This window comes from Centruroides vittatus, unplaced genomic scaffold (genome assembly GCF_030686945.1).
Source record: "Centruroides vittatus isolate TY-2023 unplaced genomic scaffold, ASM3068694v2 contig_452, whole genome shotgun sequence".
Lineage (NCBI taxonomy): Eukaryota > Metazoa > Arthropoda > Arachnida > Scorpiones > Buthidae > Centruroides > Centruroides vittatus.
In genome coordinates, this window is record NW_027122248.1 from 2,692,497 (window position 1) to 2,827,688 (window position 135,192).

At 33.7% G+C, this 135,192-nt stretch overlaps 4 protein-coding genes and 1 non-coding gene across 5 annotated transcripts; 4 read left to right on the forward strand and 1 right to left on the reverse strand.

The window, feature by feature from the left end:
• The first annotated feature begins 9,186 nt into the window (after positions 1-9,186).
• Positions 9,187-29,393, forward strand: atms (RNA polymerase II-associated factor 1-like protein antimeros). The gene is made up of 13 exons (XM_067272695.1): positions 9,187-9,396; positions 16,668-16,760; positions 17,150-17,271; positions 17,389-17,458; positions 17,583-17,684; positions 20,070-20,175; positions 20,416-20,484; positions 23,385-23,473; positions 23,561-23,677; positions 27,421-27,546; positions 28,530-28,632; positions 28,736-28,817; positions 28,934-29,393. The coding sequence occupies exons 1-13, from the start codon at positions 9,332-9,334 to the stop codon at positions 29,272-29,274; spliced, it is 1,485 nt and encodes a 494-aa protein (XP_067128796.1). The 5' UTR covers positions 9,187-9,331; the 3' UTR covers positions 29,275-29,393.
• A 2,739-nt stretch (positions 29,394-32,132) lies between these two features.
• On the forward strand, positions 32,133-87,354 carry LOC136977219 (U4/U6.U5 tri-snRNP-associated protein 1). The gene is made up of 21 exons (XM_067272688.1): positions 32,133-32,380; positions 44,120-44,177; positions 45,646-45,707; positions 46,738-46,894; positions 48,322-48,427; positions 51,937-52,023; positions 52,104-52,200; positions 53,351-53,487; positions 54,947-55,019; positions 58,336-58,403; positions 58,487-58,546; positions 63,782-63,897; positions 70,972-71,099; positions 74,045-74,178; positions 78,706-78,879; positions 79,022-79,129; positions 81,412-81,496; positions 82,756-82,846; positions 82,960-83,182; positions 87,034-87,155; positions 87,234-87,354. Exons 1-21 carry the CDS (start codon positions 32,203-32,205, stop codon positions 87,256-87,258), a joined length of 2,289 nt encoding a protein of 762 aa, XP_067128789.1. The 5' UTR covers positions 32,133-32,202; the 3' UTR covers positions 87,259-87,354.
• On the reverse strand, positions 86,965-104,148 carry LOC136977226 (UDP-GalNAc:beta-1,3-N-acetylgalactosaminyltransferase 2-like). The gene is made up of 12 exons (XM_067272696.1): positions 104,015-104,148; positions 100,889-101,119; positions 91,346-91,446; positions 91,140-91,238; positions 88,733-88,828; positions 88,553-88,651; positions 88,387-88,471; positions 88,129-88,312; positions 87,932-88,060; positions 87,689-87,848; positions 87,559-87,615; positions 86,965-87,484 (listed from the first exon to the last, which is right to left on the reverse strand). The coding sequence occupies exons 1-12, from the start codon at positions 104,094-104,096 to the stop codon at positions 87,359-87,361; spliced, it is 1,449 nt and encodes a 482-aa protein (XP_067128797.1). The 5' UTR covers positions 104,097-104,148; the 3' UTR covers positions 86,965-87,358.
• A 151-nt stretch (positions 104,149-104,299) lies between these two features.
• Positions 104,300-113,602, forward strand: LOC136977228 (actin-related protein 2-like). The gene is made up of 8 exons (XM_067272699.1): positions 104,300-104,442; positions 106,934-107,044; positions 107,155-107,370; positions 111,980-112,052; positions 112,328-112,464; positions 112,542-112,691; positions 112,767-113,045; positions 113,119-113,602. The coding sequence occupies exons 1-8, from the start codon at positions 104,395-104,397 to the stop codon at positions 113,299-113,301; spliced, it is 1,197 nt and encodes a 398-aa protein (XP_067128800.1). The 5' UTR covers positions 104,300-104,394; the 3' UTR covers positions 113,302-113,602.
• Positions 112,182-112,251, forward strand: LOC136977257 (small nucleolar RNA SNORD61). The gene has a single exon (XR_010881059.1). It is a non-coding gene; the product is annotated as a small nucleolar RNA SNORD61 (small nucleolar RNA).
• Positions 113,603-135,192: the final 21,590 nt, after the last annotated feature.

Sequence of the window (135,192 nt, forward strand, 5' to 3'; positions counted from 1 at the left end):
TGGTGTGCAGTTGCCGCAGCTGCGACTCGATATCTGTGTGCATGCAGCTACGACGCGTCACGCTCGGAAGACGGTCGGTGAAGAGAGAGAATGGAGTCGCCGCACGCGCGAGCCCTCGACCCCATCTTCTCCGGCCGATTCTCAGATAAGGCGAATCCAACCGAGGGTTGATGCGGGTAGATTTTCGAGAAAACCAGAGCCCGTCGACGTTGTATTTTTGTAGCCCGCGTGACAGGAGGTAGAATAGCCTGCACGGGTTTACGCAGTGGCAATTACGGGCGTGGTACATCGTTAATTCGCAGACACGTCCCGTCTTCGGTCGTCACGTCCCTAATGACATTTCCGCGGCGCTAACGACAGAAGGCAGCGGCCGAGAACGTGTTTTATGTCTTATTGACGCAATCAGCAGCGACCTATGTTGCCTGCGGCCGGATCGGCGGTAGGACCTCAGCACTGAAATTGCAACCTTTTGTTAGGCAACTCGCGAACCAAACAGCGTCCAAATAACAGGTCAGAGCGCCAAGCCAGAGACATGTCGACTCTAATTGCGTCTGATATCGATCCCCGCCGACGGGCCCTTAACTACTATTGTTGGCGATTGGTGGCTGACGGCGTGTCAGTGGCTCGAACACCAATTCTCTTCCTGACGTCTCTCTCTCGCTCGCCTATTTGAAGGGGCAGGGGTCAGCTATTGCCCACGTCGCTTGCCGTGACGGGCATCCGGGTCCTTGCCTGCAATCATCCGGGATGAATGGTTCGCATCTTACTGCTTTTTTTCCCCTCCTGTTTCTACTCTTATCGGCTATTGGTAAGGACGGGCTGCGCCTCCGATGTTCTCGCTCTCTGCACCAACAATCCTCGATGCTAATATCGGCCTTCCATTAGCCGATACGCCAAAAATCCCCCCTTTTCCGCGTGGCTTTAAACATTATTTGGATTTATTTTTCCGAGGCCTACTTTTTCGCCTTTCTTTCATCGATTTACGTCATTTTTTTGCCCTTTCTTCGTCTACTACCCTCCCAACCCGTTGACCCTATCTCCGTGTCGATAAAAATTCCACTACGACTCTACCATATTTAACTTACCACGTAACGTTATGATATTTGCCATTTCTACAGAGGGGACTGGAGAAATGACTAACACTTAAAATCCTATCTAGTGTAATTACGCGAGTAAATATTTTTTTCAATTGATATTATTTATCTTATCTATATTTAGGGCCCTTTCGGTTGCCACAAAAAGTAACACTTCAAGGAATTTCTTTTATATTTAAAAATTAAATATTTTAGTACGTATTACGTCGTTCGTCATCACCCTTACACGTGGGATAATTACGTGTTTGCCATTACCCTAAAACAGGTTATGATGGCTTATATTGGATTTTTACTATCTTTTTTAAGTAGGCGAACAATAAAACAGTTATGATTCTAAAAATAAAAACTATTAATACTAAAAGCGCGTGCAAAATCCCAAAATTAATGTTTATGCATTTGTGTAATGTAGGCCTTGTTTATTGGGCGATCCCATCCATTGCATTTAGAATGGGTCCAATGAGTGCAAACAGTGCATTTGTACCATAGCGAGCATTCAATTCGCGATCGCCCCGTATTGGCCTTCAATTATTTTCATTTCAAAAGCATTATATCAAAATGTAGTTTAAATTTACGCATCAACAATGGTCACGTCTTAATATAAAAGAGTAAAGACAAAAGAAAATTACGATAATTCGCCCATAACGGCCCATTTCGGCCCATCCGGAGTACAGAAATAATACATTAATATCAAGCCTGTAAGTAACGAGCGATACGTCATACAGTAAGTAACTTATATTTCACATTTCACTAGAAAACATTTAAATTAATATTTTGATATTTATTTATTAAAATAATTAATAACTCTGGGGTCAATATCGTCGTAAATAAAGTAATATTAACACGAGTCTGATCCGCTTAGTAATTAAAATGTAATTTAATACAGCAAAATAATATTCATCTGTATTTATCACACGCGTGTGTGGCTTACTTCTTTCATAGAAAGTAATATTTAGAAAAATGGAAGATGCTTTCCACCGACAATGCAACACGTAATTGCATAGATTTAAATGTTATTAGCATCAGATATGATTTGTCTTCTAGAAAATTGTATGGATAAGGCAACGAGACACTTGGGCGATCTGCCAGGAGAAGATGCCTCTCAGAAAGGACTCTCTATGGGAAACTGGTCTCTGTTTAGGTGTTTGACACACGAAGGAAACCCGAAAAATTCCAGCTGGCCAGTCCGTTTGTCAGGCACGAACCCGCGACCAACTAACAGTGTAGTTTTATTTACTCATCCACTGTTAGGTGTTAAGAGTGGCCGAGTGGCTCATTCTTTAATTGTGTAGAGATAAACACTCATCCGACGCCGGATTAAAATACACTGGAGGGTAAAAGTTAAATTACAAGTGTTTTTTTAATTCTTAATTTAAAATAAAATAGAAAATTTATTAAAATAACAAATTTATTCACTCAATAGGGTGTGTGACACCCCTTACAGCAATACATGCTAGACACCTGCTTCTCATACTCTTTACAAGGTTATTGATCAATTCATTAGAAATTAAAGTCCATTCTCTTTCGAGAGCAGTCCTGAGCTCATCAAGGTTTCTGGGTGGGGGACAGAAACTTCCCACCCGTCTTCCAAGGGTATCCCAAGCATGCTCTATCGGGTTCAAATCTGGAGACCTGGATGGCCAGTCCATTCTTTGGATTCCAACGTCTTGAAGATACCGAGTCACCAAGTTCGCTCTGTGGGGATGAGCATTATCGTCCATTAAAACGAAATCTGTGCCTTCTGTGTGAGCCATTGGACGAATATAACACTCGAGGATCTCATCGCGATAGCTTTGACCTGTTAAGGAACCTCCTTCAAAGACATGGAGCTCGGTGCGCCCAGTGAGAGAGATGCTTGCCCAGACAATCCCACCACCTCCGCCGAAATTGTCTTTTTCTCTTATGTTTGATTGCGTATATCGTGTTCCAGCCTTTCTCCAGATAAAGCATCGTCGAGAATCACTCTGTAGGCTAAAGCGGGATTCATCTGTGAAGAGAACTTTGCTCTAGTTGTGGTCTGTCCAGTTTTGATGTTGACGACTCCAATTCAAGCGCGCTTTTTTGTGGGACGGTGACAATGGAATACACACAACTGGGCGTTTTGCATAAAGACCAACAGCAGCAAGCTTCTGGATACAGTTCTGACAGAAATTCTTTTTCCTGCGGCTGATTCAAGCTCAGAAGTAAGCATCCTCTATTGCGTCCTCATGTTAGTCCTCTATTGCGTTTGGCAGTTACTTTCAAAAACCGGTCATCTTGCAGTGTGGTAACTCTTGGACGTCCTTCCACGGGAATTCTGGAGTATTCCCTCTAACTGTAAACTGTTTCCAGAGCCGTGAAACCACCATTCTTGAAACTTTCAGGCGCCTTGCTGCATCAGCTCGACTAAGCCCCGTTTCCATCCATCCAATAGCACGCCATCTTAAAGAATCGTCTAAACGATGCCAGAAGCCATTAGAATGTTAACGAATATGCCTTAATTTAAAAAAAGCAGTTTAAATAAAGTTTGATTACAAAAAACAGCAAAGTCAAAGGAGCGTTCTAACCAGCGAACCACTAAAGGTTGAATTAAACGTACGTAATTTGCATATTGACAAGATATTTTGCTGTTTTCTTATTCGTCATGTAAATTTGCATATATGTCTACATTTTCAGAATGTTTTGGTGCTTTATTTGAAAAGTTATGAGGCAAAAACTACTTGTAACTTAACCTTTGCCCTCCGGCGTACAAAGTAAACTTTCTAATTAGAATTATGAAGTTACTTAATAAAGTTAATTACTTAAAATTCCGTTCGTTCGTTTTGTCTAGTATTTTAATTCGTGTAATTTTTGCCGGTATTTTGCTAACGACATTAAAGTTTACAAACGATCCTATTTAATATTGATAATACAATGTTAGCTTTTACAAACACAGATGTCCCTACTTGGGTTAGCCGGCATATGGTATATATATGACGTTTATGTGTTGCCCATTTAAAAAGTATTAGTCCTACGTGTAAACCTTCAGCTGGCAGGGATTACATTAAACGAGCAGACCGGTTTGTTTTGCGTGTATTTTCAATGAAGTTCCGCGTGTTCGAGCCTTTTAATTTGCATTCGTATGCACCTGCAAAACTGCCTGTTGTTTTTATTATAGGAAAGGTGTTAATAACGTGAGTAAAACCCGTAAAACCACGAATCTTCGGTGGTTTTATCCATTCCGCCTCTGGCGGGCTCATCCATACAGATTCGGGCTTAAGATTTTAAAGCCTTTTAATCAGGCTGGTAACGACGGATCAATCGAAAGTCGATCACGTGACCAGACAGGGGATTTTTATTTATTTAAGAAAGGAAGATGCCGGGAATTTACGGGACGTGTCTTTTTAGTCACAGCGAGATATTGGCTTTAGTAAGTTTACTGATTCGCGGGATAAGATCTGTGTCGGTGGAGGCAAAGTGGCGAAAAAGCGACAGCAAATATTTGTCGACTGCCGGCTCAGATTTGCTGACGTAGGGCGTCGTGAATGGGCACTTGATCACGTGAATACGGGCACGATAATGCACGCTGCTGACTCGATCCTCTCACTCAGCAGATGCGCTCCGACGATTACTCCATTTTCATTCAATTGGCGATCCGAAACACTCTTGGTTTATATCAAACACGTTCGTTTTCTCGCGAGCATTCCCTTCCAATGGTATCCATGCCGCATCTATGTTTTTAATTCTCCCCTCTCTCGTTTCACAAATTACTCATATTTACAATAATTGTTAATTTTTGTTTTTAGAAAACTCCGGCAGGGCCTAAATACAGAGCCTATAGAATTTAATCTTTTATATAAAATGCATCGATCGTTGGTTGGTCGCGGGTTCGAACCTGACCGACTTTCCGGATTTTATTCACGTGTCTATCGCAAGTAGAGGCCAGTTCCCATACGAAAAAAACTCCTCCGGGTGGCAGGTCGCCCAAGTGTTGTGGTACCTTCTTCCATGAATCCAATTTAAATCAAAAATTTATTTTTAATAAATGGCGGAAAAACCTCTGCTTTTATTAAATTCTTTCGGGTTTAATTCTTCGATTTTTATGTTTTTGATGAGAGATGGACCCTAGATTTATGTCTGGCCCAGGTTCCATCCCTTTTCTCTCAGTATATTCCTATTAGTTTATTATCAAGAGGTCTGTTTTAAATTCGTTTTTGTAGTTTTAAACTGTTTTTAATGAAATACAGACCAAATCTTTTTCTGTCAGAATAAAAGGACTGTGTAGTTTTAATATAAATAAATATATTTGAAAGCCCACTTTATTTGTGTATATACACGAGAAAAAAGGATCCATCGAGAATTCTCAAAAAGGAATTTCTTTAAAATATTCCTAAAACGTAAGCAAAAATAACAACTGTTTACATTAATAAATTTTATAATTTAAAAATATTTAGAAATTATTATTCGGCATCTCCAACTTCTTACGTGCAAAGATATAGAACAGGACTTGCAGAAAAATATATTTTTTTAATACTAAATTAATTATTTAATTTACTTTTAACTCAACAATGGTCTAATAGATAAAACGATCGAACACTGATAGTTGGTCGCGGGTTCGCGTCTCAATTACGGGCTGGCCACGTGGAGTTTTCCGGGTTTTCTTCACGTATCTAACACTAAATAGGGGCAAGTTTTCCATAGAAAGTCTCCCGGGAGGGTATCCTTCTCCTATTTATCTTATTGTAAACAAGAGAAGACTAAACAAATACAAATATCCACAATCCATCTAAACCCACTAATGGTCGAGTGGATAAAACCAGTAATATACTGGTCGTGGGTTCGTGCCTTTACTTAGGTACGAACCGTACCTAAGTAAAGGCACGAACCCACGCTTTGTGGATTTTCTTGCCAGTTTCTCGTAGCTAGTCACCCGGGAAGCACCTCTCTTTGGCAGATTGCCCATGTGTTGCGTTGCCTTGTCTTATCAATTTATTTTAAAAATAATTTTCGATATTTAATTTATTTCTTTATCTCGACATCAAAATTAACAAATGAAAAATTGCGATGCATATAATTAAGTTATATTAAAATAAAAATAATATAAGAACAAATTAGATCAACCGTTCATCTGACTTGTGTGAATCCTTAATACTGTCAAGTGAACAGATTCAATGATTCTATTGTTTCTTTTTATTGAATCCAATATATTAAAATTACTTTACTAATGTAAAAATACGAGGCCCTAAGATGCAGCTTCTTTACCTGGTGTGCCAAACCGGCCCCGTCATTCAGTCACAAATGTGAGGCCTCCATCCATTATCCTTCCTCAAAAGCCATAAAAATGTAAAATTAATAAAAATAGATCAGAATAAATAATAATAGAAAAAGACCACATCTCGAGGCCCTTTGAGCAAGGTGTACGTGAGACCACTTTCTTTTGAGGCCCAGTATACACGAAAAACAAATCGACATCAAAATATTATTATTATATTTTTTTAAAATAAAATTTGATTTAAAAAATGAATATTTTTTTAAAAAATAAACGAGGAATACGATGGAATGAATAACTTGTAACAAATGTTTTTAAGGGTCATCGTAAGTGATCCTGCCGGTACCTTTGTAGTAGAGCATCCTTCGATTTTGGGGCCCGGTCAAATTAGGGCTTCTATCTTCTTAATACCTGGTTACATTACAGATATAATTTAAATTTATCTACAGTCCTGAATGATCGGGATTCGGGTAGAATGGCCGTGTTATTTCTTCGTCGTATTAAACAAAACATTTAATTTTATGAGGCATATTTCTTAATAAATTAAATATAAAAGTTATATTTAAATTTATTCAAAGATTCTCGAGACTTCTGTCAAGCAATAAAACACATTAAACTCTTATGACAAAACAATATGGCGCAGAATTCGCCTACAGAATATTTTGTTTCTTCAGAAAATGCTTACAATAATAAACTGAAACGTAAAGGAAAATAAAAATTCGCCAAAGAAGAGAAAATAATTATAAATAAATAAATACAGTGGAATCTCCACTTCTAAACTGCGGCCATTTTTTTTTCTTTTTAACAAAAATGCGTAGGAAATAACCTCCGAACGACGGCCATTTTTAATGTTCCCTTCAGTGGTCGTTGTTACAGGTTTAACTGTACACAGTAAGAAATAATTTGTCATCATTTCGTACTTTAGAGCACGAAAACTCTCGGCGTTTAACGTTAAATGACACGTTGTAGATCTGTTAAAATAAATAAAGAACCTTCTCCAAGTATAGAATTTCTCTGTAATATAAATATTTTAAACAGTTATCCATTATTTTAATAAATTATCATTACGATATAATTATAATAAAAGGATAAATTAAATGAAAATGTAAGATATTTCGGGTGTGAAGGCGTCATCCGAAAGTGTCACCAGAAAAATCACATTATAAATTTCTGTCAGTCGTCACGCCTAAGTTGCAAAATAACATCTGGATAAGATAAAAATTAACAAAGGTTTATATTGAATTTAACAGGTTATAAGAAAAGCTGCAAACAAGGAAAAAAAAAGAAATGTTATTAAGTCGAGAGGATCTTTAGAGTGGGAACTTAAAACTTTTTACCAAGAGTTTATTTAATGTATGTCCCGTAAATACCATATTATTAATATTCTATAGAGTTTTTTAATTTATAATTTCAATATTTTAAAAATATTCAAGCGTTAAATTAAAATTGTAAGAGATTTTTTTAGTGCCGCTATAGGCAACGCGCTCGATACAAAGTGAACCCGTCCTTTGCAATAGAATACGAGTTTAATATGCGCCGAGTTTCCACAATTGTTATATCTTATTCAAAATATATTATTAATAATTATAAATGGATACGGTAATGCAGGACATCGCATCGCTTGTATTCAAGAAATGCGTACGTTCGGGGTCCTAGAGAAGTGGAATTTGATGATTTTTCGGGTCTTTAGTTTAACGAAGGGTAAATAAAATCTTTAAGATTAATTTTTATTAGTCAAAAATATTCTACGTATTTAATTTGTTCACAAAAACGGCCCCGCTCTACTCCAGGGCCTACACGACACTCGACGGCCCTCCGACCGTATATCGCTTTGACATATATAAGAATACGTAGACTAAGGAGAAAATCATTCTCCATCTCTTAAAAAATTTATAATTTATACGTTTTTTCTTTTTTTTCGATTTTAACATGAAATTAAGCGATTTACAAGGCGGAATAGGCCTATGTATGTTGGTTTTTTCTCTTATCGAAAACACCACGTGGCACTGTTATATTATATTATCTGTAAAATTATTTATTTATTTTAAAAAAAATTAAAATTACAAATATAATTGAACGAATGTAATGCAAGGAGATGTTTTATAAATTTATTTTATTTATATCTTATATAATGTCTATGGTCAAAGTATACAGCGTCCTCTACACATCTTTGCTCTAACTTATAAAATTTCATGCAAAACAACAGAAAAATACAATTTTATAATTTATTTATTTTTTTTTAAAGTCGTATTTATTTACACTAAGTTATATTAAAGTTAGTTCTCAATTATATGTGAAAGCGTTTTTATTTCTTTATCACTTGTCGCCATCTGTCGGGAAAATCTTTATATTATTTTGAAAATTTAATTTATTAAAAAGGAAATAACGAATAATGCGGCACATAATTATATTATAAATAAATATTATATTGCCAAAAATTTAATTTTTTAATAATAATAATAAATGTAAGTATTTAATTTTTAAATATTAAAAGAAATTAAAAAGTTTGATAATGAACATTTTATATAAATAAAATATTAAATAATGATTAAATTAAAAATTAAAATTATAATATAAGATTGTTATATTATAATTTTAAATGTAAATACGAAAATTTTTTCTTCTAAAATTTAATTTAAATTAATAATATATATATATATATTTTTTTTTATCGAAACCGAATTTGGCACGCCAAAAAATTTATTAATTAATAAAATATATCATCATATATATTTAATTATAATCATAATTAAATTTTAAAAATTAATTAAAATATATTTATAAAATTTTATAATTTTAAAAATAAGAAAAACATTTATTTTTAAATTGTCAGTTTGGCTACTTTTGGGCGATAGAAGTCGCTATTCATTCGATAAAAACCGACGGAAGCGGTATGATGCCAGGAGGTAAACGAAAGATGGCGGAATGACGTTATTAGTATCCGTAACGAAAGAGATTCTCGTGCGAAATATTCGATCGACAGTTGTATAGTAAACAACAATAAAGAGTCGCCATGCCTCCCACGGTGCATTCTGCGGTTTCTACAAACGAAAGGAAGCAGAGACCGGGAGAACGCAAGTAAGACCTATTCTTTGTCATATATTTCATAATAACTTCATAATTAAAATGAGTTTAGAAGCTTTTCTGCTGTAAACTAGTAATTTAGACAAGTATTAATCATTTTGTTACTAAGGTGCTATAAATTGAATTTTTTATTCATTATACGGTAGAATCTCGATAATCCGGGCTCCGTATAGAAATTCGGAGTATTGAGATTCTACTGTATTCGAGCGTTCGAAGCTCGAGATGTGAACTCTGAATGGTTTCCTATCTCCAGAATTGTGGACCTCCTTTACGAGCAAAAAAAATAAAAGGAACCGTACCTATATAAGAAAATTGCCTCCGTGGGTCGGGTTTTTACTGTGTACTGGTATACTGCCCATTCTCTGTGCCCTGTGTTGTCGTGCGTGTAGTTGGGCACTTTCGTGCAAGCCCCGTGGGCTTGATTTGAGCTTCGAATGAAATGGTTGGGACCTTAATGGAACCGTGGAGTGTACTTGTACGAGGAAAAAAGTCAAAGGAGCTGTACCTCTGTGTGACCCTATGCGAGATATAGCCCCCCAAAATCACTCTGTGAGGTTTTTGAGACCCTCAAATATGGGGGAAAATTTTCACAACTAAATTTTACTGCGTTTTGTACAATTTCTGTTCGAACCTACCAAAAGCTCCCTAAACACGAGGATGGCCACCTTTCGACTGCTACTTCTGGGGAGCTCGATTGGGAGTCACACCACTCTCTTCACTAAGCCTATCATGTGTTTAACAGCTATAACGTCGAGTACTTCACAAACAATCTGAGCCAGAGTAGTCAAATGGACTAAATAATTAAATTTGATAATCTTGGTGGATTGATGTAACTCCTGGTTACGTGTGTCCCTGAAACAGCCCAATTTTGGTGGGCTGTATCTTGCCAAGGATTGTGTGTGAGGTATGGTTTCTTTGACTTTTTTTGCTCCTGTGGATAAGGTTTATGGCTCTAATAAGGTCCCAACTGTCTCATTCAGAGATGTAATTGTACTGCACTTCCACCCTCAAGTGAAAATACATGTACTCAACCAGAACATGTAAATTACATATTTTGGTAATTCAAATCAATTGTGTGATAAGTACTGTACGCTGAAATTGTAAGCACACTGAAAGCTCTGACATTGGCTTTCGGGTTCTTACATTTGTAAAATATGGTTGCCATTTGCTCTGTATTGTACAGGACATTGCATGTTTTAAGTACAACCATATTATCATTATTGTTACTAAAGTGATCATTTTAATATAATATAATGGATGTATTGTTATTATTGTTTTCCATTGTATATATATATTCTGTATACTTTGAGGTTGTTGTGTCAGACAGACTCAACTCAAACTATTGAGTCTGTACTGTATTCATTTTATTTAATAATAAAATATTCAATACAAAATTTTACAGATACACTTACTCAATTGCTGTTAAGGTCTTTATGGTTCCAATAGACATTCTAAGGGCAAATTGTTGAAAATCATAATATAAACACACAAATTTAACATAAAAGTTTGATTAGAAGTTACTTTTATGTCAACATATATAAATGTTTACACATAGTTTACCTAAAGGTAACTTTTACGAAATTTTTATCTATTTACAGTCGTATTGTTAGTGTGACAGATTATAAAAATGATAAATGCAATCAACTATTCAAAAAAATCAACAAACAAAAAATTTGTTTGTTGATTGATTCCTGTGAATTTGTAAATTTCACCCATGAATATTTGATTGCATGGGTTAATTAACTAAAATATTACTGACGTTTATATATAATGTAGTGATGATTATAATTTTTTTTTTTTGATATTTTAAACATTCATTTCTCTGGAATAGTAAAGATTCTGTCCAAAGAAAATATATGTATACTGCATTTTCCTGATTCTAAAATAGTAAGTCAAGGAATGCAATATATTTTAAGGGGAAAATTTTTTAAATTTAATTTTGTTAACTCTTGTTAATTAACAGTAAGCTAAAAAAAAATAATAGAAATGTCATGAAATAGGCAATTTTCTGCATCTCTCTCTCTCTATCTCTCTATCTCTCTCTCTCTCTATCTCTCTATCTCTCTATCTCTCTGCTTGTTTGCTTATATAATTACTTTTTTTTTAATGCTGCATTGCAATGTCGTCTTGAAACAACATAACTTTAACTTCTTTTTTTAAAATGTATCAGTAAACTTCATTTTGAACTGATGTAGCCATTCAACTGTACAGCTAAAAAGACATCTATTGTTGGTGCATGCAGTAATACAATGACTTTTCTAATTATTATTTGGATTTATTATTACTAGAAAGAGCCAAATTTATACATTTTTCCTGTTTAATGATTTTAAATGAAATTTAATTGTGAAAGTGAATGGTATATATGTAAGCTGTTAAAAAGCTTCAAAATGATATATAAATTATGTAGGAATTATGTTTTTTGCATTTTAATGAAAATATAATTTGTATGTAAGAAAATGTTAACAAATTTTTATCTTAGCAAGTTCTGTATATTACTATTTTTTAAACATGACAAATATGTATTTACATAAACATGATTAAAATTGTAAGTCAGAATTATTTTGTTTTAATTGTAATTTGCATAAAAAGGAAATTAATCTTTATTAATTAGCAGAAACCTGCAACTCATTTACAGTCAAGTGAGTAGTTTTACTATAAATGTATTTACTTCTTTAAATATAGGGTTTCCAGTTTGTTGCTTGTTTTTTTCTCACCAGAATTAAAATTTCTCATTTTGTAAAACCATATTAAGTTGACTATCTAAATATTTGGAAACAAATGCATCATTGGAGCACTGGACAAAGCAAGAACGTTGCCTAGTATAGCCTGAAATACAGTTCCTATTAGGAATTGTTTCTCTTGTCAACAATATAGCAGATGTCTTTGAAGTATGTTGCACTAGCCATGGAAAAAACCAGGCTTACAAAAAATAATTGCATTTTATTATGTTACTTTGTTGAAATGAAGAAAAAAGGAAACTCTTCTCAAATCCTATGAAAATGAAATTGGTGAAATAACATGTACTTGCAAATAAGTGTTCAAAATAAGCACATTGTGACATCTGACAATATGTAAGATGAGCCATAAATTCTTTCTCAACCCTAGTGTTGCCACCTTTACAAAATCGCTGACTCAGACGGCAGGTCAGGTTTGTTCGAACAGAAGTTCCTGGCTCATGTGCAATGTCATTTTACAATGTGAAGAATAAAGTGCATGTCGGTTCTAAATCAGTTACAGTTAGGGACTAGGGACTTTCGTAGGAGTAACGTATGTAACCTAAATTAAGAAAGAAAGAACAGATAATTTAGCTCTATAGAAGACGTGTATGGACGTACACACAAAAAAAAAAAGGTTGAGAGGCAGGTTGCGCGTCACACATTGGTGTAAACAGCGTAACATAACAGAATGCAGATGAGGTTCAGTGAGTGTGAGGTCTTTCGCTGTTCAAATGGTGTAAATTTATAAAAATATTTGCAAGAACTTTGTTTCATTGTAATTTCACAATTTCTACGAAATTTCTGGACAAAATTAATAGTTCACCCGGACATTGAGTCAATTACCTGACTGTCCGGGTGAAAACCGGACGGGTGGTAACACTACTCAACCCTCATAAGCTGCTTTGCTGTTATCTGTCCAGAAGTGTCATTTATGAGCTGTCTTAATTCTGCAACATTTGTAACTGCTGTTTTCCAAACAGCAGTTACAAATGTTGCAGAATTAGGACAGCTCATTTTGGGAACTGGAGGTCGTCTTCTGCCTGATACCACTGTTACTGGACTGTACTTGCTTCGAAGCCCTGTTTGAGACAAAAATAGTAAATAAATCTACCCAGCAGGAATGGTATCTTTACAACCCACTTCACTCTGCTCTGAATATGCTCATGGTAATACCCTAATGGAATTGTTAAGGGATATGATATGAAACTGATAAACTGAAGGTCTTAATACAGACTTATGACCCAGTCTACATGGACCTACAAGAAACAAAAGCTGAACCAATCGACATCCTTAAATTTAAACACTAGCGTCCTCCACAAGGATTTCCATGCCACATAAAATGCTTGTTGCGGGGTGGCAATTCTGGTTTCACACAAAGTGCCTGAGAGAAATTTCTCTGTTTACATTGCTTCAAGCTGTGGCAGTTCAAATTCATCAGGAACTAGTAACAATGGATAATATCTATCTCCCACCAGAGGATACAGTAAAACAAACTGACTTAGAATCACTAATAAATCAACTCCCAAAACCCTGGATACTGTTAGGAGACTTTAACAGCCACAGTTTAAGCTGGGATAAAAACTACAGAGGACAAATTATCCAAATGCTTCTGGACACGCACACTGAACAATACAGGCATCCCTACTCATTTTCACTATCCAAACCACACCTATTCAGCTATCAACCTCACTATTAGCACACCAGAGATGTTTGCAAATTGGAAATGGACAGTCCTTCCAAATCTCAGAGGCAATGACCACTTTCTTATAATTCTCTGCCATATAAAGAATTAGCCACCAGAAAACACAGCTCCAAGATGGATAATCCAAAGATCCATTTGCAAGAATTTACCAAGCTTGCTAACTTCACAATAACTGTAGGCAAGAGCCAATCAACAGACGAAGAAATACAAAATGTCAGAGACAATTCTGCAAGCAGCCTGTAAGTCAATTCCATGCTGAACAAAAGAAAATGAAATAGCAGACAAACTCGTAAAACAAGAAAACAGGAACCAAACAAGAACTTTCAGACCCTATTATAAGCCATATCAACAAGTACATATACAACAAATGGCAAGAGGACTGGGACAAACAACTCAACAATAAACTATACACCATAAAACTAGAGTTAATAAAATGGACAACCAGCCAACAGAAAAACTGGAAAGATATAGGAAATAGTTCTTGCCTGACTGAGAACTGGACACACAAGACTAACACATAACTATCTAATAACAAGGGATACCCAACTCATATGTTCAACTTTCCACACTCCACTTACATTCCAACATATATTACTAATATTCCCTCGGTACAAAATGGCCAAAGAATGCTGCCTTCGACAACAGATGACCAAGCTCTACTGATTATATTAGACGATAATGGACAAATTCAATCTACCATTGTAGATTGAATTTGTCCATTAACGAACCTGATTGGGTGATGGGCCAGCACAAGTGGTTCAATAAGGACAGTTTGAATGAAAAGTCATACTGTGCATTTTGTGGAATTTGGATGGTCCAGTGCATTGGGAGTTGGTTCCTATTGGCTGGGGCATAGACAGCAACCTCTATGTTGAGTAACTGGAACAAGTGTTTGAAGTCCTGTACACTCACTATTCAGTGTTGCTTAATCAAAAGTGTACACTGCTGTAGCACTTTGGCACATTGATTCCCTCCAGCTCCTGTAATTTTTCTTGGGAATCAAAGTTTTGACTCATCTAACACACACTCTTGACCTTGCTTCATCACATTTTCACTTCTGGTTTTTGGCACATTTTCTGCAAGGACATTCTTTCATTACAGCGCATGATGTCGAAAATGGGATTTGTAAGTTTTGGCTTTGAAACCGGTCGAGTGGGATTGCCAAGAAATCCACCAGCTTGCAGAAAGACTAATCAAGACCGAGCTAACAGTCACCTTTATTTTGAGGAATGACCATGTCTTTGTGTTTTAGTATCAAGAAAGGTTTGTATCCTGTGTCTATGTCCAGGAACTTTTGAATCAACCTGATATTTTATAAATTATGTATATGATTTCTTTCTTCATCTTCCTCTAAAGATTTCTAGATTCACCATTGTGTGGCTCTTGGCAGGAATAATTTTCCTACCAGGTAAAGATCAAACCAGTGGTTTTAAAATCAGAGTGCCGGAAACTAATAGTGATGAGTAACATCGTAACACTTTTATGAATAAAGATGATAACACATATTGTAATTTTTCTACTTTTAATAATACACACAACTTTATATTGCTAAAGAAGGAGGGTGTCACAAGAAAAAAAATTACCAGGTTGGGGTACCACTATTACAGGAGTGGCAAACCTATGGCATGTGTGCCCAAAGTGGCACATGAGAAATCATCTGGCACATAACGTATCATACAATTTCGATTCATCACCTGTGTTTTTCAATCATCTTTTTGGTTTATCACCTGATCATCCTATTTTCAATCAGTTTTTTTTACATTCATTCTAATTAAAGAATATTCATTTTTAATTTCTTTAAATATTGTTATTCAAACTCTAGAACTTTGGCATACATAAACATCTTTAAAGCTAAGTATGCTTACTATATGGCATATGGGCTAAAAATGTTTGCCACCCCTGCACTATTAGAAAAGGTTGAAAAACACTAAAATAAGTAATAAATAATAATTGCTGTTAATGATATTGATATCATTTTTGTTTTTATTCATACTCAGGTGTATGGTCTCTATAACAGCCAATGCTATTGGTTTTAGAGTGAATCACGTCACTCTTATTCTCTATAAAGAAGAAGTATATAATTAAAATAATTTTATAAGAGGAGCATTACTAGGAGAGGAATTACTGAAAACTTCATATTAGCTTTTAAGCGAAAATTAGGAGTGTATTATATCAGTGTATATTAATGCACAGAAAATGAATGGGAGGAGGACTAAAGGTAAAATGTATATAGAAATTGTCATTGTTGCTTTTGAGATCAACCATGTTAACATGAACACATCTGAGATGCATGAATGTTTTTAAAGATATTCTTTGTAAGTTTGAACAGAGTAAAAGCTGATTGGGTAAGTTTGTAACTCCAAACTAAAGTTTGTATATAACACACATTATTTCACAACCCACATTTACTTTCAAATTAACTTTTAAATACAGGTAACTTGTAGGTTATCTGCACAAAATAATTGTATTATAATCGTTATTTCATTTGGCAGGAATTTGTATTATTAACTCAAAATTGTATGTATTTCTAGGGAAAAGTCTGTAATTTTGATGAAATAAGTACACGACCAAGTTTTTATTTGTAAGACAGATATATGTGAAGAAAAATTACTAATGAATTTTAAGGTATTGAAGAGAAAGTGCAGGAAAAACATCATAAGGAATTGATAATTTTTATTTGTGGAAATACATAATTTGATATGTTATTGTGTCATTAGTCTTTTATAAGAATTGATGAATGGAACATAAAAATTAACATTATAAATGATCTTTCTGAATATTCAAACAATTTTAGTTTTTTAAACTAAACATCTGAGATGAATTAATTTCTATTTATTTTTTTCCAGATCAGAAATTGTTTGCAGAGTTAAATATTGTAATACATTACCTGATATTCCATTTGATCCGAAATTTATAACGTATCCTTTTGAATCTAATAGGTATGCAATTTTACATAATAATTATTTATAAGGATTTTGAGATAATTCAAAACGAATGAATATAAATAAATAGAAACTATTTTTAATAAACATTCTTAAATCCGTTTACTTTTCTAAGTGCAAATATTTCAAAATAAATTATTTGCAATGATTTGTTAATTGGAAATATCAAATACTGCACATGATTTACTTACTGGAATATAATGATTTTAGATTTCATAAATTCTAATAAATACATAAGTTTAAAAATAAGACACGCAGAGAAAAACAAACTTTTAATCAGTTTAGAAGAATAATGTTAAAACATATGTGCATGTACTTGTGTATATATATCATATATTTTGTCAAAAAATTGTTTTATATACTGAATATATTGCTCTGTTTTGTAGATTTGTCCAATATAAACCAACTTCTCTTGAAAGAAATTATAAACATGACCTTCTTACCGAACACGATTTAGGTGTTACAATAGATTTAATAAACCCTAATACCTATACTATTGATCCAAATGGTAAATAAATTTAATTATTTCTGTGTATTATAATTCAAAGGATGAAAAAATTTTTTAGAAATAAATCTATTAGTTATTATAATTATTAATGTTAATGATAATTTATAATTAAATTAGAATTAATGCTTCATCCTGAAGATGAAAAATTACTGGAAGAAGAAAGTCTTGCACCTCAAGATTCTAAAAGGTTATAGTCATTTTTTATAGACAGTTTCACATTTATTGAAAATTATAGTTTGTATACTTGTGTGGTGATTTTTTTTAAGTAATTATTAAAAGTTACTAAATAACGTTTTTAAAATATTTTACAGATCACGTCATCACAATAAAATTGTTCCTTGGTTGAAAAAAACTGAATATATTTCAACAGAATTTAACAGATATGGACATAGCAGCGAAAAAACAGAAACAAAGTAATAAATAAAATTATACTTTGTATGATAAATTTATTTAGCATTACATAATATATTTATTATATTTTAGATAACTGAATTACAAGGAAAATTTTTTTTATTTAACTTAAAATGTTAATTTATCACTTTCATTATAAATTTGAAATATGGGTAACTTTAATATAATATAGTAGTTAGATTCTTATAAAACCTTGTGTAGTGGAAGCTATGTTTATAATTGACTAAAAACCAACACAAAAAGGGGATTGTTTTCTAAAAGCTTACAAAAATACATGATTTAATTTTCATTAAAAGTATTAATCCCTGAATAAATATCTTAAATGTGACACACATGTCAGATAATTTACATTTACTAAATTTTCTTCAGACAAGAACATTTTTCTTTTTAAAGGATATCTTCAATGGATATATAAAAAGATCTTAATTCAGTAGTTTTAATAGCATAGAATAACAGAAATTTTCTAACAAAATATAATATGGAATTTTTTTAATAATAGCAAATAAACAGGAAGAATTCATAAAAAAGAATAGGAATGTTAAAAAATGATATCCAGAATTAGTAGCAGGATTTTTCCCAGCATGAAAGCTCAAAAATATTGTTGTGTGATGATTGCCACAAGTCTTCACTGTGTTAGTGATATCATGTTGTATACAGGTTGCCTGTATAATTTTTATATTGAATATAATTTTGAGATTAAAATGATTCGTTTCTTGATTTATAGTTTTATTTACAACAGGATGATTTTTAAATTTTACATAAACTATTTAAATTCATAGTTAATTGCTACTAATCAAAAAGTTAACTTGTCTCACTTACATGTTTATTTTAGAGATATTATTGTATTTATTTGGAAAGTTGAAATTTTATAAATCTATAAAAATAAATAATAAAAATCACTCATTATCAGAAATTTATGTTGAATGCATAAAAACTTAGTAAAAGGATGTAAACATTGTATAATTCCTGTTTTTCCCCCCCTTCCTTCTTGTTTACATGTAGATATATCAACTACTGTTTTCGATTATTTTAAAATTAATGTGATAATGTACTTAACTGGGTACAGTTTCTTGTCTATAGTTAATTTTTTAATAGAACTTTCTAGTTTATAGGATAATTTTTCCAAATTACTATTCTAGATACAAAATGTTTATTGTAGTTTGATCTTACCTGTTATAATTTGAATTATGAACTGTAATTGGTGTAGATGTTAAATTTTGTCATCTACTCTAATTATATGTTGCATATTAAATTTTTTTTAAAAAAATTAGATAATTATTTAGGGTGTCTGGGAAGTTGCATCACTCCCGTTTTTTTTATTTTTGTAAATGCGATATCAAGACATTTTATGTCAGAATGCACCTTGTACAGAGCAGCAGTGTGAGCTCCATCATTCTCATAGCTTAGTCTGATATGGCACCAAGTTCATCAAGATGTTTTTCTTAGATAATCTGGTGTAAGAAGATAAAATGTTCCTATCACTGCATTTTTCAACCCTGTTTTGAATGCTGTTTACAGGCTTTTTCCTTGAAAAGCCCACAAAGTGTTGTCTGGCATTGTAAGGTCAGAACTCTGGTGACCATGGGAGAGAGACTGGCCATAGATCTGAAGCATCCCCAGCATATCTGTTTAGGAACAGTTTGTTCAAGTACCTGCAGCTCTCTCAAGGAGGAAGTCAGTTAACAGCTCTACCAGACAACAGAAGAGTTGAAAAATTTGGTGATAGGATTTTTTCTTCTCACACTGAATTATCTATGAAAACATCTTGGTCAACTTAGTGCCATTTCAAACTACTGTAATCACAAAAGAGCTTGTAGGGAACCCAATCTGATCTAACAGATTCTGCCCTGCCAGTTAGTCACACAGAATTCGAACAGTCAAATATTTCTACACAAAAAAAACTTTAATCTCTAATTCCACTTTTGGAGACCACCACCACTCATCCTTCTTCTCCCTACTGTGTCTTGACCTACTCTCCCCATCCCTCTTCCCGCCTTTTTCTCCCCTCAGTTTTTATGACCCTTTGTCTAAATTTCTTATTACCCTGTGCAATCCATTTGCACAGGGACTGACAAAACTACAGTTGAGGGAGGACGAGGAAGTTCGATATCACTGCAGAGCTCATACTGATGTTCTAGACAAGTATAAGGTATATTCTGACATATATCGCTATCTCATTTACAAGAATAAAAAAGTAGGTGGTGTGTCTTTCCAGACACACTGTGTAGTTTATTTTGAAAATCTTAAAAAATAAAATTTTGAAAATTTGATATGTTATCAATAAATATGATGTATTGACCAGGAAATGCATTACATTACAATTCTTATAATTTTGACATATGATTTAATATCAAAATGTTAATTAATTATTTTTCTTTTTAATATAGAGTTGGTTATAATGTTAAAAAACTTTTCAAAGAGGAAAATTTATATATGGATCGTGAAAGTCAAATTCGTGCTATTAATAAGACATTTGAAGATGCCCAAAAACCAGTAAGAATCTGAATTTACTCTATTAAATACATATTTAAAAACTCCAAAGATACATAAATTTAATTTATGTACATTTCTAAAACTCAACTTATGAATTATCATGATCAGTACCTCTTATTGATGATGATTATTCTTAAAGCAATATAATATTTTAAATCATTTATATAAAAGCAAAATTTGCATACTACTTTTTATTAATTTTTAGTATTTGGAGTATTTATTATCATTTTATTTTTATAGATAGAAAAGCATTACACTAAACCAGGTGTCGTACCTTTAGAAATATTACCTGTATTTCCTGATTTTGAGGTGTGTATTAAATTTTTTTGATTTCTTTAAAAATCAAATTATTTTTTATAAATAATTTTGCATTTTTAAATTTGTAATATCAAAAGTTATGAAAAACAAACTTAAAGATGATTTGCCATAAGCATGTGTAATATGATATTACATTTTATATTGGATAGAATATATGAATTAGTGATATAATTCTTATTGAATTGTGTTTATTGTAACTTCTAATAGGTATTAGTTTTAATATCAATGCATTCTTACTATTGAATAAATTTTTTCTATATCTAATTTTATAATAATATTTTTTTTTAATTTTCCATTTTTACATCTAAGTGTAAATGGGGAAATTGCCTAGAATTCTTCTAATTGATATATTGCAGAATTTTCTGAAATTATTAAAAATAGTGTTGTTTATATATGCTAGGTAATTGCTTAGGAATGTTCTTGCGTATTATTCGATTTGTCTTTATTGGGTTGCAATTTGAAAAAAATTGTAGACCTATAAATTCCCACTGTTGTCCATCTGTTCAACTTTCCTTAATCTCGAGAATGGAATGAAATGACCGAAATGAAAGACAAGACTGGATATGAGTGAAAACCTTAGGGGCAGGGCAGGAGGCCTGATTAACTATATACAAACTTCTGATGCAAACTGGAAGTCGTGTTATTTCAGTTCAAAAATTTTCCCCTGAAAAGTGTTAGATAGATGACAGGAACAACTGTATTGTTAAAGGAAAAGTATGATGTACAGGGACAAGTCACTACTAATTTCAGGTGGAGAGATTATAATTTGAATTAAATATATTAAAAATACAATTAAAAATTGTAGCCCAGCAATGTGACAATGTCATAATAAATAATTGCTCGTTCTTACACTATTTTATTAATAGTGGACTTTTTTAATAGATATCAATGAACATTTGCTTTTAAATAATTATTGAATATTAATTATTAATTTTTAATAAACTTAAATTAATGGGCAACAGTAAGACAAAATAGTACTTTCATTATGTATACAAATTGTAATTTTATTATTTCATTTCTCTGTTAGATGTTTTTTATATATACTAGCAGATAAGCCCGGCGTTGCTTGGGCAAAAGTAACGGTAGCGAAGATTAAGATTATTACATTATAGTTAACTTTACCCGTTTTCACAGAATGCAAGAATTGGGTCCCCCTGTTTCTAGACTAATTAGAGAATTGTTAGATGGGTCTAAAAATATGTTCGATTTCCCGTAAAAATGAAAAATCTGCATCTGCATCTTGCATGTCGCTTTCTCTTAACAATTCCATTGTTACCTAACACTTCCATTGTTGGCACTTCCATTGTTACTTGACACTTCCATTGTTACTTAACACTTCCATCAACAATGGAAGTGTTAAAACTTAATCCTTTTCCTCTCCCCCGTGGGGAGGAATTTCGAAAAATCCCTTCTTAATGTGCGTCCTCATAATGTACCCTAACTGTGTACCAAATTTTAACTTTCAACTCCTTATTGTTTGGGCTCTGCACTTGATGATATTATTATTATTATTATTATTATCATCATCATCATCATCATCAACTCGTCTCGATTATATATATAGATACAGGATTCCTAAATACCAGGAAAGTCAGAATTTTCATTAGTGTTCATAAAATGCCATGGAAAGTCAGGGAATTTGCTTCCTTGACTGCCTTGTTTAATTTTTTTTGTTTTTTTGCTGATAGTATGCTTGACTAAGTGTAGCCATGTGCAGGCAGTAAGACATAATGTGCTGCAATACAGCTTATGAAAAGAGGTGCAGAATATCTTCAGTACCAAAATTTCTACCAAGCATACACAAAATTTTCTCAAAAATTTACAAATTACAAAAAATGATAAATAATTTAAATAGTATTATTTCTGATTTTTTTTCCAGTTTATTAGTATTTTATAAAGTTCAGGAAATTTATGAAAGGATAAATTTACTTTTGTATGTAACTGGATTTGTTAATGAATAATAAATAAATACAGTCAAACCTGTTTTTATGCGCTCTTTTTATGTGCGATTTTTATTTGTGCGATTTTTTTTAATGCGAATTTTTAATTTGTGCGGTATAGTTGGCGACTAGTCTCGTGCGATTCGTCATGTCTTACGTTGACTTATTATAGCTAAATAAACTTATTATAGCATAAATGCACTTATTATAGTAATATTATTGCATGAATATGCGAAAAATGAAATAATTTACTTTTTAAGTCAACAAAACACCACCTGGACAAAAATATGTAAAACAGACGATAGACCAGACGATGCAGTCAAGTGCTGACATCTGTTGTCAATAAATTCTATTTCGTACGGTTTTGAGTTATTTTCTATGTGAGACTTTTTTTATGCGGTCCCTGTTGACCGCATAAAAAAAATATTTTTTAATTGTGTTGCGAAAACTATTATTTACAGCCATTCGTGAAGTTTCGTGAGATTTTTTTTAATGCGTTTTTTTTAATGCGGTCCCTATCCCCCGCATAAAAACAGGTTTGACTGTAATTGCTTTTTTCTGTTTTTCAAAGCCATGTATATTTATGGGTATGGATTAATAACAGAATAAACTACTTTAATTTAATAAAATATTTTAGTTTTGGTTTTAATTTGGCAATTATAAAAAATATATAACTGTTAATTAGAAAAAATAACTAATTAAAAAGTTGGAGAAACAAAAGTGTATATTCATAGTAAGTCAAATATTGTTTCACAGTATTTTGTCAATGTGTCATACAGTAAGGGTTATGAGTGTTAGGGACTTTGTACAAAGTTGGTCAGGGAAAGTCATAGAATTTAAAACAAAAATCGAAAATTTGAATAGGAACCCTGTATATATTATATATATATATAATAAATATAAAACAAAATCTTTATTATTTTTGTTTGATTTATTAATTGATGCTTTCAGCTTTGGAAATATCCATTTGCTCAAGTAATGTTTGATACAGCACCAGCTCCAATGACTCAGATAGAAGAAATGTCACAGGCTATGATCAGGTATAATCAAAATTTTATAATTCTAAAATAATTTATATATATTAATATATATATATATATATATATAATTATATTTTTATATTTTAGAGGTGTAATGGATGAAAGTGGAGAACAGTTTGTAGCTTATTTCTTACCCACAGAGGAAACAATTGAAAAAAGGAAGAGAGATTCTGAAGAAGGAATGGATTATATGGATGAAGATAAGTAAGATGTTTTATTTTATATACAATTCACTAGATGAAATATTAATATAAATTTAATTTCTCATAAAGTCATCTATATTTAGAAAATGAAAATTTATATAAAAATTATCAGTATTTGTAGCAAAATTTTTCAAACAAAAATGTAAATATTTAATAGTCATATAAAAGAGATATAATGGAATTAATACAAGAGGCTACTCTATGACCTTTAAGTCTAACATACAGTAAGTACATACAGACATTTTAAAGTGGGTATGATGTCAGGTTTTCAGAATAATGTCCAGTTTACAAATCAAGTAATGTAGTGTACAAGTTTCTTGTAAAATGAATAAAATTTGGACTAGCTTTCCAATTGTTGAAGGAGTTGTGTGAAAATATGACATGTCACATGCTCAAATGATTGAATAGCAAGCAAAAGTAATTTAGTAAAAGCAATTTAGTAAAAGGTGAGAAAATGATGCTGACTGTTTTGGATGACCAAGTACAGGCAAACCTTGATCTGTGAAGAGGATGTGTTTCATGAAGTTACTTTGTTAAGTGAAACTTTGTTTTCAGAGGTGAAAATTCTATGGCCTTAAGGGATACATTCATTCCTTAAGAAAATGAAAGACAGTTTTTGGAAAAAGAAAGACTTTATTAAATAAAATGTCAATATTACATACCAAACAAATATAAAATTATATTCTTAAATATGGATCTAACATTGATTGTTTATGCTTATTGTCTTTCATTTAACAATTGCCTATACCAATTTGTATTTAACACCTATTGCTTAACAATAACACTTCTTTGTAAATCAGGACCATTTTCACTAAAAAATTTATAACATTTTCAATGTCATTCAAGCACCTTTAAATTTTTGGTTGCTAATACTTTTTTAGTAGGAACTTTTTTTATCTCATCTTCACTTTCTTTGGTTTCAACGCTAACAAGTTTTTCCAACTCTTCCACTGAAAGACCATTATCTTTTGCATTTAATAAATTTCTTACATCCTTGTCATCAACATTTTCAAAACTTGTTGATTGATCCATTTTGATAACATTATTTCTAATCTTTTGAATGTTATTTTCTTCTAGTACAACTTCTGACCATAATTTGCACCAAACTACATTTAAGAGTTTCTGAGTGACTTTTTTCCAAGAGTTATTAATGTTTTCAATTGCATCTTTAATGGCATAGTTTTTCCAAAAACTTATACTTGTCATTTGTTCTTTATCTTCTAGTTTGATTAAACTTCATAAGGTACAATGCAGATAATATGCATTAAATGTTGCTATCACTCCTTGATTCATTAGTTGAATCAGGAAAGTTGTGTTTGTTGGAAGAAAAACAACTTTGACAGGAATGCATGTGTCTAATGTATTAAGATAGGATGTCCTGGAGCATTGTCCAACAACAAAAGATCTTTTTCTTCAAAATCATTTCTTTGGCAATATTGTTTCACTTCTGGACAAAAATGATTAACAAACCAGTCAGTAAATAACTCCTTGGTGATCCACACTTTTCTGTTAGCTTCCCATATTATAGGTAGATTCGTTTTTATGAGACCTTTTAATGCCCTTGGATTTTTTTGAATGGAAACTAATAACAATTTTGATTTAAAATTGCCAGAGGCATTTGATCCAAAGAGTAACATTAAATGGTCTTTGGATCATTTGTTACATTTAATATTACCAAAGGTGCTCATTTTTCTTCAATAGAAATGAAGCTTTTTGATGGTAGCTGTTTCCAGAACAAACTGCTATTGTCAACATTGATCACTAAATTTGGTGAAAAATTTTTGTTTAATTATTTCCTTTAGTTTTTCTGGAAATTTCTCAGCTTCAACATCTGTACTTGTAGCTTCTCCTGATAATTTTACACTATGATTTCTGGCCTGTTTTTTAAATTTCTCAAATCAACCGTGAGAAGTCACAAAATTTTCCACAATTTTCTTCAGTTTGTTTAGATTTCAGGTGATTAAACAAAAATAATGCAAATAATGCTTTTTCTTGAATTACCATTTGAGTTAATGGCATAGAATGTTGTGACATGACATCTATCTACAAACTTAACATTTTCTCCATTTTTCTATAAATGGCTTCTTAAGTGAGTTAATTTTGCTGTTGTAACATTTGTATAATTCTGAGCAGAATTCTGTTTTATTCTTTCCGATTGACTGATTATTGTTGGATTATTGTGTATTGTATTGTTAATGTTCTATTCCTAAAGAATCTGCAGCATCAGATTTTCTTTCACCTCTTTCGATTGTACGATATTTAATTTTGTTTGTAAAGAAATAAAATATTTTATTTCTTTTATTTTTTACTATATTTTAAATTAAAAATATGATTAAAAATTTGCAGCCTGGCATTATGATGATGTCACAATAATAATTGCTCATTTTATATCTAAGCAAGTTTTCAATTTTTGAATATCTTAAATTTATCTAAAAATTTCTATTAACTAAACCAGAAGTCAGCAAACTGCAGCCCATGGGCCAAATCTGGCCTGCAGCCTGTTTTCAATCCAGCCTACTAGTTAATACTGTATTATATTCACATGGAAAAATTGCATGTAAATCAAATAGGGATGGCGTGGCCAGTCCTATCTCAGATGACACCACTGTCTTAAGGGTTATTGTGTTATGAAATTGCATTTGCTTTATGAGTAGAAGTACCTATTAAAAAAATATACCTATTCAAGTTTGCAACATGTCCTGTTGAACCTGATTTTTTTTTTAACAATCTGGCCCTTTCCTAAAAAAGTTTGCCAACCCTTGAACTAACTATGAATAAGGAAACTTTCTAATTATACATAACCCACCCTCTATACCAGTGGTTCTTAACCTGGGGTACATGCACTCTCAGGGATGTGAGAGAAATTTCAAAAATAAAAAAAAAACAAAAAAAATACAAACGAGATGACCGTATTCTCTACAAATCGTGGTACCCAGCAGCATGGCATCCCCACTTCTTCACTCTCTACCGTCTCACTTCTATACTCTCTACTCTACCGTCTCTCAGCACATTGTGCTTGTCATCAGTCGTCAGTACATGCAGTTAATGTAGTCACATTGTCACGTGCAGTACAGAAATTAGTTGAGACATGTTCACATACCTTGAATAAGAAAGGTTTGTAACAATATTTACAGATAACCTCGTATAACATGACACTTCTATAGCACGGATTCACTCTAACATGGTTCGAGAAACCTCGCACAACAAATATACACACATTTTTTTTAAGGGGTTGCAAGAGCTCATTTTCAGATTCAAGGGGGTGCTGACCACTAAAAGGGTTAAGAACTGCTGCTCTATACTATTGCTGATACATTACACTGATTAAAAATAGTCAACTATTTATGTAATTTCTTTAATAAATATTGATAAATGAATATTAAAAAAAAAACAATTTAAATTTTGAGAAAGAATTATCTTAAAAAACTTTTAAAATTAATTGATTCTTAAAATTCTAAATTTGATTTTATTGTCGTAATACAGTGTTATAATGTAATTTCATTTCTATTTCTTGATATTGTGATTTCTGTATTAAAAGTAAAACTATGGAATTTTTGAAATAATTTTTATTATTATAAAAATAATGTAACTTTAAAGTATGTTTTTTTTAAAATTTGCAAAATATTTACTATTTAGCAATTTTATAACAACATTATTAAAGTTACTAATACTAATTAAGTTAAATTTGATCATTACCAATCTGGATTTATTTAATACGTATTAAATTAAGATTTCCTTTTTCAGATATGAATACAAAATGGCACGTGAATATAATTGGAATGTTAAGAATAAGGCTTCGAAGGGTTATGAAGAAAATTATTTTTTTGTATTTCGTGATGGTGCAGTATATTACGATGAATTGGAAACTAGGTTTGTTTTTCTTCTAGGTCTTATTATATATTATGAGACACTGTCTGAATAGAATTTTTATTAAATTTTCTTAAAAACTAAATAATATAAAAGTTAAATAATAATATTTCATTAAATTTTCATTGAACTCGCTCATATTTTAAATATTTTTTTTTATAATCATTGATCTCTTTTTGTTATGTAACAATTTTGAATTTGTGGGATGAATAAAAACAATAAAAATTGCTGTTTGTATTCATCCCAAGCAACTTTTTTCAATACCAATGGTTTAAAATGTGAAGAAGTCTAAGATATGGCTCTGAAATAGTTAAATATACCAATTTGTATGTTTTACATATTGGTCTTGATTAAGTATGTTGGGCACTTTCTACAATACCACAGTAAAGAATTTTTGGAGACGTGTGAAAAATTTTGCTTTACATATGGGTTCTTAGGAAACTACACCTCCATTAACAGCTCTTTGGTATACTTCAAAAACCTAATGACTGATAATTACTTCAGTGGCTTAAATAACTTTTAAAAGCTTTTCCGTTTTTATGTAATGTAATCATTTTTCAGATTATCAAAGCAACTTAAGCAGTGTTTTTATAAAAGCTGTTCTGTGTAAGTTCTAATGTGCATAATATCTGGTCTTTGTAACTAACAAACAGCTTTTTGCAAAGAGAAAGCATTTTCTTTCAATTCTCTAATTCTAAAATAGAATCAAACATGATCTTTAAGTATGTAATCTTTTGATTCCTCTGTATATTATGTACTAAAATTGTTAAAGGAGATAAGACCAATTTTTTAATACAAATTACAAGGTACATCATTAACATTATTGGAGTTACATAATCATTTAGACAAAAAGGTGTTTCTATTCACCCCCATTTTATGGTTATAAAATGAAAATTAATGCAGAAATTTAAGTGTGAAAAACATTTAATGTTATTAGTTAACAAGCAGATATAACTTGTTAATGTATATTTGTTGTTTAATATCAGGGTAAGACTAAGTAAACGTCGCTTGAAACCAGGAGTACAGCCAAACAATTCCAGATTGGTAGTACATCACAGAGCATTAAATGAAGCCGAATTAAGAACTCAGGTTGTATTTTTAGTAATGTTATAAATCTGATAATAAATTAATATCTTGATAATCCCTTAAAAAGGAGGAGAAATTAGATGATAATAGAGTTTCTTACTATTAGGAAGTACGAATGACTCAATTAGAACCACCTCAAGAAGAGGAGGAGGAGGAAGAAGAAGAAGAAGTCAGAAATGGAACAAAAGGTTATAGTCAATTTAAATTTGTTATAAAATATCTTTTAAATAATCAAGTAATCAAAAATTATTTAGCTGTAAAATTTTACTGGAAATTATAACACAATATATTCTCTCTATCACAGAAGTGTCTGAAGGTGAAAGTGATAAAGAAGACAGACAAGAAGATGGCAAAGAAGAAGAAAAAGACGAAGACGAAGAAGAGAAAATGGACATAGACGAAGACGCCGAAGAGAGAGAGAGCCAAGAAAACGAAGAGGACGAAGAAAAAGAAAATGCAGATAAAGATAAAAACTCTAAATCAGCTAGTAGTAGTAGTAGCGAGTCGTCCTCATCAATGTCATCATCAAGCGAAAGTGAAAGTGAGGCCGAAGAGGAGGAGGAGGAAGAAGAGGAAGAGGAGGAGGAAGATCAGAAGAGGAGAGACGAAGAAGAGATCTTTGGTAGTGCAAGTGATAGCGATTGATATATCAACGACAAAGAGAAATAAATTGGATTTTAGTCTTTATAAAAAAAAAAAAATATTGTAAATAACTGTATACTATTTCTTTTTAATAAAAAAAAAAAAGTATACCTTACATCAAAGTTTTATTTATTTATGTAAATATATTTAAACTGATATTAAGCAGAAAAAATTGTTATATGGAAAATTGATAATTTAAAATTAATCGAATACTGTATATACATACGGAAGTAATTTTTTAAATTTAAGAAAAAAGTGGCGATTTTTATCTCAATTAATCTTTTTAATTTTTAAGATACAGAACAAACTATTAAATTAATTATAATAATCTTTTGGGTTAAGAGTTGAATTTGAAGAACACTAGTGTTTATGGAATAGGAACTACATAAACAAATTTTCTCCTTTTGGAAAAAGCGCAAGTCTTATCATGCCTAAAGATTAACAACGGGATCAAAAAATCTTTAATATGATCTTTCAGCATTTCTTTACACAAATTTAAGCCGCCCTCAGACAGAGACACTAGACATTTTAACTGATAAAAAGGAAGATGGAAAACAAGACAATACGTTCAACCCGAAACAAAATAAATGTAACCTGATTACGCACAATGTCATTTATATTTAAATGAACAAATCCGAATTTACATTTTGTCATTATATGATGGGTGGTTGGAAAGAAACTGTGTTGAAAAATTACTTTCATTTTTGTAATATTAACCCAGTAGTAGTAACATTTGAGCCTGCATGTACAGTACAAAATCAATGGCATTTTATAATCCCTGCATCTGTGTTTAGATAAGTTTTCTTCATTCCATTATGGTTGTCGAAATGTTTTGTTATAGTGTGCAGTACCATATTTCTTACATAATATATTATTTCGGTGAGAAATTGATATTCGATGTAGATCATTTTGTTCACGACGTGTTTTAGGAACTTAAGAGCCAATTGTTTCTAACACGACTGGCAGGCTGCCGGATTTCAACAAATCTATCCACACTTGGGCCAAAGATTATACAATAAAGGTGGGTGGGAAGCAGGGAAAGTCTCGTATGGAACGAGTCAGTGCTGCTTCCTGTAGGTATGCAGGGCGTGCATGCGCATGAGCGGCCGACAGTGCACTTAAAAAATATAATTTTTCATAGTGTAAATATAATAATCAACAGACTCCTACCTGTCATTATCTAATTTATTTCGGGGGAGAACTTTTTGGAATCATGTATAGTTAAATGGGACATTCTGCCCTAAGCTTTCTATATTTGGTCCTGATTTTCATGTATCGTACTCCGTTCTCGAGATTAAGGAAGGACGGACAAATGGACCGATGACGATGGAAATTTATAGGTATATATTTTTTTTTTCAAATTGCATCCCAATTGAAATAAAGAGATGCGCACCAACGTTATTAATTTTTATATACACATACAGTAGACTCCCCTATAACACGGAACGTATCTACCGTGTTATAGGGGAAGTCTACTGTACTCGTATTATCGACTTGATTTGAATAAAATTAAAATAAATATATATAAAGAATTTTTATACCTCTCAACATACTTTTTCTAAAAACTGTTTTCGCCTTGTGGGCATTAAGAGGGCCTCATTTAGCAAGCCCATTATGGGTTCGGCCAGGCCCACAATGGGGCGGCCGGGTGGTGAGGGACGGGGGCCGACATATTTGGACGGGCCACTTCCCCGAAAAATTCCTGGAGAATTTTCAACCCGCCCGGGTCCCCAAAGCGGTAGGCTGAATTAAATTCTGAGCACATTAATGAGACGTCATAACTACGTTACAGAAAAGCATAACTACATTACGCTGTCGTCACAAAGCTAAATTTATCGCGTGACAACGGAATCGCGTCTATCACTGGATTCCTTTACAGTTTTTTTTTCGAACATCTGCTAGATTCACTGTAGCAAACCTGTGCGCATCTTATTATCTTTTGGCGCCATTTGTAGAAATGTGAAAATGATCGAATCATATTTAAGCGCATAGGAATAGGAAGCATCAAATCTAAATGTGGTAGCAATGCAATATAGATAAAGCGGAAAGTGTTAAAAAAATAAAAATGCGAAATGTAAACATACCGAAGTTTTGGTACTACCGAGAGGTCGATCTGAAAGTCTAATATAGAGTATTTACTCTGGTCTAGTTTTATCTACTATCAGTAGGGTAACTTGTGGCCGGATGGCCGAGAGGTCAAGGTGGCAGCTTACAGCTCTGGGGACCCGGGGTCGAATCCGGACGGGGCGAGAAATCCCCAGGAATTTTTCGGGGGAGGGGGGGTCGTCCGACCGGATATGTCGGCTCTCGTCCCTCACCACCTGGCCGTCCCATTGTGGCCTGGCCGAATCCATAATGGGCTTGCTTAAAAGAAGCAGTCTTATTGCCCACAGGGCGAAAAGAGTAAAAAAAAAAAAAAAATCAGTAGGGTAACCAGATTCCTCGGTTTTGCCTGTTTTTAATATGTCACGTGATCACTTTTTTCCCCTATTTTTAACTAAAGCAATTTTATTAACACGCCAATTTAATATCAAAATTTATAGATCAATCAATCAATAAATAAATTTAAAAAAGCAATTAAAGTTTTAGGTCCCATTTTTTTGGATTCCTCGGAACTCGAACTCGATTCCTCAAAGCGGCAAGAACCATTTAGACCTTTCGCCGCCATGTCAATGTATCAAATCCGACAATGTTACTTTAAAACTTCTATTAATTAAAAAAAATTTTATTTATTTATTTATTTTAAATTTTATATTTTTCAATTGTTTTATCGTAATTTTGATTAAATTAAAGACAAAATATTAAAATTATTTTTGGGCGGATTTTTTTAAAAACCAATTCGTCAAACGTTCGTATCTGGCAATCGTGAGTTTAGATTTATATACGCTGTTTTGAGTCTTTATAAAAATTTTGTTAGTTGCATAGTAAAAAATGGGTTCTTCTAAAAAACATAAGGACAGAGACAGGAAAAAACATAGAAGACGTTCTAGATCTCGATCTAGAGAAAGAGAACGACGACACAAAAGAAGTAGACATTATTATGACGACGAAGATGTTGCAGAGAAGAAAGAAGAAATAAAAATTAAGCAGGAGCCAACTAATGACGAAGGTATCTCCTATTTAAAACACTTATTTCGATAGATTCTAGATCTGAATGAGGGGATGGCCACCTCCATCCTCATTCAGATCTAGAATCTTAATACATACTGTATATAAATATAATACACAACATTTATGTACTGTATGACAGACTGTATGGCATATGAACAGACTGGTAAAGCATCAGCCTGCCATTCTGAAGGATCCAGGTTTGAGGCCAGATTGGATCATAGGAAATTTTCACAGATAAGTAACCAAGGGGGCAAACAGAGACATAACCGGCTAGATCTGCTGCCACTCTTTTGTCTAACCTTGTGCTGAAAAACCTTGAATCTGACCGACGACCTAGTTAACTAAGTCGTGTTCAATTGTATTTGTCATCGTTTGCAATAGGGATGTCGTAAGTGCTCGATGGATGCGAAAAGAAGTGTGGCCACTAGATACTATGGCAGTGATTCATTGGAAGTTCAAAAAATTTTGCCACTTGGTTTTACGCTGCCATGTTGGCTGCATTCGGCAGAATCAATGGTTTCAGAGCCGTTGAGTATTTTTCTGCCGCACGCCCTCTATAGTAGCACTCATTCGGAACATGTTTGGTGTTTTATGCAAATGGCTGATGTTTATGGAAACACCATTTTTCAGTCATGCAGACAAATGCATTACTTTGCCTATTATTTCTACAGTTGACTAACAGATTTGTGTGGTTTGCTGGAATGGAGTTAACTCTATTCTGTTGAATCTCACAAAACCTTTGTCTTTATTGCAATAATTTTGTTTTGAAACTTTGAAACTTTTTCACTAAAAAATAAATGTTTTTTTTGTATTTAATAGGGCAAACTTCATAATTCTATAATTACTCTAACTTTTACAATAATATATGGAACTATTACTTTTATTACTTTTTATCTTTGTGATGCATTTGAATATTAGTCAAATATATATTTTTTAGAAGTTGCTTTAGTTAAAAGAATATATGTATACACACACACACATTTTTAACTTTGAAGATCACTATCCACCTATAAAACTTTATGTAAATACAGCTTTTAATAATAATTAAGTTACAAAAGATACAATGATTATGAAACATATTGTAGTGGAATGTCCAGTTGTGGAAACTGGATACACTTTTTGCTATGTGAATGCTATGGCAAAACTTGCAATTTGATAATGTAACAGATCTACCTACATCCCAATAGACTTTTTTCACAGTTTAGTCTGAACTAGAATCCTGGAAAACATTCTGACTGAGAATCTTACAAGTATCACCTGAAAAAGTTAAATGAGGCCCGGAAATTGGTTTACCACTTTTTGTGTTTATATGGTTGCCCCCTATCTTGCTGAAGTTCACAAGTGCTTACTACAGATTTGGTACATGAATACAATGTAGCAATAAATTCAGGAAGTCTCTTGATGAGATGCACTGTGAAATTTAAATTGTTTATTGGTGGAACTATTGGCACATGGAACAATTTTCCCTATATTACACACACACAAACACAACAGTCCTTCTACATAATTTTTAAAAACATGTTCTTAAATTTATTTATTTATTTTTTTGACAATGAAAAAAACAGGTAAAATTTTTTATATTTGCAAAGTTTTATTGAACCCCTTCTCAAGCTTTCATCAACCCCTAAGTGGCTAGTATTGACCCCATTAAGTACTCCTAGTCTAAAACATAATTATATTGAAAACCTAAAGTCATAATTACAATAGAAATTTACACTTTGCTGAAAATTTATCACAAAATTTATTGTTACAATCATTTTCCCAGTTTTTGATGATCACTCAATTTCCTAGGAGCAACTCAAACAGTCATAATAACTGTAATTATTAAATTTTTTATTACAAAGTAGTAAATTAGTGTATACAGATATCCCCCACGTAACATGGTAGTCAGGTTCTGAAAAGTGCAGTGTTATGTGAATCTGTGAAAGGAATAGTACAAAACTTAGTGTTAGGTTCCAAAAGTTAGCAAAAATATACTGTTCTTTTTTGTAATTAAGAGAAATATGTTTATTAAAGCAATCAATAATTAAATAACAATGACAATCAAAAATATTGCGTGTTAATATTAATTTTTCTTCAATGTTAAATGAGGATGTTTTCTTTTTAGTAAAATATCATCATCTTCTGAGCTTTTCTGTTAAATTTAATCTGAAGTATCAGCAACATCTTAATTTTTCTTTAACTTTTTAAAATAAAATCTGATATTTTCATTTGCTTGCATTTGTTAAGGCGATCTTTAAAAATTTAATTTTTTTACCATATTTACTTACTTATAAGACGATCTTGCATATAGGATGAGGTGTGACTTTAAAGATCAAAATAAAGAAAATCAGATTTATTAATACAATTTAATTTTATTTCATTTAATCACAAGTAAAATGTCAAATGCACGTAAATGCACACATTGTCCTGCAAAAATACTGGCATTTTAAACTTTAAAGAAAAATCCTGTAAAATCGACAACGTAATTTGTTCAAGTAAAGTTGGACAATCGGGAACCTTTTTTGCCAATTCTTAACAGTCGAATCCACTCTCCATCAATTACACTTATGAGTTTCTCCGAATTCTGATTTCCAAATAATCATCTGTTTTCACGTAGGAATGGATTATAACTTATATTGGGGCTCCTGTGTAATTTTGGAATTTCAAATTGGAATTCAATTCAAAAGCTTTTCCTATTACTATTCATCTTTACTCTTGACAATACACAAGAATGATTGAAATGACCCAGATAAAATACTTTTGTTTTTAATTAAACACCAGAAGGTGAGCATCCAGTAAAAAATGTGAACACATGGTTCATAAAAATTATTGCAAAAATGCAAAGAATCCTTTGCTCGTGTGTATAGGACAATCTAGGTTTTTGAAGCAATGAAAAATGAATAAAAACCTCATCTTATATGCGAGTAAATATGGTATATAGTAACTTTTAATTTAATCTATAAAAACAAAACACAGTGACAGTCTTTTGGGTCATCATTTAAAGCAACAGTGGGCAACCCCCGGCCTGTGGGCCAGCTACGGCCAGCGAAAAGTTTCTATCTGGCCCACGAGATCTTTAATAGATTATTAAATTGGAAAAATAACTAATTAATAGTTATTTTTCCAATTTGTAATTTTCGAAAACGACAAGAGAAATAAATGTAGTAACTAACTACTTTTTTTATTTATTTCACATTTGCAGACTAAAAAATTACAGGTCGCAAGAAGACGTCAATTAACTACTACAGCCCGTGGAAAAAACGTAAAATTTATTCTGGCTCATGTTATAAAAATGGTTGCACACCCTTGATTTAGAGCACTATCATTAATGACAGCAACACCTGGTTTATAGGAAAGCTAGAACAAGGAAGAAGAAAAATTATATAATCAATTGTCATTAAGCAAAGGGATCAAAATGAGGAGGGTTGGGCTAAAGGGAGCTGCCCCACAGGCATAAGCAATGTGAACAGGCGATTGACTTGATAGGGGTTTGAGTGGTGGGAGCAAAGCAAACTTTGGGGTTGGGCTGCCTATCTACAGACTCTTTTATTATTGACAAATCTGTCAATTTATCAATAATAAAACTAAATAGTTTGTTTAAAAATTTAAAAATTGAACATGTTATAAACATTTGAATACAATATTTAAAAAGAAATGGTTATAGCTGATAATTACACGAACAAGTGGATGAAGCTCGTAAGGCAAAGCTCCCCTCAGTATATTATGAAAAAACGAACGTCATTGAATTTGCATACAAATTTTGTTTTCAGCTTGATTACAAAGAAAAATTTTAAGAATTGAAAAAAAATTACTTTTTATAAAAACAAATTTTTGTAATCTCCATTCCAAAAGCTCATTATATTTAACCAGTATTGGGGTGTTGTTTTTGTCATTTTCATCTGTTTAAAATAGTCAAAAACATTTATATTAAATCTTGTAATATTAAAGTGGTATTGGTGTTTGAGTGTGTTCTTTTTTAATTTTTTGGGCCGTAATTTGAAAAAATTATAGATCTATAAATTCCCACTGTCGTCCATCTGTCTGTCTTTCTGTAATCTCAAGAATGGAGTTAGATAGATGAAAGACAAGATCAGATTTGGAAACCTTAGGGGCAGGATGCCCCGATTTACTATATAAGAACTTCTGATGCAAATTGGAAGTCATTTTATTTCAATTCAAAAATTTTTCCCCGAAAGGTGTTAGATAGATGACTGGCACAACTGTATTGTTAAAGGAGAAGTATGATATACAGGGGCAAGCCATTACTAATTTGAGATGGAGAGCATACATTTTAAATTAAAAATAAGGTTAAAAATCGCAGCCTTGTGTTGTGATGATGTCACAATAAATAATTGCTCAATTTTTATTAAATTTTCTTTAGTAGCTGTATTTTATGTTTATCAAGTGGTAGTCTCTTTAATCCGAATAACGGTAGACTGTCTCACAGCTAAACAGGTTTAATAACTCCTTTATTGGCTTTTTAACATATGCATTTCGGATCAGTGTTATAAAATGTTATGTTAATAAAATCATATGTTAATAAAAAACCTTTGTTTTTTGTAGCACTGAGGAGGGATCAGGACTTATAACACTGATCCAAAATGCATATGTTAAAAAGCCAATAAAGGAGTTATTAAACCTGTTTAGCTGTGAGACAGTCTACCGTTATTCGGATTAAAGAGACTACCACTTGATAATTGCTCAATGTAATTAATAATTTTATCAAAAATTTTTATGATTGTAATAATGTCCTGAAAAATTATAAAAAGTAGGCCTATGATTGTAGAAAATAAATTTTTTGAATAATCAAATACATTTAAAAAAAATTTTTGACAATCACTTTTCGTTTACAGTTTTTACTGATAGAATATTTACTGTACATTTTTATATTCAATGGTTTACTCAACAGTGAATTTTCCATTGAGTCCCTCTGTTGAACGATCTGACGTCACATTTTGCAGAAAAAAGAAATGCTTTCATTGAGAGGTCACTTTTCAAGATGGCTGACTTAAGTAACGAGAAAGTGGCAGTCGTCACTGTTTTGCTAAATAATTAAAGTAACTCGCTTAACCATTATTCGAATAAATCCTTTTATTCAAATGAACCCATATCTCTATCATTTTCTTGTATACTGGGTCTTTATTTAATAATTTTAATTAATTTCTTGAATATTTATATCATTAGGACGGATGAAGAGGGCTAAATATCGATCATAATCAATTTTGGACAAATGAAAAAAATCGTAATATTTCAATATTAACTAAATTATCCAACATACTGTATCATGCAATCACATGTTTTATCATATATGGATCGTTCCTTAATCTGTCCGCTATTACGGCATCCACAGCAGCAAATGGATAGTTTCTATAAGCAAAATTTACTTTTTCGTGGAAGCCGCCATGTTAGTTTTTTGAATACTCAACGGTCTTTCAGGTCGTTGAGACCGTTGAGCTCAACGGTGAAACAGTGCTGACGTCACTAGTCTCAATGGAGAATTCAACGGTCCATTTAGAAACATTGTTCTCTCGTTGAGTCAACCGTTGAATATAGAACCGTACAGTTAATATATAATTATTAACTGATCCCAGGTATTGCTTAGAAAATAAAATAGTTACACACTTTTATTGTAGTAGACTGTGAAATACATTTTCACAAAACTTGTCACATATTTTGAGAGCCCTGAGCCTAAACTCTTCTTGTAACACAGAGACTAGATGTCATTACTGAAAATAATGTAAGGGCAATATTTGCTGTTCTGATTAACCACACGAGCAATGCAATTTTTTGCTTGTTAAGAAGCTAGATTTAAGTTCTTTCATGTAGTGTAGTATAATATAAAGTGTGTCAATAGTATAAATGTTGTACTATACTGTAAAATAATGATAAATTTTGTTTTCTTTTTTATCTATGTAAATACATCTGCTACACTTTACTTCATATATAATTTTTATCATCAAAAGTGCTTGTTCTAAAAATATGGTACACAATGGTAGAGTTGCTTTATTTGTTGCTGTATGTCAAAGGCATATCCAATACATCACCAACTGCCTTAAATAATCGGGCTAACTTTTGGATATATACGATTAAAGATTAAAAATAAATTTGGCGCTTGAGGTAGGTGTTAGGCGCCATCTCTTATTAAAATTAATAATTATAATAACCTCAACCTGAAGAAGGCCTTGGTGGAGGCCGAAAACGTTAGTTGGTTCTCTATCGTATACAACACTGTAAAAGGTTTTTTGTCGGTGACTTTGTGTTACTCACTGCAGTGTTAATAGTAGAAGATGTTTATTGAATTATAATAATTTAAATAATTTAGATTAAACTGGAAGAAAATAGCTGTTGATTGTTATGTCTTTGGCTTATATATACTGGAAGAGGAGATTGGACCAAAGGTCCGGGTAGTGTAACTGGCAACGCGATCGCATGGTAAGCGGAAGTTGCGAGTTTGAGTCCCGCTTCGGCCGATTCTTTTCTTCCAGTTTAATCTAAATTATTTAAATTATTATAATTATTAATTTTAATAAGAGATGGCACCTAACGCCTACCTCGAGTGCCAAATTTATTTCTAATCTTTAATCATATACGTGGTACGATCCAAAAGTTCGGGGAATGCAGTAATCTACGACAACAAAAGCATGTATTTGAAGTTACAGCATATGAAATGGATTCTACCAAATCATTTCTACGTGTTCAGGTTAATTTCACCCATGTCATGTGATTAAACTGCGAGCGCTGCTGTTTTTTTCCAGAGATAGTTACCTTTGTCCTGCGACGTAATCAAAGTGGAGTTTCAAGAACAATCTCCAACATTAAATTTTGTCAGCGTTTAGGTAAAACACCTACGGAGATTTTAAACTTGCTAAGAAAGGTGTATGGTGATTCTACGGTGAAAGGTCACGGTGAAGTCGAAATGTTGGAGGTTGTTCTTGAAACTCCACTTTGATTACGTCGCAGGACAAAGGTAACTATCTTCGGAAAAAAACAGCAGCGCTCGCGGTTTAATCACATGACATGGGTGAAATTAACCTGAACACGTAGAAATGGTTTGGTAGAATCCATTTCATACGCTGTAACTTCAAATACATGCTTTTGTTGTCGTAGATTACTGCATTCCCTGAACTTTTGGATCGTACCACGTATATCCAAAAGTTAGCCCAATTATTTGTGGCAGTTGGTGATGTATTGGCTTAATGTTATCAGGTTTAGTGTGATGTTATTTGTATAAAGGCATATCTTAATATAAAAATGCAATTGAGCTAAGTAACAATGAATCCTACAGTAGTGATGAGCCACTAGTGGAGCAAGGCAGCTGATTTGAAAGATACAAATATAGTAGAGTCCCGTACAATGTGGGGGATTTGTTACGCATTATAGAAAATTGCATTATCGAAACCTGCATTATCACACAATTTATGAAAGTTTAAACCTTGGCCTATAAGTCAAAAACAAAAAAAAATGTATACCTCTGATAGACAAAATTTGAGGGTTGTTGCTTGCTTTATTTGCGCATTGTATGGGACTCTACATTGTATACCATCTGTGGAATGCAGCATTGCGAGTGAGTTAATAATCAATATAAATGATAATTTTACATATCACATTTAACAGTTTTCTAAGTAATAAAATTGTTTTAAATGAAATATAGGTTTAGAAAAATCATATTATTTTATTTGTTGATGCATATTTATATCAGTTAATTCATTTGCTTTAATGTCTTTTGGCTTTCACCAGATCTTGTTGCTCTCTATGATTTCATTGATACTTAAAAAGTTTGGTTAGAATTAGGTTTTCTCATTTCCCAAGTCTTTTGCTTGTCCCAGGATTTTGGGAAAAAAGTGAACTGTTTCCCGGAATCCTTGGAAATCTGGGATATAATTATTTTTAAAATATAAAAAATATCTTGAAATCAAATGATATAATTATTTTTCATTTTTAAAAGTAATTTAATACATTCCTCAATCTCCAAAATCATAATAATAATAATGCTATGTAAAATATATATTAAAATTACCTTTGAATTATGTAGAAATTTTCACAGATAGAAGAAATTAATTAAAGTTTGTTGGAAACTGTTTACAAAAAAAAATGCCTTTGAATTGAGTTGAAAATTTAAAGAAAAAAATGAACTTATTCAAACTTCTAACTTAGAAGGTAATTTTTGTTTTTTACATAAAACATAATACAAAATATTATTGTAAATTTTTATAAGATTTTGAAAACTAAAGATGGTCAATACTCTGATCACCCAATCTGGTTATTATTTTAATAATGAAAAGTCCCGCTGCTGAAAATGCCCTTTCCAATTCAATGGATGTGGGTTGAATCTTCTTTAATGCATTTAAGAGAAGACAAATGTTATGTGTTTTTTTCTCCTGTAGCCTTGAAGATTTCTAGTTTATTTTTGAGATTGTAGTACTTCTTTTGTTCTCTAGTATTCTTGATTTGTCTACCTCGGCTGCTTTAATAGCGGCATCAAACTTACAGCCCGATAATTCAGCAGTTCGTTTGTCTTTAATAAAAACTTCATACTTGCAGACTTCGTACTCATTTGTATCCTTGTCCAATTTGCACAACCTGCCGTTACGCAGTTGTTGAAGCTACTGGGCATAGTTAAAATTAATACAGCATTGGCACAATTATTCAAGATATTACAGGTTCTGACAAGTAGAGAATTTTCAGAGTCCTGCCACAAATACATATTGATTATTGACCATTTTTGACATGCCATAACGAGCAAAAATTTAAAAAACTAATAAGCAGGCTTAAAATTAATAAATACAAATGTATTCTGACAGTTTATGAGTTAATTATACTTTCTATTTGCATAATTTTGTCAACGTTAACACAAAAAAAGAAAAAAAAAAGTGAACTTTTTAGAAATTTGCGCAATTTCCCAGGATGAGAAGAATTTCCCAGGTTAAAAAAACAGCCGGGATTCCAAGATCTCGTTTGAGAAACCCTAGTTTGAATATATCATATATTCAAACATTAATACCTTCTGAATTATCATGATTAAACAACTAAAGCATGTTTGTATCACAAGAGTTTTCAAAATTTCTATCTGAATGTAAATTTTAAGATGATCAATGTATTAATAATTTAAAAAATGCATAAATATACAGGGTGGTTATAAATTATTGAGTGCATTTCAGGTTGAAATAAAAAAATAATACATAAACATAGTGACCTCTGTTTTGTTTCTGATAATAGAGAAGCTGTAAGAGTTTGTGCAAACCTTGGCTGAATGTAAGTGGCACTGTGGTGGAAAATTAGGAGTATTTTTTTTTCCAAACATATAGTAACTAGCACTACATACCTTGATATGTTGTAGGGCTATGTATGTGATACCACAAATTGAATGCTGACAACTGAACGTTTACTTCCAGTAAGATGAGGCACCTCTACACTAGGGTTTAATTGTTTGGGATTGCATACAGGAATAATTTCCTGAATGTTGGATTGGTTGCAGAGGACCAATTCCTGGCCACCTCAATTCCCCAACATTACACTACTAGATATTACAAAAAAATCCTTAAAAAGATTCTTCTAAGACAATACATACAAATTTATCTTTATTCCAATCCAATCCTTTCAAATGCATATATTTTACCAAATGTATATTTTTAATTTTATATGAAGTGCCACTGCCAGAGGGATATTTTAACTGTTTTACATTTAAAGGCGGACAAGTAGCCTATAAAGAAAGGTCGACTCCATCGTGAAATTGTTAATTCCCCAAATGTGCGTTTGAAAGGACTGGATTGGAATAAAGACATATTTGTATGTATTGTCTTAGAAGAATCTTTTTAAGGATTTTTTTTTGTAATGTTTAATTTGTTCTGGCCATATATTTTTACCAAATTACACCACTAGATTTCTTTCTTTGCTGGTTTGTCAAAGACAGGGTGTATACAACAAAGGCTTTCAACGTTGAAGAATTGAAAAGACAAATTGGTGAAGTCTGGGCCTGTAGTATCTAGATGACTGTGAATGAGGCCTTCTTAGTGCTGCAGGACAGATAGAGTTTAAAAAATTAAATAAAAGACTATATATAAAGTTACAGTAAACATTAAACTTCCAAATTATCAACTATCTCAAATAAACAAACTTAAACATTTAAGTAAATTTGAATTCATTTGCATCTGTTTTGTTTTATACTTTGTTTCACACTTTTTCTAAACTTTTTATACAAAAAACTATAATTTTGATTATTAAAACAAATTTTTATTGTACATTTTCACGAAATAGAACAGAAAGCTATATGCTTTCAATATTGCTATCACATAAACATCCAGAATTCATCAAGATTTATCAAATTTACTTAGCTGACTTCTTAAAGGTCATCATTGACAATTACTGTATTGCATATCAGTCTTTGGTGATCTGATGATTGCATTTCAGTTATTAATGCCAGAAGAATTTTTAATTTTATATTAGTTAAATAAGCATACTATTAAATGGTGTCACTATAAATCAAGATTAAATTTGGCTTGGAAAATTTCTAAATCATAAATTTTGAAAGCTTTTTGGTTTATTAAATTTTCTTGGCTACTGAATACAACTATTGTGTAATAACTGCAAAAAGAACTTAAGCAACATACTCTGAAAGTTCATTTAAAGTTTATTGTTAAATTCAGAAGTGAATCTAATTGATCTGTATATCACACAGATAATATGAATAATATAAGTAATGTTTGACTTTTAGCTTAGCATAATATTTTAATTAAATTAACAGAGAAGACAATATACAAGGTCTGATCAAAAAGTATCCAACCTTATTTTTTTCTTTGCAAGTATTTTCAAGTTGGGGAAGAGACTTATGTTGTCATGTGACGTTGGGCCCTACTGCATGTGTGGGAATTTTGACGAGCTCTCCCTATCCTGCAGTCACTGTCAGGCAGCTATGTGTAATCTATTATTGTTGCATTAGTGACTTGGCAGAACATGAGAGATCCTGATTTCGTGAAGATTATAACCAGAGATGAGACCTGGTCTACAGGTATGACTCTGAGACAAAGGCAAAATCATCTCAGTGGAAAGTGCCATGGTCTCCACAGTCAAAGAAGGCACAACAATTATGCAGCAATGTGAAGGTCGTGTTTACCATTTTTTTGACCACCAGGGTATAGTTTATCATGAGTAACCCTCATGAAAAAACTGTGATGAAGTACTACTACCTGACTGTTTGTCACCTACGAGACGCTTTTAGATGCAAGAGACCACAGCTCTGGAAGTCTGGCAACTGGTTCATTCATCACAATATGCTCCAGTCCATGCATCATATCTCATTCAGACGTTCCTCGAAAAACGGTATTGCACAGGTTCAGCAACCTCATTATTCCTCAGACATGGCTCTGGTTGACTTTTGGTTCTTTTTCAAACTCAAGATTCCACTCAAAAGAAAGAGATTTCAGGACACAGAAGTGATCAAATGACAAAGTGACCTGATGGACATCTCAATAAATGATTTTGAAAAATGCTTTCAATGGTGAAAACAATACTGGGAGAAGTGTGTGAACTCAGAAGGGGCATATTTTGAAGGGAAGTCATTAGTGTTTTGTTAGTGTTTGAACCAAATAGGTATGCAGGCATTTTTTCCTGATACTTTTGATCAGATCTTGTACTGTACATTGAATTTCAGTAGTTTTAATAATTGTTATAAAAATATAGAAATTATACTTGTATTTGGTTGCCATAAAATATGGATATTATCAATAGAAATATTTTAATTTAAGTTGAATATTTTCAGATGAAGAAAATATTGCAGAGGGTGGAGCAAAATTATCATTAGGCATAAGTGATACAAAGTAAGTATTAAATAATAATTGCTTGATCCTGACTTTTTTAAATAATATATTAAATTTTAAAAGTTTACATTTAACGGAATTTGATATTAAAGAATCAACATAAAATTCTCTTAAATTGTTGTTATGATTATTTGATTAGTATTTTAATTGATTAAAATAAAGTATGTTCAGATTTTAAATATTTAAACAAGAAAGTTATCTTAAAGTATACTGTATCAAGAAATATAACTTTTTTGGTGTTTTCATCTTTTGTAATATTGACTGAAATAAATATAAATGAATAATAACATATGCATGCTGTTAATAAATTAATATTTTATATTTTTATTGTAGTGTGACGTCAATGCTTACTTTTTTTTTTGGTGTTCAGTTATTGAATAATCTCTTAATATTAAAACGTTTATATATTTTGATAAGAAAAAGTATTTATTTTCCTTCTGCACAGTTATGGTTTGGATCATTTCTCATTCTATCACATCAAACTATTCAGCCAAATTGTTGTTTCCATGTTTTTGCAGGTCTTCCTCTTTGTTTCTCCTTTCGGTATACTATTGTTACATAACATTTTTGGAGTATTTTACTTCTTATTCTTTCAATGTAGTGTATCTAATTGTTACCTATACTTGTTTATGCTATCTGTAATGTTGTTTATATTCATTAAGTATCTAATTTCTTTGTTTTTCCTTTCTCTTCTATTGAATCCCACAAGATGTCTGAGGAGTCTTGTGTGTGCTACTTTCAGTCTTTTCTGGTCTTTCTTTGTCAGCTCTAGGTCTTACATCCATAAAGAAAAGTGGGTTTTGCAGTTATATTGTATAGTCTTATTTGTGTTATCATGTTTTCAAAAAATTTTTTCTAATAGTTTCATTTATTGTATTGTAGTTGTTTATTTTCTACTCTGTTTTCAGTGTTACCAAGATATTTGAAATTATTTGTTTGTTCAATATTTTCATTATTAGTTTGAATGGAAGTGTTAAGTGTTTTTTCTTCTTTACATCTGATGTCTAAATAATTTGTTATGAAAATATTTCATTTAACCATTTAATTATTAAGTCATAGTTTATAGGTTCTAATTCAAATATGTAAAGATTACCTGGTTGGCAGCAAATGAGCATGTTATCAACTTGTAAAGAATAAATTTTTTCTGTTAAACCTGAAGAGAAAGAAATTATAAAGTACTTTAGAAAAGCTTTCCAATTAATTTTTGTAATTTATCAGAAATCACCGTAACAAATGCTAATTTGGAACTGTACTAATTGTAATCATAATTAATACATTTTCAAATTAATTAATATATATGCATGTGATTATTAATTAATTAATTAATTATTGTTTTCTTAATCAAGATGAATTCTTATAATAATAACCTTATGAAAAACTTGATAAAATCAATTTATGTGAAAAGGAACATTATAAAAATACATAGAAAGCCTTAAAACATTAATTTTTTTCCTTAATTATTTTTTAGTAAACTACGAGCAAAATTAGGATTGAAACCTCTAGAAATAAATGAAGAAATTCAAATACCAGGTAAATGTGGAAATTTCAGTACAGTAGAGCGTCGATAAGTGGAACCAATTGGGGACTGGGGTCCTTCCAGTTAATGATTTGTTCCAGTTTCCGACTTTGTACGAAAAAATACATTAACCTGTCCGATGTTCAAATTTTTCTCCGTTGCGTATCGCTTCCTGTTGAATTTTTCTCCGTTGCGTGTCGCTTCGCGTTGAATTTTCGTCGATTTTAAGCCTAACGAAAATTTTTATAATCATCGAGGCTATCGTATCGTTAAAAATTATTTCTGCATTTTGTACAAACAAAATAAATATATTAAAGAATATAAAAAACATGAAAATTATACTTTAGAAGTAAATTTAGTATCAAAAACATTCGATTCAGCACGACACAGTCCGACTGAAAATAGTTCCACTTTCCGGCCATTCCACTTACCGACGTTCCACTTATCGACGCTCTATTGTATTTTAAAATTTCGCTATAATATTTGAAACAGTAAGTTGTTATTAAAAATTTTTTGAATTTTAACTTCTGAACTTAAATTTTAATGTAGATTTTAGTAGTAATTGTTTATATTGCCTTCATTTGTTATGTATGTATAATGTTCTTATGTGTACAAATAGAGTAAAAAGACTTTTTCAATGATTTTAATATTTATCATAAGTGAATATTGGTTTAGTTAGTCATTTACAGATTTTATGAATCATTGTTCACTATATTTACAACAATATTTTACAAGTTTATTTTATTGAAAATTAGACAATGCATTGTAATTTTCATATTGTTTATATTCCTTGAAATTTTGGATATCAAAAATGTTGTTACTGTTATAATAATATCAAGCTTCATAGACTTTCATATTTTTATTAATTATAAATCATGAAAGAGCATCTAAAAGCAGAATTTTATCTATAAAGTTTGATCGTATTTTTGGAATAGAACTGTTTATTTATTTATTTTTGTTTTGCTTTCAATCTTGTTTATCAGTCTTCCTGTATCTCTAACTTGACTTTAGCATATTTTAAATCTGTTACTTATGTTTCTTTAGGACTTGGAGATGAAAGTTCTAATGCCAGTGCTCCAGAAAGTGGAAAACAAGAAATATTTGTTAAAACAGAAAATTTATCCAAGAAAGAAGAAGCTGAAAAGTTGAAAGACAGATTAACAACATTGAAGGAGAAGAGAGTGATTGCAACAAAACTAAGGTAAATCTAAAAAATCTTCAGTTTTTTAAATGTAGTTGCGGATGAACCACATACTATCTTTGCCCCATCCAATTCCTTGTCTTGTAAATATCATCTTAGATATATTCCAGAATATTTTGTATATTATTGTAACCTAATGTAAGGGATTTGCAATACATGAAAATGTTCTTTCCTCTGGCTAAAAAGCATAGAATTGCATTTTGGAAAAATGACTACATTAGTATCTGGACACCTAAAACATGCTTGCAGATATACTTTGAAAACCAGTGATTTGATTTAGAGAGTTAGCTCATCTGGTAATAAGCAACTTGAAAATAGTGTTACCAACTTGTTGAGTGGTAAAAATAAATGTATTTACTGTACAATACTTTGAAAAATGGAAAGAAACGAAATATATTACCAGTATAGGACACAAAAATGTTTTATAAATACATAAAAATGAATAATTGTCAGAGGAAATTGAAAAAATATACTGTAAGTCAAGTGTGGTTTATTGCCAGAAGTTGGTTTCACCAACAAACTCCTAGTGCAGGGTTTTTATCACTGGGATGATGCCGAATAATCTAGTCTTTGTAGAAAGAGCAGATAAGTGAGTGTTAATGATAGGGGGAAATACAAAGCTGTTAAACTGGTTTTTGCTTGTTCTAGTGTAAACAGATAATGTAAATACATTAGACTAATCAGATATATTTTTTTGAAAATTTCTTATGAATAAATTCCAAAAAGTATATAAATATTCAAAGGAAGTACATTTCTTGTCAAATACACTTTTTGAATGATTCTTTTATCAATAAGAATAAAGTTATGCTATTATAAAAAAATTAAATTTTTTTTAATGAGAAGAGAAAGTCTGATTTGATGTCCTGGGCATACAGAATGGAAAAGGATAACTCTCTTAGTGCCACTGGGAAGAAACAGTTCAAAATAAATAACAAATAAAATGAATATTTAATTTATTTGACATTTTTTATACATTAGAGCAGGGGTGGCCAACATACGGCCCGCGTAATGGGTTTATGCGGCCCGTGATTAATTTTTCAATATTAGCTACTTAACTTCTAATAATTGGTCGAATGGATGAATTGTGATACTTCTTCATTTTTAAAAAAATTCCATTGTAGAGATTTACAACTTTTGTATTCGTCTGTTATAAATTTACACTATTTGAAGAACGAAAGACCCCACACTCAGTGAAACTCGTTTGCCATTCTGCCATGTTGCTCTATTTATCTTCCGTTCTAACAAACCTGACCTGTATTTGTATTTAACATGATTTAATTTTAATATTTCGTTTGGCCCGTGAAAAAATTTTTCTTTCCAATTCGGCCCGGGGGCAAAAACTGTTGGCCACCCCTGCATTAGAGCATTCTATTTAATCATAAAACAAAATTTATACTAATATAATTATTTTAATACTTTTTATTTAGTAAAGTTAAAGGACTTGCTGAAAGTGACTCAGAAGAAGAAACTGCAGCTAACTGGGTAACAAAAAGTCGTAAATTACAAGAAGAGAAAGAATTGGCCGACAAAAGAGTATGTTATAAAATTTCATTAAACTTAAGCTTATCATATATTTTTACAAAATTATATATGATTATAAAGATTCTGAATCATATTCTGTTAGACTAATTAGTACAGTCAAACCTGTTTTTATGCGGGGGATAGGGACCGCATTAAAAAAAACGCATAAAAAAAATCTCACGAAACTTCACGAATGGCTGTAAATAATAGTTTTCGCAGCACAATTAAAAAATATTTTTTTTTATGCGGTTCCTGTTGACCGCATAAAAAAAGTCTCACATAGAAAATAACTCAAAACCGTACGAAATAGAATTTATTGACAACAGATGTCAGCACTTGACTGCATCGTCTGGTCTATCGTCTGTTTTACATATTTTTGTCCAGGTGGTGTTTTGTTGACTTAAAAAGTAAATTATTTCATTTTTCGCATATTCATGCAATAATATTACTATAATAAGTGCATTTATGCTATAATAAGTTTATTTAGCTATAATAAGTCAACGTAAGACATGACGAATCGCACGAGACTAGTCGCCAACTATACCGCACAAATTAAAAATTTGCATTAAAAAAATCGCACAAATAAAAATCGCACATAAAAAGAGCGCATAAAAACAGGTTTGACTGTATATTCATTACTTGTTAAAAGGTAGGAAAAAATTTCTTATATTATCCACATAATATAAGCAATTAAATATCAGTACAGGAAATTGGTACTGATATTTAAGGTAGGAAGTAATCTTACAAATATCAATAAGTGCCTTCCAGAAGTTTGATTAATTTCTTAGATACTTCTCTTTTTAGTATAAATCATTGCTGAGCATAATTTTTTATGTTGGTTAAGCTTAAATGTAGTTCAGCTAACTTTTGTAATAATTATCTGCATATTTTTAAGTAAATTGGGCATTGGAAATTGTTTTTGTACATCATTTATTGTATTTTATGAGATTTTTGAAAATTTTGCATTTATTTAATAACTTTTGATGAGAAGTATAGTCTTAATTATGATTTTAATATGTGATTTAGAAATCGAAGTTATTGAAATAAATTGAACATACATTTTATATAAAACAAGATTTTACTAGAATATATTTGTTTTTTGTTCAGAAATAGACTTTTATGGTAAGAAAATGTTAAGAGATGTTAAATATAATTTTTGAAGATAAAAATATTTTCATCCATTTGTTGAAAATGATAATTTTGTCAAGTGACTAAATCAAAAAATTCAAGAGCATTACTATTGTAAAAATTAATGCTATTTATGTATACATGTGTAATATTTACGTGGGAGACGGAAAAATTGATAGTTGGAGCACACTGGTATTATGAATGCTGTTCAAGGCAGGTAATAACATCAGTTAATGTGAACAGGCAACTTGTTGAATGATTTATTGGTGACAGGATAATTTTACATGTGGAGTCAAAAATGGAAAATTTTTTGGGTTATCATTTTTACACTCATTATTTCTTAATGATTACATATTTTTTAAAATTATTTGTGCCATTATGATAATTATCTTAAAATTTCATTCATGTTTTTATTCAATAACTTATAGATTAAATTATACCATGTGACTTTTGGATGTAATAGATTAATAGCATTTTTTTTTTATACCGTATTTTACAGACTATAAGACGCACTTTTCTTCGAAAAATTGTCTCCAAAATTCAGGTGCGTCTTATAGTCCATAGCGTCTTATAGGTATTTTTTTTAAAAAAATTGCTTAAAAATTAAGGTGTGTCTTATAGTCCGTAAAATACGGTAAATGATAAATTAATTTAAGTAGGCTAGGATATGATAAAATAATAGAAAATAAGACAAGTTAATACATATACAATGATCAAGTAGATATTGTTTTATAAGATTTAGTAGAGTAATTAATTAGCATTTTTAATGGTTTGAAATAAAAATATAAAATATTCAAATACATGGATCTGTTTGGAATGATTTCTGAAGCATATATATGCATGCATATATTAAAGAATAGAACAAGTTATATAGAAAAAATTGTTAATATTGATTTTCTGTACTACTTTATCTTATAATACCCTCAGCTTGCTTGTAAATGATTGGGTAAATTGATAAAAAAGATACTTTGTTGTCAAATACCAGGGTATAAGCTTAAATCCGCTGTTTTTTAGTCAGAAAAACACACGCTTTTTTCATAGCAAGCAAAAACAAATTTATTCAAAGTACTTTCCCTCACTAGTGACACATTTTTTCCCTCGCGGGCAATGTGTGGATACCATGCCAAAAAAATTCCTTTTCTTTCGAGGAAAACCACTCATCAAGCCATTTCCAGACATTTTCGTAAGAATCGAAGTGCTACTCAGCAATCGCGTGGCCCATCGACGAAAACAAGTGATAGTCAGAAGGGGCCAGGTCTGGTGAATAAGCGGGATGGGGTAGCACCTCCCAGTTGAGTGTCTCCAAGTAGTTTCGGACCAATGTTGACTAGTGCAATGGTGCATTGTCATGGAGGAAAATCAGCTTGTTGTGTCTTTGCTGATAATCTGGCCTTTTTTCACACAGAGCATAGTGCAATTTGATCAGTTGTTGGTAGTAGCAGTGGGCATTGACAGTTTCACCAGGTTTCAACAGCTCATGGTAGACGATACTCTGCTGATCCCACCAAATGCACAGCATTGTCTTCCGTCCAAAGCGATTTGGTCTTGGGGAAAACGTTGATGGTTTGCCTGGATCACCCCATGATTTCTTGTGTTTAGGATTCTCAAAATATATCCATTTTTCGTCACCAGTTAAAATCCGATGAAGAAACGACTTTCTTTTTTGTCTGGTGAGTAAGATTTCACGTGTTTTGGCATCGCTCTATCTGCCTATCGTTCAATTCATGTGGCACCCATTTTCTAATCTTTTGAATCTTTCCCATGGCATGTAGACGCATGGAAATGGCTGGTTGAGTAACACCCAGTTGCTCAGCAAGCATTTTTCGCGATTGGGTATCGTCCTCGTCCAAAAGAGCCTGCAATTGATGGTCTTCAATGTTCCTGGGCCGATTTTCACGCTTCTTGTCACTCAGGTCAAAATTGCCTTCTTTGAACTAACAAAACCAATCTCTGCACGTGGTTTCCGATAAAGTACTGTTGCCATAAGCCTTCACAAGCATTTGATGTGCTTCGGCAGCCGATTTCTTCAAATTGAAGCAGAAAAGCAGAGCTTCTCGCATATGCTCTTTTTTTTGGCACAAAACTAGGCATGATTACCAAAGGAAAAATGTATGATGTTGTATGAAATTGCTGATGATGTGCACTGATTAATGTTGACAGATGTCAAAATCATCAAAAAAAAAAAAAAGTATAGAGTCTCCACGGTAGTTTAATATGCCTACTAACGCCATCTATTAGCAAACAGCGGATTTAAGCTTATACACCTGGTATATTATAGCTATATATATAACAAACAAACAAAACATATATAATATATATAATGTTTTGTTTGTTTAAATAATTATTTATAAAAATTAAATATTCTTAATAAATAATTACATATATTAAAATAGGCTAAGTTGTTGGAAGAAATGGACAAAGAATTTGGAGTAGGAGCATTAATTGAAGAAGAATTTAATATGAAAAAAAAATCAGAAAAGGTTTTTGATTTGATTATTGAAATATGAATTTTTGTAGTTTGAAAAATAATAAATATTAAAAGTTTTTTTCTTTTTGTAAGAATTACGGCTCAAAGGATTTGAAAGGCCTTGTTGTTGGTCATTCTCAGGAAAAATTTGAGGAAGGACAAAATATAATTCTTACATTAAAAGACAAAGGTAACAAAGCAAAAATTAAATTTTTTAAACTAGTTTAAATAAACAATGATATTTCAAGTATTGGTAATATTTTAAGAATTTCCATTTCTATGATTTTAATTATAAGGTGGATTACAACTTTCTGTGGTGCTTGAAACATGAAGAAAATAATCAGATGATAAGGCCAGATTAACTATTAGGCTAGAATTTGGCTAGTTAATTTACAGATATTATGTAATTTGGACTTATGCTACCATCTTGTATTAAATTTAATAGTTATAATAATTTTTGAGTTGAATTAAATAATTTAAATTATTCTGAAAGAAAAGACCAATTTGAAGTGAAACTCAAACCATACAGCTTCTGCTTAATATGCAAATTCATTACCAGTTACACACCCTGTATCTTCAATCACTTTTAATTTCTAGACTAATTAATTGAAGAGGTTAATCATACAGGTCATTCACGATGGCAACTGGGCATGACTTTGTATCCATATCTCTCCATGGCTCTAATCCAATAGTGAATCCGATCTTATCATTTGATCAGTATAACAACATAATCAAATAGAATACTTACAGCTTGGTTGTCTATATCTACTCATGAAGAAAGTATAATAAAAATTATATAAGTCAAAATATGACATATTAAAGAGGTTGATTTTATTTAATAATAATAATAATAATAATAATAAAGAAGTAGAAATTAAAAGATGAAGTTATTTTTAAAAAATGGCAAAATGAAAGCTTTTTTTCAAACTGATATAGAGATCAACATCTCTAGATTAATTCTTAAGCCAATCACTTCAAGATTAGTTTAATTAAGAAAAAAGTTTGTATTATAGAAACAGCTTTTGTTAAGATATATAAATTAATAATTTATTTAAAAGGTTTTGATATAGTTAAAAGAAAATATTATCGGTTTATAAAATAATTAAAAATCCTTTAAAAGGTATTAAAATATTTTGCCGAAAATCTTTTTATTGATGAATCGAATAGGAAGATAACCATTTTACTAACCGAAAAAAGAACCTTTTTACATTTATCAGCTTTACTTAATGTAGTTATATTATTGTGAAAATAAAATACATCAAAGTAAAAATGTTATACTTTACAATTAAATTACTGGCTATTTAAATTTTACCAAAATTTAATAATAGTAAATTAAATAGGTGTTCTGGAAGAGAGTGATGATGTTTTAGAAAATGTTAATTTTATTGATAATGAAAAAGCAGCAAAAAATATTGAAAATAAATTAAGGAAGAGTGATTATAAACCATACGATGATGAGTTTGATGAATTTGGAATGGTAAGTAAAACTAATTGTATATTATTATTTAATTAAAAATTTTAATTATTACTTCTACTTAAAATCTTTCATGATTTCAGTTATAAAACTGAAATACATTTGTGATAAATTTTTTTAATATATAAATCAGTAATGTGCACATACTCCTGGAGTGTATAAGACAATTTTTGAGAGGACAGTGTTAATGTATTTAGTAAAGAAAAAATTTAATTTTTTTATGGTGTACCATGCAGCATCAGTCATGTCATGTCAGCAAATAATCTTATGTTAACAATACACTTCATCATATAAACAGTTTTTTTATCCATCTTGTGAAGTGGTAAACACAATTCTCAACCACAATTTCTATATACTGTTTCAATTTACATTAAGTTTTGCAAATTATTCAGTGCTACAGCAAACACATTTTAGAGGGCTCTATCTCTGGCAGACACCACAGAGAACCTTAATGCAGTGCCAGTAGTGCTTGACAGAGAAAAAAACTTGTACGTTATTTTCTGTTCCATCCAAGTTAATTTGTAACACAACATTAATTAAAGTCCTTTATATTTGTGTTTTTGCCAACAATCTTCCATAATTCTGTTGTTCAGATTTTTTCAAGATTATTTTTACATTTTTCTTTGTGATTGATTACAAAAATTAGTCATGTTCAATTACATTTTCATTCTTTTCAAAATTATTTTGGAGATTATCAGAAAGCTGTACATAAAGGGTTTGTTTTATAGAAAGAAATATATACATTGCACACCTATTTTATAAGGGACAAATTGTAAGTCTGCTTCTTTTTGTTGATATCAATAAAATAAAATTAATAAAAGTTGTAGAGTAAAATCAAGACTGTGTCCTAAGCACCAGGTAGTAGGCTGCCCAGCATATATATCACTCTGAGGGAAGCAGGCTTCCTTGCATATTTTGTGTGTATTCCGGAAAGCATATTTGCTGTTTTATGACTATTGAAAACAAAACTGAAACTTTTTGTTTGCTTTGTTTTCACTTTTTTATTACAATTGTCCAAAGTACTTTTTAATAAAGATCACAAAAAAATAATTATATGGAATACAAAAATTTTATAATTGCAATAAATGTTTTACAATAGAATAAATTTTGCAGCAACCTTCCCTAATTTTGATGATTACTCGATTAGGAGAGATTCTTCAGAGTAAAATAAAACACGGTATCAAAATAAAATTTCTGTAGAGGTTACCAAAATTGAATGATTCCGTTCAATGTAATAAAAAAAATCTATGTTAGTTATTGTTTTTTTTTTTGAACAATCAATTATTTACATTTGTACCAAACACTTAATTTCCAATATTAGGTAGTTATTCTGCGTAATCTTTAGGTTTTATATGCATATTACTTATTTTACAGACTAGTTTTTAAATGATGGTCTTTCATAATTTTACTAAATTCATAAAATTTTAATTATAATGTATTAATATATTGTTTTTATTATCAGGTTAAAAAGAAAACTCTTTTGTCGAAATATGATGAAGAAATTGATGGTGTGAAGAAGGAAACTTTTGTTATTGGTAAATACACAATTTTTATTATATTTGTAGCGATATTGATCAGTAATTCCATTGAGTTGAGAAATATAACCTGTAAAGAATTGAAATCACATATTTCTGTTTCTAATTATAAATAAAACAATGCAAAGTTGCTTATTTTGTATACCTCTCACTGATAAAAAAATTCTTAAAAATACTGAAAATTCTTACAACCTTAAGAATTCAGTCTGACACACAATACTTACGACGTTTTTTCTTTTAATATGTGGAATTATTCATTTGTATTCTTTTTATATAAAATTGGATTTGTTACTTTCATTGTGATAAAATGACCATTTGCTTTGATTTTATTTTCTTGCCAAAATTTTTAGATGTTTTCTTGGAATTATATTCTTATTTATTTTACCAAATAAAATCTGTAAATGAAAAAAATTATATATTAATTTACACTTATTATTAAATTTGAACACAAATATATTCTGAAACTGTTATGAAATATAATTTCATAAATTAAGTTATTTATTTATATATCTTAAAATTAGCATAAACAAAAGAGAGTTACATTGCAGGAGAGAGTTACATTTTTGCAATGAAAACTTTATTGATGTGCAGCATTGTAAAATATTGCATATTTTTTCCTTTTTTGGAAGAAATTAAAAATGACAGGCAAATTATATATAATTTTGAGTGATTTTGAATACAATTGCTGGACATTAATAACATTAACTTGTGATTACATACAGTTTCTTTAGCACTGCTGCATGCATAAGGCAGAGATTTTCTGCTGATTTTTTGTCCTTGAATTTGACAATTCTGAAAAAATTCTGAGATGTATCTTCTCTTCACATGCCAATTTTCAAGATTATATGTTATGTAGCTTACAAGATATTATTTTGTTTACAGTATAATGTCCTTAACTCAGAAACTTCTTATGGGATAAGTCCCATAAGAAGCTTCCCAAACTTTGCAATAACAAGGACTAATGTGAAATGAATTTAGCTGGAAGTACAGTGGATCCTTGCTTAACGAGCATAATTCGTTCCAGAGTCTTACTCATAATGCAAAACAATTTTTCCCATAGAAATTAATGTAAAATACGATAATGCGTTCCACACCAAAAAAAAAAATGCTCAAATGTTTTATGTATAATGTTTACTCAAAAAAAGTTGTACAATATACACTGTTAAGGAGCATGAATCATCATCATCATCTTTTCTTCTCGCATGGAATGAACCATCCTGAAATGAGAATTTGATTTGCAGAAACAAAAAATCACAGCTAATCTGTTTGATAAACACTCCAAACGATATGTCAAATTCTTGGGTTATGTAAAGGTTATAAATAAATATTTGAAATTAATTAATTTGACTAGAGGTATTCAGTTATGTTTCTATCTCATATTAAATTTAATAATTATAAATAGTTAATTTTTAATTCAGACATTTCTAAAATTTAATTTGGAATCGGTCATTAAATTTAATGAAACAAGAATTTGGCATATTATTTGGCATGTTTATTATATAACAGGCTATGATTGTTGATGTTTATAAGTAATATGTGTGAACACAAGTTTGGAAAAATATGTGATCACAAGTGACACTAAGATGCTAGCGGAACGAGTGCTAAACACAGACTGATGGAGCATGCTGCATGCACACAATTCGGGACTTCCCCTCTCTTCCTTAGTCATTACGTGAAACATTGCTTGTTAGGTGAGGCAAATTGTTACAATTTGTTTTGCTTGTTATGTGAAATACTTGTGCGAGGTGCTCGTTAAGTGAGGTTCCACTGTAAATGATGGGAGAGCTGAGGTGTTTCTCTAAAGGACCAGAAAATGATCTTTCTGTATTATTTGGACACAAAAAAAAAACATTTAAATTGTTGAAGGTCTTAGCATCCCAAATTATCTCAGAGACAAGCATTCAAAGTCAGACTGGCAGACTATGCATGTCATTATGTCATGCATAGCTGAGAAAGAGACCTCCATGACATTAAGTAACTAAAAAATGATATTAGAGTGGAAAATCACCACCTTATGCATGCAATTGTATGACAATAAAAAAAATTTTTATGCAATTGCAGGCATAAGGTGGTGATTTTCTGTAGCAGTTTTTTGAGGGCCTGAGATAAGTGGAAAAAAGTTTTTTAGACAAAATTTTACACAGTCAAATGGACAACGTGAGAATTTTCCACCTTCACTTAGCTGTGCTTCCATGACATCCTCATATCATGGAAGCACAGCTAAGTGAATTTGGTGGAAAATTCTCACAAAATAGTAATAGTTGTGGGAAATTACCACTACTATATGTGATTGTGGGTTAATATAAAAAGATTTCATCCAGAAATAATTTAAAGGTATAGAATAAAACTGGTTAAAAATAATTATCTGATCAGATAAATAAAAAAAACTATTTAGATTAATATCATTAACTGGCATTTTGATATTTAAAATTGATTCTTTGTAATTGGAATAAAACATCATTGTCAGAATGTATCCCATTGAAAATTAGCATTTCATAGAGACTCATAAAGTCAAGGTCGATTATAATAGTGTTGAAAGATTTCAGACTTGAAGTTTTATATAATGACAAAAAATTATTTGTGTGCAAAATCAAGAGCCATTTCAGTATATCATTAAGCTTGAATCTGATTTTAACTACATTTATTATTTAATTTTGGTTTTTCAGTTATCTTCCAGTAATCAAAAAAACTGTTTTGTAAAAATTTTTAATCTAACTTTGGTACTTTATAAAGTATATATTTGAAGAATTTTACTAATTTAATCTAATATGATGAGTAATGTGTTTATTTCAAAGTAATAATTAAAAGATAATAAAATTATAATTTTAGAATTATGAATGCAGTATTTGACGAACTTCCTTATTTCAAGTGAATTTAATACTTTAGATATTTGATTAAAATTTGAACCTATTTGCAATATTCATGTAAAATTATTTCATATGAATTTTATAAAATATTTATTAAAATTTTGTCCAAAGAATACTTGAATTTTGCATTTTGAAAAAATTTTCTGATTTATCAGAAAAATACAAATACATGTAAACCTTTCAAATATCATTATTAAAATTATTTTAAATTATTAAAAAATTTCAGTATAGTATCAATATTATGAAAATAAACAGGAATGCAATAAAATTTTCTTTGAAAATTTATTTAATCTACCAGTTAATAATCAAATGAATTGTTATTTATTAGTTAATATAAAAAATGAAGATAATTATGTAATATATATTAAATTAACTTGAAATTAATCAATAATAAGCTGTCTTGAATTTAAATTATAATTTAAACATGTTTTATTTCTGTATCATCAAAGGTACCTCAGTTGTTGATCGTGAAAAACAGTTGGAACTGATAAGAATGAAATTGAAACAGCAGCAAGAGGTAATCTGAAACATATTTATATATATTAAGATTTTTTTTCTTACCAATGTTTTTCTCAATAATATGAAATTGTATGTTTATAGGTAACATTAGATCTACCAGTTTTAAAAATTGCCAATGAATATTACACTACAGAAGAAATGGTTAGTATTAAGATTTGATAAATTTTCACTTTCCAAAAAATAAAAATCAATAATAATTTTTTGGAGATAATATTAAGTAGCCAGATTATCCAGTACCAATATTCAGTTATGATAGAAGATATAAAGAACGACAGTAAATTTGGGTGAGAAAATGTTAAATATAAACTTATTGTTAGATGACAGTAATTTCAAGAAAGTGATTTTCCTGGGTTGACTTTTAATTTTTCAAATCTGTTGATTTTTTCTTATTTAATTTACTATAACAAAATAGAATCTATGTTAAATATTTTGATGTTAATTTTTAATTATTCTCAAAATTGAAATAAAGAAAAGCTCAGTGTTAATGCAAGAAGATACAGATAAAATATAATTTATTTCAGACTGTTAGATCTCTTTTCTTCATTTTACAATTGAAGTGAAGATGAGCTTATAAAAACTTTTTACATTCTTAAGTACAGTAAAGAACTGTTTCATTCATTTTATTTAAAATGTTATAGTCTAAATGTCTCTAATACTTAGAACACAAACTCATTTAACAGTAACTATCATTAATGCATTTATGTTGCAGAAATTATTCTAGAACATACTAAGCATTTTAAAATAGGCATTTTGGCACTGTTGATTAATGAACTACGGGTTAGGCATAACATGATACATAATGTTGCCACTTAACTTTTTCTTAGTTTGTTTTCAAGATAGATGAATATACTGTTATAAATTTGGCTCAATGAAAGTAAAAAATATTTGAATTTAATGCAATGGTAAGTAAAATTAATTAAAAATATGGAAATGTTACTACATTATCAGAGGTCTAACAATTTCTTAAATGTAATTTGAAAATAGTTAAACAACAGTTATTTCAATACAATTCAATAGCAGTCACATTGCTAATATTAACTGTTATTGTAGATAGTCAGTTATTGGCTTCAGTGTGTCCAGAGTGTAACTTTTTAAACAAAATAAATTAAGCGAAAACTGAAAGAACTAATAAAGTTTGGAAGTCTATACTTAGTAATATTTCCATAAAGTGTGTCATCATATGGTAACAATACATAAAAAAAATAATAAATTAATCATTACAAAAAAATATTGGTTTTATACAGAAGTATCATCATTTTTCTGATATTCAAGGTAAGATATTAAAATTTTAATATATTGAGATACCTTTAAGTAGTGGGGAAAACTAGGGTTTCTCAAATGGGATCCTGGAAACCCTGTTGATTTTTTAACCCGGGAAATTTTTCTCATCCCTGGAAATCCCACAAATTCCTTAAAAATTCACTTTTTTCTTATTTTGTGTTAAAGTTGAGGAAATTTTGCAAATAGAAAGTATAACTAACTCATAAACTGTCAGAATACATTTGTATTTATTAATTTTAAACCTACTTGTTAGTTTTAATTTCACCTTGTTATGGCATGTCACAAATGGTCAATAATCAATATGTAGCTTATTTGTGGCAGGACTCTGAAAATTCTCTACTTGTCAGAACCTGTAATATCTTGAATAATTGTGCCAATGCTGTATTAATTTTAACTATGCCCAGTAGCTTCAATAACTGCGTAACACCAGGTTGTGCAAATTGGGCAAGGATACAAATGAGTGCAAGGTATGCAAGAATGAAGTTTTTCTTCATAAACCTAATTATTAAAGCCAAACAAATTGCCAAATTATCGGGCTATAAGCTCGATGCCACTTTTAAAGCAGCTGAGGCAGACAAATCAAGAATACTAGAGAGCAAAAGAAGTACTACAAACTAGAAATCTTCCAGGTTTTAGGTGAAAAATCACACATCTGTCTTCTCTTAAATGCATTAAAGACGATTCCACTCACATGAATTGGAAAGGGCATTCTTGGTATCAGGCTTTTCATTTAGTTAAATAAGAACCAGATCGAGTGATTGGAGTATTGACCATCTTTGCTTTTTAAAATCTTATTATAAAAATTTACAATAATATTTTGTATTATGTTTTATTTAAAACAAAAATTACTTTTTAAGTTAGAAGTTTGATCTAAGTTCATTTTTTTAAAATTTTCAACTCAATTCAAAGCTTTTTTTTTGTTGTTATTGTTGTTGTATGCAGTTTCCAGCAAACTTTAATAAATTTTTTCTATTTGTGAAAATTTCTACCTAATTCATAGGTAATTTTTAATATATATATCTTACACAGCATTATTAATATGATTTTGGAAATTGCAGAACGTATTAAATTACTTTAAAAAATGAAAAATAATTATATCATTTGATTCCAAGATATTTTGTATATCTTAAAAATAACTAATTCTATCCCAGGATCCCGGGAAACAGTTCACTTTTATCCCAGCATCCTGGGACAAGCAAAAGATTGGGAAATGAGAAACAGTAGGGAAAACTATTTTTTCCCACTGCTTAAAGGCGTGTTTTCCTATATATAGTTCCAAATTACATACTTTAGTTTGATTAAATTATTAACTTAATGGTAGCTTGAAAATCTGGCTTGTAGCTATTTAAATTTTTTATTTTACATTATTGAATTTTAAAAGGTGGTATTTTAATAATATATTGACAAGACTATGTCTTGTTTATAAAATTGTACTGACTGCTGTGTTACTAGCTTAGAGGTATGAAGGAGTACATGTTAGGAGTTGAAATTTGGCACAGAGTATTAGGTGCCCAAATCATGCAATAAAAAAAACCAGACTTGTTAGGTAGTCAGGAGACCGAGAACCAAAACACAATAAAATACAAAATGGCGACACTCTACAAACAGGCAGTAATGCGAGATTTGCGCATGCATTGCTGGTTGGGAAGTTGGAAATGCGAATGTTGCGAAATCAAATTTTGACAAACGAATCTTTGAAAAAACCCTTTTATTTGTCCTGTGTTATTCCTCACATATCTCTAGTCACCACGTACTAACCATGACCGATTGACTGGAGATATCTCGTTTCGTCATCAGAATATTATTGAAACTAGATGGTGTGTCATTATAATTTTATATTAAAACTAATTTCTGAAATATAATTTGTTTTCTTTTTACATTTATTAATATATATATTAATAAATGTAGCAAATAATAAAATCATTTTGGACAATACAATAGTCACGATTATTTTTTTCAAAAACGGAAAATTTTTGTTAGGCATCGGCAAAAATTCAACCTGGCCGACACACGACGGAGAGAAATTTTGAATAGGTTAATTTCATCAAAAATGCATCGTGGACAACGCCGTGGCCGAGGGTGGCAAAGTTTCAAAGATTGCCCTCAAAACCAACGATATCAAAGAAGATTGGAGAATGAGACCCACCGTGAGTGTCGAAGTGATCCCACTTAGCCGTGAGTCTCAGAGACATAGTCTTGTCCCAAATACAGCTTTTGCCATTTTACTTGTTGAAGTTTGCAACCTAGACCTAAGCTATAGCAGATTTTATACAAGGAAAACTTCACAATTTTAAAACTTTACAGCATAAGCTATTAAAACTTTTTTAAGTATAAATGTGTGGCGTATGCTGTAAACTTTCAAAATTTTATTATCATATCTTATTGAATTTTATATAATATTTTATAATTTACAAAATATTACTATAGTTATTTTATTATATTATATAAATGTAATCTATTACTATGTTTCAATATATATATATATATAATTATTTATTAAATTACTACATACAGTGAATTCTCATATAACACCCTATAATGTGAATTTGTATTATGCAATGAAAAAATTGCAACTAGTACTCATGCAGAATTCTAATTTTGACGTCCAGAAATACATGTTTTCTTCTTTAACCTCTATGTCTATCTTTAAACTTGAATAAAATTATCTGATAACACGTCTTGATATTGTGATTTCCTATAATGAGGAACATATAGGGTTTTGCCGTAATCTCAAAATTGATTAAATGATAAACATTATTTCTTTGTTTTACTTTCATAACATTGTAAAATAATTTTTATTTCTTAATTTTAAGATTACGTAATGTGTAATAGCTGTTTACATTTTATAAAAAAATTCCCTAATTTTAGCTCTTATAAAGTTTAAATTGTTTTAAATCCAAAATTGATTGTTTTTGCAGCTTTTTCCCCAGGTAAAAAGTTGTTTCAGTCAACCTGCAGTGTTAGTTGGCCATTATTGAAAAATTCTTTATAATTGCCAGTTAATGTTAAAAAAAATACTTGGCTTTATCAATTTATAACATTCAATGGCATACTATTGAATAGACCGAAAACGTTCGTTACATTAAAAATCTCTCAGCGAACATTAAGGTGTTGGTTTAAGTTTTTATTTAATTCTGCTGAGTACGGGTATGATTTATACTAATGCATTGTCCAGTTATCTTTAAAATATAATAAATTACATATATTAATCTCTAATAATAAATTATTATACATAAAAAAAAAAGTATTTTAAGTAGTTGGAGGCAGTATTTAGCTGATTTATCAATCAGCTAAAACAGGCTTGGAGAAAATACTGTCATTGGATAAATTCATTTTAACCAAAATTTTAAAATATTGCACCAATTAATTATTCCTTCTAATTTTCATAATCTGTTCTGTTTGGAAAATTTAGGTATTCCTCAAAACTAGTGCATGATTTACACATATCCACATCCCTTTTTTAACAAATTTATTTCTTTTATTGTAAACATTGCAATGGAACTAATGCACCATATTCATATATATATATACACTTACATACACTCTGTCTGGGAGGAGTTGCTAATTGGTTGAAAGCTGTAGAGAGTCATAGGCAAAGACATCTTCAGTTTTTGATGCAAGATGATTATCAGTATCAAGCATATAGTAACCTGTATGGTATGAATTAATGTAAGTATGGAAGTGAAGATAACATAACTGGTGACATTTGCAGTATACAGAAGACGGATTTACTCCCTATTCTATATTAATCTTTTCTTTCAGATTATTCTAAGTTATATAATTTCTAATTACTATTACTAATATAAGATGATAACCTAACTGTCTACCTTCAGACAAATTATATGGTTAATTAATTAATTCATAACCCAAATGTAGTCCTATAAATTCACCAATTAGATATTTAGTTTAATAATAATAAATCAGGCTATATGACTGTTTATGTTATTAAAACAATTGCTTTAATTAAAGAAATTAGAATATTAAATATTTTAAAATTTAAGATTCTTGGGGGGTAGTATAATTTAAGCTATGTGAGAGTCTCTTTCTCTCTCTACTTTTATTTACTGCAACTGTAGGTGATTCCTGAATCCCCAGGTTCGTTTCAAGAAGCCTAAGAAAAAAGTGCGTAAAGTAAGAAAGAGAGAATTGCTGAAGCCAGAAGACTTGATACCGCTACCAGGAGAAAATGCTGGCATAGATCACGGTTCTCGGTATGTAGCAAACTGTTTATTTTTTATTTATAAATGATAAAAGTTGAGAAATTTGAAATGATATTTGTGATAAAAACAGTGATCTTAGGAATAGAAGAAAAAATATATTTATTTTTGCTTCTATTATTAAGTATTTTATTTTAAGTAATTAATAAGATCTTGAGGCTAATATGCTCCAGATTCAAATTCACAATTTTTTAGCTTCTATCTTATAATTTCTCATTAGTCTTGATATATTTGTCATTATTTATTAAGATATATTCCAATTGATAATTGACCAACTAATCAGATTTTGGGGCAAATTGACCAAAGATTCTGGCTCTGCATCCTCAAACTTCTAAGTGTAGGTTTTGTGTTTGCTAACATGCTACTTCCTAGTTCTTATGTAATATGGAATGCTGCAGTTTTATTTATCGGATAGGCAGACCCTTTGCAGGTGGGATATTGACGTTCAACCAGAAGAAGTTGCCATCCTCCTCCTAATGAGGGATGATCCTTGTGAAGTTTCATTGCATTTGCTCAAACTGTTTTTAAATAAATACATGAAAATCAAATAAACTTTCTTTATATATTAGATTACTAGCAGATGAGCCCAGCATTGCTTAGGCAAAAAATAACAGCAGCAAAGATTAAGATTATTTCTTACTTCTAATCCTTACATTATATTATACTATAGCTCTATTATACTATTTGATTTATATAACTACAAAGGTTATCTTATGTATAGGATTTATTGTACTGAGTGATCAATCTAAATCAATTTTAAAATTCTTTAAATTGTGCCCAATAGAGAAATAAAAACTTTTTAAAATGTGTTTAATGAGATTGGGTATTTGGTGTTATAAACCCTTATGTAAGATAACCTTCGTAGTTATATAGATCAAATACTATAATATAACAAACATTAAAACAAAAACCATACAAAGAGTTTGGTTTTTTTAGCTTATCATTGTCACATTTCTTGCAGCATTCGGGTGGTACAAAATGGCACAAATTCAATGGTCAAGTAGACAGGAATTGAAAATATATCTTAAATTTTTCACAAATCATATTTTTTAATGCTAACTGAGGGAAACTGTATCATTCACAGCCAAATATTAAACAGTAATCTGCCAGTGAATCAAATTTTGGAAAAAACAAACAAAATTTTTAAACCCAGCACACTGTAAAACCACTTATATCATATTTTGTGATCGCCTCCTGGAAGAGATGGTTAATGACTATTACTTAATACCAGTCTATTATTAATATTTGAAAAGTGATCCATGTTAGACAGGTTCTGATTAGGGATTGCAATCCAGCAATGTTTTCAATCCAGCTGGATTTTTGCTGTATCAAAATAATTCAGCTGGATCCAGCGCGGATGTATTTTTGGTGCAATAAAGTGTTATCTGCCTATCTATCTATCTATCCAGAAATTTATGGTTTTTTCTAAAGAAATAAAACATTTTTTAAAAATACTTAAGAAAATTTTTATTATTTAGACTGGTCACTATAAATCAGTAAAACTTCTTACACATTTAGGTAGTAAACTTAACTTTGGTTCGGGTTTGGTTTAACACTTCAGATAGAGATAATTAACTTTAAATGTTTTGTTAGACTATAATTATAATGTAATCTTTAAATTAAATAATAGCAAAGATAATTCTACTAATTAATTTATATTAATATATTATATTATAATAATGTAAGGACGGATAATCAGTGGCTAAGTGGCTATCAGTCTTACCAGTTTTCTTATATAGGCTCTACATATTAGTCTGTAATTATTTATAAGTATATAAAAACTATGTACTGGAAGTAGAATAAGTTAAATAAACTACATCTTTATCAATCCAGCAAGATTTAATAAAATAATAACGTTTTCAATCGTTTTTACGAATCTTCCTCAGTTACAGAAAAGTAGAACATAAAATGTGTTCGGAATAAATATAAAAATTAACGGAAAATGCCCAAGCAGACAAAATATAGATAAATAAACAAAATAAATAGCGAAAAGGAAAAAAAAAACAGATATGACAATGAAACCAGCATTGTTCGTTAATAACATTAATTAATGTAAAAGGATCTCTACATGGTAGACAATGAGTTCGCATCTCTATGGTTTATACAACCAGTTGCCATGTACGCCTTGCAGATTTCCAATCTCTCAAGATGTTTAACCGTTTGCCTATTCGTCGTCGTTTTTATAATTGCCGCTTAATCCTATTGGACATTAACATCCTTCTGTCTTGCGTATGATGCCAGCGCAGTGTTGTCAAGGTTCTTACCAATTGAATATTTGTGCTCCTTGAGCTTTTGTTTTAAACTGTGCATCGTTGCACCCACATAAACAAGCTTGGAATTGAAACGTTGGTCGTGTAAAGGCACCGAATATATATACCCGTTGTTGAATTCCGATCCTCTTTCTTTTTATCGTTTCTTAAAAGTTTGAAAACAGTAGGATTACGTCGGTATACAATGCGAAAATTATTAGACCTGGCAGTACATCTATGTATCTTGTTTAAAAATGGGGTGTAATTAAGCACAATTCTTTTTATATTTATTCCCAACACATTTTATGTACTATAGTTAATGTATTTTTTGTAACTGAGGAAGATTGCTAAAAGTGATTGAATACGTTATTATTTCATTAAATTTTGTTGGATTGATAAAAGTATAGTTTATTTATAAGTAATTTAATTATTGGTGTTAATGAAGTAATGAGTAAGTAATTAGTAGCAGTCTAGTAGTTAGCAAAGCGGCAACACCGACAACGTAGACTTTTGCGCCATTATTTAGAAATTTAATTGAGTATCTGCGGATCCGCAGTCCTGGATCCAGCACCTGGTACTGGATCCAGCAGGCCGAAGAATACGCGGGATCCAGCTGGATTGCTGGATGAGGGATCCAGCAATTGCAATCCCTAGTTCTGATGGCCCCACATGATCGAAGTTGCTCACCTTAATGTCTAAAAGACTTTATATAAGACTATTTAAATAAAATAATTGTAAAAATGCGAGAATAATTCCTTTCATGTGATAATAAAGTGTTTAACACTTATCCTGCTAGAAACATAATATTACGTTTTCTGCATTCCTTCACAAAAAACGAAAAATGTAATATTACGTTTCTTGATATATCCTATTTCTAGCTTTAAAACGTAACATTAAGTTTTCAGCACTGAAAATATGATTTCTCTGTGTATTTTAGTGCGTCTGTTAATAAATAGTGGACACTATTTATTCATAAATTTGAAATATAAGCGATTTTGTACAACCACAATCATCGTCTGATTCGGAGTTTCATTGCCATATTTTGCAAGCGAAAATCGAGTCGTTTTATTTTTTATATATGAGTTAAGTTTAGATATGGAGCATTAACGTATTAACTAATAATTGTTCGAATTTATTAATAAAAAATCAACAAATATAGTGCCAATTATATTGATTTATCTGATGAAAATGTTGCGATTATAATTTATTCCTAACTGAGATCGAAAAAATACAAATAAGCCACATAATTTCATTATTATTTAAAACCTGTATAGTTTATATGATATTACATAATTTATATACTTTTTAGATATTATCAATACAAAAGTCAAATTCCTATATTTCTGATAGTGCTAATGCCATCTTATGTGCATTTACCAAACTGACTCAGTTACGAAAAACAGCTACAGTCAGAAAAAGTCTACTAATAATAATAATGATACAGTACATCATTATTATGAATAAGTTCATCGATGTACTATATATTTCACACATAAAAATACAAATTTTAAAGCTATATTGCAGTTTTTAATTTTTTTCATTTTATCTTTATCTCTAAAACATTCCCAAATAACATTAAAGCATAATACATAAAAATAAATCCCACACACATCAAAATTGAGTAATGTACAAATAAATGTTCCCAATATCAGAAACAGGTTTTACTTTTCACCTAGCTTTAGTCGATTGTTTTTTATTTTCAGTAGAAAATACTGTAAAATTACTTAAATTAGTCAGCACACAGGTAAGAAACTAGGTCAACTGGACTAGCAGGGTAAGTGTTAATTTTGGCAACAGATTGCTTAAATTATGTGGGACGTATGTTCTTGTAATATTGTATTTATAGAAAAATTATTGGCTGCAGTTTGTAAAAACTGTAGACCTATAAATTCACACTGTCGTTCCCTGTCCGTCTGTCCTGCTTTAATCTCAAGAAATGAGTTAGATAGATGAAAGTATTTAAGGTTTTCTTCAAGCTAAATTAGTTTGTCTATAGACATATTTTTTAATGATAAAACGACTATTCCATTATAACTATTAAAGTTTTTGTAATGATTCACTAATGATGCTGTAATATGTTAAATTTCTGAATGCGTTTTGCGTTATTCTAAGTAAAAATAATTGTTTGTGCTAAATTTTCTGCCATTTTGAGTTTTAAAAATTGATTTTTGAAGATGAATCAGTCTAGGCATTCATTTGATTCTTCTTTTCCTCAAATAAGTACACTCTACACTCAATTGTATGTTTAGGTACACCCAGCTCAAGTGAATGAATTCAAAAGTTGGTTAACTCATGGTGATGATATTCGTTTGGCTTGTTGCTTCAAATGCCCAACCTCATTTAGTGTTAAATACGATGGAATTACAGCATTTACGAGGCATGTTGATTATTAAAAGCATTAAAAAAGAAGTGCATCTTCTCATCACCTTTCCCTTCCCCTGGTTGTTATGTTGGCCAACAAAACAATTTTCAAAGATGGCGACCTTAGATGACATGATGGGATAGTTTTTTTTCAGTAAAACGGAATTAGCAGTAATTTATTTTGGGGTAGTGTTAAAATATTAACTTTATCTGCAATAAGATTACAAATTTATTTTCTGCTATACAATAAAAGCATGTATATCGCTAACCAAATGCCGAATTCTATCGGGCTAGATATGGCTAAATACTAAATAAATTATGCAACCAATTTGGCACTAGAGGGAGGCATTAGGTGCCATCTCTTATTAACATTAATAATTATAATTTTAATTAATTAATTTAAATAATTTAGAATTATCGGAAGAAAAAAATCGACCCAGAGCGGGACTCGAACCCACAACTCCTGCTTACCATGCAGATGCGTTGCCAGTTATGCTATCCAGCACTCCAGTCCGACTTCCTCTTCCAGCATATATAAGCTTAGGTTATAACCATTGACGGTTTGCGATGGCCGGTTGAGTGCCTTGGAAGATGTTTACAGGACATGAGCACTGGATGTGTCTCCAGCCGGCATTGTAATAACTGTCGATGGTTATAACATAAGCTTATATATGCTGGAAGAGGAGATTGGACTGGAGGTCTGGATAGCGTAGCTGACAACACATCTGCATGGTAAGCAGGAGTTGTGGGTTCAAGTCCCACTCCAGGCCGATTTTTCTTCTTCTTCCAGTAATTATAATTATTAAATTGTCGAGTTCTGTCTTTAGGCAATTTTTATTTAATCAAAGAAGACACAGCAAATAAAGCTGGTTTCAAAAATATTTTAGACAGACTGTGTCTTCTTTGATTAAATATAATTATTAAAGTTAATAAGAGATGGTGCCTAATGCCTCCCTCTAGTGCCAAATTGAGTGCATAATTTATTTAGTATTTAGCCATATCTAGTCCAATAGAATTAGCATTTGGTTGGAATTTAGCTTTATAGTATATCGGATCTAGTGATGTTATTGTGGGTGCCGGACGGTGGACGGAGTCGCACCTCCTTTTTCTCGGCTAACAGGTCAATGAGACCTGCCCACGTCAAGATGGCGGCTCAGTTTTGTTATGCGAGTGAGAGTGCGGAAGAGGATGGGTCCGACGGTAGAGCGGCGGCGATACTCGAATAAAGGACATTAACAACGTATAAAACAACAATAATTTATTAAGACTAAAGCTACGGTTACAATTAGGGCGAGCTACTGTCGCCTAAGTCCGGATACGCGGAGGGAGAGTTTACACGACTTTGGGGAAGTCATACCTCTTAATCCGAGTCGCTCTTGTTACCAGCTAAAGTATCCTCGGCAAGGTATTCCTTTGTAGAGGTCGGGTTCCCTCGGGACTTGGGACGCACACACACTGTCTAAGTGACACTACGTAACCGACCCCCTTTTCCTCTCTCGTCGCCCTTTTATCGTCTCGGTCAAGTTTCTCGTTTTCACCAACCAGCATTATTCGAATGTTGTTCCTCATGATTCATGTTTTCTCCGTGGGAACCAAACAATAAAATATTTTATTATTAGCGTTTTGGTTCCAGAGAGTTTGAATTTTCACATTATTTATATATAGCATGTATACCTATATATATAAATGGAAAATTTTCAGGTTTCTTTCGAAAGATAGATTCTGGATTTTCCATTCTTATGCTTGTTTATTTTATTAATTAATGAATGTATCGTGCTCATAATGTAAATAGGTAGTTTTTCTAAACTAAAATAAACTTTAGAAAGTATTAAAAAGAATTGGAATCGGGAATTTTCAGCAGAATCAGGAGAAATTTTGGTATCGTCCCATCACTAGTTAACCACTTGGAAAACATTAGTTTTTTAATGAAATGTGCCAAGAAAGTTGTTGCTAAATCTAAATTCTTGTAGCTTTTTTGTGAAAAAACTAGCAACAGCTTAAACCCTGAGAATTAAACATATACTATTATTGTGTAAGTTTAATCTTAGAAAGATTTTTAAGTTTATACTTTTCTTTATCATGTTTCTTGATTTATTTTTCTTCTTGTCTTTATTGTTGTATTTTCTTACTAATATTATGTATCTAACTTAAATTCCACTTTAGTTAGTACTCGTTGAAATGTGAAAAGATTTTTTAAAAAATTCATAGAAAAGAATAAATATGTTTTTAAATGTTAACCAGAAATTTACTCCCAATTTATTTTTTCATTTTCATCAATAGATTTATTACAATAAAGTTTTATTAAAACTGAAAAAATATATTAAACATATTTTATCAGAGTTTATGATGATAAATTGATAAAATAAATTATGATAAATTATAATAAACTGTAAAAATTAAGTTACTTTGTATTCAGATAAGTAAAAATCAGTTTTGTTTTAATATTTATAAAATACAGAAAGACTACTAAGAATGCTGCAGTAAAACAGAGCAATAAAGTAAATGAAAAAGAAGAAGAATATTTGTATAACTCATCTACAGAAGCTGTAGATATGGAAATAGATAAAAACGATCTAGAGGAATCTGGTATGTAAATTTCATTAAATCATATTAAATAATTTTATCAGTAATGCAAATGTAAATAATTTTTTAAATTTCTTTATTTCTCAAAATTTATACTTCATATTAGAGTATTTGAATTTATATACTTTATTTTTAATTATTTTCTTGTTTACTTGTAATGGCTGTCAGTCTGAAGCAAACCATATGATAGGAAATAAAGAGGATGAACTAACATTAAATGATTAATCTATGTCATTCATTTTTCTATTTGTTGATACAAACAAACAACCCTCAGTCAATAAGTTAAGCCAAACTTACCTGAAGATTTTATACGAAATGTATGACACTGTGGTCATATTTTGGCACGAATACAGACTTAACATGGCATCATTTTCTATTTTATTAATAAGGATTGCTAAAAGGTTAAAAATACTTATCTTAGTTATCCTTCTTGGAATAAAAGTTTTCATTAGAGTTGCTAAGATGATGATTGGTTTTTTGCTGAAGTCATGATCATAATGTATGTCTGAATAAAGCAGCAATAACTTCCAGTTGTTTTTCTTATGATGAAACACATCAATCATACACAATAATCAATTTATTATTCTGCCAATATAATGCTAATACATAACACTAAGCACTCGCAAACATTAATCTATATCTGGTGTTTTTGCTACCTAAGTAAAAATTGTGTATCCACATGATTAGATGGACTACTGACATTAATCATCTGTTGTTACTTGATGATTTCAATAGTTTGTATCTAATTTATTGAAATTTTGTCAATTTATTTCTATGGGTATTTTTAAAAATTTTTTAACAAGAAATGTATGTTGGGAATATTGAACATTTGGACTAATAGTTGCATACTTCATCAACAACTTTTCAAAATCCACGAGAGATGATTGAATAGTAACTTTACAAAGTCTGCAGTTTAAAAACCAAAGCGGCTTCAAATGTAATTACATTATAAGTAGACCCATATTGGCAACATGAATGGTTAAAATGAAGCACGAATGTAGGTAATTGTGATATAGCATTTCCAAATGACAAGGTTAGAAAAGTAGTTTTACAAAGAATTCCAAGCAATCATTCAATTTTTGCAGGCCGAAAAGGTTCCACCTGCTGAAATTTATTGTCAGCAAATTGAGATATGTGGGGACTATGTCAGGTGTTGCAAAATGATGCTATAGATTTGCAAATAGATGATAAAATGTGCATCATTTGGGACTTTGTGGGTATGTTTTTGGTGGACTTTTGCAGTGTGATAACTAGCCACTTGAACAAGATCATTAGAAGAAAATACTATGGACTTCTTAGCCAAGATGCTATTCTCCTCTATGACTAGACTGCATATGGCTTACCAGATTGGATTATCTGCAAACATTTCAATGGGAGGTTCTTCATTATCCTCCAGACAGCCCAGATAAGATGCCTTCCGACTTTCACATTTTTTCGCATTTGAAGGAACACGTAGGCAGTTGACATTTTGCTACTAATGAAGTAAAAGCTACTGTCATTATATGGCTAGAGAAACAGAGATGGGAATTTTTTGAGGATGGAATAAACAAACTCATTACATTATGTGATAAATGTTTGAACAGGCTTGGTGATTTTGCTGAGAAGTTGCATATTGTTTGCAGATAAATCGTTCATGTTTTCATTTCTGCAATGAAAGTATTTGTATTATTGAAATGATCAAAAAATAACTTTACAAAGCCAAGTATATAAGGAATGGAAAAATGCTATTCTTTTTAGGAAAGAACATTATATATAAAAATCCAAGACTGTACATCACATCACACTAAATTTGACTGTCTAGTAAGTAGAAATAATAACAGCTAAGGATGTTGCTCAGCTACTGTACACATTTTGAATTTTTTTGACAATTCATATTCATACAAAGTACAATAAACAACTGATAATGCCATCAAATTTAGTGGAATAGTATTCAAAACTGTAACAGAATACAAATTCAATGACTAAATTATAAATAATTTAAATTTTAATTAGGATGTAAAATTTTTTCTAACACTAGGTATGATTCCTTCTCATTATTCTTGAATGTTAATAGTATTTTTGCATTTTTATCTTGTTTAGTCCTCAAAACTAATGAGGTTCCTCATTGTTTGCAATATGGTTTTTTCCTTATTGCTATTCTTGTGCTTAATTTATTCAAGAGGCTCATATTAAAGAAAATAAGATTACTTTTTTCATCTAAATTCTTTTTAATGTTCTCTGTTGTAATTTTCTTAATAATTCTTAACTTGTAACTGAAATTTCCTTTACCCTAAGCTTTTCCCACATATCATATACTTTTTTTTTATATCATCTTTCCTGATGTCATACTTTTTCTTTTCTTTTTTCCTTCGAATTTTTCAAATTCAGTTAAATCACAGCACTGTATTGTAAACTATTAAAAAGAATGTTTTTCGCTTATATTAGATCATCGTCCAATATAATTTTAGTGTACTGAAGTTAGAAAGGATTGTGGTCAAATATTTCATTAATAATGTTACATTTCTTATTGTTAAATTTGAATAATTTAATATCCTGTTATTATCTCATCAAAAAAAAAAATTAATTTTAAATTGTTTTATTGTTATTTTATTTTATTTCAGTTTAACAAATTTAAATGTAAATGCTATTCTTCTCTTCAATTTATTATTTTTAATCAAATATGAGTTGTTTTAGTTTTTGAACATTTGTATCAACAAGCTGACAATGACCTAAGATAAGCTGTAAATGTTTCTTGTGTAAAAATAAACTTTTACTTCCAGAAAAAGCAATTTTATTTTTATTCATACTCTTTCAATGCCTTTATTCTTCCAATATGCTCCTTTTGCCTATCATTAAAATAAAAAAAAAAATATCTGCAATGCTAGAATGTGATAAATGCATATTATTGTGTTTTTTCACATTTTTAATTTATTTGAATGCAAAATTAATAACTATATTTTTTTAATTAGAAATTATGGGACCAGAAGAAGATTTAACTGGTGTACCAGTAGAAGAAGATAAAGCAGAGCTTGAATTGCAGATGGCATTGACAAAAGCTAGAAAACTCAAACAGAAAGAAATATTATCATCTAGATCAGAAAAGGTAATGGTTTAACAATATAGACTTAATTAGTTAAAAAGTACGACAAAATAAAAACCTTAAGTTCCAACAAACTATTTTTAAACCTTATTTACAGGCCCTTATCAGGCTAGACTGTTTGAAATCTTAAGAATTTTTGAACATGTTTACATATAAATATATTTCAGCATTTTATTAGTTTAAGAAAAAATGACAAATATAACTACACAAACAAATACGTTAAACAGTTAGGCTGGAATTTGGTAAATAATATAAGAATTTGTCACAGTAAAAATCAAATGTAATCTTCATTCATTCCTCTGAAAGATAGTTGTTTTATGTTAAGTAGATCAACAGATACTTGAATTTATTATTCTTATTGTATTAATAATAATAATAATAATAATAATTGGTGTTTCTGTGGCAATGCATCCACAGACCACAAGGGCTGGAAAACCATGCCAACGGATGAAATGGACAGTAGAAATGAACGAGTTTATCATCCGTACTTACTACACAATCACAAAACTCGAAACAAACATGACAGCATACAGACAACAACTTACACCATAGATTCACACAACAATATCCTCACCTCACTGTCACCGAACAAAGGGTTGTTGATCAAAAAAGAACAATTATACACAACAACCTTATCTCACAAACAACACTTGAACTTATCAAACAACAGGTTGCTGATCAAATACATCAACAGACAGAAACATCTAACATTAATGAAGATCATGTAACCTGTCAGGATAATCCAGTAACAAGCATTGATAATAACACACATACAACAATTACCACTAATGATACTACAGACACTTCCTCATCCATCACTGATAACATAGACATGGATTTAGTTAATATGCTCTCACTTATATTTCAGGAAACACTCACTAAATATACAGGCACAGATCCCACACAACGACCACGAATACCAAAAATCAACACGTCAAAGGAAGTTGGAAAAACACTAAATTATGTAAACACTCACTTACTACCACACTACATTCATTCAATTTCTACACTTGCAGACATTCATACATTAGTTTATGCTGGGGCAGTCACAGTGGTGACACACCATGGACTGAAAGTACAATCACAGACAAATACACAGAAAACACAATTCTATCACAAGCCTGCATGGCAGAGAAGAATAGAAATACAAATAAATGACATTAGACAGCAATTAGGCAGGCTGACACAATACACTAAAAGCAACATAACACCCAAATTAAGGAAACAGCTCAAAAACATTTTCAAGAAAATAAAAACACACACAAAACATGAACATCACAACACACACATTACAGAATACATTGATACACTAAAACAAAAACTTGCTGCCAAAGCACGTAGACTCAAACGATACAAAACATGTACACTACGAAAACAACAAAATAAATTATTTACAAACAACGAAAAACTCTTTTACAGACAAATTAATAACAAAGCAAACACTGATACACAGCACAGTGGCACACCAACAGAAGAAGAACTCACAACATATTGGTCTTCTCTTTGGTCCAGTGCTGTCACGCACAATGCTGATGCAGGCTGGATCGAGGAGGAGAACAGAAACTTGCACAACATACCAACTATGCCCTGTACTGAAATAAACATACATGATTTCCAATACACTGTTAACAGAACACACAACTGGAAGACACCTGGTGTAGATAACATTCACAATTTCTGATACAAAAAATTTACATCACTGCACCAGAAACTAGCTAAACACCTAACACACATCATCATCAATCCACAAGACATGCCAAATTTTCTTACTCAGGGCATCACCTACACGAAACCTAAAAACAACAATACCACAGACCCCACACAATACAGACCAATTACATGTCTTCCAACACTCTACAAATTATTGACATCCTGTATCGCAAACAAAATATACAAACATATTGAAGAACACGACATTCTAACGGAACAACAAAAAGGTTGCCATAGAAATCACAGGGGATGCAAAGAACAGTTACTCATAGATTCAGTCATTCTACGGCAAGCACACAAACAACACAGAAACATACACATGGCATATATAGACTACAGAAAAGCATTCGACAGTGTTCCACACAGTTGGCTGCTACATATTCTACACATGTACAAAATACATCCATCACTCATTGCATTCTTTCAAAACACTATGCAGCACTGGAGAACAACACTACATCTCAGGGTTCATAACACTTCCATACAAACAAACCAAATTTTTATTAGGCGAGGAATTTTTCAAGGAGATTCCTTGAGTCCTCTCTGGTTCTGCTTAGCCCTGAACCCATTATCCAACATGTTAAACAACACGCAATATGGTTACAATATCAGACATGAAAAAACAACACAGTTTACACTGTCACATCTCATGTACATGGATGACATAAAACTTTATGCATCCACACAAAAACAACTTTATCAACTCCTACAAATCACACATTCATACACCAAGGACATACAAATGGAATTTGGCCTAGATAAATGCAAAACACTTCACATAGAAAAAGGAATCCTGAAGAAAGAAGATTTTGCGCTTGGAAATGGAGACGTTATTGAATCCATGGAAGAGGGCGAGTTCTACAAGTATTTAGGATTCCAACAGGCCAAACTAACAGAACATACACAAATAAAGCAAAGATTAATTAAAGAATACCAAAGTAGGTTAAATGCTATTCTCAGAACACAGTTAAATGCAAAACATACAGTCAAAGCAATAAACACATATGTCATTCCAGTACTCACATATTCTTTTGGAGTTATACATTGGACTCACACAGATCTTGAGCAACTCCAGAGGAAAACAAGAACAACACTTACTAAGCATAAACAACATCATCCTAAATCCGCCACAGAAAGATTAACCCTTCCACGTAAAGATGGCGGACGTGGCCTGATTGACATAGTTAACCTTCACTACAAACAAATACAGTCACTGCGACAGTTTTTTTATGAAAAACAAGAAATATCACAATTACATAAAGCAGTAACTCTAGCAGACTCGAATAACACACCATTAAACTTACACTCACATCATATGGACACAACACAACATATAAAAAGCATAGACACCATTAAGCAATCATGGGCTCGAAAGGCACTCCATGGCAGGCATCCTTATGATCTGGCCCATGATTTTGTTGACAAAACTGCATCAAACAGCTGGTTAGCTCGGGGATGCCTCTTTGGGGAGACGGAAGGATTCATGATTGCCATACAGGATCAGGTCATAAATACTAAAAACTACAGAAAACACATACTCAAAGATACAACACTCACATATGACACATGCAGAAAATGTCACAGTCATGCCAGAAACTATACAACACATCACCTCTGGTTGCAAGCTCTTGGCACAGACAGATTATCTACACAGACATAATCAAGTAGCAAATATAATACACCAAGAGCTTGCAAAGAAACACAAATTAGTAGACATCCACGAACTATACTACAAATACATTCCACAGACAGTATTGGAAAACAACACGCACAAAATGTACTACGACAGAGCCATAATCACAGATAAAACAATTTACCACAACAGACCAGACATCACACTCATTGACAAACACAATAAAATCACATACATTATAGACATATCCATTCCAAACACTCACAATATACAAAACGCATGCACTGAAAAAATTAGCAAGTACACAGAACTCGCCCAGGAAATAAGGCATCTGTGGAGGATGGATAGGGTGCTTATTGTACCTGTTGTTCTCTCCTCTACAGGTGTCATACCACACACACTACACAAAAGCCTGGGCACATTACAATTGAATAGAAACACATACATCACACTACAGAAGGCCACTATATTGAATACATGTCATATTGTGAGAAAATTCCTGAATACAGACACACACACTGATACACTTCTTTAATTTCTGTTTTGATTACTATGCCTTGACTTTGGTCCGGCATAGTACACAGCCACCAGTGTTAACCGAGTATATCTCACTTAACCCAACATAATAATAATAATAATAAATAAGATAATTTGGGACTAGAGTTAGGCGTTAAGCACTGTCTCTAGCTAAATTTAATAATTTAAATGATTTAGAACTAACCGGAAGAAAAGAATCGGCCCGGAGGGGGACTCGAACCCGCAACTCCTGCTTACCGTGCAAATGTGTTGCCAATTATTATTATAGCCGTTCTAGCCCAATAATTCGGCTTTGGTTGGTATATTGGTTTTTATTTTATTTGAATAAATTTGACATTGACAACATTAACACAAAGTTGAAAATCAGTGTGCTGTAAGAGAATGGCTTAAGGGAAAATTAGAAAATTTTTTACGCATGAATGTAAAAATAGATTTAGAATGACACATTTTTCTAAATATTTAATGGTGATTACATTGAAAAATAAATATGTATGATTAAAATAATATGACTAATTCTAAAATACTTATTATTTTAGTGAAATTGTATATCTCTGGATTTTGAAAAGCAATAATTTTAAAGTTTTCAAAATAAAATGAAAGATAACTACATTTCTTAAAGTTTATCTTAAGATAATTTTTTTTTTTTGTAGGTAGCCGAAGCTATTAAGAAGTCTGAAATCAATTCAGCACTTGGTGCATCATTAAATCAGAACAAAATTGGGTCAATCGTTTTGAATTCCACGGCGGAATTTTGTCGTACTTTAGGAGAAATTCCCACCTATGGAATGTCTGGAAACAGAGATGAAGAAGCCGAAGAATTAATGGTAATTTTTTGTAGAAATTTAGAACATTTATATTAAAATTCCAAATAGAGCAGAATAAAAGTTTTTATAATTTTTTTAACATTTATTAATTATAATATCTTATGAAAAGTATGACTAATAAAATAGTTTATATGATTTTTAGGATTATGAGAAAGAACTGGTTGAAGAAAAGAAACGTCTGGAACAAGAAGCACAAAACAGGGGAGCTTGGAACGAAGTAGACATCGAAGAAAAGCCAGTTGAAATTAAAGTATGTTGGATTTGAACTGCCACTTTTAAACATATATTTTATTATTAAATAGCTATATTTAGGTAAGAGGTAGCTTTGCTAAAGGTATTATATATAATGCAAAGAAATTTTATTATAATGAATGAGCATGCAAATTTAAAATATCTATAATGTCACTTGTGTTTTTATTAAAACTATCAATAATTGCCCGCTTATAACTATTATTCCAAATTTTACCTGAAAAAATTAGAGAATTTATCATGCAAATAAATATATGCAATATTGATGATGTCACAAAAAGATAAGTTTTAGTATCCGATATATAATGAATAAAGAGTGTGACATTGTATGATCTTCCCTCTGAAGAAGATACTAATGTTATACTGTCAGAACATTGTTTTGAATCTTAGTGAAATTGACCCGTGAACCAGTGTGCAGATGACATGTATAAAGACTGGCTGTAGCTTAGAAAAACAGTAAACATAAAGGAAAGCTGTGATAGCAAGAAACTGTTTCTTCTTAACATAGTCTAGGATTATTTAACTTTACAGATTTATCACACCTTGTAGGTTAAATGACAAAAAGGAATCAGAGACCAGGTTAAAGATATATGCTTTATTGATATCAGAAATGCATTTTGGACTCAATCCCTCATCAGGCCAATCAACAAGTGTGGATTACTATAATTCAGTTTGAGTAGGAATCTCAATTCTTTCTTACACGAAAAACCTTGACGATCCAGTGTTTTTATATACAACTGCTAACGTTTTCAACCCCTTCGGGGTCTTCATCAGGCACAGCACAAAGGTAGTTTCAAATGCCCGTGAATGGAACCAAGAAACCAAAGCGAGTTCTATTCCAATTTTTGAAATCGAAGAAATTGGAAGATAAAAATGGAACATTATGCACGAGCTATTATCTATTATCTACGCCTGCGTACTATTTACGTTCACCGCTCTTTAAATTTAAAACAATTAATGCAATATTAAGTTATTTGTGGGTGTGGGATTCCCTCATAGCAAAATTTCCATGCTTGCGAGATGTTGATTGCATCCTTGTAGTTGATGCACGTGTTGTGCAAACCCGCTTTATATATCTCTAGGGTCTCCAGCGTTCTGAGTTGGTCCGTGTGTTGTGACATTCTGATTATACGGGCGTTTTTGAGGTCGGCAGTGATTCCCTGCTGTGTGGCATACGTTGCCAGTGTGGTAGATAGTTTATTATTAGTTAGCAGTTGTATATAAAAACACTGGATCGTCAAGGTTTTTCGTGTAAGAAAGAATTAAGTTTCATCCAGTCTACAGGAAGAAGTATAGTTGTTAGGAATCTCAAACTTACTATTTCTGTGGTAAATGGAAACTAAAATATTTTATCATTCTAATGAAAAATAAATGCAACTATTTAATTAATAATAACTTGTCTTCTAAAAATATAAAATTTAGAATTCCATTATACTGCAATACTTGGACACTCTTATGCTATAAAACATAATTATATATAACCTAATAAAAATATAGTAGTAGATCATTGGTACTTTTGTTTTGCAAAAGTAAACTCCACTATTTGATTAGCCAGGTGCAGGTAATCGGCATCTTTGGCCGAGATTTCACAAACTCGTATCCATCATCACAACAGATGGAAAGGGCCGTAAGCGCTAGATCAACAACCACTGGAAAATCTCTAGTCACCAAACAAAATAAGTTGGCTCAGTTGTTATGAGCAGCATGTCTTCTAAATGGTTACAGGCAAACACGTAATGGATTTGATAAATTTTTCCCACATTTTTAACAATCAGTGAATAGTTTAAATGTTCTTGAAACCATGTTTTTACTGTATATTGAGCATTGAACACAAGACCGTGTTATTAATCAAACACCTCGCTTTTTCCACCTTTATTAGTCGATCAACTAATAAAGGTGGAAAAAGCCAGGTGTTTGATAAATAACACAGTCTTGTGTTCAATGCTCAAATCAGTGAATGGTTAAATTGGATTAGCAGAAAGTTTAGAATTGATCGTACCTATATCCTTCAACTACACGGAATAGAAAATTTGCAAAAAATATTAAAAATTTTTATTTTATAATATGATAATATCTATCAGTATTAAAGATAAATGTGATGATAATGTAATGATAGATAATGTGTTGCTGTAGTGAAACCAAAATCATCACTAAATGTTAATTGATGTAAGATTTGGTATTATTTAGTGAACAGTATAAAAAAAATCAGCTTATAATAAAATATGTGAAACATGTTACATATTTGATTATTTTTTGAAACTTAATATTGAATTTTTATCTTAGAATAGAGAAAACGAACCAATTCTAGAAGAAGAACCTGACGTCAGTTGTGGTTTAGCGGGAGCTTTAGCATTAGCTATGAAAAAAGGTAAATTGCTCTGAATTTTTTTCATTATTATTTTACTTTTGTTACTTGTAAAAGAAATTAAAACGAATAGGTTCCAAATGTAAAAATTTCTTGTTTGAAAAGCAAACTATACTTTAATACATTTCTTGAAATATCTGCCTTCTTTGTCTTAAATTGTTTTTAAAATGTCACTTATGAGTTATTTTATTATGCATGGAATAGTTAGTGTACAGTACTTAAACATTATTCAAACTTCAAATATTTTTGAATATATTTGATTTTTCTATAGACATTTTGTTTCTGACTTGCAGAATTAATTCTGAAATTCTCTTAGTTCTTAATCAATTCAAAATAAGTTTTAATAAAGTATAAACATATTTTAGTTACAAACATATAACAATTGAAAGCATGTGGAGCCTTGAGGAAGAGGAGTGAGTGTATGCAGTCTCATAATTATTGTACCTCATAATTAGCAAGAACAAATGATTACTGGGATTCAGCAATATATTTATAATATATGAGTTCTGACTGCACAGGATTGCTGTAAGTTGGGGACCACTTAAAATTTTCTTTATTTTACAGATGTTTTACCACACCAATCAAGATTTTGGTAAATTTTGAATTTTTGAAGAGTAACTGGAAAAGTTTGAAAAATTTAAAATCCAGTTTTGCCCTTTGATGAAATCAAAGCTAAAAATGTTGATGTCATCTTTAGCTTTGATTTTATTAGCAAAGTAATGCCATCATTGTATAAACAAAACTAAGCATGCAGCCAAGCCAGGGCAATCATTTTATAGCAAAAATTAACAGAGCAATGAACTTACATCATTTCAGAGAACTGGTTGTTGTTAGGGAATAATTATCATATACTTATCTAAATATTACCTTTGAAGATTGATATTAATTGACACGCCTATTTGAATGTACCGTACACCAAACGAAAGGGTAAGAACTAAAATCTAGTTGTGTATTTGGTGATTTTGGAAAAAGTTGCAATGGCAGATTTTATCTGCCATTGCAATTTATTGTTCATTTGTTCTTGCTAATTATGAGCATCTGCAAATTTTTCCATATCTTTCTAAAGGTGTTCTTAGTAACTTTAGACAAAGGAATAGCCTTTTGATGAGTTCATAATTGCAATTTAAATTTGGCACAAAACTTGCACCTAATTTTAAATGTAGATAACCTTCAGATTATATATAAAGATATTAAATTACTGTTGATCTGAAAATCAATTCTAAAAATACATAATTACGATTTTGTAACTTTTATATTTTCAGGTTACTTAGAACAAGAATCTAAAAAACTATCAAGTGCTCCAAGACCAAGTCAATTACAAGCACAAACTTATACCATAGAAGAAAAATTTTAGTAAGATTTTGTATTTAATTAATAAATTTAAATTATTAATTATTATGATCAGTCAAGTGCTAAATTTTTAGCTTTATTTTCATTAAAAGCCATAACTTTTATCTTTAAAACAGTGAAGACGACAAATTTGGGAAACGAGATCGTTACACGGGACCGATTCAAGATTTCAAAGAAAAAGACACATACAAACCGGATGTCAAATTGGAATACATTGACGACAGTGGTAGAATATTGACAGCAAAAGAAGCATTTAGATATTTATCTCATAAATTTCATGGAAAAGGACCTGGGAAAAATAAAGTCGACAAAAGAATGAAGAAATTAGATCAAGACGCAGTAAGCATTATTCTGATTAAAATTGAATCATAAAAAGCACATTAGCAATTTTTCTGGATTTTATAAACATCTGATTTCATTTTAGAATAAAATCAATCCATTGTTTTTTTGTGTAAATTCCTATTGAAATTTGTCCTTCCTTTTGTGTATTATACAAAAATTCGGACAAATCTCAATATGAATTTTAGAATTTAAAGATATTGAGAGTTGAAATAGTATTTTATAAGTTTTCGTGTTATTAAAAGAAATAATTTTGGCTAAACATAACATTTCCCAAATTATAAATTTTAGTTAATTGTAATTTTATATGAACTATCAACCATGTAAAAGTTTAGAATAACTACTGTGTTTCACATTAAATTTAACAGAAAATAAAATATTTAGTAAAAAACTGAAAAATATATAATATTAGCTATATATGTTAATGTGGGGGTGTGAGTTGGTTGTTGAAGGTGTTGGTGAACTTTTCGCAGAGCTTAACAGTTGTATCATAACGTACCAGGAAATTATAACCGTATTTTGGTCGAGTTAAGGATGTGGATATTCGTCAATAGATTGATTTTGGAATTAATCATATGCCTATTATTAATTGGTGGAATAGAACCTAATCCAGGTCCTCTTTCCCGTTCTCCCCAACATTTGAGTCAAATGGAGATGCAAAACAGGGGGCGTGGTAGGCCACGTAAGCAAAATTTTAAAGAAATAGTTAAAGAAAATCAAGTGGATAATCTATTGAATGAAGAATTTCTTCAAATTGAGGAGGAGTGCGGTGGAGGTAGTCTTGATACCACAAGATCTACGAAAATACCTGAATATTTTCAAGCATTAAGAGATAAGGATCCCCTGGTACAGGAAGATTCACAATACACACTAAAATCAATATACGAACTACTACAAAATAACTTTTCACAGCTTAATAGGGAAATTCAAGGAATCAAGACAGAACTTAATTTAATGAAGGAAGAAAAAAAGCATTTTCAAGAAGAACTAGTGAGAGTGTCACAGAAAATGGAAGAAATAGAGACATTGTCTAAGAACAATAGCCATTTCAGAGGTATGTTCGAATTTGAACTAGATAAATTAAAAAATGAGAGAACTAATAGAAATATCATAATCATAAATTTTCCTTTTACTTCGACCGATTATGCTAACGAAATCAATCAGTTTATTAAAGAGGATTTGAGAATTAAAAATATCTCTATAGAAAGCTTAACCAGGATAAATTATAACGGATCTAACCGTATTGTGAAGATTGTAATAGATTCCTTGTATAATAGAAACTTGATATTAAAAGAATTTTGGAAATTAAAAGCTAAAGTTAATAACGAAGAAAGGAGAAAAAATAAAACAATTTTTACAGCCGATTTATGCAAAAGATCCAGATTAAGAAGGAAAAAATTACAAACGACAATTAAACAAGAAAGATTAAAAGGTAACAAATTTATTATCAGAGATGACTGTTATATCATAGAAAATAAAATATTCACGTACGACATTAATTTAGATAAAGTAATACAATTAAATCAATTTCTTCCTAAAAATTACTTAAGTTCCTCCATTGAGAAATCCGAATAGTGATTCGAATATTTATAATGTTACAACAATAAACCCAGGAAAATTCGTACTGGATGAAAGAAAATCGGAAATACAGATATTCAATTAGTCAATGTAAATTTAACAGTAAATTTTCCTTCTATAAATACAAACTGTAATAATAATAATAAACGTCTAATGGGTTCTGGAATTTCCAAGTCTGTAAGGAAAGTTTCATAGTGTTGCCTAAGCTAATATGAAATTCTACTTCATCATTGGTTTAATAGTGACATGGTTATCTGGAATGCGTAGAAACTAAGGATTTTTACTACGAAAACATACATTGGCAAGGCGCGGTGTATTAGTGGATTGTGCATCTGTCTGGTGACCTATTGCTACTGGCCAAGGAATAAAGATAGACGAGCTATATCTTTTTCGATACAACTAATACTAAGAGGGAATTCCGAAAAAGTAAATATTGTAGTTACCTAGGCTTCACCTATACCAAGTTATGGAGATGAGAGGAAGGTTCATGTGACAGTGAGTTCTAGCAGAGTTCGGAACAATAGTATCGGCATATTATCGCATGAGGGAATTAAAAATCTTATAGGAACTAGGACAATTTAAAGGAGGTACTATAATTACATCATTTTAAAAGTATTAAAAAAATATGACAGTTAACCTTAAACAAAGTTGATATGATATTGTTATGGACGTAGGGATCTTTCCCAATTTATGTTTTGTTCTTGTTAAGAAGCATTAGTCCCGAAATGGATATTACTTCCGTGTGTTGTATATGATTATCAACGTAAATAGCAAATACAAATTTCTTCTCATACAGCAGAATTGTAACTAATTATAAGATATCCAATTTGTTAAAATTTTTGTAATTAAGTTATACAGCATCTTATTTAAAAGTTAAACCTTTCAATAATGAATATATGTCAATGTTAAACTAAATAACTAAGATATATTATATGGAACTAATATGTTGTAATATGATTGTGATTGGTTAATAATTGAAACACCCCATGTAACAGGTTCAATCCTATTACAATAAACATTACTTACTTACTACTATATATGTTAATGTATAATTTGACAGGTTATCTTCATGTTGCATTGTCTTATCCCATCAAACAAATTTCAATCTATTCTGGTATCAAATTGTTAAAATATTTTAATTGATGATAAAATAGGTAATTGTTATCATTTATCTAATTATGGTTCTTACTTTAAATATGTTACATTGAAATTACCATGAGAAGAATTAAGATTTTTAGGCAAAAAATAAAAATTGAATTTCATACTCTTCAGTACATCGACCATCAAACTATGCACTATATTTATGAAGAGGTGCATTAATACGGAATTCAAAATATTTTTCTTTGTCCTGAAAATGTAGTTCATATATGCATCTACATCAGAAAATGTTATTTGGAATTCTGCACACATGTTCAAAAATTTGGTTTGTGAAGTTAAGGGGTTAAAGCCAGATAATCAGGCTATTTTTAATCATTCAACTAGAGGTAGGCGGTTTAGCTGCCGTCTTGCGATAAGTTATTTATAAATTTTGATTTCTGGAAGAAATAATATGCCGAAGAAGGATTCAAACCTGCAACTTCTGCTTACGGTGCAGATGTGTCACCAGTTATGCTACCCGGACTGCCATCCAATCTTCACTTTCAGAACTATTAATTCAGATATAATTGTATGGGTCACTCAGAGCCTGTGTGGTTATATCTATGGTGATGAAGTTGCCAGTTCATGTCCTCCTCTGGGCAGATTCCTTTCTTCCAGAAATTAAAAATTAATAAATTTATTTATAATTAATTTTAAGAAGTGTTGGCTTAATCACCTACCTCAAAACAAATTATTTTGTATCTAATTATTAACTTAAACTACCAAATTATCAAGTTCTAGTAAGGCTATCTGATTTTATAGAAAATATTGTGATTGTATTTTTAGTTATGTAGGATTGAGAAGAAATGGTTGCCCCTTTAAAACAACCGGTTGTAGTGCCTCGGAAGTAAAGGGCACTTATAGGAAAGTGACTGTGCACTGTCCATTAAATGAAATTTAGCACCCCTTGTGATGAAATATGAAACTAAAAAGAACTAGCAGAGAAATGAAAGAGTACCATTTTGTACTAAATAAACAATTCTATATGAATTGAATTTTCTTATCTTGTAAAAATGCAAAATGCAATATAAAGTTGATCTAGAAAATGTTTACATGACATTAAGAAATTTAATATATTCTTTAATCAGGATTTATAAAATCAGCAATAGTCATTTTAAAATTTCTTGTTCTTACAGCGTCTGAAACAAATGAGTTCGACGGACACACCTTTAAACACATTAAAAATGCTTCAAGAAAAGCAGAAAGAATTGCAGACACCTTACATTGTTTTAAGTGGTGGCAACAAAACTCTCACACAGTGAGTATTGTTCAGTACAAAAGTTAAAATTACATTCTTTTAAAGTTTTTATAAAAATAATTTGTTTTTTCATTTCAGAACAAGTTTGGCAAAGCCAAAGTGAAGAACTTTTTTTTATTGATTTTCTTTTTTTTGTGCATGTCTTAAATATGTTGTGTGTTTGTACGTTACCAGTAAATAAAGTTGTATAATAACTTTATTTATTAACAATGACAAATGTTTCCACATGAAATATATGTATTCCAAATTTTATACATGTCTTCGTTTGATAATTGAACTCTGTTAAAACTATTTTCCTGACAGCCTTCCTCACAATTCCATCTGTCATCCTGTAACATTTAAAAAAAAAAAGCGTATAAGTTTACCTTTTTTAAAATAAAAAAGGAAACTTTTATCGGGATACCTCGTGTTTTTTAAATATTGTTGCCGACAACCATATCCCTACAGATACGTCTTCACCCTAAATTATATTTGTTATTAACGAAGAATTACGTAAAGAGCCGTGCGTAGAGTATAAATTGTATAGAAATTACCTGATACGGAAATAATGCATTTTCATTATATGCTATCCAGTTCACTACTTCGGAAGATAATACATAGCCGCCTCCACAAGGAAAAGCCGGATAGACAAACGAAGCGTAATTAAAATCCTTCCATTTTCCAAAATAATTTACTATCCAGTTTCGTCTAAATCTAATTTAGACGTAATCGTAAAAAATAACCATTTAAGCATTTTATAATATTCGGTAATACGATTTAATCATAACTAATTTTACCTGCTCCACCACCAATTTTGACCGAGTTCGTATTTCGGGTTTCTTAATTCTTTAACAACGTTAGGTATATGAATAAAACAGTCGTCGTCGGTTTTTAAGAAAGCCGATAATTTATATTTGTCGACTATTCTATAAATTAAAGCTGTAATAGTTACAGACAAATATTTATATTCTAATTTGTGTTTAACAAATCTTACCCATTTAAAAACTTCAATAATTTTACTGGTAAATTTCTGTATACATCTGTTACATCTACTAAGTATATGTCATTCCACGTCTCTGATTCTCTTTGTAGATTTAAACTTGTTAACAGAAGTGATTTTTTCCAATTATTTATCACATTTTTTCTGTCAGTCTCAAAATTTAAGAAATTATTTCGATCTAGAAACAAAATATCATACAATTTAATTTTAATCAAAGTAAAATTAAATTATAAAAACCAAAAGCATATTTACCAGACACAACAAACGTCATGCTCGGAGCTACGAGATCCTCGTTATCAAATTCCGTCGACTCCGAATCGTCTGCCGTTTTATAAATCTGAAAATTACAATCTGCAATTAATCAGAATGGCAGTCTGTAAATTACAAATTACAAATTACAATTAACATTTAGTTTTACTCTTTGAAAGGTTATTAATCCACTTCCGTTATTCCATTCGACAAGCGATAAGGCTTTTCTCGATAATACTCCTTCGACAAGTAATACACCTTCGAATCTCTTAAAATTCATAATTTTTAATAGAGAGTTAGCTATATTTATTATTATTTTTTTTAAAAATAATAATAATAAAATTTACACCTTTGGTAATAAATAGGGCGTTACGGAGCGATATAAAAATCCGTCGGCCTCCGTATTAAATCCTTTGGGATCAATCACAGTCTTGACGACTATTTCCTACATATATACGTGATGTTTATCATTAAATTATGACATTTTATATTACATTAATTTTTTTATGGAATTGTTTTTCCTACAAATTGGAGAAGACTGTGTGAAATTAACTGCTCTTCATTTAATCTTACTATTGGAGTTTAGGACTTAAATTTAATACAGGTATCCCTCGCTTAACACAGAATTTGATTAACGCGCGAAATTAATCGAGGCAATCCCGTTACATATGCAGCAAAAGTTTTAATTAAAGCGGTTTTACTGGCCGTATTTGTTCGATGCAATTTTGATATATGTGGTAGCATCAAGGGATACCTGCAGTTAAAAAAAATGTTTATGACTTCAAACAAAACTTATTGAACAGAAAGAAGACAATTGTTATTAAAATTTAATGTTTTATAATTGAAAAGTTCTATGGAAAAAGATATCAAAGTTAAATTTTGATGTTTTGGGAATTCTCAAAATACTCTTTTTGCATGAGATTTGTTACGAAGTGAGTAAAGTGCTTATTATAGCATAAAGAATATCCATACCTGTAAAACCCTACCGAGAAAGATATTTAAGTACACTTAGGTACCTTATTCCATAGAACTCAATTACCGACGGTATAATAGCTTATGTATTTAAATATCCAATATTTAATTACAAGACAATTTTCATACTTCATATGTGTATATAGTTTACATAAATTTTTGATTTGTTTACATTGAAAAGTTTCATATTAATTACAGTTTATACAATAAAGTAAGTCAAAAGTAAAGTTTTATTAAACAAATAAGTTGTTTTTCAAACATTAAAATGCTTAGAAATTTTAAAGTTGAATAAAATATTCAAATTAAATAAATCATGTTAATATTTTATTTCATGAAGTCAACTACAGTAGAGACTCGTAAATCAGAACCCCGGTAATCGGCACGATTTTCAGTCGGTCTGTGTCGTGCTGAATCGAACGTCTTTGATACTAAATTTACTTCTAAAGTATAATTTTCATGTTTTTTATATTCTTCAATATATTTATTTTGTTTGTACAAAATGAAGAAATAATTTTTAACGATACGATAGCCTCGATTATTATTATAAAAATTTTCGTTAGACTTAAAATCGATGAAAATTCAACACGAAGCGACACGCAACGGAGAAAAATTTGAACATCGGACAGGTTAATATATTTTTTCGTACATAATCCGTAATCGGAACAAATCCCTAATCTGAACAACCCCAGTCCCCAATTGATTCCGATTTTCGGTTCACTACTGTAATTGGTATGAAATGAAAAAATGTGTGATTTATTGTGTTCATATATCAGTTATTATAAATGCTTACAGTGCATAGATAACTTCCCAATACTCAACACCGGAAGATAGTCAATAACGTACCTCTACGAACCTGTTACCGGTGCGTATTTAATCATCCAGAGAACGAAAAACAAGATTCAATTTTGAGATGAAAATATTCAATCGTAACAACATTTTTAATGGAAGTTCGTCGCGACCCGAAGTGCTAGTTTCAAACGGATCCAGAAATTGTACACAATTTAATTAAATCAATGCCTAATTGTATTTTTGAAGTTATTAAACATAATGGCAGTTCAATTTCATATTAAAACAATTTTCATCAATTTATGTTATGCTCAAAGTTTAAAATTTACAGTGGAACTCTCTTAACGAGCAAAACAAATCGTAAAAGAAGCGACTCGCTTAACGAGAAACGTTTCACGTAACGAGTGACGAGAAGAGGGGAAGTCCCAGATTGCGTGCATGCTACGTCGGTCTGTGTTTAGCACTCGTTCCACTAGCATTTTAGTGTCGCGATCGCACGTTTTTCCAAACTTCATGTTCAGACGTATTATATAATAAATGTGTCAAGCGATATGCCAAATTTTTGAGCTATCTAAAGGCTATAATTAAATAAATTTGACTAGAGGTAGGCAGTTATGCTGCCATCTTGTATTAAATTTAATACCAATTCCAAATTAAATTTTGATTTTTCTTTGTTTTCTGCAAATCAGATTTGCATTCCAGGTTGGTACATTCTGTGCTAGAAGAAAAGATGATGATGATTTGCACTCCTTAACAATGTACATTGTAATAACCACTTGCATTGTTAAGAAATACTTAATTAAAAGAAAATAACTGTATTACTTATTTTATATGCATAAATTATTGTCTGATCAAACAACAATATACTGATACTGAATAACTATTCAGTATATTGTTGTCTTCTAACATACTGGAGAAACATGAAAAAATACTGGAGAAACATGAAAAAATCTGTGAAATCACGTATTAAATTTTACAATTCCTGTGATAAAAAATACCTTTAAAGGTCCATTTAACAATGTAACTTTAACAGAAGAATTTGGAAGAAGTCCTTCAGCTAACACTCCCAATCTTCTAATTATTATTGGATAATTTACCTAAAATGAAAGAAAAAATATAGCTTAAAGTTTTTGATACGAAGAATTTTTATGTATTCAGTTAAAAAAATAATGATTAGATATGAAATTTTTCAGTTTTAATTCACCTGAAAACTAAAACCCTGATGCACGTAACGATGTTGTTTAGAGTCATGATCGTTTACAATATTTATTTTTTCTGTTGAAAATTCTTCATTAATCTTTATATCTAAAAATAAAATTATATTAATATTAATTAAAATTTATGACAGTATGTATCATAACACAGTTTGCACTACTAGATTTTGTTCTTTCGGATGGCCGAGCGATTAAAGTGTCGGCCGTTCACTCCGACGACCGGGAACAAATCTGGTCGTGTCAAAAACCCCAGGAATTTTTTGGGGTGGTCCATTCTGGATATATTGGGCCCCGTCCCATCTGGCCACCCTGTTGCGGGCCTGGCCAAACCCACGATGGATCTGATAAATAAGGTCCTCTTAGTGCCTACAGGGCAGAAAGATTGGAAAAAAGGTAAAGTTGTAAACCTACATATGAAGAATTGAACAAAATAATCCAAATTATTTTGTTGATTTTCAAATATTGACTTCATAAAGAATAAAAGCGAACAAAAATACTTAACAGTTTGACAAATTTAATGAAATATTTCGGGGACCATCCTCTTGTCCGGGAGGAAGTCGACGTTTTGTCGAATAAACTTCGACTCCCTGCCCGAAACACCTTCATTCTATCTGACCAACAGGATGGTGGCATTTGATTAGGAAAATTACTTTTATTTATGCATACCGGTTTCACCCATGATACGGGGAATACAAACTTACACAAATTACAAAACTTAATACATCACTGTAAAATGTAAAAAAAAAAAAAAACACAGTAATACTATAATTAATGAATTATTACAGAATATACGTACATAAATAATATAAATTTTACAAAACTGGCAATAAATAAATTAAGCAAAATGTTGACATAATCAAAATCATAGGGAGAACTATCCGAAGAAAAATAATAATAAAAATTATATGTAAAATAACCACACCCACCTTAAAGCAGAAGAGAAATTAATTATCACGTCAAGACAACGGATATTCTCCCAAATTCCTTAAGCCCTGGTCACACTATGCGATTTCCAGCCGCGCAGGCGACCGCAACTGCAACAAGCGCGAGTCGCGCGCGTCTTCTCGTGGTCACACATTGTTCGTTGACGTTGCAACTCGGAACACCTGACCCTATAATAAACCAATAAAATTACAGCAGCTTGTTTTTATCTACTTTCGTAAGTTTACCGATATTTTTACGTTCTACTTCAGAGTATTTACGGAATTTTAGCTACTTTTCTTATTAAAATAGCAAGCAGTTCCTTTTCTGGAATGAATAAAAGAAAAAAGGCGCTAATTTTGTTAGAGCTGGCGAGAATATACGAAGAGAAAAATAAGAAAAAACGTTTATGCTGGGTTAAAACTTGACGAAATGAAAATCAACGGGCTAAACAATCGTGCTTTCACCAGTTGATGAATGAATTAAGGCTTTCGGATGCCGTAGGTTATAGGGGATATATCCGTATGAATACCAATACTTATATATAATTTAGGCGAAACGTTTCGTAGTTTGGCATATCAATTTAGAGTGGCCCATAATTCGATATCAGTCATTATCCCAGAAGTTTTGGATGCTATTTATCAATCTTATAAAAGTGAATATTTGAGGGTAAGTGTTGTTTAGAGGAAAGCTTGAATGATTTAATTCATTTATAATCGATATATTTTTTCTTTTATATAAGCATTTATTTTATTCAATTGTATATTATTAAAAGTAATCAAACTTTTTAAAATAAATCTAACAAATAACTTTTATAAATTCAGATTTGATTTATATCAAATATAGCATTTAAATGTACTGAAACTGAGTTAATACAAATGTTATAATCAAGATATGTTGACAAATATATAACACAAAGTATGACGTGGCACAAAGACGTTTTCTGATTGGATGCGCGTTTGCAACCGTCGCCAGTAGAACAAACTTTTTGTTTCTAGTTGTGGTTGCAGTCGCGCCGGTTTTCGAGGGGGGTTACCAATTAACGGAAACAGCCGTCGCGGTTGCAGTCGCCCGCGCGGCTGGAAGTCGCATAGTGTGACCAGGGCTTTAGACTCCAACGCACATTTAAAGAAAAAAAAATAATGCGTCCTAATGCACAGAACCATATTGATTACAAATGCAAAGCAGAACAAAATTAAGTGCCAATCTATCCAATGAGAACTGAAACAAAATAATCGTCATAAAAGTTTGAAAAATTAACACCCTTAGTTATCACGTGATACACAATTACCTTCTACTCCGTTGTTTCTCATCCGACTCCATTGTTCTAACAATCCAATTCGGAAACTTATTTAAAACTACAAAGGAAAAAGACAATAACGAACACTCCATAAAAATTAAATATCTTGGAGTACGCCGAGATAAACCAAATAATTTTTTAATAAACATTGCCAACACCAAATCTAAAACGTCGGATTGATAACACCGTACCTCAGAAGCATATAACAAAGACGAAGTAACAACCGAATTAAAAATCCTCAGACAATTACTTATATTATGTAACAACTGATCTACACATCTGAATAACTTTGTCAGTTTTAACTGACAGAGTTATTAAGCATTCCTTTTTGAAATCTGAATGTGGGAGTTATATTTTCCATTACACTTAAATATTTATATTGCAAAACTACTTGTATTATATCATTTCTAAACCACAATTTATCATATTTAGAAAATTTACCTCCATTACAAAAACAACTACTTTAGATTTTAAAAGATTCAATCTCATATTATTTTCTAATAAATACCTATCTAAAATATTAATAAATCTCTGTAAACCTCTAACAGAATTGGCAATCAAAACTATATCATCTGTGTGGCGGCCGAATAATTGTAACCTGGCGCTGCATACGAAAATCCAAGCGGCGCTTTATTGAGAATATAAAAACTCGTGCTGGCCGCCAGCAACAGCTTTTTTCCTGTTCTTTTCTGGCTTGTTCACTTCTCTGCGGATGACTTGTACGGTTCCATCTTAAATCTTGTAGCCGAGGTCTCTTTACTCAACAAGTGTAACGAGTATTGTAGATTACAGTAAATAAATCCATTTGGAAAGAAACCTGACTTCGGATATTTCAAATCTTAACGAACATTTAAGTGGTGATACTAGACTGCCACAATCTGCATGTGCCAATATTTTAACACTAGTAAGACGAAGTAACAACCGAATTAAATTATTTAATAATGTTCACTAAACACTGGGAGTTCCACTGCGGGTTCGTGCTGCACTTGGACGGGCTGGCTACATAAAGTTTTCCGGGTTTTCTTCACGTTTGTAACACCTGAATAGGGGCCAGTTTCCCTTACAAGACCTCCCAGAAGGCATTTCCCCTTGCATAACATTGCGCACCAGAGAAGGCAATGGGGAACCACTCTGGTTGTAACTTCCCCCAGGATACACCTTGGCATCTTAACTAACCATTTATTAACCTGCGCCAGGTGCTCGCCAACGTCAGGATTTCTGATATGGCACGCAGAGAGAGAGAGAGAGCGAGAGTAATGTTTACATCGATACCTTCATAATCAGAATTATCTATCCATTCAATTAAATCATTTAAATACAAGCTAAACAAAACAGGACTCAAAACACAACCCTGTCTAACACCGGTAGCTGTAAAAAAAGACTGGGAACAAAAACAGCCCTATTTAATTCTAACATTTAATTCTCTAAATAATTCTTCAAGCAAAGAAACAAATTTAAAACTCAGACCATATTTTAAGTTTTCTCCACATTAAATTCCTATCTACAGCATCAAAGGCCGAAGACAAATCTACAAAAAAGCATATACTTTACGCCTTTTTTCTCCTTAGCATCTTAGTAATAAGAGTATGCAAAATGAAAACATTATCTATGGTAGAATATTTTTCTTGAAAATCAGCCTGATTCTCAAATAAAATATGTAAATTTAACCAAATTACTAACCTAAAAGACAGTATTCTACAAAAAATTTTTGAGACACAGGTTAGCAAGGAAGTTTCTTTATAGTTACTATGAATCAATTTAGAGCCACTTTTATATACTAAACACAAAAGAGCACTCCCTAGTCCTCAAGATTCTATCGAAACTTTTAAATAATACTGGAAAAACAGAATCCATCTTCCAAAATTCCGAGGGAATACCATCAATACCAGGCGCAAAACCAACTTTTACTTTACTTAAGATGCAACTCAACTCAGATTTTGAAATATCCACATCCAAAATGTCATCAACCAAGATGAACACTCATTAAAAACTGATAAGTCTACCATATAAGGGAGCAAAGAACCATATAAAGAATAAAAATATGTAAATCACACTTCCAAAGAAATATTCACTCTACTATTATTACTCCTAATTTTACACACATTCCAAAACCATCTATTACTTTTGCGGAAAATATCGGAATTCTGTGCCATATACAAAAACTTTTTCCTCTTGGCTAAACAAATTTTCTTAACAAAATTACGAGATAAAACAAATATTCTATGATGTAATTCCGATTCACTTTTCTTAAAACCTCGCCAGTCTCTATTCCTATTCCTACGACAATCTAAATCAAACCAATTATTAATATTAATGTGATCTTTTGGTTTAAAATTCATATTATAGCAATTAACAATTTCAATAATTAACTTACTTACATATGACAAAGAAACAGGCCTCTCTGACAGATGTTTCTCAGGATCACACATAAAACTGTTCATCACCTTGCAGTTCCAGAAAATTCTTTCGTAAAAAATGCCACTATTATTCACTTGAAGTTGCAACGGATAGTCCAAACACAATACCGAAGGAAAATGGTCCAAAAAACGACAATCGTCAACAAAACAAGACTTAACACAATCCCAAACACAGGGAGTTATTAAACCAAAATCAATAACCGAAGATCCCAAGTTAGATACAAATGTACGTTCACCTGCTTCATCGGCAAACATTCTTCCATTTAACATTATTAAGTTTTTATCGAGGCAAAATCAAAGCAACTTCTGACCTCTACTATTTACGATAGCATCCTTGGATACCCTACCACTCTTAGCAAGATCAATACCAAAGGCATCACAGATGCAGCCACGGACAGACTTCCTTCACTCACTCGAGCATTAAAATCACTAAAAATAATTAAATTAGAGTATTCATTAAAGTAAAAATTAATTAAAATCTCAAAAATTTCCTGCCAACTTTGTTCTTGCATGTAAACAAACATGATCAAAAATATAAACATGAGAAAATCACACATTTTATCCAACCACCATTTGTAAATGGTTACAAATGGTGGTTGGATAAAATGGTGGTAAAATTACAAAGCTATTAATATGGTTTTTATTTTAATAAAAGTCTTCTTTCTTTTGTCTGGATGGCACTAGGCATATCTGCCGGTAATTTCACATTATACAGTAGGCGATCGGTTAACAAACATAATCCGTTCCAAGACTTTGTTCGCTATCCGATTATCGATTTACCATAGGTTTTTATGGGAATTTGATTAATTTGTTCTGGAGACCCCAAAAAATAAAAAATATATACTTTTTTACTACGTTTATTTATATGTAGTAATAAAAATACATACATACACAGTCTTACATTTTTATTAGTCATGTTTTTTCCGTTTGCAGATGTTAAAGAATCTGTCTAATGTTGATTGCTTTTCCCACTTATTCAAGATTTTTCAGAAGTAATTAATAGCATTATAATTGTAGAGCTCCTCAAGCTTATTAACCTCAACCTGGTTTGGATGCCATTCTGAGACTGTTGTTCCACTTCTTTAAAGGATGTTTAAGAGCAGATATCGGCATTAATCTTTTTTTTTCAGAATAAAACATATCTCGCTGAGTTTTTTGGTGTTTTTCATTCAAGACTTCTTGGCGTTCTTCTGTTGTCAGATCAGTTTCAGGTTCCATTATGAGCTCTTCAATGTTCTTTATTTCTCAGATGTGATTTTTGTTACTCCTTAATCTGCTTGAGTCTTTTTGATTATACTGTATCTTTCTTAGATAAGATTGAACTGTGGCCTACTGTAGACCTGTTCGAGCCATACTGCCCAGCAACATCAGACATCTGCCCACTCTCTACCTTTGCTATTATGCTCTCACCTTTCAAAAATAAAAACTGATGCAAAACTTAACAAGTGCCCGCCTGACTCTTGCGAATACTATAAAAGAATTGCTTCTGTCAGAAAAATAAAAGGCTAGAATTACAAAAGAGAGTTTCAAAGTTCGGAGGAATACTAGCTGATCAGGTTGAGCATCGATGTCGACGTCGCCTGCACTCTGAAAAGTTTCGAGTTGTTGCCCGAAGACAAGGGAAGACCAATCGGTATTCATTATTTTACGTCGCTTTTTCTTGTGTTTTGTTCTGTGAGGTGTTCGTTGTCCGAACATAAAATTCTTTTGCGAAAGTGTTTGTTATCCGAACTGTTCATTAATTGATCCCCCACTGTATAAGCATTGTTTATCTACTTGTAATATGACAAAATAAAAAAAATAAATTTAGATCTGAATAGATTTCAAATTTACAAAAAACATAGTTAATTAGAACTAATGAACCAGGCTTACACTCTTAGCGTATTTAATTAACTCTTTCCGAAATGATTTTTTGTGTGTAGATTGCATCCGAAATGAATGTGTGTTTAGTGCTTGTGTCAAGAGTCAAGATCCATCGAGCAGCATTTTGCCATCACATTTTGTGTTAAATTGAACAAATCTACTATAGAGACTTTTGATGTGATCTGCGAGGCTTACAAGGCCAAAGCCACGTTCAGAATGCATTTTTTTGAGAAGCATAAATTCAAAGGTGGCCAGAAAAATGTCAAAGATAAACAACACACCGGACATCCAACAGCAATCTGAACCAATGAAAATATGGCCAAAGTGTGAGAACTTTTGAACTCTGATCGCTGGTTAAGTGTTTATTTGATAGCACAGGAGTTAAATTTAGCAAAATCCATTGTGCATTCAATTGTGACAGATAATTTGCAAAAGTAGAAGGTATGCGCAAAGTTCATGCCAAAGGTTTTGTCAGACGAGCAGAAGGAACACTGTGTGATGATTTGTAGTAAACTGTTGGAACATTTGGAGACCGATCCAAATCTTTTGGACAGATTGATAACCAGTGACAAAACTTGGATCTTTGAGTGCAATCTGAAGACCAAAAGGTAAAGTGCTGAGTGACACAAAAGCACTTCTCAACCAAAAAAAGCCTGCATGAGCAAATCTAGAGAGAAATCCATGCTCATTGTCGTCTTTGACACAAAAGGTGTGGTCCAAAAGGAGTTTGTGCCTACTGGACCAAAAGTGACAGTGAACGGTAAATTTTACACAGAAGTGCTCGAATGTTTGAGGATTAGGGTCTGCCATGTCCGAAGAGAGATTACCGATACCTGGATGCTCCATCACAACAATGTGCCCATGCTACTTCAACCACCCTACAATCCAGATGTTGCTCCCCTGACTTCTTTTTGTTCCCTTGGATCAAAAGAACATAATTTCAGGATGACTGAGGCAGTCCAAGAGACTTTGATGGGGTGCTTGAATGGCCTTGCAGTTGCCAACTTCCAGGAGGCATATGAAGACTGGAAAAAGTGCTGCCAGCAGTATATTGATGCAGGAGACTCATATTTTGAAGATTATTAATTCACTGTACATATATCTTCAATAAATTTCTTTTTATGACTACAGTCCAGATACTTATTTGGCAAACCCTGCATAACTTTATAATACAGGATAATTAAAGAGTACGGTTCAGATCTCTCTGTAAGAACTATTGGGCAAATCTCAACAACTTTGGTATTCATACTACACCTTGTGGTTTTGATTTTTGGCAAAAAACTTTCTTAAAAATTTAGCTGCTAGGATAAAATGTGGTGTTGCTGTCCTCTTAAGATGCATATTATAATATTTAACTTCTTAACACACCAGGATGAATATAAAATCACCCTTACTTAAACCAAATAACCACAGCAAAAGTGTTCTACTATTGCAAATGTTTTTGACGCCCCTTCTGGGCTCTTCTTCAGGCTTTTACGTAAATCCGTAACAAGCAGTTCATTCAATTTTCAAATTTCATTTAAAAGGCATTCAATTTCTGATCGAAAACGTGCACACATTCTAAGATATTCAAATATCGGCTAATAGTATGAGATTCTAAATGCGCACAAGATTCAATTTAAACCACAAAAAACCGATACAGAATCAAATGCTATCATCCATTAAGACTTGCCATGCTGTGGAAAGCGACATTTCTTCTTTAAAATTAATGCATGTGGACCCGCCTTAAATATTTCCATTGCCTCCAATACTTTGAGGTGATCACGATGTGGGGTGGCGAGGATGATACGTGCTTCGTTAAAGTCAGCTGTGATGTCCGGGTTCGTCGCATAAGTCGAAAGGGCCGTTGTGCATTTATTGTGTATGTCTGACTTAGGCTCCTTTAATCTTACCACTAACGAACGTTTGGTGGAACCAACATATACCACAGGTGTAGATACAGGTATAATAACCTGTATCTACACCTGTATAATTTACAACCTGTATAATTTTCTAAGATTTAATTAAAAGTACTACATTGGCTATATTAGATTAAAAAATGGAATGTAGAATAAATTAAAACCATAGCTTTTATTTTGTGAATTATTAATGCTATTAATAAGAATAAACTTTCCCGTCGGAAAGTGTAAAATTTTGAAGAAAATAATATGATTGGCTTTACCCGAGAGCATTAATAACAATTTTTTATTTGTGGGTTTGGCTAGACCTACATTATGGGATGCCCGATGTAGCCAGGATAGACCATTGACAAAAATTCTTAAGGTTACCAACCCAGATTCAAATTCAAATCTCCAGAGCAGCAGGCCAACATCATTACCATCTCATCTAGCTAGCTGTCTGCATTACGTAGTTTGTCTTAAATTTATCGATGATTAAAATAATATTTACATTTCTTTAACATCCGATACAGTTCATTACTACGTAGAGAACAATTATTACGTAGAGAAAATAAATAAAAAAAAAAGTATAACAAATTAAGTTTTAGAAAAACACCTTTCTAAATTACTCTTTCAATGTATTTTATGGTCCGTGTTACATTTGAATATGTAGAATTTTATAAGGCTCGAAGCTTCATCTGCCACATAATGTTTGGAACAAATTTCTAGTGAACACCATAAGTATTCTAAAATACATTTCTAAACATAAGTAGAATGATGAAATAGTTGTACAGTGTAAGGAATGTACAATAAGCATACGGGCTTACAACAAAAATAAAAATGGAGAGAAGTTTGTTTTGAAATATCAGTGTTAATGAAATGACAAAGCTTATGGTGTTTATCTCTATGTAAGAAAGATTTTACAGAATAGTGTTGAATTCTGTGAAAATGAAAATATATTACTTATGAAAAATATAATAAATACATAGAGATAAATATATACATATACACACACACATATATATATATATATATATATATATATGTAAATTTTATAGATATTAATAATTTATGAGATTATCAGTATTTGTCAGAGATAAATAACATCAAACAAGAATTATTGTTCATCAGTATAAATTATACATTAATACAAACCGGAAACGTTAGCTTCCCATAACTGGCAGTCGTAATCATTCAGTCGATATTCGACAGGAATCGGACAATCCCTGTTGCCTACAATAAACCACGCTTTCGCATTAAAATTGTTTAAAATTGAAGAATTGTTCAGAATGCTCAACCAGGTTTTTCTGATAGCTTCTCTTTGTTGAAAGTTTGACCTAGACGACAGGATTCCGACGATTAAATCGTATTTTGTTTTAGTGTCTTCTGAAATCAAAATGTATATATTTGTTAAAGGAATGCTTTAAAGTATAGATGTAAACATAAATAGAAATTAAAGTAATTTTAATAAACTTTTCTATTCTCCTAGATCAGTGGTTTTCAATCTCTCTCTCATAACAAGCTTGTAGGAATTTCACAAAATTCTATCAGTTAGGTTGCTAGCTTTAAAAAATACTGGAAAATCACTGCTCTAGTATCATAAAATATAAATACACTCAAACCTGTTTTTGTGCGGTCTATTTTTGTGCGATTTGTTTTGTGTGATTTTTTGTGTGCGGTATATGAATTTCAATCAAATTGGTATACTGCACAAAAATAATTGCACAAAACACATTGCACGTGTAAAAAATCGCAAAAAAAAACCGCACAAAAACAGGTTTGAGTGTATTAAAAATAAATTTAGGCAGCATTTAATGCTAGATGCAAAGTATAGTTGAAGTAAAGTGACCAGATCCAGATGTATGAAATACGAGTCATTAGGCCCAGTGCATTAACACGACATCAGAGGAGTCACACGATTGATTCTAGTCAATGATAATCAGTTTTTTGGTCTTCTAACATCTCAGAAATTTTACATTTATCCCACAAAATATTCAACATTGGATGCACTTGAAATTTGGGTTTTTCAAATGTTTTGAGGAGATAGTTGGCTGGCTAAAACAGGCCTGGCCAACCCAAGTTGTTTCGTGGGCCACTTTGATTACGCGTAACATTACAGTGGGCCACAATTTAGGCAAACATGCTTTTAAAAAAATAAAACAAATACAAAATGAATAAGATTTTATTGTTATACCAAGAGTTCGTACTCGCACTTGTGCATTATAACAATGACACATGCAAATTTTCATTTATTTAATTGTTTTGGTATACACATAACCGGAAACGAAAGTTTTAATAGATACATAATATTGCTTAGTGGGCCACACAATTTAACATGACGGGCCGCGGGTTGGCCAGGTTGCAGTAAAGCATCAACCTGTCACTCTAAAGATCCCAGATTTAAATCGTTTGTAAGTGACTTCACCCGAATGTTTCAGGTCCCCTTCATCATACAGTCATTTCTGTATTGGTCTGGCTAAATCCTTAATGGATTAAATTGGATCGATGAGATAAATGCAATATAATACATTGGTAGTCTAATTCCTGGGACGACTTTTCATGGAAATTGGCTGCGTACGGGTGTTACACACACAAAAACCCGAAAAACTCCATTAACAAGGTACAAACCTGCAACCAACTACCAGTATTCGGTTTGGTGGTTTCATCCGCTCGGCAATCGGTGGGCATTCCGCAACGGGTACGAGAAAAGGCCTTAGTATTTGCAGGAAAAATGAATTTTAAAAAAACAGTTGAATAAAATGATATCAAATAGATTAATACTTGACTTCCATGTATCTGAATAGTACATTGAACCTTTTCCATTTAAGAAACAATAGTGACAAAGCAATGATTTTTAAAATTATTATCATTTATATCTTCATTATGCTTTACTTTAGAAATTAAAATTTATCTAATAAAAATGTTTCTAGACATAGCATAAGGGAGTAAAATATATTAAATTACAAATTATAGAGAATTAAGATTATTTCAATGCAGCATTCTGGTTAATGTAACCTATGGTTCCAAAATGGCGGCTCGTCTTTGATTATAGCAAACAGAAGAAAGGAAACAGTGGGACGTACGTTCTAACCTAACCTAACCTATTTTAATAATTTTGTTGGTAATAATTATGGTAATCTATTAGAATAGGTTAGGTTAGGTTAGAACGTGCGTCCCACTGTTTCCTTGCTGGAATTAGAGACGAGCCGCCATCTTGGCTACCTAAGGTAACATTAACCGAAAAATTAAAATGAAAATTTTTTTCCATCTCAGATATTTCTCGAATAATTCGATAATGGCCTTCTCGTAAAAATAATAATCTGGAAAAATCTGAAAACAACAGACAATGGAATGTGACTATGACGTTGAGAAAAAAAAATACTAACAATACGTGAAACAAAAGATTTGTTGAAACAACAGAATCACGTGATGGATCTGTTCTGTTGCTTCCTATAGGAGACGAGATAGTCACGTGGGTAATTGGAAACGTGCTATTGGACTCGGAGTTCAGGTCCAGTTCGAATTTCGAATAAAGCTCTTTATTTGCTTCGATCCGTTTACATCGATAGCGTTAGATTTTACTCGCTCATTTTATATATCGAAGTTTTTAGTTTTCTTTTCTTTTCTCACAATACAATGAATATTTCGCATTCTCCTATTTCAATACGCTATCAGTATTTTCTGCACATATGTTCAGATAAGAAGAAAAAAAATCATTCTGCGTTAGTTTGTTCCGAAATGTACAAATATTTATTTTATTACAGGTAAGCTGGTAAGTTTATTTAACGCTTTTCTTGCGATCGAATACTGAATATTTGATTAAAACCGAGATTTTTGTTAATGATTTTGTAACCACGTGGCTGTGGGAATTGAGGTTTTAACAAAACTATGTTACAGGTAGTTAATAAGTAGTTTACTATTATGATTTTTTTTTAAAATTTTTCTCTGTTTTTGTACGTATTATTTATTTCCTCAGCTTTTGTAGTATAAAATGAATGCGAAAAATGTAGAACAATCGAACCACGTGGTAATATGTCGTGACGATTTATATTTTCGTGGTTCGATTGTTCTCGACAAATAATCCCGACGCGTGGCATAGTTTTCGCATTTTTTGAAAACAATCCTTTATTCAAAGTCACGGTTTTGTGTTGAAAATCAATCGTATGTTCACTAATCTCCATTATAAAGCATTTAGGCGCATATACAGTGTATATATAAAACAATACGATCTGCTGCATGGAATAAAATACCATTCAAATGTGCAGAACGATTTTATCTTACCGAAGAAATATAAGTAAGTGGTCCAATCGATCCTGTTTAGAACAAACGAAAGCAACACGACCGAAGCTGTCCATTTCCACATTTGAAATCAAACACGTGTTCTCTTCCCTCCCGACAAAACGGCCGCTAGCGCCCCCGAGCGGCGATTAAAACAACACAAACACAAGAAATTTAATAAATATTTTATGTTAATAATAATAATAATAATAATAATAATAATCGGATTAAAACATCGGAGTTATTTCTTTATAATTATTTATTAATAACGGAAGTATAATTGCACCGCATTAATACGGCCGAAACTGAACATTTATCAATTTTTAAAATTGCGCAAGTAACTTCCGGGGCGTGGGGGCGTTAAGAGTTAGTAATCGAGAAAGATGGACAGAAATGGAAGAAAAATCGTCGTTTGCGATAACGGTTCCGGGGTGAGATTTCGTACCATTTAATTATTAATTTTATGTACGTAACAATGGTTTCTGTTCTCAAAATCTTAGGCGGATAACAGGTGGTATTCTGAAGAAGCGCCTATAAAAACGTATGGTGTGTGTTACCCTCCTCTATAAGGGATATTTTCTTTCAGATTGTACAAAATGGAGCCTAAATGTGAATTATTGAGACTTTATATGTTTAAAAATTGTCTTATCTAATTCTCTTTGTAGGAAAATTAAACTTTCATTTACACTTTTATTTGTTAAGCATTTGGGTAGAAGTTACTTTATGCTTATATAAACATATAAGTGGATGACCGAAAGTAACTTTTTACCTATATCCGTTATTGACTTACCTATAAATATACGTATGCTATCCTTTTCACGCAGCCCTATGTTTGATCTGGGGTTGTGTAGTAAAGATAGCGATATTAAATGTTTGCCGAAATAATGTTGACTAAATTTCTAAGTGAAATTTAGTTCTTTTCGCAACTACATTTTTAACTTTTTAATTAATGTTTTCGTTGATTATATTACAGATTTTGTTGTTAGTTTTTAAGAATATGTTAAATAAACTGACACACATTTAAATTGTATGTGCTGTATTGGTGCTGTTATATGTAATAATAATAATAATAAACATAATCAAGTAGCAAATATAATACACCAAGAGCTTGCAAGGAAACACAAATTAGTAGACATCCACGAACCATATTACAAATACATTCCACAGACAGTATTGGAAAACAACACGCACAAAATGTACTACGACAGAGCCATAATCACAGATAAAACAATTTACCACAACAGACCAGACATCACACTCATTGACAAACACAATAAAATCACATACATTATAGACATATCCATTCCAAACACTCACAATATACAAAACGCATGCACTGAAAAAATTAGCAAGTACACAGAACTCGCCCAGGAAATAAGGCATCTGTGGAGGATGGATAGGGTGCTTATTGTACCTGTTGTTCTCTCTTCTACAGGCGTCATACCACACACACTACACAAAAGCCTGGGCACATTACAATTGAATAGAAACACATACATCACACTACAGAAGGCCACTATATTGAATACATGTCATATTGTGAGAAAATTCCTGAATACAGACACACACACTGATACACTTCTTTAATTTCTGTTTTGGTTACTATGCCTTGACTTTGGTCCGGCATAGTACACAGCCACCGGTGTTAACCGAGTATATCTCACTTAACCCAACACAATAATAATAATAAATTGTAGATATAGTTTATGTGTAAATTGTAAGTGTGAATTGATTTTAATACGACGACTTGTTAAAGCTGTTGTATTACTAATATTTTCTATGGCCGAGATTTGTATCCCGTTCTGGTGTAAACCGGTCTGTGTCTGAAGTAATGTTTGAAGTGCTACGAAAAATGCCGTCTTACCCGTTGACCGATGATTCTAAATGAAATTGTCAATTATGTTATTTGCCAATATAAGGGCCGAGTTACACACAACAGTGACGTGCTGGCACAGTGCAGTAACCATTGATAAATATTACACATAGCCAATCAGAGTTTCATCTACGACACGTGATCTGTATTCTGTCAATCATACAAGTGTCGTAGATTGGTTGTGTGTGATATTTATCGATAATACTGCACCAAACGGTCACTGTTGTGTGTAGCTTGACCTTAAAACGAACTAATACAAAATGTTAACTTATGGTTGAATATGGTTATAACATACTCCTTGGGAGAACACGAATGTGTTAAACTGAGGTCTTGGGAAAATCCTAAATAAAAACACTAGTTTATTACATTGTGGTGCTAATAGTTTTATTGCTGGTACGTCTCTTACAATATGAGATGTTTACTTAGTTCCAGGCATTGTAGTACCGATAATTCTAACAAACTTAATTTAGGCATATCTGCTTGTGATTTCTCTACTTTTGCAACAATTTTCTTTAGCAGATGACAATAGAGAATTTTGAAATTTTGTATAATTCTTTGATCTAGTAATTACATTGCAAAGTTGCAAATTGCTTGGGTGTGTTAACCATAGTTTGCTCTAGATTAGTGGTATGCAATGATTACAAAATTTGAATTGACACAAGCAAAATTTTCACTGTGTATATATATATATAAGGAAAACAAATTGAAAAACTTTAAAACATGCACTAGTAATCCTAGGAAATTCCATATTGTGTTACTGTTACAAGATCTGCACTTGCATTCAATGTGTAAATTGTCTTTTATTTTCACATGACTTGCTATTTTTAATATTGAGTCAAAATTGACTTAAAACTCTGCTGAAATTCATTTTTCAGTTTTTATATCTTTGTTGAGTTTTGACTAACTTGATGCTTAATTTACCTCAATATATGATAATGTTTTAATTGCTATTTCACTTTAATAATAAATTATTATTAATTATTCAAATATTTTAAATTTATGTGATTTATTTTCAAAAAATATTTTATTTAATATGTTTATTATTTCAGTTTGTAAAATGCGGTTATGCCGGGTCCAATTTTCCAACGTACACATTCCCGTCGATTGTCGGACGGCCAGTTTTGCGTTCGACAAATAAAGTGGGAGATTTGGAAATTAAGGTAATTATTGGAAAATTTGAGAAATTTTTAAAATTCTGTTATGTTCTGTTACATGTAAAGGATTTTTTTTTTTTTTTTATTGTAAAACTTAAAATTAAATATTTCAAAAGGATTTGATGATTGGTGAGGAAGCAAATGCACTGCGATCCATGTTGGAGATCACCTATCCCATGGAAAATGGCATAGTGAGAAACTGGGAAGATATGTGCCATGTTTGGGATTACACATTTGGACCAAGTAAAATGAATCTTAATCCAAGAGAATGCAAAGTACTTCTAACAGAAGCACCCCTAAATCCTTCGTCAAACAGAGAGAAAATGATAGAAGTGAGATTTTAGATTTAAATGTGTATAAATTTCGACTAATTTTTAACTTTCTTGTCAGTTGATATAAAATAGATTAATTTTATGTTAATATATAGTACATTCTCACTAATCCAAACTAATTTTTGCATGGAGTTGTTTACACTAATCCAAAGTTCATGTTATTTATTATCTTCGACTTCCTTTTTTATGTATAACTGCAACAAATATCCCTTAGTAAGAAGTGACTTCATAGATAAATCCAAAAATTATTCCTATGTGTTAGCATTCGTTATTTTCGAATTTCCACAGAAGTATTTCATAATATATTTTTTAAGAAGTGTGTTTTACAAGTTATGTATTTAAAAAATCTGATTTTTCTTTTATTTTTGGACAGAATATTTAAGGGCAAACACTTTGTCACAAAGTTGCCATAAAAGGTAAGTGAATAAGTATCTTGTTATCACCAGACTCCTGAATTCAAATGCTAAAACTTACTAGTGCATCTCCATTTTTGAGTTTCTCAGAATGATTTTTTTTCTTGCTTCATCTTCATCAGCATTAGTTAATTGTGGAATGTTCCAGATAATTTCTGAATTTGTTAAATGATCTTCATCTCATCCTTTCTATTTATACAGTGAATAATTTTCATTGTTCTTATGTACTGTTTAAAAAAACAACAAATTTAATAATATTTCTATGACTTTTTTCAAGAAATTTCATAGGCTTTATAACATAATCTGTTCCAATAAAATATGCAGTAAATAAAGTTTGGATTAGCAAGGGTGTACTGTTTTTAAAAAATTACTGAACTTATTTACTGTCGTAAAATTTTACTCTGTTTAAATGATTATTCATTAAATGGCAGAAGAGAATAAAACACTTGTTGAAATATAATACTACAATTTTTTTAAATTTTCAGTTATCTAATTTGAATGTGTACTCTAGAGCAGTGATTCTCAAAGTGGGAGTTGCGAAAAATATTTGGGGAGGTCGCTGAAAAATTGATGCCAGATCAATTTTTTTTTTTCAAATATTTTATAAATTAACTATGGATTCATGTTTAGAAATAATAGAAATAAAAAATATATAAAATAATTTTTACTTAAATAAATTGCATATATAAATAATAAAAACAATATAAATATTTTAATACGAGCCTAATATTCATTCATTTTGTGAGATATTGGGGAATCCCCGAGTTCCACTCTCAGCCTAAACTGTGATAGAACGACATTGTCATTTGGAATGGTGTTCACTAGCAGTGTTGCATCTGTAGGCAAGTCAAGTTAGAAATACAGTAGAGCGTCGTTATCTGAAAACTGATCAACCGAAAGCTTTTCGGTCGGCAAATTGAAATTTCTGCTAGTGCTGTGGCGCTGCAATATTTGGCTATGTCTTGGGCTACTCCAATATTATTTCAGTTGGTATGCATTTTTAGCTGGCAGCACTGGAGTGACCATGAGAGGGTACTTAACCCCCTCCCTCTGGGACGTTTTCCTACACATAGTCATTCTTTGGGGGTCCTTTGAAATTTTTAAGTGTAAAAGGGGGGTTGCAGACCAAAAAGTTTGAGAAACACTGCTCTAGAGTACTGTTCCAGAGAAGACATTCAAATAGTCTTTTTTAAAGTAAAATAGTAAATAAGAAACCTTAAAAGAATTCTAATGAGACCATACTGGGTGATCAAATGAAAAGAGAACTTGCAAAAAATTGCATGAAGACTGGTTTTCTACTGTCCAGTTTATGCAAATAATAAATATGTCATAGTAAACAAGTGTTCAAGACTTCACTCAAAGGATAACATTTGAAACTCTAAATAAATCATGGACAAGTTTGACAACTCTTATTTTATAAGGCCGAAATTTAATTTTTTTTTCTATAATTATATTGATATGAATAGACTTATACAATAGTCTCTACAGATTTATTAAATTTGCTTCATATTTGATGTGTCTTGGTGTTTCCTCCTCAGATAATTTTTTTTTCTCTATATGCAGACATCAGACTACCATTTATTGGTAGTCTGAGTAAACAAGGTTAACATTTACAATTGTCTTAATATAAAATTAAGACAGTTGTAAACACAAACCTTTGTAGACATGGGTGATTTAGGATATTTTCACAATACCAAAAATTATAACAACTTATTTTTTGTATGCACATGCATCTGTGTAACTTTCCACTACAAAGATTCCCAGTTCTGAAGTGTAAGGCATTTCCCAATTATCACAGTACAGTAGAGAGCAGGGGTGGCCAACTTTTGTGTACCTAAGATCTACTTTCTATCTGAAAAATGTGTCGCGATCGACTTGTTGTCATAGGCATAGTTTAAGTGGGGCGGGGAGGTGTGAAATACATACTATGTTTATACAATGTGTTTCAGTATGAGGTGCACTCCCGCGAGCTATGGGCAGATAAGCAAAATATATGTTCAAAACTATTTTTTAGTTTTTAAATCACTTACTAAGTTTTCGAGATATAGGCTCATAAAGAAAATAAATTTCCAGACCCAACTTTTGATATTTGCAGCTGCGAGTTCATTCCGTACAGGCGGAACCTAAAAAAATCGATTTTTGGATACTTTTTCAAGATAGATTTTTAGTAACTTAAAATATAATTTAATTTTTTTATCAATTGCAATGTATAAGTTGTGGTACTATTTGTTCGTAAATATGAAAAAGTTGTTACAAAAAGGCACAGAATGGCTGATAATTTGATTACAAGATTTCACTTTCGAGATATTTTTGGGCCAGGATAATTTATCATGGAAGAAAGATTTTTAGACTTATTTTTTGCTAATCTGTCAATAATTCACCGGAGTCCACCTCGTACTGGAACACCCTGTATATCTACCTACGTAAAAAGCAACATAATTGTTTAATGGGCCAAAAAACTCACGTCCAAAACAACATGAGTAATTATTAACAATATTTATTAATTCAAATTAGCTACAGATAAAGACAGATTTAGAATTTATTTTATTACCTTAACATTAATGGGAGGACTGAGTTCACATGTCTCTAACCAAAAAATCATAATTAGGTGTATATCCTGACAAAGATGATAATAATGAGTCTTCAGTATAGGAATCAGTCAGGACAGAATGTTGTTTAGTCTTCGTTAACTTTAAGTATGAAAATGCCAATTCACACAGGTATGAAGATCCAGAACAAGAATAAAATTAATATATTTGCTACATTTGGTGATACTGGGATATTTTTCTCGGTTGACGTATTTCCAAAAATCCAAAAATATAGAGGTCTGTTGCCGAAAACGCTCACTTATCAAGTAAATAGATAGGTAAGAAAAGCCATAATTTAATTTAAAACATAAAGAACAGGTACTTACATTTTAAACAAATGAAAAATTGAAACTCAACGTTGTCACCGTGGATAAATAATATTGATTAATAATAATAATAATAATGTTAATACTAAAGAAAAGAAGTTACCGTATGACAGTACCAAATATTCAAGCTAAATGGCTATGTTTTCTACAAGTCCAGACAACTGCATGCATATTGTTTTTGCGGGTTACGTTCACGCGTTGCGTTCAGTTACAAGTGTAACACATTAAGTCAAGACATCGCAAGCGATCGACCGAAATTGGCTTCGCGATCGACTTGTTGGCCACCCCTGCAGTAGAGCATCGATTATCTGACTTACTTGGGGACTGGGGTTGGTCGGATAACTGAAAAGTCAGATAACCGAAAAGTATGAAAAAATACATTATTAACATAGTATATTAGTATATCACTATTAACCTACCCCATGTTGAAATTTTTCTCCGTTGTGCGTCGCTTTGCGTTGAATTTTTAACGATGTTAAGCCTAACAAAAAGTTTTTTTTTAAAAATAATAATCGTTGCTATTGTATCGTAAAAAATTATTTCTTTATTTTGCACAAAATAAATATAGTACTGTACTGTACAGTACATTGAAATATATAAAACAAAAAAATGTATATTCGGGTTACATATTTTTCATAAAGTAGGCCTATACATCATTAGGAAAAAAGTCTAAAATTTTCTTTTGCTTCACAACTGACACTCGTTTTTTTGCCGCTAAATCTTTCACATGTTTTAAAACCAGCAATTGGATAGTGTCATTAAATAAAATTAAGCCTTGTTTAAATACTAGCCTCCCTTTTGTGGTCCAGCCAGTGCTGCCAGCTAAAAAATGCAAAAATTTAACAAAAATAATATTAATTAGCCAAGACATAACCAAATATTGTCGTGCCACATCACTAGCGGACATTTGAATTTACCGACTAGAACACGGTCGGTTAATCGGGGGTCGGATAATCGATGCTCTACTGTACTTTAAATTAATTAAATAGTATACACTTCAGAATTTGATGTATGATGATGATTTCCAGACGTTATGAACTCTATTATCAAACTCCTTATGCTACTTTTTGCAAATTCTTTCATTTGATCACCTGATATTTTAAATCAAATTAAGTTATTCGAAATAGAAAATTAATAATTTAAAGTTATAATTGACGAATCTGAAAGCAAAATGTGTGAAAATAGCACACACCTGCAATTACACACACGTTTTGTCCATTATTTAAGTATGTTTGAAAAATTTTTAAAACTATTCTAAATAAATTGTTTAATTTTGAATCAGGTGATGTTTGAACGTTATCAGTTTGCTGGCGTATACATATCTATTCAAGCAATTCTTACATTATATGCACAAGGTATTTATTAAACTCTAAATTTACTTAATATACTTTACTATATATGTATAACTATAAACTTACTTTTCCAAAATATCTGTTTTAATATGAAATGCATTATTCGAAAGAATAAAAGTTAATTTTATGAAAATTATGATGAAATTTCTTTATTCTGAGCATTTTAAATGATGCTTATTTACCTCTAAGAAGAACTGAATGAAATATAATTTGAATATTTATATTAATTATATATATATATAGTAATATAAAAATAATTCAAGAATCTTTAATTTTAGGAATAATAACTGGTGTGGTAGTTGATTCAGGAGATGGAGTGACTCATATATATCCTATCTATGAGGGATTTACTATGCCTCATCTTGTAAAAAGATTAGATATTGCTGGCAGAGATATTACTAAATATTTAATAAAGGTACATATTAATTGTTCTTAATAAAAGTTTATTTTAAATAGTAATAATCCAAGAATGCAATTTTTGTCATACTATAGTTGTTGTTGGCACGAGGGTATGCATTTAATCATAGTGCAGATTTTGAAACTGTTCGTATGATGAAAGAGAAACTGTGTTATATTAGTTATAATGTGGAACAAGAACAAAAATTAGCTACAGAAACTACTTTTCTCGTAAAAAATTATGTGGTTAGTATTTTAATAATTTTTTTTTTGTTTATTTGTAACATTTATATAAACTATAATTCGGTGTGAATTACAAAGCTTCCAGACGGTCGTACAATAAAAGTTGGCGGGGAGAGGTTCGAAGCACCCGAGGCCCTCTTTCAACCCCATTTGATAAATATAGAAGGACAAGGCCTTGCGGAACTATTATTCAGCACTATACAATCCGCAGATTTAGACATTAGATCGGAACTATACAAACACATAGTTCTTTCCGGAGGAAGTACAATGTATCCGGGTCTCCCGAGTCGACTGGAGAGAGAAATGAAACAATTGTATCTTCAGAATGTACTGAAAGGAGATGTCGAGAAACTAGCAGTGAGTTGAAATAATTAAATTAAATATTATAATAATAAATTATTATTACTGTAACAATTTGTGTTCTTATTAGAAATTTAGGCTAAGAATAGAGGATCCTCCAAGAAGAAAAGATATGGTATTTATTGGGGGATCGGTATTGGCAGAATCGGCCAAAGACAGAGATAGTTTCTGGATGTCCAAAGAAGAATACGAAGAGAAGGGATTTAAAGTGTTAGAAAAACTGGGACCCTCGGGCGTCAATCGTACATTTTAATTGTCTAACATTTAAAATAATTCTAGTCTTCGTCTCTATTTTTTTTTTTTTAAATGCAATTTCTTCAATCGATTTTTATGAAATTGTTAGTTGTCAATTTTTCTATTTTGAGAGGAAATATATAATACATATTTTGAACTATGTGATATTATTTATACCTGAAATGAAACCAAAGAATTTTGATGCTAAAACTTGTTGTATTATTACTGTTAATAAGTGCCATATTTAATGGATATTAACATTCCAAAATGTAAAATATTTTGTATTTTTCACATTAAACATTCCTTTTGTTGATTTACTACCTTTATTTTAAATGTTTTTACAAAATAGAATACAATAAAGTACCTGAACATTAAAAGTTTTCAAGGTGTTTGAAAAGTTCCAGGAAGAGATTGTGTATAGTTTTTAAATTTTATATTACATACCTAGCATGTGAATGGATAAAACTAATCATAGACTGTCACATGCACAGTGTCAGTTATTATTTTTGAATAAGTTTTTCTAGTTGATTGTTTGGAGTCTATAGTTTGTCATGAAAGCAAATGTATTAAATTGAGAAAATTGCAAAGATAAAGAAATAGTTTCCAGAGGAAGCTATATCAAATCTTTAAGTGCAGAATATTTTCAGGACCACTGAAAATCATTGCTCACTACTGCACAAAATAAAAAGCGATTTGCGAATCAATAATTATTACTATGTAGTTGGAAAATTCAAATTAAATCACAAATAAATAAATTACTGTATAATTTACTGTGCAACACCAAGCCAATAAAAGAATATAATTGTTTTACAGGATAAAATATACAACTAATACTTTTATAAAACACTGACTGTAAGGGATGAAGGATAGAATATCTATATTAAAATAACATGAAATGAAACAAGGGTGATAATTTGTCTTTAAATGGCAGTTAATTAAAATAATGTTAGTTATAACGACATTACTGACGATACTAGCAGAAAATTCAGTGTAAATTTTGGTCTTTTGGCACATTATGAAAATATTTTAGATTTGGTTTGGTGGGAAACGGCAAAATAACACAGGAAATTGCCAAAGGGATGGATGCATCCGAGAGGACGGGAAACTTGACCTTTTATTTAGGTGTTTACAAACGAAGAAAATTGGAAAATTCCACCTGACCACCCTGTTAGAAAGGTGCGAACCTGTGGCTTGACCAATGTCCGGTGATTTTATCCACTCTGCCACTGGTTGGCCAAGTAGAATTTATGCTATATTTTTGTGTATATGCTTCCGGTGTAATTCGGGAAATTATAATTTTCCCACGAACGTAATTTACTGTAAGATCTACTTTCGAGACTTTACTCTTACTCTCTGCCCTGCAGGCATTAAGAGAGTATCAAACCCATTATGGGTGATTGTCAGACACCAGCGGTTAAGGAAGCAGCTTACCACTCTGGGAGATCCTGGGTCGGAAAAAACTGCAGAAGTTTTTCGGGGTGTGATGCGGCCCATTCCTCATCCTCCGCCCGCTGAACCTATAATAAAACCCATTATAGGTTTGGCCAGACTCTCCGAGTGTCCACATGCCAAAGAGAATTCTAAAAAACTCCCGGATTTGGTCATGCTCACATTGGGGCGGTCGGATGATGAACGGAGCCCAATACATTCGAGATGGACTAACTCCGAAAAATTCATTTTTGTACCTGACTGGATTAATTTCCGAGAAATTTATTCTACGAAGAAAAACAGAAGGAAATTTTTCACAAAATTGGAAAATTGGTCTACCTCCGTGAAATCTCTAATGAATTTCTTCTGACTTCTTCCTCGATGGAGTAATATCACATTATCCACGTTTCGACGACATCACTAGAAAAAATTTTCTGAAATGAATTTGGAAGACAATAACAGAGTTCCACGCGAAATGTCGTTTCTCAAATAGGCCGAAAGACTTCCAAAGGTCTCCGATTTCTTCCTCGGATAATCTAGGAGGACCTCACACAAGGCGAATTTGAGTGTTGGCGGCTCATTCTATAGCCACTGGACTAGGGAATCCGTCTACTGCAAATTATTTCAGTAAACTCGTGGATTCCACAAATATTGGAAAAGCTCGAACCACGACGAACAGTTGAATCATCTCAAAGACTAATGAAAAAGTATTAAATTGTTCTTGTTTTGTCTCCTCTCAGAAATGATCCTGGTTCGAATCTGATCTCCTTGATTATTAGTGGATATACGGTTTGAGGTTTAGAATATAATATGATTTGTGATGATGTGAGAACCCGGGCTAGTATTTTTTGCAATTTCGACGATCTTAATCTTACTTAACTTTTGTTTAAAAATAAAGAAAATTATTTAAGCCCAAATTAAAAAATTCAACAGAAAAAATTCACAAGATTTTCCCACAATAACACTTCCTTTCTGGGTGACACAATCCAATCAAAATTACTCATCGAAGGAAGTCTCACAAAAATTGGAGATTGAACCAACCACCTTGCATTACCTTACCAAATTTGGTCATTAGCATAGTGGGGGAATTAAGAAACCCCAAATAAAAATAGAGGGGTAACAAGGTCGAGTGAGTTTGCCTACACGTTCTGAAGTGTGCTCACCCCGCCTATCTTCTGGATTTTCCGCCATTTTTATCGGACTTTGGCCACTCCGAAATAACTATTGCGGACTTTTGGGATTCAGGACTCATCATACTCCCCTCTCCAGGACGTCCAATCGAACATTACAAATCCAGATATTTATCGACCCGTCTACTCCTATAGAGGTTTCAATGTCGTATATCACGTGATAAAACGCACGTTTGCTTCGCCCCTTCGCCATGTTTGTGGTCTAGTTTCCGCTTGCTTAGCTTGCACATGGTTTGTTATTTGACAGGTTGGCAGTGCTTTTTAGCACACTTCACTGTAGTGGAGAAGTGCTTATGTTAAGACTTGTGTGTCATTCAAAATTACACGTGCATATTCCGTTCAATCTATTGTGCATGTCCACACACAAGCGAAACAACTACTTGATTCCAAGAATTTATAAAATTTATTTTAAACAAAATTAATATTTGATTTGCTTTTTGACTATAAAAAGTAATAACATCGTAAAGAAATGTTAATTAACGTTGCTCACCAAAATAACCCAACTTAGCTATTTGTAAATGAATAATGAAATTATTAGTTTATCATAAAAAATACACACACAATTTATGTAAATTAGACTCGAAAAACAGTTGGTTCAAAATTCATTTCTAATTCTTCATCTGATAAGCGATTATCTTTGCTTAACACTTTATTATTAAATCTACTGACAAGTGGAGACTAAGAAAACAAACTGAAAGATGAAAAATAAAGATAGAATAATCATTATCTATACAAACTAAAATCTGCGGTTGTTAAAATTATTTAACTTCATTTTGTCGGTATTAACAGAGGGATTTATGCAACCGGCTTGTACACGCTTTATGATATTCATGCAAAAATTTATCTAATCATTTATTGATAAATATTAATCAAATGTTATTGCTTACCCAAAATGAAATGTTTCTGACAAACTCCTGTATTGATATTCACTTTATCGGTATTGAATTTTTTCTGGTTAATTCTCGAGAACCATGCAAATTGCCTTCGTCGTGAAAGCTTTTCAGTTTGGGTCCTCGATGATAAATAATGCCGGAAATTTTAAAAAATGACGCTCCTTTGTTCTTGAGTGAACTAGCATTACACCCAATTACATAATAACTCACCACAGTGGTATTCGCGACAAATAAACAACACAACAACTCTAGCTAAAACACAAATTAAACGTAAACAAACCACAAAGATGGCGCCGGACAAATTGCGCATTCTCACGACGTTACTCGTGATGTCGACTTGAAACCTCTCTATAGGTGCGCATTAACGGTTAGACTCTCTATTTATATATATATATTGTAAATTTATATTTACTTGTTTGTTTATTAAGTTATGGCAACGCAGCACACGGGCGAATGACCTCCCGGAAGGCATTCCGGGAGGTCTTTTTAAGGGTAACAGGCGTTACAGACGTGGAGAAAACCCGGAAAACTCCACTTGGCCAGCCTATCCTGGCAAGGCGCGAACCTACGTTCAGGACCGAACTCCCAGTGTACAGGGAACGCAACCGCTCGCCCACTGGTGGGCCATATGTACTCGAAGAATAAATATTTGTTGTTTTAGACTAGTAGACTATCTTACAGCCTTTAGGTCAGGAACATCCTTTATTGAAGATACAGTTTACATATGCATTTCGAGCTTATTTTATCTTTCAACCGCAAAGGGTAATATTAAAATTCTCAACATGTATGAAGACTGCAGGTACTTTCTTAGCAGCGGAAGTTTATCGCTATCTTGTATATTTAATTAACATATTTTGAGATAAAAGTAGGTTCGAGAGACTGCGTGTTAGTATGCATTTTAACTCGAGAATTTAAAAAAAGTAGTAGTGGAGGTGGTAAACGAGCGGGCCAGTGGAGCAAAAGATAACGCGTCTGACTACGGATCAGAAGATTGGGAGAGATCTGAAACCATTCACCGTTCTTCTGACGTTCGGAAGCAAAGCAATTGCAATAAAACAAGCGAGTAACGTATTATTCCTGTCGTAAGGCAAATTGTTTAACGGACGAAAATGTACAAAATACTGCGCAAAAAAGCGTCTGTTGTTTCGGTCACTTACATACTAAAGGAAAATAAAATCAATGTGATGCGAGTAAAGAAACTGTTCGGTAGGTAAAAGATCGTGACACATTGAACAGTGCATATCCGTATATTTCGGGATGATTTTTAGTTTCTTGATGAGCTGCCATTTTTTCGCATGATCTATATTTAGATCTTCTTTTCTGTTTAATAATTTATGGTGAAACGACATAATGTTATTTTTCCTCCAGTATGTATCTGTTTGCCCATTTACTAATTCTGTAAATATTTTTTGTAAATTAAACACACAGTCGATTCAAAAGGCCACCATTTAATTACGTGCTTTTAAATTAAAACTTTTAAACGACCTAACCTTTCTTTTTAAGCTACTTCGCCGCCTCTAGTAAAAAAACACAAAATTTATCAAATTAAACATATAAAGTTTTTTGAATAACTAAAATAAATTAATCATACGAAGTCTTCTAATAGTGTTCAATCGTGTTCCACGCGAAAATTTCAACCGACTTATATCCACAAAAAGATGCGCCGGTAAATGTAGATTTCGAAATCCCTCTAATGACGAATTATTGCATATACTTTATGTTTATTTCATCATATAGTTAAACTAGTTTTAGTAGATGATATACACATAAAAATTTATGAACAAAATACAATTTACTTTAAATAAAATAATTTTACCATCCCACGAAAAAAAACAAACAATTCTCTCAATATTTTCAATGCGTTCTAATACAAGACTAATAGTATGAAACTTCTCGCTATTAATTAACCGTCTGCTCTTCACCGTAAAAAATTCGCTGCTAAATAAGTCACTGTAAGCATCGAATACTTGTAAAGCCGAAAAAAAAAAAACATAACCGGCCCTCCAAAAATGTTAGAAAAGTCTCTGTCTAAGAGTTTTAGGTAAAAGACACGTCGCAAATGAAAGCGGGAAGATGTCACGTCCGTGGAACCCACCTCTGACCCGCCGACAAGCAAAATCGCCACGTCGGCCCTCCAAGAATGTTAGAAAAGTCTCTGTCTAAGAGTTTTAGGTGAAAGACACGTCGCAAATGAAAGCGGGAAGATGTCACGTCCGTGGAACCCACCTCTGACCCGCCGACAAGCAAAATCGCCACGTCGGCCCTCCAAGAATGTTAGAAAAGTCTCTGTCTAAGAGTTTTAGGTAAAAGACACGTCGCAAATGAAAGCGGGAAGATGTCACGTCCGTGGAACCCACCTCTGACCCGCCGACAAGCAAAATCGCCACGTCGGCCCTCCAAGAATGTTAGAAAAGTCTCTGTCTAAGAGTTTTAGGTAAAAGACACGTCGCAAATGAAAGCGGGAAGATGTCACGTCCGTGGAACCCACCTCTGACCCGCCGACAAGCAAAATCGCCACGTCGGCCCTCCAAGAATGTTAGAAAAGTCTCTGTCTAAGAGTTTTAGGTAAAAGACACGTCGCAAATGAAAGCGGGAAGATGTCACGTCCGTGGAACCCACCTCTGACCCGCCGACAAGCAAAATCGCCACGTCGGCCCTCCAAGAATGTTAGAAAAGTCTCTGTCTAAGAGTTTTAGGTAAAAGACACGTCGCAAATGAAAGCGGGAAGATGTCACGTCCGTGGAACCCACCTCTGACCCGCCGACAAGCAAAATCGCCACGTCGGCCCTCCAAGAATGTTAGAAAAGTCTCTGTCTAAGAGTTTTAGGTAAAAGACACGTCGCAAATGAAAGCGGGAAGATGTCACGTCCGTGGAACCCACCTCTGACCCGCCGACAAGCAAAATCGCCACGTCGGCCCTCCAAGAATGTTAGAAAAGTCTCTGTCTAAGAGTTTTAGGTAAAAGACACGTCGCAAATGAAAGCGGGAAGATGTCACGTCCGTGGAACCCACCTCTGACCCGCCGACAAGCAAAATCGCCACGTCGGCCCTCCAAGAATGTTAGAAAAGTCTCTGTCTAAGAGTTTTAGGTAAAAGACACGTCGCAAATGAAAGCGGGAAGATGTCACGTCCGTGGAACCCACCTCTGACCCGCCGACAAGCAAAATCGCCACGTCGGCCCTCCAAGAATGTTAGAAAAGTCTCTGTCTAAGAGTTTTAGGTAAAAGACACGTCGCAAATGAAAGCGGGAAGATGTCACGTCCGTGGAACCCACCTCTGACCCGCCGACAAGCAAAATCGCCACGTCGGCCCTCCAAGAATGTTAGAAAAGTCTCTGTCTAAGAGTTTTAGGTAAAAGACACGTCGCAAATGAAAGCGGGAAGATGTCACGTCCGTGGAACCCACCTCTGACCCGCCGACAAGCAAAATCGCCACGTCGGCCCTCCAAGAATGTTAGAAAAGTCTCTGTCTAAGAGTTTTAGGTAAAAGACACGTCGCAAATGAAAGCGGGAAGATGTCACGTCCGTGGAACCCACCTCTGACCCGCCGACAAGCAAAATCGCCACGTCGGCCCTCCAAGAATGTTAGAAAAGTCTCTGTCTAAGAGTTTTAGGTAAAAGACACGTCGCAAATGAAAGCGGGAAGATGTCACGTCCGTGGAACCCACCTCTGACCCGCCGACAAGCAAAATCGCCACGTCGGCCCTCCAAGAATGTTAGAAAAGTCTCTGTCTAAGAGTTTTAGGTAAAAGACACGTCGCAAATGAAAGCGGGAAGATGTCACGTCCGTGGAACCCACCTCTGACCCGCCGACAAGCAAAATCGCCACGTCGGCCCTCCAAGAATGTTAGAAAAGTCTCTGTCTAAGAGTTTTAGGTAAAAGACACGTCGCAAATGAAAGCGGGAAGATGTCACGTCCGTGGAACCCACCTCTGACCCGCCGACAAGCAAAATCGCCACGTCGGCCCTCCAAGAATGTTAGAAAAGTCTCTGTCTAAGAGTTTTAGGTAAAAGACACGTCGCAAATGAAAGCGGGAAGATGTCACGTCCGTGGAACCCACCTCTGACCCGCCGACAAGCAAAATCGCCACGTCGGCCCTCCAAGAATGTTAGAAAAGTCTCTGTCTAAGAGTTTTAGGTAAAAGACACGTCGCAAATGAAAGCGGGAAGATGTCACGTCCGTGGAACCCACCTCTGACCCGCCGACAAGCAAAATCGCCACGTCGGCCCTCCAAGAATGTTAGAAAAGTCTCTGTCTAAGAGTTTTAGGTAAAAGACACGTCGCAAATGAAAGCGGGAAGATGTCACGTCCGTGGAACCCACCTCTGACCCGCCGACAAGCAAAATCGCCACGTCGGCCCTCCAAGAATGTTAGAAAAGTCTCTGTCTAAGAGTTTTAGGTAAAAGACACGTCGCAAATGAAAGCGGGAAGATGTCACGTCCGTGGAACCCACCTCTGACCCGCCGACAAGCAAAATCGCCACGTCGGCCCTCCAAGAATGTTAGAAAAGTCTCTGTCTAAGAGTTTTAGGTAAAAGACACGTCGCAAATGAAAGCGGGAAGATGTCACGTCCGTGGAACCCACCTCTGACCCGCCGACAAGCAAAATCGCCACGTCGGCCCTCCAAGAATGTTAGAAAAGTCTCTGTCTAAGAGTTTTAGGTAAAAGACACGTCGCAAATGAAAGCGGGAAGATGTCACGTCCGTGGAACCCACCTCTGACCCGCCGACAAGCAAAATCGCCACGTCGGCCCTCCAAGAATGTTAGAAAAGTCTCTGTCTAAGAGTTTTAGGTAAAAGACACGTCGCAAATGAAAGCGGGAAGATGTCACGTCCGTGGAACCCACCTCTGACCCGCCGACAAGCAAAATCGCCACGTCGGCCCTCCAAGAATGTTAGAAAAGTCTCTGTCTAAGAGTTTTAGGTAAAAGACACGTCGCAAATGAAAGCGGGAAGATGTCACGTCCGTGGAACCCACCTCTGACCCGCCGACAAGCAAAATCGCCACGTCGGCCCTCCAAGAATGTTAGAAAAGTCTCTGTCTAAGAGTTTTAGGTAAAAGACACGTCGCAAATGAAAGCGGGAAGATGTCACGTCCGTGGAACCCACCTCTGACCCGCCGACAAGCAAAATCGCCACGTCGGCCCTCCAAGAATGTTAGAAAAGTCTCTGTCTAAGAGTTTTAGGTAAAAGACACGTCGCAAATGAAAGCGGGAAGATGTCACGTCCGTGGAACCCACCTCTGACCCGCCGACAAGCAAAATCGCCACGTCGGCCCTCCAAGAATGTTAGAAAAGTCTCTGTCTAAGAGTTTTAGGTAAAAGACACGTCGCAAATGAAAGCGGGAAGATGTCACGTCCGTGGAACCCACCTCTGACCCGCCGACAAGCAAAATCGCCACGTCGGCCCTCCAAGAATGTTAGAAAAGTCTCTGTCTAAGAGTTTTAGGTAAAAGACACGTCGCAAATGAAAGCGGGAAGATGTCACGTCCGTGGAACCCACCTCTGACCCGCCGACAAGCAAAATCGCCACGTCGGCCCTCCAAGAATGTTAGAAAAGTCTCTGTCTAAGAGTTTTAGGTAAAAGACACGTCGCAAATGAAAGCGGGAAGATGTCACGTCCGTGGAACCCACCTCTGACCCGCCGACAAGCAAAATCGCCACGTCGGCCCTCCAAGAATGTTAGAAAAGTCTCTGTCTAAGAGTTTTAGGTAAAAGACACGTCGCAAATGAAAGCGGGAAGATGTCACGTCCGTGGAACCCACCTCTGACCCGCCGACAAGCAAAATCGCCACGTCGGCCCTCCAAGAATGTTAGAAAAGTCTCTGTCTAAGAGTTTTAGGTAAAAGACACGTCGCAAATGAAAGCGGGAAGATGTCACGTCCGTGGAACCCACCTCTGACCCGCCGACAAGCAAAATCGCCACGTCGGCCCTCCAAGAATGTTAGAAAAGTCTCTGTCTAAGAGTTTTAGGTAAAAGACACGTCGCAAATGAAAGCGGGAAGATGTCACGTCCGTGGAACCCACCTCTGACCCGCCGACAAGCAAAATCGCCACGTCGGCCCTCCAAGAATGTTAGAAAAGTCTCTGTCTAAGAGTTTTAGGTAAAAGACACGTCGCAAATGAAAGCGGGAAGATGTCACGTCCGTGGAACCCACCTCTGACCCGCCGACAAGCAAAATCGCCACGTCGGCCCTCCAAGAATGTTAGAAAAGTCTCTGTCTAAGAGTTTTAGGTAAAAGACACGTCGCAAATGAAAGCGGGAAGATGTCACGTCCGTGGAACCCACCTCTGACCCGCCGACAAGCAAAATCGCCACGTCGGCCCTCCAAGAATGTTAGAAAAGTCTCTGTCTAAGAGTTTTAGGTAAAAGACACGTCGCAAATGAAAGCGGGAAGATGTCACGTCCGTGGAACCCACCTCTGACCCGCCGACAAGCAAAATCGCCACGTCGGCCCTCCAAGAATGTTAGAAAAGTCTCTGTCTAAGAGTTTTAGGTAAAAGACACGTCGCAAATGAAAGCGGGAAGATGTCACGTCCGTGGAACCCACCTCTGACCCGCCGACAAGCAAAATCGCCACGTCGGCCCTCCAAGAATGTTAGAAAAGTCTCTGTCTAAGAGTTTTAGGTAAAAGACACGTCGCAAATGAAAGCGGGAAGATGTCACGTCCGTGGAACCCACCTCTGACCCGCCGACAAGCAAAATCGCCACGTCGGCCCTCCAAGAATGTTAGAAAAGTCTCTGTCTAAGAGTTTTAGGTAAAAGACACGTCGCAAATGAAAGCGGGAAGATGTCACGTCCGTGGAACCCACCTCTGACCCGCCGACAAGCAAAATCGCCACGTCGGCCCTCCAAGAATGTTAGAAAAGTCTCTGTCTAAGAGTTTTAGGTGAAAGACACGTCGCAAATGAAAGCGGGAAGATGTCACGTCCGTGGAACCCACCTCTGACCCGCCGACAAGCAAAATCGCCACGTCGGCCCTCCAAGAATGTTAGAAAAGTCTCTGTCTAAGAGTTTTAGGTAAAAGACACGTCGCAAATGAAAGCGGGAAGATGTCACGTCCGTGGAACCCACCTCTGACCCGCCGACAAGCAAAATCGCCACGTCGGCCCTCCAAGAATGTTAGAAAAGTCTCTGTCTAAGAGTTTTAGGTAAAAGACACGTCGCAAATGAAAGCGGGAAGATGTCACGTCCGTGGAACCCACCTCTGACCCGCCGACAAGCAAAATCGCCACGTCGGCCCTCCAAGAATGTTAGAAAAGTCTCTGTCTAAGAGTTTTAGGTGAAAGACACGTCGCAAATGAAAGCGGGAAGATGTCACGTCCGTGGAACCCACCTCTGACCCGCCGACAAGCAAAATCGCCACGTCGGCCCTCCAAGAATGTTAGAAAAGTCTCTGTCTAAGAGTTTTAGGTAAAAGACACGTCGCAAATGAAAGCGGGAAGATGTCACGTCCGTGGAACCCACCTCTGACCCGCCGACAAGCAAAATCGCCACGTCGGCCCTCCAAGAATGTTAGAAAAGTCTCTGTCTAAGAGTTTTAGGTAAAAGACACGTCGCAAATGAAAGCGGGAAGATGTCACGTCCGTGGAACCCACCTCTGACCCGCCGACAAGCAAAATCGCCACGTCGGCCCTCCAAGAATGTTAGAAAAGTCTCTGTCTAAGAGTTTTAGGTGAAAGACACGTCGCAAATGAAAGCGGGAAGATGTCACGTCCGTGGAACCCACCTCTGACCCGCCGACAAGCAAAATCGCCACGTCGGCCCTCCAAGAATGTTAGAAAAGTCTCTGTCTAAGAGTTTTAGGTAAAAGACACGTCGCAAATGAAAGCGGGAAGATGTCACGTCCGTGGAACCCACCTCTGACCCGCCGACAAGCAAAATCGCCACGTCGGCCCTCCAAGAATGTTAGAAAAGTCTCTGTCTAAGAGTTTTAGGTGAAAGACACGTCGCAAATGAAAGCGGGAAGATGTCACGTCCGTGGAACCCACCTCTGACCCGCCGACAAGCAAAATCGCCACGTCGGCCCTCCAAGAATGTTAGAAAAGTCTCTGTCTAAGAGTTTTAGGTGAAAGACACGTCGCAAATGAAAGCGGGAAGATGTCACGTCCGTGGAACCCACCTCTGACCCGCCGACAAGCAAAATCGCCACGTCGGCCCTCCAAGAATGTTAGAAAAGTCTCTGTCTAAGAGTTTTAGGTGAAAGACACGTCGCAAATGAAAGCGGGAAGATGTCACGTCCGTGGAACCCACCTCTGACCCGCCGACAAGCAAAATCGCCACGTCGGCCCTCCAAGAATGTTAGAAAAGTCTCTGTCTAAGAGTTTTAGGTGAAAGACACGTCGCAAATGAAAGCGGGAAGATGTCACGTCCGTGGAACCCACCTCTGACCCGCCGACAAGCAAAATCGCCACGTCGGCCCTCCAAGAATGTTAGAAAAGTCTCTGTCTAAGAGTTTTAGGTGAAAGACACGTCGCAAATGAAAGCGGGAAGATGTCACGTCCGTGGAACCCACCTCTGACCCGCCGACAAGCAAAATCGCCACGTCGGCCCTCCAAGAATGTTAGAAAAGTCTCTGTCTAAGAGTTTTAGGTGAAAGACACGTCGCAAATGAAAGCGGGAAGATGTCACGTCCGTGGAACCCACCTCTGACCCGCCGACAAGCAAAATCGCCACGTCGGCCCTCCAAGAATGTTAGAAAAGTCTCTGTCTAAGAGTTTTAGGTGAAAGACACGTCGCAAATGAAAGCGGGAAGATGTCACGTCCGTGGAACCCACCTCTGACCCGCCGACAAGCAAAATCGCCACGTCGGCCCTCCAAGAATGTTAGAAAAGTCTCTGTCTAAGAGTTTTAGGTGAAAGACACGTCGCAAATGAAAGCGGGAAGATGTCACGTCCGTGGAACCCACCTCTGACCCGCCGACAAGCAAAATCGCCACGTCGGCCCTCCAAGAATGTTAGAAAAGTCTCTGTCTAAGAGTTTTAGGTGAAAGACACGTCGCAAATGAAAGCGGGAAGATGTCACGTCCGTGGAACCCACCTCTGACCCGCCGACAAGCAAAATCGCCACGTCGGCCCTCCAAGAATGTTAGAAAAGTCTCTGTCTAAGAGTTTTAGGTGAAAGACACGTCGCAAATGAAAGCGGGAAGATGTCACGTCCGTGGAACCCACCTCTGACCCGCCGACAAGCAAAATCGCCACGTCGGCCCTCCAAGAATGTTAGAAAAGTCTCTGTCTAAGAGTTTTAGGTGAAAGACACGTCGCAAATGAAAGCGGGAAGATGTCACGTCCGTGGAACCCACCTCTGACCCGCCGACAAGCAAAATCGCCACGTCGGCCCTCCAAGAATGTTAGAAAAGTCTCTGTCTAAGAGTTTTAGGTGAAAGACACGTCGCAAATGAAAGCGGGAAGATGTCACGTCCGTGGAACCCACCTCTGACCCGCCGACAAGCAAAATCGCCACGTCGGCCCTCCAAGAATGTTAGAAAAGTCTCTGTCTAAGAGTTTTAGGTAAAAGACACGTCGCAAATGAAAGCGGGAAGATGTCACGTCCGTGGAACCCACCTCTGACCCGCCGACAAGCAAAATCGCCACGTCGGCCCTCCAAGAATGTTAGAAAAGTCTCTGTCTAAGAGTTTTAGGTGAAAGACACGTCGCAAATGAAAGCGGGAAGATGTCACGTCCGTGGAACCCACCTCTGACCCGCCGACAAGCAAAATCGCCACGTCGGCCCTCCAAGAATGTTAGAAAAGTCTCTGTCTAAGAGTTTTAGGTGAAAGACACGTCGCAAATGAAAGCGGGAAGATGTCACGTCCGTGGAACCCACCTCTGACCCGCCGACAAGCAAAATCGCCACGTCGGCCCTCCAAGAATGTTAGAAAAGTCTCTGTCTAAGAGTTTTAGGTAAAAGACACGTCGCAAATGAAAGCGGGAAGATGTCACGTCCGTGGAACCCACCTCTGACCCGCCGACAAGCAAAATCGCCACGTCGGCCCTCCAAGAATGTTAGAAAAGTCTCTGTCTAAGAGTTTTAGGTAAAAGACACGTCGCAAATGAAAGCGGGAAGATGTCACGTCCGTGGAACCCACCTCTGACCCGCCGACAAGCAAAATCGCCACGTCGGCCCTCCAAGAATGTTAGAAAAGTCTCTGTCTAAGAGTTTTAGGTAAAAGACACGTCGCAAATGAAAGCGGGAAGATGTCACGTCCGTGGAACCCACCTCTGACCCGCCGACAAGCAAAATCGCCACGTCGGCCCTCCAAGAATGTTAGAAAAGTCTCTGTCTAAGAGTTTTAGGTAAAAGACACGTCGCAAATGAAAGCGGGAAGATGTCACGTCCGTGGAACCCACCTCTGACCCGCCGACAAGCAAAATCGCCACGTCGGCCCTCCAAGAATGTTAGAAAAGTCTCTGTCTAAGAGTTTTAGGTAAAAGACACGTCGCAAATGAAAGCGGGAAGATGTCACGTCCGTGGAACCCACCTCTGACCCGCCGACAAGCAAAATCGCCACGTCGGCCCTCCAAGAATGTTAGAAAAGTCTCTGTCTAAGAGTTTTAGGTAAAAGACACGTCGCAAATGAAAGCGGGAAGATGTCACGTCCGTGGAACCCACCTCTGACCCGCCGACAAGCAAAATCGCCACGTCGGCCCTCCAAGAATGTTAGAAAAGTCTCTGTCTAAGAGTTTTAGGTAAAAGACACGTCGCAAATGAAAGCGGGAAGATGTCACGTCCGTGGAACCCACCTCTGACCCGCCGACAAGCAAAATCGCCACGTCGGCCCTCCAAGAATGTTAGAAAAGTCTCTGTCTAAGAGTTTTAGGTAAAAGACACGTCGCAAATGAAAGCGGGAAGATGTCACGTCCGTGGAACCCACCTCTGACCCGCCGACAAGCAAAATCGCCACGTCGGCCCTCCAAGAATGTTAGAAAAGTCTCTGTCTAAGAGTTTTAGGTAAAAGACACGTCGCAAATGAAAGCGGGAAGATGTCACGTCCGTGGAACCCACCTCTGACCCGCCGACAAGCAAAATCGCCACGTCGGCCCTCCAAGAATGTTAGAAAAGTCTCTGTCTAAGAGTTTTAGGTAAAAGACACGTCGCAAATGAAAGCGGGAAGATGTCACGTCCGTGGAACCCACCTCTGACCCGCCGACAAGCAAAATCGCCACGTCGGCCCTCCAAGAATGTTAGAAAAGTCTCTGTCTAAGAGTTTTAGGTAAAAGACACGTCGCAAATGAAAGCGGGAAGATGTCACGTCCGTGGAACCCACCTCTGACCCGCCGACAAGCAAAATCGCCACGTCGGCCCTCCAAGAATGTTAGAAAAGTCTCTGTCTAAGAGTTTTAGGTAAAAGACACGTCGCAAATGAAAGCGGGAAGATGTCACGTCCGTGGAACCCACCTCTGACCCGCCGACAAGCAAAATCGCCACGTCGGCCCTCCAAGAATGTTAGAAAAGTCTCTGTCTAAGAGTTTTAGGTAAAAGACACGTCGCAAATGAAAGCGGGAAGATGTCACGTCCGTGGAACCCACCTCTGACCCGCCGACAAGCAAAATCGCCACGTCGGCCCTCCAAGAATGTTAGAAAAGTCTCTGTCTAAGAGTTTTAGGTAAAAGACACGTCGCAAATGAAAGCGGGAAGATGTCACGTCCGTGGAACCCACCTCTGACCCGCCGACAAGCAAAATCGCCACGTCGGCCCTCCAAGAATGTTAGAAAAGTCTCTGTCTAAGAGTTTTAGGTAAAAGACACGTCGCAAATGAAAGCGGGAAGATGTCACGTCCGTGGAACCCACCTCTGACCCGCCGACAAGCAAAATCGCCACGTCGGCCCTCCAAGAATGTTAGAAAAGTCTCTGTCTAAGAGTTTTAGGTAAAAGACACGTCGCAAATGAAAGCGGGAAGATGTCACGTCCGTGGAACCCACCTCTGACCCGCCGACAAGCAAAATCGCCACGTCGGCCCTCCAAGAATGTTAGAAAAGTCTCTGTCTAAGAGTTTTAGGTAAAAGACACGTCGCAAATGAAAGCGGGAAGATGTCACGTCCGTGGAACCCACCTCTGACCCGCCGACAAGCAAAATCGCCACGTCGGCCCTCCAAGAATGTTAGAAAAGTCTCTGTCTAAGAGTTTTAGGTAAAAGACACGTCGCAAATGAAAGCGGGAAGATGTCACGTCCGTGGAACCCACCTCTGACCCGCCGACAAGCAAAATCGCCACGTCGGCCCTCCAAGAATGTTAGAAAAGTCTCTGTCTAAGAGTTTTAGGTAAAAGACACGTCGCAAATGAAAGCGGGAAGATGTCACGTCCGTGGAACCCACCTCTGACCCGCCGACAAGCAAAATCGCCACGTCGGCCCTCCAAGAATGTTAGAAAAGTCTCTGTCTAAGAGTTTTAGGTAAAAGACACGTCGCAAATGAAAGCGGGAAGATGTCACGTCCGTGGAACCCACCTCTGACCCGCCGACAAGCAAAATCGCCACGTCGGCCCTCCAAGAATGTTAGAAAAGTCTCTGTCTAAGAGTTTTAGGTAAAAGACACGTCGCAAATGAAAGCGGGAAGATGTCACGTCCGTGGAACCCACCTCTGACCCGCCGACAAGCAAAATCGCCACGTCGGCCCTCCAAGAATGTTAGAAAAGTCTCTGTCTAAGAGTTTTAGGTAAAAGACACGTCGCAAATGAAAGCGGGAAGATGTCACGTCCGTGGAACCCACCTCTGACCCGCCGACAAGCAAAATCGCCACGTCGGCCCTCCAAGAATGTTAGAAAAGTCTCTGTCTAAGAGTTTTAGGTAAAAGACACGTCGCAAATGAAAGCGGGAAGATGTCACGTCCGTGGAACCCACCTCTGACCCGCCGACAAGCAAAATCGCCACGTCGGCCCTCCAAGAATGTTAGAAAAGTCTCTGTCTAAGAGTTTTAGGTAAAAGACACGTCGCAAATGAAAGCGGGAAGATGTCACGTCCGTGGAACCCACCTCTGACCCGCCGACAAGCAAAATCGCCACGTCGGCCCTCCAAGAATGTTAGAAAAGTCTCTGTCTAAGAGTTTTAGGTAAAAGACACGTCGCAAATGAAAGCGGGAAGATGTCACGTCCGTGGAACCCACCTCTGACCCGCCGACAAGCAAAATCGCCACGTCGGCCCTCCAAGAATGTTAGAAAAGTCTCTGTCTAAGAGTTTTAGGTAAAAGACACGTCGCAAATGAAAGCGGGAAGATGTCACGTCCGTGGAACCCACCTCTGACCCGCCGACAAGCAAAATCGCCACGTCGGCCCTCCAAGAATGTTAGAAAAGTCTCTGTCTAAGAGTTTTAGGTAAAAGACACGTCGCAAATGAAAGCGGGAAGATGTCACGTCCGTGGAACCCACCTCTGACCCGCCGACAAGCAAAATCGCCACGTCGGCCCTCCAAGAATGTTAGAAAAGTCTCTGTCTAAGAGTTTTAGGTAAAAGACACGTCGCAAATGAAAGCGGGAAGATGTCACGTCCGTGGAACCCACCTCTGACCCGCCGACAAGCAAAATCGCCACGTCGGCCCTCCAAGAATGTTAGAAAAGTCTCTGTCTAAGAGTTTTAGGTAAAAGACACGTCGCAAATGAAAGCGGGAAGATGTCACGTCCGTGGAACCCACCTCTGACCCGCCGACAAGCAAAATCGCCACGTCGGCCCTCCAAGAATGTTAGAAAAGTCTCTGTCTAAGAGTTTTAGGTAAAAGACACGTCGCAAATGAAAGCGGGAAGATGTCACGTCCGTGGAACCCACCTCTGACCCGCCGACAAGCAAAATCGCCACGTCGGCCCTCCAAGAATGTTAGAAAAGTCTCTGTCTAAGAGTTTTAGGTAAAAGACACGTCGCAAATGAAAGCGGGAAGATGTCACGTCCGTGGAACCCACCTCTGACCCGCCGACAAGCAAAATCGCCACGTCGGCCCTCCAAGAATGTTAGAAAAGTCTCTGTCTAAGAGTTTTAGGTAAAAGACACGTCGCAAATGAAAGCGGGAAGATGTCACGTCCGTGGAACCCACCTCTGACCCGCCGACAAGCAAAATCGCCACGTCGGCCCTCCAAGAATGTTAGAAAAGTCTCTGTCTAAGAGTTTTAGGTAAAAGACACGTCGCAAATGAAAGCGGGAAGATGTCACGTCCGTGGAACCCACCTCTGACCCGCCGACAAGCAAAATCGCCACGTCGGCCCTCCAAGAATGTTAGAAAAGTCTCTGTCTAAGAGTTTTAGGTAAAAGACACGTCGCAAATGAAAGCGGGAAGATGTCACGTCCGTGGAACCCACCTCTGACCCGCCGACAAGCAAAATCGCCACGTCGGCCCTCCAAGAATGTTAGAAAAGTCTCTGTCTAAGAGTTTTAGGTAAAAGACACGTCGCAAATGAAAGCGGGAAGATGTCACGTCCGTGGAACCCACCTCTGACCCGCCGACAAGCAAAATCGCCACGTCGGCCCTCCAAGAATGTTAGAAAAGTCTCTGTCTAAGAGTTTTAGGTAAAAGACACGTCGCAAATGAAAGCGGGAAGATGTCACGTCCGTGGAACCCACCTCTGACCCGCCGACAAGCAAAATCGCCACGTCGGCCCTCCAAGAATGTTAGAAAAGTCTCTGTCTAAGAGTTTTAGGTAAAAGACACGTCGCAAATGAAAGCGGGAAGATGTCACGTCCGTGGAACCCACCTCTGACCCGCCGACAAGCAAAATCGCCACGTCGGCCCTCCAAGAATGTTAGAAAAGTCTCTGTCTAAGAGTTTTAGGTAAAAGACACGTCGCAAATGAAAGCGGGAAGATGTCACGTCCGTGGAACCCACCTCTGACCCGCCGACAAGCAAAATCGCCACGTCGGCCCTCCAAGAATGTTAGAAAAGTCTCTGTCTAAGAGTTTTAGGTAAAAGACACGTCGCAAATGAAAGCGGGAAGATGTCACGTCCGTGGAACCCACCTCTGACCCGCCGACAAGCAAAATCGCCACGTCGGCCCTCCAAGAATGTTAGAAAAGTCTCTGTCTAAGAGTTTTAGGTAAAAGACACGTCGCAAATGAAAGCGGGAAGATGTCACGTCCGTGGAACCCACCTCTGACCCGCCGACAAGCAAAATCGCCACGTCGGCCCTCCAAGAATGTTAGAAAAGTCTCTGTCTAAGAGTTTTAGGTAAAAGACACGTCGCAAATGAAAGCGGGAAGATGTCACGTCCGTGGAACCCACCTCTGACCCGCCGACAAGCAAAATCGCCACGTCGGCCCTCCAAGAATGTTAGAAAAGTCTCTGTCTAAGAGTTTTAGGTAAAAGACACGTCGCAAATGAAAGCGGGAAGATGTCACGTCCGTGGAACCCACCTCTGACCCGCCGACAAGCAAAATCGCCACGTCGGCCCTCCAAGAATGTTAGAAAAGTCTCTGTCTAAGAGTTTTAGGTAAAAGACACGTCGCAAATGAAAGCGGGAAGATGTCACGTCCGTGGAACCCACCTCTGACCCGCCGACAAGCAAAATCGCCACGTCGGCCCTCCAAGAATGTTAGAAAAGTCTCTGTCTAAGAGTTTTAGGTAAAAGACACGTCGCAAATGAAAGCGGGAAGATGTCACGTCCGTGGAACCCACCTCTGACCCGCCGACAAGCAAAATCGCCACGTCGGCCCTCCAAGAATGTTAGAAAAGTCTCTGTCTAAGAGTTTTAGGTAAAAGACACGTCGCAAATGAAAGCGGGAAGATGTCACGTCCGTGGAACCCACCTCTGACCCGCCGACAAGCAAAATCGCCACGTCGGCCCTCCAAGAATGTTAGAAAAGTCTCTGTCTAAGAGTTTTAGGTAAAAGACACGTCGCAAATGAAAGCGGGAAGATGTCACGTCCGTGGAACCCACCTCTGACCCGCCGACAAGCAAAATCGCCACGTCGGCCCTCCAAGAATGTTAGAAAAGTCTCTGTCTAAGAGTTTTAGGTAAAAGACACGTCGCAAATGAAAGCGGGAAGATGTCACGTCCGTGGAACCCACCTCTGACCCGCCGACAAGCAAAATCGCCACGTCGGCCCTCCAAGAATGTTAGAAAAGTCTCTGTCTAAGAGTTTTAGGTAAAAGACACGTCGCAAATGAAAGCGGGAAGATGTCACGTCCGTGGAACCCACCTCTGACCCGCCGACAAGCAAAATCGCCACGTCGGCCCTCCAAGAATGTTAGAAAAGTCTCTGTCTAAGAGTTTTAGGTAAAAGACACGTCGCAAATGAAAGCGGGAAGATGTCACGTCCGTGGAACCCACCTCTGACCCGCCGACAAGCAAAATCGCCACGTCGGCCCTCCAAGAATGTTAGAAAAGTCTCTGTCTAAGAGTTTTAGGTAAAAGACACGTCGCAAATGAAAGCGGGAAGATGTCACGTCCGTGGAACCCACCTCTGACCCGCCGACAAGCAAAATCGCCACGTCGGCCCTCCAAGAATGTTAGAAAAGTCTCTGTCTAAGAGTTTTAGGTAAAAGACACGTCGCAAATGAAAGCGGGAAGATGTCACGTCCGTGGAACCCACCTCTGACCCGCCGACAAGCAAAATCGCCACGTCGGCCCTCCAAGAATGTTAGAAAAGTCTCTGTCTAAGAGTTTTAGGTAAAAGACACGTCGCAAATGAAAGCGGGAAGATGTCACGTCCGTGGAACCCACCTCTGACCCGCCGACAAGCAAAATCGCCACGTCGGCCCTCCAAGAATGTTAGAAAAGTCTCTGTCTAAGAGTTTTAGGTAAAAGACACGTCGCAAATGAAAGCGGGAAGATGTCACGTCCGTGGAACCCACCTCTGACCCGCCGACAAGCAAAATCGCCACGTCGGCCCTCCAAGAATGTTAGAAAAGTCTCTGTCTAAGAGTTTTAGGTAAAAGACACGTCGCAAATGAAAGCGGGAAGATGTCACGTCCGTGGAACCCACCTCTGACCCGCCGACAAGCAAAATCGCCACGTCGGCCCTCCAAGAATGTTAGAAAAGTCTCTGTCTAAGAGTTTTAGGTAAAAGACACGTCGCAAATGAAAGCGGGAAGATGTCACGTCCGTGGAACCCACCTCTGACCCGCCGACAAGCAAAATCGCCACGTCGGCCCTCCAAGAATGTTAGAAAAGTCTCTGTCTAAGAGTTTTAGGTAAAAGACACGTCGCAAATGAAAGCGGGAAGATGTCACGTCCGTGGAACCCACCTCTGACCCGCCGACAAGCAAAATCGCCACGTCGGCCCTCCAAGAATGTTAGAAAAGTCTCTGTCTAAGAGTTTTAGGTAAAAGACACGTCGCAAATGAAAGCGGGAAGATGTCACGTCCGTGGAACCCACCTCTGACCCGCCGACAAGCAAAATCGCCACGTCGGCCCTCCAAGAATGTTAGAAAAGTCTCTGTCTAAGAGTTTTAGGTAAAAGACACGTCGCAAATGAAAGCGGGAAGATGTCACGTCCGTGGAACCCACCTCTGACCCGCCGACAAGCAAAATCGCCACGTCGGCCCTCCAAGAATGTTAGAAAAGTCTCTGTCTAAGAGTTTTAGGTAAAAGACACGTCGCAAATGAAAGCGGGAAGATGTCACGTCCGTGGAACCCACCTCTGACCCGCCGACAAGCAAAATCGCCACGTCGGCCCTCCAAGAATGTTAGAAAAGTCTCTGTCTAAGAGTTTTAGGTAAAAGACACGTCGCAAATGAAAGCGGGAAGATGTCACGTCCGTGGAACCCACCTCTGACCCGCCGACAAGCAAAATCGCCACGTCGGCCCTCCAAGAATGTTAGAAAAGTCTCTGTCTAAGAGTTTTAGGTAAAAGACACGTCGCAAATGAAAGCGGGAAGATGTCACGTCCGTGGAACCCACCTCTGACCCGCCGACAAGCAAAATCGCCACGTCGGCCCTCCAAGAATGTTAGAAAAGTCTCTGTCTAAGAGTTTTAGGTAAAAGACACGTCGCAAATGAAAGCGGGAAGATGTCACGTCCGTGGAACCCACCTCTGACCCGCCGACAAGCAAAATCGCCACGTCGGCCCTCCAAGAATGTTAGAAAAGTCTCTGTCTAAGAGTTTTAGGTAAAAGACACGTCGCAAATGAAAGCGGGAAGATGTCACGTCCGTGGAACCCACCTCTGACCCGCCGACAAGCAAAATCGCCACGTCGGCCCTCCAAGAATGTTAGAAAAGTCTCTGTCTAAGAGTTTTAGGTAAAAGACACGTCGCAAATGAAAGCGGGAAGATGTCACGTCCGTGGAACCCACCTCTGACCCGCCGACAAGCAAAATCGCCACGTCGGCCCTCCAAGAATGTTAGAAAAGTCTCTGTCTAAGAGTTTTAGGTAAAAGACACGTCGCAAATGAAAGCGGGAAGATGTCACGTCCGTGGAACCCACCTCTGACCCGCCGACAAGCAAAATCGCCACGTCGGCCCTCCAAGAATGTTAGAAAAGTCT

Coding starts and splice junctions, on each gene's coding strand:
- atms (XM_067272695.1), top strand. CDS start 9,332: ATGCCTCCCACGGTGCATTCTGCGGTTTCTACAAACGAAAGGAAGCAG. Junction 17,459..17,582: donor GCACCTCAAGATTCTAAAAG/GTTATAGTCATT, acceptor AATATTTTACAG/ATCACGTCATCACAATAAAA. Junction 17,685..20,069: donor AGCGAAAAAACAGAAACAAA/GTAATAAATAAA, acceptor TTTTTAATATAG/AGTTGGTTATAATGTTAAAA.
- LOC136977228 (XM_067272699.1), top strand. CDS start 104,395: ATGGACAGAAATGGAAGAAAAATCGTCGTTTGCGATAACGGTTCCGGG. Junction 107,371..111,979: donor ACAGAGAGAAAATGATAGAA/GTGAGATTTTAG, acceptor ATTTTGAATCAG/GTGATGTTTGAACGTTATCA. Junction 113,046..113,118: donor GAGATGTCGAGAAACTAGCA/GTGAGTTGAAAT, acceptor TGTTCTTATTAG/AAATTTAGGCTAAGAATAGA.
- LOC136977226 (XM_067272696.1), bottom strand. CDS start 104,096: ATGTGGAAATGGACAGCTTCGGTCGTGTTGCTTTCGTTTGTTCTAAAC. Junction 101,120..104,014: donor CACTTACTTATATTTCTTCG/GTAAGATAAAAT, acceptor TTTTGATTTCAG/AAGACACTAAAACAAAATAC. Junction 91,447..100,888: donor ATGGGAAGCTAACGTTTCCG/GTTTGTATTAAT, acceptor TTTTATTTTTAG/ATATAAAGATTAATGAAGAA.
- LOC136977219 (XM_067272688.1), top strand. CDS start 32,203: ATGGGTTCTTCTAAAAAACATAAGGACAGAGACAGGAAAAAACATAGA. Junction 46,895..48,321: donor GTGATTGCAACAAAACTAAG/GTAAATCTAAAA, acceptor CTTTTTATTTAG/TAAAGTTAAAGGACTTGCTG. Junction 74,179..78,705: donor TATCATCTAGATCAGAAAAG/GTAATGGTTTAA, acceptor TTTTTTTTGTAG/GTAGCCGAAGCTATTAAGAA.